Source organism: Fundulus heteroclitus, chromosome 8 (assembly GCF_011125445.2).
Source record: "Fundulus heteroclitus isolate FHET01 chromosome 8, MU-UCD_Fhet_4.1, whole genome shotgun sequence".
Classification (NCBI taxonomy): Eukaryota; Metazoa; Chordata; class Actinopteri; order Cyprinodontiformes; family Fundulidae; genus Fundulus; species Fundulus heteroclitus.
Window position 1 is genome coordinate 21,494,169 of NC_046368.1, and position 120,996 is coordinate 21,615,164.

A 120,996-nucleotide genomic window follows, 5' to 3' on the forward strand; every position below is an offset into this window, starting at 1 on the left:
TTGTACACAGGATTGACACGCAAAGACAATTGTGGATGTTACGGCAAGAAATATTCACAGGCTACAAAGTTGGCGAAATTTGAACTAGCCGATTGGGTTAGGTTATAAAGTAACACCCCAAGCTTTTGATGTTTAAAAGACCCCTGTTCTAATAATCTTCTGAAAATAGACCGTGACGTGACTGAAAACCTGCCAAAAAAAATTTCCTGTCCACTTAAACTGACAGGCCGGGCACTCTAAAAATCTGACAAGAAAAGAAGAGTGGCAAGAAAAAAATAGAATTGAGGGAAGAAAGCCCAAGAAATTACTGTTCAAAGTTTGCCACAAGATATGCAAGGGATAAAAGTATCACATGAAAGAAAGTACCTAATTCCAATGACAGCAGTATTAGGATTCAAAAGCACTACAACAAATATATTTTAGGCACCCGTGCTACACAAATGAAAGGGGAGAAAAAACTATAGAAAAGACCATCAGACCGTAGTGGCTTGGTTTTTACCAGAAACGGTCTCAGTTTTTAGTTGTTCATATTTATAGTTATTTAGGCATTGAGGTAGTTTTCCTTATTGTGTTTCTTCTTCTTTCAGATTTTCCCACACCACTGCGAGTCATCTGTCACCATCTACCCATGTATTTTGCATCTTCTTCTCTCACATAAACTACCTTCATGGTCCAGTTTGGAAAAGAGGAGACATCACTCTGCGTTAACTAAACAACAAAATAAGTCAGTTCATTGTCTTCCAGTAGTTACACAAAGCCACCGCTTCCAAAATGGCAACCCATCCATCTCTCTCTGCTGCATCTAGGGTTGCCAGATCTGAAGGAGAGTTTACAGCTAAAGCACAATGCAACCTAAAAAAAAACAACAAAAAAAACCCCACCACCAGCCCAAATCTCAGCATCTCTTGAAACTAATTTTAAAAGCTTATAACTATTACGCACAAGATAAAGAACACACCATAAGCACACAACTGCACCAAAACAAATAAAAAAGGTTAGGTACACAGACAAGCATCCCTAAAAGTATGCAATCAAGCAGCAAATAGCCAACACACAAATCCCAATCATGTTGTCAAATCTACCCTAAAAAAAGTTCATATGTTTCCATTTTACATATAGCCATGAAGATTTCTTATGTTGATTACCAAAAAACAACAACAACAACAAACTAGTGGCATCATCAACTCGATCAGTTGAACACCTTGCACTGAAACAACAAAGTGACCTTACCCTTGTGTAGTATATCAGTTGTCTTCTTTTAAACAGAGAAATGTTGATCTATGTTTTGCTGTGGTGCCATGTTGTTTCAAATCATGAAGTAGCTGTGATTTCTGTATCACAATAATTGCACCGAGCTTTAGAGTTATTCTCTGGAAATAAGGGGAAATCCACGATTTTAGCTCCAGATACACCTCCCATTTCTTTCTGTGTATATTTTTGTATCTTTCAGCATGATGCTGTCTCCCAACATCAGGTCAAATCTTAACAGTAAAGGCCTTAATGCAAACACACCATAGAGTGACTAAGATGAACTCTTAACCCCGTTTCAGGTATTTACAATTGACAGTGTCCTATATCATTTCATAGTGACACTTGATTAACTACATGTCTATCACTGATATATGATTCTCCACATTTATGATTCTCCACATTTCAGAATAAATCATATGAGTGCAAGGAAGCAGCATTGTATTGAAATGTGAAAGGTAGTATTTTATTGTCAAACAATAACAATTCTGAAACAATTTTCAACAGTTTTTCCATAGTTTGAAACATTTTTCACAGTTTTTATAGAAGGAAAAACCAACTACAATGTTGGAGACGTTCAATTCAGGTATAAAATCCTAGCCCTTAGCCCTGGTTCATCCCTGAATAGAGGAATGTCGCCCCCTTCTGGTTGTTTCTCTTAAACACAAATGTGTGATTTCAATATGAGCATTCCGTTTATAAAACCCTTTCCTTTTCGGCAAAATAACTTTAGTTCTTCACTAAGAATGTTGAAATTATTAAAATGTACCCATCTATGCCTCGAAAAAATATCAATGGTAAATATTTTTCTTTGATTCCAAGAAGCAATTTGTTTTCGCATTAAATTAATTTACATAATTTCAAACTACACATTCAAACCAAACAATATATATCGGCGTAGATGTTGCATACTTTATAGGTAGTTAAATGGACAAAATTTAGTTAGGTTCTGTTTTTACTTTACTAATCGCAAACTTAATCAATCAATCAGCTTTATTTCTAAATCACATTTTAAAAGCCACATGGGTACCAAAGTGCTGTACATTAAAACAAGAAAAGGTTAAAAAAAAACATGTTCAAAACATACACACACAACATGAAAATACAAAAACCAAGTTCACGGCAAGAGTATTTTAAAATGCCCTATACGACAAGATCAAAGTGTATTAAAAGCAAAGAAATAAAAGTGCGTTTTTAAAAGACATTTAAAAACAGGAAAAGAGGAGGCCTGTTTAGGAGCAGCAACAGCTTAATTTAGCCAATAGCTCATGCCAACAGTCTAAGGATTCAAAGCACACATCTTCATTTGCCTCATATAACATCTTAAACAAAACCATCAGATATGACAATCTAACCTATTCTAACAACTATTCTGGGGCCGGTAACTACATTCGTCCGCTAATTTTTAAGAACTGTGTTTCTTAAAAATTAGATATCAATTTACAGTTCACAAACACTTTAACATTTTAGTTGTGTGTGCAAAATCTACAGTGTGTTACAACATCTTCTGAGAAAGAGGGTGGAAAAATGAATCATGGTTTGAATTTATATATACACATACAAAATCCGAAAACTAGGGTTTTCTGTGATACCCCTGGATAAAATGCAGTGCAACAAGCGTCCTTTAGCAGTCATCTAACTTGTAAATATGTCCCCCCTTTGAGTAATTTAAGCTCAGTATAAAAGATTTGTTCTGTTAAGGCCTCAGAGGTTTGTTACAGAACATCTGAGATCACAGCATGCCAGATGTATAGTTGCGGAAAAGTTTAGAGTAGAGTTAGGCAACAAAACAACATCTCAAGTGGGACAAGCTGAAAGTTTCACACTGTGCCGTTCATTCCATCAGCCAAAACATTAAAAAAGTAGGGGACAACTACCCGGACATGGCAATCCATTCCAACTGGCCCAGACAAGAAGATAAATAATCAGGGAGGCAGCCACGAGGCCCGTGGTAACTTTGCGGGAGCTGCAGAGATCCACACCTCAGGTGGAAGAATATATTAAAGGGGCAACTATTAGTCTGACATTTATGTATTGAGGGGAAGAAGAAAATGATTGATGAACGTTAGCTTTATTTAGTGCTGCTTCAGATTTGCCACAATAAAATAAAAAAAAATAAAAAAGCAGGAAATGCAGAGGACACAGCATATATGTGGAAGAAGGTGCTTTAACTATGATACCAAGATTTACCTTTATAGTGTGCTTGCAAAACACTTATTGTGCTGGAAAACCAACTGTGCACATCAACCTTTTGCACACCATTTACACGGTGACAGCATGGCAGCATAACCCTTAGGTAATGCTTTTGTTCAGCATCCTGGACGAAAGGAAAGCCTAATAGAGGCAAAAAAAAAAAAGAAAAAAAAAGAAACAGGCGTCTTGCTCTGCTGTCACAACAGGACAACAGCGCCCTCAGCTGGCGAGCGCGTGCATCGCAGGCCGGCCGAAGGTAACACCCGTCCCCATAGATACAGGCTCCTACGGCGAGAAGCGGCTGCTCGAGCACCCCGGCGGACCGGTTACTGTGTCCGGGGCGATGACAGCTTCGCGATGAAGCAGCCATTGCTCGGGCTTCCCGTTTTCCTCGACGGCGCCGCACTCCCGGCTGGTTGGCAGTCGGATTTGGTATTATTGGATTAACGAGCATCAAGCTTTCAGCCCAGCAGGGCCGCCGAGGAGCTTCGTCTCGCCGCGGACAGGGAGGAGTCTCCCCGTTATAAGGCCCCACCGCCGGCATGGCGGCGCTTTAACAACGCCAACACACCTGTCTGAAGAGCCGAGGCTGCGGAGCAGGACGCAGATGTGCTCTTAGAGGTGAGTCTTTCTTTCTTTCTTTCTTTCTTTTTTTGGGTATCCGCCGCCCCACAGAGCGACCAGCTTTAGCGGGGCGAAGACCCCGTCGGCTCTGCGCCAGCAATGATCATTGTTCCGGCTGTGTCAGCTCCTAAAAGCTCCGTTAAATGCAAACAATGCCTTATTAGAGAGCCATCGGTTATTGAGAATGAAAGCTGGATTTGTAGATTTCAACCTGACGCATCATCATCAACACCACAATCATCATCATCATCATCATCATGGTCTGATTCTCATGGTCGAAAGTGTTTGGGTTGTATCTGAAAGGGCTCACATCCGCTGCTGGGATGATGGGATGCTTTGTTGCATCCCATCATCCCAGCAGGTGATGAGGTAGCAGGCCCTGCTTGTTTTGTTCCCGGGTGATGTAATGCTGTCTGCCTCCACCACTAGCAGGGCTCATCTTTGTTTTCTTCCTCCCGAAGGATGGATGTGAGTGCTGGCAGGGACGGCACCTGGAGGAGGAGAACAGCAGCATCAGCAGCAGCAGCAGCAGCTGAGGAGGATGAGGAGGAGGATGGAGGAGGCGTGGAGGCCCAGGTCGTACCACTGGAGCTCTACGACTGTGCACGGGCCAAAATAGAAGCCAATCTGCGCTGGTTGTTTGCCAAAGCCTACGGCCGAGGTAAGGCTCTCTCCTCCTCGCCGTCGCGTCTTTCACCTGCTGAGACCAACCTGGTGCTTCCGCCGGGCGCCTCCTTCATCCGCCGTTTGTCCGATGGGAGATTCAGTGTGACGGGGTGCTTACTGAGGGACGGTACGGCGGCCTGTTGTGTTCGTACTGACATTACATGCCGTAGGGCAACGCAAGAGGACGGTGAAACCGTAGACTGGACCGAAACAGACAAACCATTAGACATTTTTTTTATTATTTCAGACAAAAATCTAAAAAGTCTGATTTCAGTCCCTTTCTGCGTCCCCTTCACCTTGATTCCTGTGAATAAAATCCAATGTATAATGTAGAAACCTGATTATACAAAAAAAGGGAGTCCATCTGGGTGTAAATTATTGTCTGGATATAGAGAGACATTGTTAAAAGAAACTCATACTGAGTACAGTTTGTCACCGACCACCTAGGGGCTACTGCTGTGATCAAATGAGGCACCAATAGGGCTTTTGGGGTCTTCTTGCTAAACTGAGAGAAAACTACACTGCAAAAACGGATCTGAAAACAAAGAAAAATGTTCTTAAAGTTAGTCTGTTTGTCCTCGATTTGAGCCAGTAAATAAGATTATCTGCCAATGGAATGAGTATCTTTACCCCTAAAATAAGATAATTAGACATCCTGCACTTGAATTAAGATGATGGAGATGAATTGTTCCTATTTTAAGAGGAAATATCTTATTCCGTTGGCAAATAGTCTTATTTACCTGCTCAAATCAAGGACAAATACACTTATTTTAAGAACATTTAACTTATTTTTAGTTCTGTTTTTGCAGTGTAACATTTGCTCACACCCTGAACACGTGTTCCCCGCTTTGATGCATGGTGATGGCAGCATCATGCTGTGGTAATCCTGTGTTTTTAGCAGGGGGGGCATGCCACGCTTTCCAGATTTTGATTTGTGAAAAAAAAAAAAAAACATTTGGCAAATCATAATCTCCCTTGACGTTTAGGCTACACTTTGTGTAAGTCCATCCAGCAAGAATGCCCAGTAAATGACATTGTGATTCGTGGTTGTCACGTGGAGAAATTTGAAAAGGCTTAAGAGGTTTAAATGTCTAAGAGCCGTAGAGATATAAAGGTCCCGTTTGGTCGTCGTTTGGAAGCCTGGCAAATCTATTCCGACCAATTTTTCATCGACTCCTCTTAGAATCCAGGAAAGCAGTTTATCATCGACTAAAGTGATGATTCAATTACTCTAGGAATTACAACATGCGTTTAAAAAAAAATGCTTTATTAGTCCGTTCAGATCATTTTAGAGGGAAAAGAAACCCTGCTATGAAATGCGAAACCTTAAGTCAGTGGAATCGTTTTGCAGGCGGTCGTACGCCCTCTGCTGCTGCGCTAATCTGTGACAACCTGAACAGTTTCTGATGATTCGTTTGTTGTTTTTCAGCCAAACATGTCAAACTTGACCGTTTTTTTCCCCACCTGCTTTAAACCAAACGCCTGTCCGATTTATTTTATCCTCCATAGAGCTTCTGCTGACCTATTCTGACATTAAATAGGCTACGATACTACCTTCAGACTTCCCATGATTATTTTGGCCATTAGATTTACTCTTTTTTCCAATATTTTCTAGTATGAAGTGTTGGTGAATGAGCCAAACGCCATTCAGCGGAGCAAATAAGAACAAGAAAGGAAACCGTCGTCAAATTAGATCGTACCGAGGGGATTTGTTTTATTAGCTAGTGACTAACAGCTAAGAGAATTACTCCGCATGGAGCACATCTTTGTTTTTCCATTGGAAGCGGCTGGTCAGACTCCAATGGAGTCAGACCAGCGTACGGATTTTGGCCCCTGTGCGCTCGGGTTTCCTCCCACGGTTAAGTTGCTTTAGAGGTTCATTTGTGAATCGACGACATCTCTCGGCGTGACTGCAGACGGTCCTCTCTCTCTCTCTGCTTTTTGCTGACCCGCCCCAACTGTATAGCCCCTGTGTCAGCCGATTCCAGACCCCTTTTTTTTAGTTTTCACGGTCTCCAAAAAAACAAAAAAGGATCACGTGTTTGAAATGTCTTATGCTAAATCTTAAACTAAAGAAATCAAAAGTGCCACTAAAGTGTTTATTTTTCCACCGTAGCTGGGTGTAAGGGATTCTAATACGAAAAAATCTTCACCTTAGGGATTGACATCTCTTCTTTTAACGCAGAGGTCAGGTTCGGTGATGTCGCTGGCTCTGATTAAGGCCTATAGAGGCAATAAAGAAAATGATCACAAGGCCACGCCGGTGGATGAAAGTGTGGGAAGGACTCAGTTTATGTGGGTTTCTGTGCCACTCGCTGTCTGCTCGCCCGGGCTTCTGAGGACGAGGTCAGCGCTGCTGTCCGCACACCCCAGCGAGACAGTGATTCGTTTGGAAGAGGATACTGGGGCAGCCCTCGTGTTGCAGAAAAGTTGTTGTTATGGCTTCCAGGGGATGAGTCAGCATGTCGGATGGAGGGGTTTTCCTCCTGGATTTCTGCTCCGGGAGAGCTCAGCAGTTTGGCTCAGAGAAGGAGACAAAGCGTAGTAAATACAAGGCTTGTTAGTGAGCACTTCCCTGCTGCTTAAAAATATAGAACCTTTAGTTGTGTTCTCTCTCTGACATTCAATTAGATGAGACTTTTTAGCTCATTTTGGATGCCCAAAAATGTTTGCATGTGTAAGCCTCCCCTCTTTTTTTCTCTAAATGTAACTATTTTTAGTAGTATTATAGTGCGTTCCACCTGTTCTTGGTAGTCGGGATTCACACTGCAAAAATAGAACATAAAATAAGAAAATTCTTCTTGAAATGAAAGTATTTTTCCTTGATTTCAGCAGGTAAATCGCAGTATTTGCCAATGGACTTAGAATAGGAACAATCCATCTCCATCATCTTATTTCAAGTGCAGTATATCTAATTATCTTATTTTAGGGGTAAAAATACTCATTCCATTGGCAAATAATCTTACCTGCTCAAATCAAGCGCAAATACATTAATTTCAAGAAAATGTTACTAATTTTTAGTTCTCTTTTTAAAGTGTATCACCTACGGGTCGGAAAATTTAACTGAAATGGCCCCTAAAGCGTGTATTACGAGTCGGAAAGTCGGTGCAACAGGATGATACCCGACATCGGCATTCATGATGGCTGCTACTTGCCATGGACTAAAAGCTCATACTTTGACTGTTTGTAGCAGCTCTCTATCGTTTATGTAATGTTTAGTCAGTCGTACAGGTGCTACCTTTCAGTGTTCATCAGACGGGATGTTTCAGCTCTGTTTATTTGCACAAAATGCCGCCTAGAACGGCGTTATTATCATTGTTATTGTTTTAAAAACATTGCAAGCTTCAATGTTTTTCCTGCTGTCCGACCGAGGCAAAAAGGCGGAGATGACGTAATCTGCAACTCGTGAGTTCCCACCTCCGAGGCAAAAGGAACGGACCATTAGACCACAAAACATGTCACCAAAGCAACTTTTTTTGTCCCTTAATGCATTTGCAAATTGTATTCTGGCTTTTGGAATAATGACTTCTTCCTCACTGAGTGGCCATTCAGGGACGTTTGTCTCTTTCTTGAATCTTATAATAACCGGACGTTGCTGTGCCATCTATACCTGCGTATAACTGTTTTGAGCAGATGAATTTGGCAGTCTTCAGTTCCTAAATTGGACCAGACTTGTGGAGCGCCACAATTCTCTTCCTGATATCCTGCTTGGCTACTTTTGAGTGTTTGAAGTGTTACCTTAACGTGCGTCCACAGGAGAGCCTCCAATTAACTCGTTTGCAATTATAAGAAGCCCTGACATCCTCGTCTGGGCTTAATCCACTTCTTAGAGACATCTTGATGCATGTAAACATGGACAGAAACCAGAAAGTCTGACTTCATGCCAGACAGTGGGGAAACATTGGGTGATCTTTCTTTCTTTACATAGTATATAGATTATTGGTCTTCCTCTGTTCCAGGGTCACAGCTGACTTTTCAAATGAAAGATACAATTTCTAAGCTTAGAAAAATGCGGGCTCTGTTTTGCTGTTTAAAATTTAGTTCCCAATTACTATGAATTGTGTTCGATTCTAGGCGAGCGCCCCCAACCGTTACGATCAGCATGCTTCCCTTGACATGACCACCTGTGGTAACTTTTAGTTCATGTCCTAATGTTTAGTTAGAATTATGCCACAGCCTGTTCCTCAAAGGACGGATAAGTCCGTTCAGGTCCAGTTAGTTCTTGTTTTACTCTTTACAAGCTCTCAGTGTCTATGGACTACATTACAGTCATTTTGTGTTAACCTTGAAACCAGTTTGAACATATTTAGCTTTTTAATTCACCCCCTTATTCTGTTAAGTCCTGGTTCTCCGCTCTGAAACCAGCTCTGAAATGGGTTTGGGATAATTATCTCGTTCGTGTCGAAGTTTCAGTCGTCCAGCGGTTTATTTCGGAAGAGGTTGAAGATTTAGAGCTAATCCTCCTTTGTTATTCCTGCCATTTTTTCTTTGTTTTATCTATTTTGGATTGCACTGGTACCTGATAAAAGTGGTTTAAAACCCTCAATTTGACTACTTTGAACACATATCAATGTCACTCTATTGATAATATTTGTCGGAGACTGTTTGTCCCTGTTAGCTGCTGAAACAGAGACGCGTCTCTTTATGTCTTACAGCTTATCTATTTTTGCCAAAGTAAAATTCAGTTTAAAGAGTAGAAGCTGTAGCAGATGGAAGCAAAAAACAAAAAAAAAAAAAACAAACACCTGGCCTTGTTTAATTTGATGAAACCGCGCCCTTGGTTGCCACTCTGATTAGCTTTACACGCAAACTTGCACACAAACACAGGGGGTGCCGGGAGGACTGTGTCGTCTTTGAGCTGGTGTGAAAGTCAGAGTCAGCCAATCACATGTTTAAGTGTTTAACGGGATTGGACCTGGAGGCTTGCGGTGTGTTCAACAAAGCCTTCTTGTTCAGACTCATAAAATGCTAATTCATGGCCGCTGGTGGCTGATTTGACTAGATTTTGTAGGATAGTAGAATAACCACAGTTTTTTTTTTTTTTTATTCCTATTTTGATTCTACAGCTTTTCATCTCCAATGATACATTTAATGTTCTGAATCCAGATTATGCTGATTTTATGTGTGAGAACTATGATCATAATAAATAACACAAGGATGTAAGTTACCGCAGAAACTAAATGATTCCTCTTGGGAATATTAAACGGCTTCGTCCAGAGCTTCCCTGAAAGCTTGAAGCTGAAAAAGCTGCTAGCTTGGCTTTAGGCCTCTCGCTGCTTTCTGTCAGGCAAGCCTTGCCACGAGTGTGCGTCGTGAATATTGTGTTTTCTCAGCATGTACTCTTGGGGAGCTATCTCCATTAACCTTTCTCGCTGGAGTCGAAGAGCTGCGTATTTCTGCTGCATTGGCCAGAGTCTGAAAGCCCTGCACCGTCTGTCAGCAACATCTTTGCGTCCTTTTTAATGGAGCGCCTGAACAGGAACAAAGACCTTCCCTGTAGAAAACCTGCACACAGACAACCTTTCTTAATTCCCCCCCCCACGCTCTAACACATGCTCACCAGGAGGGCTGTGATGCTTAGATCAGGTGGATAACAGATATTGAAGGAGGATCAGCAGCAATGATTGCTGAAGAAGCCCCCCCCCCCCCACTACACACACACACACACACCTAAAGTCACAGACCGTAAAATGATCAAATGAGCAGGAGATGGGACAGCATCCCAGCCCCCACTATTAGCCATGCTGGCATTTCCTCCCCTCATCACCCATCACCACGGCAACCAGGAAGGACAAGGGGACGTTCAGGGCGGCTGAGGCTGTGAGAGCGTCAGGGCAGGGAGTGTGCAGCATGAGCTGGAGCAAAACTAGACAGGTTTAATCAAGCCCAATGCAAAGAGCTTTTTTATACATGCTCCTGGATGCTCGTACACATACAGCTACTTTAGCACTGAGTGAGAAAGAGGTTGTGGTGGTTTATTCACTCACAGAAATCATACAAAATTTGAAGCACTCTTCAAAGCTTTGAAAGCAACACCCAGCCATCTTGGGTAGGAATCACGTTCAGAGTGTGTTTTTTATGTTCCTAGGTAAAGTGATGGGTGTTTTGAGTAGTGGTGCACCAGCCGAAGCACCACCACATAGAAAGGTTAAAGGCCCCCATATATATTTAAATTACAGCTGGAATAAATTGCTTTAGATTTTCCAAGATTTTCCTGTTTGCATCACTCAGATTGTATGAAGCTAAAACTGTCTACCGGAAGGTGGGGGTAATATGTGTTTTTTTTATTTATGAAGTTAAAACAAAAGGATCCGATGGAGACTAACTCAGCACAAGTGTCTATTTTGCCACTATCTTTGTATATCTTACATGTAATAATTTTACAATCTGGTACATTTTAAACAATTATCTTTTTTTTGTTTTTACCTTTTTAAAGGAAGGGAGTCATTCCACCGTCTTTTACAATATGAGGTGGTGGATTAAAAAACATCAAACAAAAACACACACGCACACACATATATATATATATATATATATATATATATATATATATATATATATATATATATATATATATATATATATATATATATATATATATATATAGTTTGTGTGTGTGTGTGTGTGTGTGTACGTGTGTTTGTCAGGATAAGGAAAAGTGCTGCCAGTGAAAGTATGTACATTATAATAGCCTGCAAATGGAACAGCAGGGTCATCAGATACCAAATAACATGAAAACAATGAAGGTCATGTACAATCAGGAAGTCTCACTTAAACTTGAGGCGTGTCTGGTGTGTGTGTTTTAGTACCTCATTCAGTGAAGTTAGAGGTTAGTAGCTGGAAATTATACTCAAGAGGAAGAGTTGTGATGGTTCATAATAATGTTACTCAAAGATAAATCTGTTGTAAAGTTACGTTTAGAAGCAATTTTTTTTTAAGTTACTCAAGTAGTTGTAACTGAGTTAATTTAACCAGTTACTACCACCTCTGATGTGTTGTCACATGACATGTTAACTTTGGAGATCGCTTATCTGCTAAACTGATTTAACTATATTTAACCAGTTGAATTTCAGGCGGATTGAAATAAGAGCAGCGAGCTCTAATAAGTGTCCATTTATGAGGCTTTCTCTTTAATTTGATCTGCTGTGGGATTCACGTCCTGCTGCGAGCAAAAAGCAAGCAGCTGGCCTGCCTGCGCTCAAAGCTTAAAAATGACTTGCAACGAACACATTTTCTTTGTTTCACTTGTGCAAGAAAAAACAAAAAAACTCAAAGCAGGACATTGTGCTGAAAACATTTTATTTTTGTCTAAAGAAGGATGATTTAAAAAAAAAAAAAAGGTTTACAAAGTTGCTAAATCCAATGTACTTTGCTCATATGAGTGGGTTTGTCCCTATTTCTTTGCAATGTAAAAAAAAAAAATGCAATCACCTGTCTGCATCAGCACCCAACGCGCTGGCGGCTAAATGTTGACAGTCCTGCAGGCCTTTAAATCTGGATTAACAAATCCTGGGCATGTAAAAATAGCTTCCCCTTGTATGTGTCCAGGAGCAGCAACCAGCAGCTTAAACATCAGCCCTAAGTCTGTTAACTCGTTGACTTAAAGCCTCTGTTGCACAGCATGCCTCCTGACATGTTGCTCAGGATCTGAGTTTGTCCTAGGGCTGTGTTTTTTTTTTTTCCTCTCTCCAGACAGTCTAATACCTTATTAGTTTGTGCACTGAGTGCCTTGGGGTTATGTAACATGGTGAGAAACTGGTAAACACGTGTCTGGAAAGAACAAGTTGTGTGAGCGATGGTGCGTGATATTACTGTGGCTTAAAGGAAATTAATTACTTACTGTCAAGGCAGCCTATGCATTTTTTTTAATTTTCAAGTGTGGCTTCATTCTTGTTTTAATCCCAGATCACATCCCTTCGGATCTTCGCGACCCATTCTACACTGACCAGTATGAGCAGGAGCACATCAAGCCGCTGGTCATCCACCTGCTGCTCTCTGGAGAGCTCTACAGCCGAGTGTGCGCGCTCATCCTTCCCGCCGAGCAGGCCGCCTCCCTCCAAAGCCACCAGTCTGTCATCCAGGCGCTGTCCAGAAAGGGCATCTATGTCCTGGAGGCCAGCAAAACACCAGTGTCTGACCTGGATCTCAGCTCCTCCCCCATCAAAATGGTTGGTACTCCCTTCTGACACCAAAATTGTAGCGGTTAAAACTAACTCCGTCCGTCCATCCATTCGTCCATGTATGTTGCCTCAGTTTTGTATGAAGACATAAATTCATGGTGACATTTCGAAATAGCGTTTTTTAAAGCGGGGCCAGAAATGTAGTCAGTCAGTGAAATCTAGAAATGAAGTTGGAGAATATATTTTGGAATAATAAATGTACAGGAACGCCCAGGAAAAGTCTGTCGCTATCACCAAAAGTTGATGAAACGCGGCGCAACTTTGAGCTGTTTTGTGCCAACGGTTTCTTCTAGATATTTTTGGAATCTGCGATGAGTTGGCCGGAGCAGGGGTCTGCCACCCGTGGCTTTTTGTGACCCTCCAATTTAGCTGCTACAAAACCAAATTAGAAATCTGAATAGCAAGGCTATAAGTAAGGATGGTTTTAGCAGTTTTTCTCTGTGTGTTTATGTAATATCGGCATAGAATATCAAAAACGGAAGGGCAACAATGGTACAAAGCTTTTAAAAGTAAATAGCTTCAAACCTCAGTCCTCTGTGGCTCTATGTTCTTTCAGGAAGGGGTGAATGCAGCCTGTCAATGACTTGATGCAATCTGCTGGGTTTCCTTAGACAGAAAACTTTTTGATCAATCTGTCTGGATGATTTGATTTGATTGAATTGACTTAGCAAAGTGCCTTGAGAGAGAGAGAATTGGCGTCACATAAATAAAATAGAAAAAAAAAAATGTATGTGCCTTCTATTTTTAAGTGGGCTACCTATATTTCTTTATTTCCATAGTTATGGCAAGGACTCTTTCTTCAAAATTAAGATGCTTATATTGTGTTGTAAAAGTTACATGAATTATTTTGTTCTACGTATTATTTCAATTTCCTTTCCTTACATATTTATAGCTATGTTTTTTTATGTTTTTTTTTGTTGTGGCTTTGGACAAATGTTATTATGGAGCAGCGGAGTCAAAAGTGGCTCTTTGAAGTTGAAAGGTTTTCTGAACCCTGGGGCGATCCTCCTATAAACACGGTAAAAACGCTAAGGTGTAAAGATCAGTGCCAACAGACATCAGGAGGATAAAGAAAGGACTTCATTGAATCTGTAGGTTCACAAATCTCAGCCAACGTTTTATGGGTTTAATTGCAAAGAACTGCATCCTTGTCCTAACCCAAATGAAAGACGTTGGAACGAGTTTTAATTATTTCCATATAAACGCAATGATGATGATGAGGAATGGTTCATAATGGTTAAAGAGGACATCTTTGTATACTGTTGATTTAATACTGCAAATTGATTCTAGAACCGTTCATACAGTAGCATCATATGTGAAATGACCCTAGGGCTGCAGTGAGCTTCAGGCTAAAACCATTTTACACATTTACATTTTAAACTTTTACTTAGAAACCCCAGAAACGTTTGGCTTCAGTTCATTAAAGAAAAGTTAATCTGTTTTATGGCATTAGCTGATTACCACGTTAAATAAATATTTAAGACACTTCACAGGTTATCAGGAACCAAGCAGGGATCATATATTGTATTCTTTGGCTGCTGAATAGCCTCTAGTTTTTCTAGACCCGGACTAAAAACGAGGGAAGCATTCATCCGCTCATTAGAAGGAAATAATGAGTTCCTCCTGGTCATTCGGCGAGTAAACTGGAGATTGTTGGCAAGTTCAGAATGCCGGTTTTGTTTAGGGAGCCAATGCGGCGTATTAATGAAGCCTAATCAGCCGTTCATTAGACTAGCAGCGTTTTTGGTAATTATCACAGACCTTCTGATAATAGTCAAATGGCAATTCTCAACCGGCCATTCGGTTTTCAGCTGATTTCTTCTGGCTTTCTTTTTCCAAAAAAGCAACCTGAGAATGTCGCCGTAGATAAATCGATGTCGGATGTGGCTGCTTTGTGGCTTCTTGAGCGCGCACAGAAATATTTATGAGGTACAATGTGCAACATGTTTATTTAATGTCAATCCTTTCCACAGTGATGCTGGTTATATCCCTCGCAGGGGCGAAAACACAATATCCACCAAGCTGGTTGAGGAACAACACCCTGAGAATAATGTTTGCTCACTAAATCGGTGCGCTTCTGCTCAAATAGAGACAATTACGAGTTCTCAGGCAGCCATAAGATGTCCAACCAAATGCAAATTCTTATTTTAAGTCCTGAGCTGCAGTACAATAGAACCCATAGCCATTTTTAGTCTTCACATTCTACATAACTGGATTGTTCTGAAGTAAAACAAATGCACAAATCCTCAGCATCATTGCACACCTCTGTCTTGGCAGAGTGCCCACATCCACCTCATCGATGCTCTGATGATGGCCTACACAGCGGAAATGATCAGCGTAGAGAAGGTGGTGTCCTGTGTCAAACGCTTCTCAAACGTCAGTGCCTCCAAGGAGCTTCCTTATGACCTGGAAGATGCTATGATCCTCTGGATTAACAAGGTTTTAACCAATCAAATGTGTTCACGCGTGACTTTTTCAACGCCTTGATTGGTTTCAGTTTACAGATGGTCTTTTGCACCAGGTTAACATAAAGATGAGGGAGCTGACCGAAAAAGAGTGCAAACTGAAGCAGCACCTCATGGAGTCACCGGGCCACCACAAGGTATACGATTTTTTATTTTTTTAAAATGGCTGAGTGTATAAATGTAGCTGTGCCTGTTAGATGTAATGGTAGAAACATGACACGTCACAGAGTTGGCCCTTCCAATCAGTCATAACTAATATATGGACACCCTATGTCAGTGTGTGATGCCCGCTTGGACTTTTATTCTGTTTTTCTTGTTTTTAATTTTCGTTCTGTATGTTTTAAATCTGTCGCCCATGTGGTTCCAGTACATTAAAAGTCAGTGTTGCTGTAAAATGAACGGATTTATAACCGCTAACAATTTTCTGCCTTTTTTCCCCTCATTCATTTGTTCAACACAATCTAGTTAAAACTTTCCTCCAAACTATAAAGGATTTTTAATGGACAGAAGTCTCCACAACTGTTAGTTGTCATAGTTTAAAGATGCGCAAAAATCTAAAAAAAAAAAAAAAAATCTAGATTTTATTGCAGTATCATAATTGCAGACTGGGAAGAAAATGTGAAAAGTCCTGTGTTAAGTTTTAGAACGGGGGGGGGGGATTATGTGAAGTTATAACTGTTTTTATGGCAAAATCACTTTCCACTCAACCATCTTCTAGAAAGTTAATACACCTTTAGCATTTTTGGGTCGATCAGAGGTATTAGGATCTTTTCATTTTTAATCCATGACTTCTTTCTGGTTTCCTGGGGTATAAAAGCGAAGTGACATAGTGGTCCATTTCTCTCTGCATTTCTTGGAAATGGGTAAGACAAGAGAACATGTCTTTTAAATAAGGCAAATCTGTGTTGATCTTTGCAAGTCATGAAATGGCTGCAAGAAAATAGTCACACCAAGAAGTTCAGAAACACCGGAAATAAATCCCATTTTGTAAAGGATCTGTATAATATTATTGACCTAACCTCTCTTTAGGATCAATAATGTATATCTGAACTTAATTAATACACAGGTTTCAGGTTTGTATTATATAAATATATGTAGTTACTTAACAAAGTGAAGCTTTTCTGATTTGCTGAGCTGCACCTGTATTGTGATTTTCATTGTTCCCTGTGCTTAAATGGTTTGTGATACTTTTCAGTCTAAACCTTTTCCACATCCATTAGTATCAGACCTATCTCCTTTCTAGCAGGAGATAATTCTGATTTGGTGTCCCTCTATCTGACCCTTGACTTGTCTGCCCTTCTTCCTGTTTGTGACCCCCCCCCAACCTTCCTCCCTGTGTGCCTCTTGGAAACTAGTCTCCCTCCAAGTGGTACTGGAAGCTTGTACCTGTAAGTGTAAATGTCTGTTATCTGTGTGAGTGTCTGTCTGTCTGAGTTGTGTGCTGTTGTGTACGTGAGTTTCACACTCAGGCACATGCTAGGCAAGTTGAGTTAAAATTAACTTTAAACAGAGTTCAAAAGGAGAAAGCATTAATGAATAGAGCACATTATTGTCCTATGAACACTAGTATGCACAGGGATGATGACACAGTGCCACCTAGGGGCAAAAAAACCCCCAAAACAATGCATGAAGCTTCTTTCCCTGTTGGTTTGCTTTCATTTTAAAACCCCGCAGCCATTCCCTCTTAAGTCACCTGCCTCTGTTAAAATATCCTCACAGTTCATTTCAACCGCGTTGTTAAAGCGTCATGTATAGAGCCCGGTATCAGATGGCTCCACACGTCCGCTCACAGATTGTTTCATCTCATTGTTAACTTCCACCCAATTATTTCTGTCTCCCCTCACCAGCCTGATTTATGGCATGCTCTGGCCTATTGTTTATTGGAGCCTGTGGAGTTCTCTCGTGTGGTAATGTACTCATCACTGACCCCGTGTTGTCTCATTTTGACCCTAAATGTCTCTCCCTTTTTATCTCCGTCCGTCCGTCCATCCTAAATGTCGTTTTCCGTTATTCTTCGTCGTGACTAAATGCTGCAGCCCTTATAGGTGAAGCAAGACACTGATAAGATGTCAGATGCACAAGGAACCTACAACACTGACAAAAAAAACCCAGCTGACTTGACATAACACAAAACACATGAGTGGCATAAACCAGTAAGAACCGCCTGCAGACATCTGCTCCGCAGTGTGCATGTTAAAATGAGACAGGGGAGCGTTCACACAGCGGGAAGTGTTGTGTTTGTGTGTGACAAGCGTGCGTGTGGCTTTTTTTGTTTGATCACATAGGCTCGTCTCCATTCGTTCAACTTGGATTCTCTCCTCTCCTGTAGGTGCGGTACCGCCGAGATCACCTCTCGGGTCGCACTCTTCAGCACTTCCCCTTGTTGGAAGACATATCCAAGGATGTGAGTGACGGCACAGCCCTGCTCGCTGTGATCCACTTCTATTGCCCGGAGCTTATTAGACTTGAAGGTTAGAGCTTTATTTTTATTTTATTTTTTTACATAAACACTTACCTTTTTGAGATTACAAACAGGAATAGAAATCTTCGCATTAAAATAAAGAGGGACGCACTGACTTGAAGTGTACAGTGCCTTGCAAAAGTATTCATCTCCCTTGGCTTCTTACCCACTGCAAAAACATGACTGAAAATGAGTAAAGTTTTCTTTTAATGAGTGTATTTGTCCTTGATTTGAGCAGCAAGTTTAAATGATCTGCCAATAGAATAATATTTTTGCGCTTAAAATAGAAGCAAATCATCTCTATCATCTTATCTCAAGTGTAGTTTATCTAATTATCTTATTTTAGGTGTAAAGATAATCATTCCATTGGCATATCATCTTATTTAACTGCTCAAATTAAAGACAAATGCACTAATTTAAAGACATTTTTACTTATTTTTACATCAGTTTTTGCAGTGCCAATTTTATTACATTCTAGCCTAAAATGTAGACGTATGTGATTTATTTGCACAAAACGGTGTGTTGGTGAGGTCAAATGAAGAAGAAAAAAAAGAAGAAAATCACATGATCTGTCAGTATAAACACCCCTTTTCTGAAAGGTCCCAGAGGCTGCAGCACCACTAAGCAAGAGGCGTCACGCCATGAAGACAAAGAAGCTCTCCTAAAAAGTCGAGGACAAAGTCTTTGAGAAGTACAAGTCAGGGTCGGGTTATAAATAATATCCAAATGTTGGATGTTCCCCCTAGAGCATCATAAATAAATAAATAAAGTTTATTCATCTTGTCATTGTGTGAATAAAATGGTGCAAACTCTGAGATATTCCACTTTAATTTCAGGTTGTGATACAAAAAGACCAAAAGTACAAAGGGGGTTGACTAGTTTTGCAAGGCAGTGTATTTAGACAGAAAATATCCAGTACAGCCTTATTGGTTTGGTACACTCGTGTGTGAATAAAGCCTTGAATTATACTTGCAAAATATGTACATGCAGAGCACAGAGAGGTGCGCTGAGCAAAGTTTTATACCACAACTTTATGCCACACCAAAACAAAAGAGACAATTTCCAGCCATCAGTAAACTCTGCTATTTGGGAACATTAAGGTTTATCAAGAAAAAGCGTGGGACAGGCCATAAGTTTCAACAGCAATGCGGTATGTAGCCCGCGCTGCACTTTACCACATTACTCACCCAAAGGCTGGTTCACACGGCAGGATTTTAAAAAAGTCGGCCGATGTTCATAGTCTGAGAGACTAAAAAAATAAAAGAAAGCTAAAAAAATCCTGGATAACACAAACACGTTTCACTTAAGATCATTCAGATGTCAGACGTGAGTTCAGGGTAAATAAACATGAACGATGGGGAGAATAATGGCGATAGTTTTTGGACTGATAACATAGAAAAAACAAAAAGAAAATGCATTGGTTAAAGAGACGAAACAACACGCCTTGGAGTTGGGGGGGTTCTTAAGCTTGCTGCACTATGAAATCGAGGCGAGTTGAGTTTTTTCTCTCTCAGGGAATCCCTCACCGTGCTGTCTGATTGGCTGCTTGCCACATTCAGTGGACCCGATCACTCTTAACTCGCCACACATGGCGCAGGATAATCTCTTAAGATCCTCAGCTACTTTTGGAAGGGGGAGATCGGGGCGAACATCGCGCTAAAAATCCTGCCGTGTGAACCAGCCTTAAAACAACGTCAAGCAGAAAGTAAACATCACGGGTACTGGAGAACAATCAGCTTCCAAATGGCTACCTGTCGCATCCAATCAGCCCAAACATCTTAAAATAAAAGTTAGAGGAAGCTCCATGATATGGGATGGTTCTCCACAACAGCTACCACGCTGCAATCAGGAACAACTGGGACGCACGGTTGTGCAAATATCAAAACAAGTCATTTAAAAAAAAAAAATTCCTCAAGTCTGGTCTCAGTCTTAATTAGAAATGTCTAAACATTAACGCTGAATTTTTTAAAGTGGTTATATTGTGTTATAATTTATCTATCCACGCAATGGCTACCGCTGCTTATACTGCTTTTTTCACTGAAAAAAAATCCAACAAAGTCTTCAGTCAGTCCTACACTTTCCACTTTTTTTAGGTTTCACAATATAATAAAATCAAAATTAATTCAAAAAATTGACAAATATTATTAGTTTACTGCTACTGAAATAAAAAAGAAAATAAAAAGGTAATGTTTTTTTTTTTTTTTAATTGAAGCATACCGAAAACATACCAACGATTTCTGTGTACCATTTCAATCCTAGCACTGATTAGAGATCATAGATAGCTTTATTTGGATATTGTTACTGTTTCACCGTGCTGTGTCTACGGTGAAGCACCCTCGGTGGACCCAGTTCGTTTTACCCAGTCAGGCGACTCCCACTTACTTTTTACCTTGAATGTAGGACGCATAAAACAGACAAGTATGCTTTTAGTTATATTTTATCTAAGTAAAGACAGAGAAATAGTTACAGTCACACCAGCGCTGATGGGCCCCTGATCGGCAGGAGGCCTCGAGTGCTCATCACGCAAACATTATAAAGGGATCTCGGGATACACCCATACAAGGGCGGTACACATCCAAACTGTGACATCAGCAGGGAAGCTGCGTCACCTCCAGGGTGGTATCTGATAGATATGTGCCAATCTTTTGGGTCAGTGCCATCTAAGTGTGCCATGCAGTTCTGGGATAAACAGCTCGTTCCACTTGACCTTGTTGATATCCTAACAGACCCCCTGATGATGTGTCATTATGGCACATCACCAAAGATGATCAACCAGTGGAACGACAGCTCTCAGTCTGTCCCTCTCCCAGAACAGTCGGTCATTCCGTCCAGTCCAAGCAATCCAAGCACGTCAGCTTCCGGCTTCCAGAGTCCATCCATCTGTGATCTCCATGGCAGTCGATAGTGCGGTTCAGTCTCTGAGGTCACACAATCTCTGCTGGTGTGACTGAAAAGCACTTTGTAAAAACAGTCCAGTTGTCCGTTAGCCCCCCCTGTTGGTGTGCCCCAAAGGCACATCACAACGAAAACAGTTCCAAGAAAAGGGCCGGACAAACCACAATGGAAACATCTTAGCATCAATCAGCATGAATACTTCATAATTCAGCCTTTTTTACTCAAGCCCACAGTCCAAGCATTTTATCTACAATTTAGGGTTCAACTATTCAAGCTAGGCCTGTTTTAGGTTCCTATGCGCACATTATTTTAAGTTTACTTTAGACTATATAAGCTAAAGGTGTACCTTAATCAAGGCCAAATTCGTCTACTCTACCCCCACCCCAAGAAACCTCCTACTCGGTCCTCCACTCTCCATTCCTATGGACAACGATCCATCATCTTCACACCTCACAAATCCAGGAGTACCAGTAGGGGGCATCATAGGGCAGGCTGAGTCTTCATCACAAAAAACCATCTCTAAGAAATGGCAAAAAAGTGATGGAGCCCCAGTCAAGGGCACTCCCACTCTGGGCCAATCTGAGCGAGAAGACACCCTGTATTGAATCTAAAAATTAGCCTTACCGAATAATATATGGATCTGTGATAGCCATCAGATCCTGGTTCTCTATATAACAAAGCAAAAAGATTGCAAGAACTGCAGGTCTTGGTGTGTGTGTCTGTAACAGAGAGTTTCCATTCTTAGTCATAAAGCCATAGTGATCAACATAATGCAACATCACAGTATAAACATCATAACACATAAAATCAAACATGGTGATGGAAGTCAGTGGAGAAGAGAAAGGAAAAAATCAGGTTTGTGATATAAAAAGAGTCTGAACGTCAATAACGCAAAGTTAATGAAGCCTTCAGGCCATTCAGGCACAAGGCAGAAAATAATCTAATCGCGCTTAGGGTCTCTTCAGGCAACTCCTCCCGTTGAAGAATAAGGAATCAGAGTTCTCTGGCTTCTTCATCCCCAGTCCTCTTCTTGGTTCCTCCGCATGGACAAAAACGATTTAGTTGGATGGTAATGAGTGTCCTGTCCTTTTTCAGGCAAGAAGCATTTTATCCCCAGGAAAATGCTCTGTTGAGATGGTTGGCAGACACCAAGCCTTGTTTACTGTTGGATAACAGAAACAAGGTGTAATTAGTGTTCTTATCAAGACTCCCAATCCTTCTTTCATTTACCTTCTTCAAACACTTTCACATCCAGATATTTCCGTTCACAATTATTGTGCTCTTAGCTTAACCTCCTTTACTGTAATCATTAGATCTTGCATTACCCTTATATAAAAGGAGAAATCCGAAAGTTCAACGTTATCTGCAGCAGCATTACTCTATAATGCTTTTCCATGTGTGTCTCACCTTACAATTGTCCAACAGTTGAACAATCTCTGCAATAGAAATTTATCATCATATGTTTCACTGCGACTGGTTTATCTCAATTTATTTAGCACACAAGGAATTGTATCAAAACCTTTCAGAAACTTCTTACTGAACCAGCTCCAAAATACTTCACATTTTTCTAAAAGGTCCAACAGAAAAACCCTTAAGTTTGTAAAAGAAAGCTCCACTATATATATTTGCAGAATAATGTTGTGATATTAATAAGAAGCAGCCCTATGTACTTCTTGTCTTATTTTGAAAAGCTCTGCTAAGAGAAAGGAAGTGTGTGCATGCCCCTCGCCCACACGGAGTTGTGATTGGTTGCTATTCAGGAAGTGGGTGTAGCCCAGGGCGGAGACAGGAAGTAGTTCTGTGAATCACTTTCAGCTTGACGTGCATCAACCCAAAAGACTTGTAGTTGAATGCGCCCTTCACCTGACTCGAAGAGCAATTCTAACCCCATTAATTCTTGATTTTTTTAATCACTTCTGCTTGTTTTAACACACAGCTTTTGTAAGCGACCCTGGTTTTATCTTATGTCCCCCTGTTTGAATCTTGTTTGAAACAAACCTTTAAACTGTAGTATGCTGTGAGCAGTAACTCATTGTTGCTTATTAAACACATCGCCCCCTGACCATGTAAGTAGCTCCATACTGCTCTAGGTCTTTAAACCTTTTTCAGTCATTCAACATTAGTTTAATTGATAATACATCCAAGCATAATTATATCCCCAAGTAAATCAACCCTTTAACAAGTATCTAGTTCTTGTTCTCATGTGTTTAGTTTATCCTTGAAAAACTTTAAGCAGACATTACTCCGAGTGATTTTCTTACATTCTCATACATTTATTATTATTACCTTTGTGATCTTATATCACCCAGTGATCTATAAATCCTTATTTTATGTTTGCACCGTCTTGTCCCAGCAGATTAAAAATTCCCATTTTAGAATTTGCTTTTTTGTTTCATCAATCACTGTCTGTTGTGATTATTGAAGAAATTGTGCAGTTCCTTTAAACCCTCTTAAATATTGACCACCCGTTGGTAAATGATCAGCTTTAAGTTTTGCCCTTCTTCTAATTCTTTGTTTAGCCTTAGTATCTGCACCTTAAATTGACGAATAGTGGAATTCTTTGTATAAACACTTCTCTGTGTCCGTATTTGTTTTGGCCTCTATAATTTTGTTCTTTGCATTTTAAGTGTGAACCTGGTCAGGATAGAGAAAGTCATCTCCGATGCTCCTTTTGGCAACCCCAGCAAACCCAAAAACAAAAATGTTCACTGTCAGTGTTAGGTTATAGGTAATCCCTGTGGGAACACGACGTCGTCTCCTTTGTTCCAAGCGCCTGGGTCATCGAAACACTCCACCACCTGCGACAAATTTCTGACATTTTCAAACCACAGCAGCAATTCCTGGGTGTCCCACACCCCCTGTCTGTGAAATGTCCCCTTGTCGTAAGCCCAGGCTTTCAGTTTCTCTCCTGTTAAGTGTCCCCCTTTAGAGCCCATTTACCCCAAAGAGTCCAAGAGTGTGTTCTAGGTGCGTTTCCTGAACGCCAACCTCTCCATGTCATGTTCGTGAAACCTTGTAGTTGAATTCCATCACCTGTGAAGCAAAGCAGTCATGCATAGTTCTTTTCAAGATTTTCTTTATCACAGCAGTAGTGTCACTGTCTGATGCCATTGCAGCTCTGATGTTCCTCAGAGCCAACCTTCATGCATTGATATCATGTTGGAGCTGTTATCCTCATCTTGTGTCCAGGAGTGCTTCTGCTGTCCTGACCAGATACCAAACGTCCAACTAATCTAAATGACCTCATTACTTTTCTGCATGTACAATAGGACGATCGTTAGATTATCCTGGTCTAAAAGACCACTAGGTTAATAGATGGCTAAACTATGTTTATGTGTTCTTTTCTTCTGGATGTTTTAACATTTAGTTAAAGAACAACTATTGTGCTATTTTGTGTTTAAACAGATAGTTTTTAAGTCTCCTCACACCTTTTAGGTAACTGCGTACAATTCCAAACTATTTACACTGGTGCTTTAATCCTAATTTACCCAAGTTATTTATTAGAATAAGGCATTATTCTAAACCTGCAGTTATTCTGCTTATATTGAAAAATTAGCTTGCTCACTCGTTCGTTCAGTCGGTTATGCTATTAACTGTTGCTGTAATGCCTACTTTAACTTTTTCGCCCACTAGTTTTTTCGTGATCCTAATTACCCATTGATGTAATAGCATACATTGTTCTTATCCACTTTCCTTTTACGTTTAGACGGCCCCTCTATGTAATTCCCTTACTGTAATCCCCAATATAAGTTGTCAAACCTTTTAGGTTTAGCATAATTACTTAAGCTGCTCTATGCTCTCATCCCGTAACTTAATATTTTGGTGCAAAATGGATGTCTTTTAGTGGTTCCCCCTATTTCTTCTCATGCATGATGTATTTTATGAAGCTTATTGTATCTTAAAGGTGCCTCTTTGAATCTACTTCAAAACCCCTTGTGGGGTTAATAAAATTCCAAAACATATCTATGTGTGTTTAAATGATTTAAATAAAAACTTTGTTAGAAAAGTAAAAGAAAATCCCTCTTATTAGCGGCCCAAAATCTCTACCAGCTTTGTTTCCAGACCAGTACCACTTGTCCGAATGCGTTTGACCCTCTTATCGCTCGCTAATAACAGCTCTGACTTAAAACAATTAACATCCTAGGGGTTTAATAATAATCTTGATTGCTTTTAATCTGAAAGTTTTCTTCTAAGCGCATCCGCCAATGTGTATGTTTCTAATGTGTGTTTCGTGTTTTAATTATGTGCAGGAAAATCTGATGTGAAATGCAGAAGGGGTGTCTGCCAACTCATCTTTGTTTCGTGTTGCGGTCCATTGAAGGTTATCCGATGCCTCTGTCTTTGTCCCCGCAATTAGTTGTCCATTTTCAGTCCTCATGTCTCAGTTCAGCACCAGAACATCGTTCCGGGACGAGCATTGTCCATGAATCTTCTTTCTCCCATCGTTGTGTCTGAAACCACAAGAATTCTGCCAGCATTTTGCCAATATGGATTTCGTCCAAAATCAAATTGTCTAATACAAGAATTGTCCATCTTCATCCGTAGTGTAGTGTAAATAAGTTGAAAAGAAAAAAAATCAAAACAAAAATTACAAGAAAACTGTCTCAAAACAAAATCAACCACATCGTTCCCTCTGAAACAAAATTATTCTTGAAGTTTTTCACCTTTACCCCAGATCTTGATCCCTTAAAAATTTATCCAAGCAAAATATTTTACAGACAGTTCAACCTCTTTGTATAAGTTCATTAATAAAAAACATTTCTCTTAACTTTGTAGCATCACATTCCCCATTAAACCTCTATGCAGCTTCTGCAAAAATTACTGATTTTTTGTCCAAAATTTGATTAAAAACTGGATTTAGGCAGGAGTCAAGTACATCACCTTTTTCTCCTTGTCCCAAGGATCAGCCCCCATGGCACTGCGGCACTGTTTCTGTATTCTCTCGCATCTGAGAATGTCTAAAATGAGACTAAATCTCTATGTTAGCACATCCCTATCATATTGACCAGGTTTCTTTGCAAAGAAAAAGAAGCAGAAAGATAGAGCTGTTAATAGCAGAAAGCAACAAACAATTTTAAGACACCACCTTTCCTGCCGGAAGGTCTCCTCAGTCAAAACTAAGTATAATTTAGTGTCCAAATCTGATTATAACTCCTTACCGCACTGTCTCCTCAGAGCCCCCCGTTGGCAGAAAGGTGGCGTCTCCTTTATTCTGAAAGCAATAACTCAGAGAAAAACAAGAGTGTTAATAGCATGTAGTTAAAACCCTGGTCCCCTTAGTGTCACTTTAACGTGATGTTGTTCTGCTGATCCTGGGAAATTAGATCTATTCCTCACCTTTCCTTTGAACTCTGTTCAGAACCCCTCCAACAGAAAGAAAACAAAAAAACAAAAGAAATTAACAAACAAAAACAAACAAAATTGTCTTCCAAGGAGCACAATTATGTCTATTCCAATATGACATAGGTTTTTGACTGTATTACAAACTTTTTGATATCCTTCTGGTCCTTTGACCATGTGTATTTGCTATTAGTAATACTTTTATTCATATATAACTTTTCAATCTACATTGGTCAAGGGTGAAACTTTAAAGCAACCATTTTCTCTTTCAGGCTTTCGAGCTTCTAGTGATTTTCTATACATGATAAGAGTTTTCCCCGTAATTCAGCACATTGAGAAGGCTACCCAAAAACAAAGAGATTAGAAGTATAATCTAACTCTTCACAAGCTGGCTTTATTTTATTTTTTCCCTCTGACATAGTTTTCGTGCCCCCAGGCCAGAACACACAGACCCAGCCTTGCCATAACATTCAGATGTTTACATCATGGTCAGATTTGTTTATCATATCTATTGTCCTGTTTCAGATTAAACTGACCCTCTGAGGCTTGCCTCAGCTCAGCATAACTAATAACATCAGATTCTTTTGTAACTGATGACATGCTTAATGTGGCCTTGTGATACTTCTCAAAATTTCTCATTAGCTGCATTCAAATCCCCAGTAAAAAGAAATAAAATAAATTAATACAGAACCCTTAGAAAAGCAACCATATTTAGTCCCATACAGTCTGTTTAAAGCAGTTTGTCTCATCTATTTAAATCAAAAATCATGTATATCTTAGTGCTCTTAAATTCTTCTTTTTAGGCAGCTGTAAAATCCTTTTCTCCCAAACATTCTCCCATATGCTCCCCATATGCTGTTTGCCATTTTATTAATGTTCTAAAATTACAATATAAAAGCTTTTTCTCTGTTATTATTTCAGCTGTCATGAATTCATTGACAAACACAAGCCAAGCACAATCTAATAGCATAACTGAATACAGCCCTACCGCCTCTGATTGCTGTACTGCATATTTAAGCTCCAAACAACAAAAACTTTTATCCCCAGTCCCAAGTATTTCTTACAGCCCTGGGATATTTTCTGTTTAAGACACGTTAGCATATCTCAGTGTAACCATTTAATTTGCCCAGATATTTAATGTTAAAAAAAAACAAACTTTGTTATTTAAATCTCTCTTACTTTTACCTTTTTGTTAACCTAGTCCATGCTCAAAATGTCATTTGAATTACGGAGCTGCAGTTCTCCCAAAACAAATGATCATCTTGAAACCATGAACAATAATTTTTAACCGAATTAATTAATTCACACAGAAGAACGTTTAGTTACAAACGACACATACATACGTACAGTTACATACAGTTACATACATACAGATACATAGAAACTGACGACATTCAGACAAACAAACACACGCAGGCCTTTACTTCTGACAGGGAGGAAGGGCTGGTCAGAGCTTAACGACGGTTAGGGCAGCTTCTTTCAAAATGCCCTGGGTAACCACACGTCCAGCACAAGGGCACATCATAACCTTTGGTTGGTCCCTTTCTATGATTTCTGTACTGCTGTGTATCTCTGCTGGGAATTTGTCCCCATGGAGGACTCTGATACATCTGAAATGGTACTTCTGGAGGGAGGGATCCCACAAACTGGTCTGAACCAAACACAGGTGTCGGGGCCATAACCATCTGAGCTTTTGCAACATTCTTCTTCCTCCTCCTCCTTTTACTTTGATTGTCTCTCAGCTGTTGTAGCTGTTCAGCTACGAGTTGTTGTTTTAAGTTCTGTATATCACTGCTAAGTTGCTTCATGTTTTTATCATCTATATCCAGCTGATGAACCAAAGCTGCCATCCATTGATCTAAAGGCATATCATAACTCGCAACCATTCTATACATGTTCTGCTTAACATCCTGTACCTGGCCCTTTAACATTGCTTGTTTAAAGAGTTGCTGCAGCGTGACTGATAACGGGCAAAAGCCTGTGTGATTTTCCCAAACTTTCAACATTCTGTTCACATATGCTGAAGCCGACTCCCCTGCACAACGTGTAGTGTCGTTTAAAAGGGCAGAATCCGTACTTACCGGATAAAACGCCCTCAGTGTGCTCCAAAGTTGCTGTGCCACCGGGGCCAGAGGGGCAGCTGTTCCTAGTACGTCCGTTCCAGCAGAGACTTCAACCTCATGTACCTCTTGTGGTTCCAGGTATGCTGATAAGCCAGTCCTCACATCACCAATAGCCAATACATACCCTGCTTAAAGTCTCCACGAATGCTTTGATCCAAAGGTGCGCCCCTTTTCTGGGATCGGGGAACATGTGCCTCAGATGAACGTTGTCAGCACATGAAAGAGGGCTGTAAACAGCTGCATTCACCTGTCCTGTTGCACTGTGAGTCTGAAACAATGGCAGTTGCACACTTTGTTTTGTTGCAGGTAAAGGAAGATCAGTTTCGCTAGAATGCAGGTTACATCTGGGTCTTACGTCACAGCTTATCTGTCCCCCACATAACACCATACCAGGCACCTGCACCGAAGGGTCTGATGAAGTCACCACACTCCTGGCCTTGGATAACAGTTCTCCCTTATCACCATGCAGATTGTTTTGCATAGTTGTGTACTTACCTTCTTGTTTGAAAGAAGATGATTCCCTTACCCCTTGCAGATTTTCACTCTCTTGTTGTTTGTCGAGGCCTCAGAAGCACATGCTGAAATACAGTTCAGTTAGTTTTATCAAGCCTGCTATTTTGATTTCCTCTTTTTGGTATTTTTCTCGAGCAAACTCACCTGCATCACCCGTTTCTACTTGTGCTAGGGCTAATCTATTTTTTAACATCTGCAAATAGTAAGTGCACATTTCGGCCTCTGGTGGTGACCCTTCTGTATCACCAAAAACCCCGTCTCTCCTCATTTTTTCACACCACTCCTCAAATTGTTTTAAATGGTTTTCAGCATCTTTGTGTGGGAAGTTTGCCATTATGCTCCTTTTTCCTGTCTCCAGCAGTGTTCCTAAAGAACCCCCCTGGAGCTCATTTTCTGCCTGATTCTCAGCCATTCCAGCATTCACACGTCTTGGCCAACCTGCTGGGACAGCGTCCTGTCCCCGGTCCAATGAGAGCTTATTTTTTATCTCTCAGACACCAAAACTTATTATGTTCCTATATGCCTTATAATTGTGTTTTTGCACGGCAGTTTCAATGAGCCAGTGTACTCAGGAAGAGCCGGTCATATGTCACCTGAACAGGTGCACCCATACCCTTCACTTCCACGGCTCAATGTAGTAACGTGTCTCACACACACACACACACACACACATACACTCACACTCTCTGGCCAATCTTTAGTTAACTCAGTACGTACCTCCGGTCCTGCTGGTTGTGTGTGCGTCCACTGGCTTTTTTCTCTTTCTATATTCGTCTGTAATCGGGGTTTTAACAAAACGTCAAACCACCGCATTCATACTATTGTGTATTAGCCAGGTCGTACGCGCTCGTTTTTCGAAAAAGGCTGCTTTTATATTACCGCAAAAACGACTTTTAGGTTCGTCCTCGCGGAAAATAAGGGAGCTCTAAACCCACAATTTCTAGGCTACACGATGTTTTAGAAGCCACGCGTGTTCTCAGTCTCATACGCGCTCGTTTTTCGAAAAAGGCTGCTTTTATATTACCGCAAAGACGAAGATTTTTATGTTCGTCCTCGCGGAAAATAAGGGAGCTCTAAACCCACATTTTCTAGGCTACACGATGTTTAAGAAGCCACGCGTACAGGCGTGTCTGTCAGAATGGCCGCTTTTATGCTACGCACAGAGGAACACGTATTTTCCTCTGTGCCTAACAAGGGGACCTTTTAAACCCTAAATTCTCAAGGTGCACAGTATTTTCGGAACCCTGGCCAAGGATTCCCGGACTCTCACCTCTGTGACCGCACGCAAATCCCAAATTCTTATCGATTATCGACACGTTTGCAAACAATTATCCTCAACTTTTCTCTGCCTTTAGGAGTACAAAAAGTCGGCCCTCCAGGAAGAAAAAGACACTAGGAGATGAATGAAATCTCCTTACCTTTTTTTTGCGGCCGCGGGCTGTGTGTGTTTTTCTTCCGGAATGACGTCCTGGCCGGAAAACGGAAGGTGGTATGCCGCCTTTTGGGTCCGGGCGGAAACACCATTTTGTTACTGTTTCACCGTGCCGTGACTACGGTGAAGCACCCTCGGTGGACCCAGTTCGTTTTACCCAGTCAGGCGACTCCCACTTACTTTTTACCTTGAATGTAGGACGCATAAAACAGACAAGTATGCTTTTAGTTATATTTTATCTAAGTAAAGACAGAGAAATAGTTACAGTCACACCAGCGCTGATGGGCCCCTGATCGGCAGGAGGCCTCGAGTGCTCATCACGCAAACATTATAAAGGGATCTCGGGATACACCCATACAAGGGCGGTACACATCCAAACTGTGACATCAGCAGGGAAGCTGCGTCACCTCCAGGGTGGTATCTGATAGATATGTGCCAATCTTTTGGGTCAGTGCCATCTAAGTGTGCCATGCAGTTCTGGGATAAACAGCTCGTTCCACTTGACCTTGTTGATATCCTAACAATATTTATTCCCATTTTTCTTTGTAAAGCTTTGTCCTCCTGATACTGAGTAGAGCTCATTCCGATTTCTCTTTAAAAAAAAAACGATAATTATCAACAGTATGAAAATATAATTTCAGCTGTTCTGCCAAAAGCAGTAGTTAATTCCTTTTTTCGTAGCAGACTCCCGCCCTGTGAGATAGGATTTTGTTTAACAGGGCTTTACTAATTTAAAACCTGAAGTGATTTAGTGACATTTGAGTTGACATTTCAAAATATCCTTAGCGTGTTATTGTCGCAATTAACACAAATAGCAGAGGTTGTATTGCTTGTGAAAGAACAATCCTTTCATTCTTGAAGATACAAAATGGGACACAAAACTCTCCATCCAAGCTGAAAATCTTCTGATTCTGGTCAACTTGCGAGAACAAATCCACCGTATCCGAGTTTAGTTATGCTAATTTAGTTAATTTAGTTATGCTAAGCTAAGCTACCTGGTTGGTGGTTGAATTGGTATCATAATGACATTTAATGATAATTTCTGTTCTGACCACCTGCTGTAGATCAGATTAAAACCATCTTCCAAAGTGCAAATGACTGTAATAGAAAAGAAACATCATCTCAAAATGTAGACCATTTTGAATTCTATATCTGATGTAAAAAACTAATATGAAAAATATTGACCATTGTTGCTGTGTTGTGTGCAGATATCTGCCTGAAGGAAGTTCCCTCCATAACAGACAGCTTCTACAACATCCAGCTGCTGAAAGAGTTTTCTAATGAGTATCTGAACCAGTGCTTCTATCTGAACCCGGAGGATCTCCTCTACTCTCCACCTGTACTCAAGGTAAACCTGGCAAGTTTCTTTGGAGCCATTGCCGTTGTTCCTGGCTGAGGCCTTCTCAGACTGTTCCCCACCTCTAATCCCTTTGGAGATGGACGCCACCACCCCCGTAATCACATAGGAAAAAGATGGATAGAGTAAATTTCAATTGCGTAATGTAAAAATGATCTTATGATTGCAAATTGTAGCAATGATGAGAGAAATGTCTCGTTTTCAGATACAGTGGCTTGCAAAAGTATTCCTACCCCTTCAACTTTACCACATTGTCACATTAAAATCACAAACATAAATATATTTTACTGGAATTTTATGTGAAATTGCATATCGCAGTGATATACAATTTTATTTTTTATTTTTTAACAGATAAACTGAAGAGATTGTGCAAAAGTATTCCGTCCCCCTGGGTCAATACTTTGTGGAACCACCGAGTCATTTTAGGGAACGTCTCTACCAGATTCGCCCATCTGACTGACATTTTTGCCCATTTTTCTTTGCAAAACGGCTCCGGCTCAGTCAGATTAGAAGGAGAGCGTTTGTGTACAGCACCTTTCAGATTTTGCCACAGATTCTCTCTTGGGTTTGGGTCTGGACTTTGACTGGGCCATTCTAACAGATGAATATGTTTTGTTTTAAACCATTCCATTGTAGCCCTGACTTTATGTTTAGGGTTGTTGTCCTGCTGGGAGGTCAACCTTTGTCCTAATCTCAAGTCTTTTGCAGACTCCAACAGGTTTTCTTCCAAGATTGCCCTTGATTTGGCTCCGTCCAGCTTCCCATCCTCTCTGACAATTTTCCCTGCTGAAAAGAAGCACCCTCACAGCACGATGCTGCCACCACCATGTCTGACAGTGGGGATGGTGTGTTCAGAGTGATGTGCAGTGTTAGTTCTCCACCACACACAGCTCTTTGCATTTTGGCCAAAAAGTTAAATTTTGATCTCGTCTGATCAAACCATGTTCCCAACATGGCTTCTGGTAAACTGTAAACGGAACATCTTAGGGTTTTCTTTTAACAATGGTTTTCTTCTTGTCACTCTTCCATGAAGTACACATTTCTGCACGACTAATAGTTGTCCTGTGGACAGATTCCCCCACCCGAGCTGTAGATCTCTGCAGGTCATCCAGAGTCACCATGGGCCTCTTGGCTGCATCTCTGATCAGTGCTCTCCTTGTTTGCTCCCCAATATTCTCCTAACCAACCTCTGAGGCCGTCACAGAGCAGCTGGATTTGTACTGAGACTAGATTACTTACAGGTGGACTATTTAGTCATAAGCAATCATCAGGCAACTTCTTAAGGCGAAATGTGCTATACGAATAAATTTGTCTTGCCTTGCCTTCAGAGAAAAGGGGGCTGAAAACCTTTGCACAACGCACTGTTCAGTTTTGTGTTTGTAAAAGATGTTTCAAATCATGTATAATTTTCTTTCTACTTCACAATTGTATACCACTTTGTGTTGGTTCTTTCACATAAGATTCCAATAAAATGTATTTCTGTTTGTGGTTGTAATGGGACAAAATGTGGAAAAGTGTAAGAGGTGTGAATACTTTTGTCTATGAGACACTTTGCTCTCTCCATATAAGCAGAGACCATCACCAGAGGACATTTTGCAAGTTTTTGCTGTTTTTTTTTTTTTTTTTTTTTGCTCATAACCACATTTCACCTGCTTTTGCTCCACCGATCTGATATCAATGAGACTCTTCAGCAATGAGGACACATTCAGTGTCCCATTGTCTCATTTAAAGAACGTGGGATTCTCAGCCATGTGTAGCTCTTAACATTGACCTGGTTCTTTCTTTTTTTTTTTTTGTCTTGTAGTATAATGTTATGGTCTTTATTGCTGAGCTTTTCTGGTGGTTTGAGAATGTGAAGCCAGACTTTGTGCATCCCAGAGACCTTCAGGAAATCAAAGATGGTAAAATCAATTCTTCACATTACAGATTTTCTTAGGCTTGCATGACTACCATAAATTATTTTAGACTAAATCAAGTCAAAGATATATCTTTGACTATATGTTATTAGCCTGATTTAAACAGCTGCGTTTTGTTTTTAATTCTTTGTTGTTGTTTTTTTAAATGTGCCCCTCTGTATATATATATATTTTTTTTAGTGAGAGTGCTGCTGCAGCCCAAAAATTCTCGGTCCTATGTAACCATCTCAAATGTCACCAAACAAAGCTTCCTGCCTTCATCAAACTCAGCTGACATCTTGATCACAACCCCCAGCAATGACCCAAGGTATTAAACCAAAATGGCGTTTTTGTTTAGGGTAAAGGTTGAAACGCAACAGAGATGTAGATTAAGATTTTAGTTCAGCCTTATTGAGTGTCTAAGTGTTTCTATTAATATTAATAATAGTAGATCTAATCCTCTTTCTCTCTGTTTTTTTCCTTTATTTTTAAAGCCCTAAATCAACGCCTAGCCCATCTCACTCCTCACTGCCCCCAAGACAGAGACAAGGGAACCTGGTTGAGAAGAGCCCTTCAGGTAGTACACGTCACCTACTGCTGCACATTCTGCTGTCCCACATTATAATAAAGAGGTGTTTAAAAGTACAAATAAAATCTCAAAATGACCAAATGGGGACAATAAATAGCTAAAAGAGAAACATGAAAAACAAATTAGAATTGTGTATCTGGGCATGTGTGTATTTGTAAATGTATATTAGGAGTTTGAAAAGTGATTTGTAAAACTATTTGTGGCCCTTGGCTTTTTTTCCCATTTCGTCACATTAGTACAACACATTCTGTTTCTTTTTCTGTGTGATAGTATGTATTATTGAAAAGGAAAATTTCTTAAAATAGTAGGTTTTAAAAATTGTTTCTCCGAAAAATGTGAAAAGTGTGGCATGCATTTGTTTTCAGCCCCCTTACCTCCAATAAACCTAAATAAAATCCGATTCTCTGCACAAGTTATGATTTAATTGTAATTTAGATACAGCTGTTCTGTTAAAGTGTCAGTGGATTGTCAGAGAAGATTGGTGGACAAGAACCATGATGACCAAAAAAAGTATCAGACAGGTCAGGGATAAAGATGTGGAGAAGTTTAAAACAGGGTTATGTTGTATAAAAAATATTTCCAGCTACGAACATCACCACGAGGCATTGTCCGGTCTGTCTTCCATATATGGAAATAGCATTACACAAATGAAGATGGATGGATGTCAATGGAATAAAAAGTTGTTAAAGACTTCATAAGACTTAAGGTTTAGTTGGATGTTCACCTTCCAGCAGAATAACAGCCACAGGTGAAATAGGATGTTGATTAGAAATTTGTGGCAAGTCCTTAAAAAAAAAATTCTGTTCACGTTTTCCAAAGAACAATGGGCAGAAAGTTCAGTCTAGAGAAGTGCAAGCCTCGCAGAGACATGCTCCAAAAGACTTGCAGCAAATTGCAAGCTTTGACTGAGAGGAACATGTATCTTTTCCTGTCACTTCAAAAAGTATTCACTATTTAGGATTGGTTGGTCTTTTGCGTACAACCCCAGTATGTATGTATATATATATATATATATATATATATATATATATATATATATATATATATATATATATATATATATATATATATATATATATATATATATATATATATATATATATATAGTTTTGAGTTAGTTTTGAGTTTGTTTGTTTGACTTGTGCCGTTGGTCAGATTTAAGTCCATCTTGTGAATTAAATCAATTTAAAATTAGTAACTTGTGATTTTGCAGATGTGGCATAATATGTATTTTAATATCATTGATATTTTGCCCCTCATAGATTTGAGAAATAGGTCAAACTCTATGGCGCGAACAGACGGACAACGTCAGGACTCCATGCTGGCGTGGCCAGACAGAAGGGCGAGGTAAGGCAATGATTCCTAGCCGATTAAAAACAGTTCTTAGATTTTAGCACCAATAGGAGTGGGTACAAAACAACAACAGTTGTCTGGTTTTAGCCAACAAAACTCACAATGCCCCTCTCCTCTGTTAGACCTTTGTCTCAGCCAGTGCCGTATGCCGTGCATTTTGCCAAGGAGGATAACGCGGACAGCATCAGCCTCGCTCGCTCCATCAGCAAGGACAGCCTCGCCTCCAACATCATGAGCATCACCCCGAAACACATGCTGGGATCCGGCCTGCCTCAGCACAGACTCAGCGGCCAAAGCCTGCTCAGTCACATGCGCATAGAGGACGAGGAGGAGGAAATCGAGGAGGAGGAACTGGTCGCTGTCATTCACCCATCCGCTTTTTCTCGCCATCGCATCGGAAGCGACATGGAGCAGGACGAGCTGGAGGCGCAGAGTGGAACGTCCACCGGCAGGGTTCCCGACAGCTCTCGTGTTTTCCATCAGGACGCGAGCCCCTTTGCTCCCGACCACCAGGCGGACAGCTACTATCTGGAGCCCTTGACGCCAACCGTCCCTAAGCCGGCCAAGGAGAAGGGTATATCTGTGAACAAGCGGGAGGAAAGCGGGGAGAGTCGCAGCCCTGCAGCAGGAACCGTCAAAACGAAAACTACCAACATCCCAAACTCCTCAAAAAGGAAGTTACCAGTGGTTGACTCAGTGCGAGGTCCTCCCAGGCCCCCCGCGGAGGGGTCAGTTGCCAGCTCCCAGTCTCCAGGCTTTTTTCTCCACTTGTCATCGCAACCAGAAAAGCGCAGTCCCCTCGCCACGGCGACGGAAGCGGGCCAAGACTCCGACTCTGACATCGCAGACCTCGAGGAAGACGACGAGGACGACGATCAGACGGAGCTGGAGAAGGCGCTGAGGGGGAGTCGTTCAGACGACGGCTCCATGGCCGACTCCGGAGACGGAGAAGTCGAGTCGGCCAAGCTTAGAGAGGACTTGAAGGTGAGCGAGCACGAGGACAAGGAGGACGTGAGTGGGCGTTCGAGCCCTTGTCCCAGCACCGTGTCGTGGGCGAGCAGCTGCAGCGCCTCGGGTAGCGCGGGGGTCAAGATGACCAGCTTTGCGGAGCGAAAGCTGCTTAAGCTCGGCCTTCGTGACGGATACTCGAGTACAAGCAGCTCCCAAAAGACGACCCCGGATGGATCTGAGATCCCCCCTCCGTGGCAGGCGAAGGAGCCCAGCGCCGTCTTGGGGAAGAATATCATCAGTCCCGCTGTGCCTTCAGAGCTGCTTCAGATTCACATGCAGCTGGAGGAGCAGAGGCGTGCAATTGAGTACCAGAAGAAGAAGATGGAAGCCCTGTCAGCGAAGCAGAGGCTAAAGCTCGGGAAGGCGGCCTTTTTGAACATCGTCAAGAAGGGTGGGGGGAGGAGCGACACGCTCCCTTTACCTCTGAAACACTCCCGGGAATCTCCCGGCTCCGCGGCTTCTGAGAGGCGCAAGGCAAAGGTCCAGTCTTGTAAAGACGATTTGTGTCTGGATGCTCTGAAAAGCCAAGCCGAAGGAGGGCGAATGAACAGAGACAACAGCTGGAGCTCCCTCTCCCAGGACAACAGCCCTGATACAGATTACAACGAATGCTCCCGCTCCATAGACCTGCTCAATCAAGCCATTAGCACCATCCAGCAACAGATGACGCAGCTGTCCATGCAGCAGGATCTTCTGATGAAGCAGAGTGTGGCCTCGCCGCCAGAGCCTGCACAAACGGACAAAAGCACAGACTCCGGGCCTGACCCCAGTACAGCCCAAACAGAATCCTCTACCTCAGACGGCCGGTCCTTTGCTGTTCACTTCGTAGATATCAGCGGCAGCAGTTCCATGCCTTCTCGCCGCCCCCCCAAACTTAGCTCCGGCCATCGAAGCAAAGCGGCAGAGCGCAAGCAAAGCAAAGAAAGCACCGGGTCGGCTTTAACCAGGTCCGCCGACCCCTTCCCAGACGGCGGCGCTGCTTCAAGGCAATGTGACGACGGAGAACCGGAGGCAGCCAGTGCTGCTGGGGTCCTGAGCGTTCAGAGGAAAGCCACCTTCAGAGTGCAGGGAAACCCCGGGGAGGGAAGTGTGCACCTGTCAGGCAAAGTGAATCCACAGAACCCGCCAGTCATCTCGAAGACACCAGACTCAGAGCAAAAGGAGGAACAAGCTGGCAACTACAGCAAACAGAACGCCGACGAAAGCGCCAGGCTCAGGAGTCAGCTGATCGAGGTGGACCTGTCAGAGGTCAGGGATCCAGCGGAGGGTGACGGCGCCGAGATCACAGACGGCACAGCCGAAGGCGAGCAGAAAGGCGTGATAGGCTTCTTCTTCAAGGTAAATCCTGACGTTTTTATGTTCTACGTTCTGCTTTTGTGTGTCTGGTATAGTACCGTGCATCACAGCTCTTCACTCCCTGTTCTATTTCATTTTGTGACAGACCTAAACATTTAATATGTAGTTGTGACGTAGAAGGAAAAGGAGAGGATTTCTTTAAAGCTAAGCTCTGAATGGATTATGTGCATTTGTATTCAGTCGTCATGAGTCAGTACTGCATAGAAGATCCTTTAATGACAATTACAGCTGCAAGTCTTTAGGAAAATGTCTCTGCACTCTTTTTACATCTAGAGAGTAGAGACATACATTTTTGGTAATTTTTTTCTTTGCACTTGTAACTAGATTTAGACTTGGGCTTTGACTAGGCCTGAGGATATAGATGCTTTTATATAAAGCAGTCTTTAGCAGCTGTTAACAGCTTTTCTTTAAGTATCGTTCTGTAGTCTATCCATCTTCCCATCTTCACCAGCTTCCTTGTTCTTGCTGAAGAAAAGCAGCTCCAAAGCATCATGCTGCCAGCACCGTGCTTCACTGAGGAGCGTGCGAATCCAGGGTGATGGGTAGTGTTAGTTTTACCCGACACACAATGTTCCTGACGTGGCTGCTATGTTCCATGGTCTTAACGATGCCGTTTGTTCAGTAATGTTTTCTAATAAAAACCCTGCGATACTGGATTGGTACTGAAGTAAAATAAATGTACCAATTGCTCGACTTCTGAGGTAAGTTAGTTGCAGTGCATTTTTTTGTAGGAAGTACAGGCGGCGCTGAATACAAATGCACGCCGCAGCTTTTATTGTAAACTTTAAAAACCATGTGTCCCAGTTTGGGAGGATTTAAAAACAATGATTGCCCCAAATGGTGTCACTGATGCATCTGATTTTAGCTCCGCTAATGAATGAATGAATGAATGATTTTTATGATCACTTTAATGTTCAGGATTTAAGCCTGAAATGTCTGCTTTTATAGAACGACAAACAATGTGCTTATACAAGGGCAGAGTGCTTTACCTGCTTAATGTTAATGTTAGAGAGAAGAAAAGTCCAGGCCCTGATGGTATCGGGCTGAAGGTCCTCATAAACTGTGCAGCACCAGTTGCAGGGATTCTTTGTTACATCTTCATCAAACTTCTGGAGCTTTGCATACCCAACTCTGGGAAATGCTCTTTTCTTGTCCCCGTGCCCAAAGCCAAGTCACCTAAGGAACCAAATGACTTTAAGCCCATAGCATTGATTTTACTTATCATGAAAATAAGCCCTTGAGAAAATTGTAACGCGTTAAATTTCAAATCACACTCCAATTACTCACCTTGATGGGGGCAAATACCTTTGTACGGCTCCTTTTTGTTGAGTTTTCATCTGTCTTCAATCCCATACTGGCAGAGACTAAAATCCAGCAACGTTGATACTCCCTGTCTTGACCTTGTGGTTAATTCACTTCTTGACACATAGAGCACAGTGGGTCAAAGTAAATGGCACTCTGTGTCTTCTACATGTGTGCCTCAGTGTTGCCTTTTATTGTCTTTGCTGTCCACTCTTTACATAAATATGTGCTCGAGTCCTCATGAGAATCCTCATATTATAAAGTTTGCTAACGACTCTGTAATTGCGTCCATGTTGAATAGTGATGCCCCTACTGGCCGCCGTCCTGTTCTGCAGGATTTTCTGAATGGTGCCAAATTAACATGACCAAAACAAAAGAAATGTGCAAAAAGGCTTTAGGGAGGCTTCTCTCCCCTCTCCCTTTGCATTCCCGAGCGCTGGACATGGCCCAGGCTGATTCAGTGTGCTGAAAAGCCCACCAGAGGATGCCCTTTCTCTGAAAATGAAGGAGCTCTAACCTTGATAGTGTATTTATGAAAATGTCTAACAGCTGCTTTTTTAAATCTGTCCTCACATTTTCCTTTATTCGCTGAATCTAAAACAGCTTTATGATTGGGATACAACTGAATGATGCTATGGACCCACATATCTCACTCTACCTCTATGTATCTACTAGTATATACATGTGTACAAAGGTGGAAGGAGTACCAGAATAATGTACTCAAGTAAAGATACAGTTACTTTGATAAAAAAATATTACATAAATACAAGTAAAATTGCCAGTGTAAGATGTTACTCAAGTGAAAAGGTACCTCATTAAATTAAAGTTACTTCTTTATGAGCAGAAGAAAGTCCCTCTCATGCGTTTCACAAAGAAACTGGAGACATTAGTCTCAAATTGTTAAAGAAGCACCTTTTATAAGTTAAAGTGCGACATAAACATAAAAAAACGTCAACATATAACATTACAAATATTTTAGTTTATTAAATGTTATTTAAAATGTTATTTTACATGGTCATAGTCTTTAACATTAGCCAGATACTGTCCACTTACTGACTCCTACATGCAGCAATTAGATGTCAACTAGTTAGTGAAAACAATGCTTTTTTACAAACCTTTTTACTAACCTCCACATGCTTGCATAGGTTGGATGTTGAGATTTTAAATTCCGATAACTCGATCGCTTTAGGCAAACAGAGCTTACGTTGCATTATAACGCTGCTGCGACTTAATTAAACTAGTCCCTTAAGGGAATCAAGTACAAGTAAAAGTTCAGCATTTTTCTAAACTACTTTAAAAAGTACAAAGTACACAAAAACTGTATATTTAATTACAGTAACTTCAGTAAATGTAACTAGTTACACACCTGTGTGTATATACAGTGGGGCAGAAAAGTACATCATTTGTAGATTGTGGTGGAAAATAAATATTTGGTTAATACCAAAAGTTCATCCCAACACTCTGTTGGCAATGACAGAGGTCAAACGTTTCCTGTCTTCACCAGGTTTGCACCACTGTAGCTGGTATTTTGGCCCATTCCTCCACGCAGATCTGCTCTAGAGCAACAATGTTTTGAGGCTGTCGCTGGGCAACACAGACTTTCGGTTCCCTCCACAGATTTTCTATAAGATTGAGGTCTGGAGACATGCTAGGCCACTTCAGGACCTTGAAATGCTTCTTACGGAGCCACTCCTTTGCTGCCCAGCGGTGTGTTTGAGATCATTGTCACGCTGGAAGACCCAGCCACTTTCCATCTCCAATGCTAACGCTGATGGAAGAAGCGTTTAGCTTAAAATCTCAGGATACATGGCCCCATTCATTCTACCCTTAACACTGATCAGTCGTCCTCTCCCCTTTGCAGAAAAACAGCCCCAAAGCATGACGTTTCCACCCCCATGCTTCACAGTAGGTTTGGTGTTCTTGGGATGCGACTCAGTGTTCTTCTTCCTCCAAGCATGACGAGTTGAGTTTGTCCCCAAAAGTTCTACTCTGGTTACATCTGACCACGTGATTTTCTCCCAATCCTCTTCTGGATAAGCCATATGCTCTCTGGCTAGCTTCAGACGGGCCTGGACATGTCCTGGCTGAAGCAGGGGGACACGCCTGGACATGTCCTGGCTGAAGCAGGGGGACACGCCTGGACATGTCCTGGCTGAAGCAGGGGGACACGCCTGGACATGTCCTGGCTGAAGCAGGGGGACACGCCTGGACATGTCCTGGCTGAAGCAGGGGGACACGCCTGGACATGTCCTGGCTGAAGCAGGGGGACACGCCTGGCCCTGCAGGATGTGAGTCCCTCTCTGCGTCGTGTTACTGATGGTAGCCTTTGTTACTTTGGTCCCAGCTCTCTGCAGGTCATTCATCAGGTCCCTCCATGTAGCTCTGGGATTTTTGCTCACCGTTCCCATGATCCTTTTGTCTCCACGGGATGAGAGCTTGCATGGTGCCCCAGATTGAGGGAGATTACCGATGGTCCTGTACGTCGTCCATTTTCTTCCAATTGCTCCCACGGTTGATTTAGTCACACCAACCTGCTGCCTGTAATAGATTCGCTCTTCCCAGCCTGGTGCAGGTCTACAAGTTTCTTCCTGGTGTCCTTTGACAGCTTTGATGCTGGCCATGGTTGAGTTTGGAGTCTGCTTGAGGCTGTGGACAGGTGTCTTTAATACAGATAACGAGTTCAAACTGATGCCATTAATATGGATAACGAGTGGAGGGCAGAAGAGCTTCTTAAAGAGCTTACAGGTCTGTCAGGGCCAGACGTCTCGCTTGTTTGTTGGTGACCAAACACTTATTTTCCACCTTAATTTACTAAGAAATTCTTTAAAAATCCCACAATGTGATTTCCTGACATTTGAAGTCTACCTATGATGAAAATTACAAACCTCTTATCTTTTTAAGCAGGAGAAACTTGCACAATTAGCGGCTGACTAAATGCTTTTTTTTGCCCCGCTGTATGTGTTTTAGATTGATCTCTCTTTGCCATCGTGTGACTGCCACTTATCCTCCTGTTCTGTCAATTGTCTGTTTAATTGCTTGTGCGATTGTGGGAAGTTCGCTGCCGCTTGTTGCTGCAAATTAATTTCCCTTCGGGGACCTCTAATGTCATCCACTCCCACAGCTGCTTTGTATTGTTCTATCACATAAATCGTTTGTCTTTGTAACACGACAAAGAAAAGAGAGGTTCAAGGGAAAGGACTAAGTTTCTAAAGGCGCGTATCCTATACATCAGGGGTGTCAAACATACGGCCCGCCGAACAATTTAGTCCGGCCCGGTGGCTTAATGCATTATCATTATTAAAAAAAAGTGTCCTGTCTGGCAATGGGGCAATACGAATTGTTGTCTTAATGCCAAAAAGAGCTCATCAGATTTGACTTTCACAAGTGTAGCAGTACTGCTTTTGCTATAGTGCTCCGCTTGATTTATGAATGTGAATAGTTTTATTATGATTCATGCGGGGAATATCTCAAATGATATGGACACTACAATGGGAAAGTAGGAGAGGAAATGAAGAACAAGAAGAAAAAGAAAAGGTGAAAGAAAGAGGACATAAAAGGAAAAGAATGATAAAACAATTATTGAAAAAAACATGTACTTCGTTTAATTGAAAACCTGCAGTTCCTATATTGTCCACGAGGGGGAACTGTGTTTTAATCAGCAGATGGTAGCACTGAGCTTCAGATGTGGAAAATTTATTTTAAATCATTTCTTAATTTTTATCAGTTTGATGTATTTTGTCATGTAGGACAGTGTTTTTAAGTTCCAAAAAATGTGAATAAATGTTTTTCAACATTGTACAATCACTGTGATCAGTTCTTATGCATAATGCACAAGTAAATGTTTAACTGGGTAAAAGTATTGTTGAAATTGCACATACTTTTCTTAAAAACGCTGAGGTTATTCATAATATATTGTGTAAAAGTGAAATGCATTTAATATAAAAATCAACAACAAGTCCACTTTTATTAGTTCTATTTAATCTTGCAATGAGTTAACTCGTGTGGCCCTCTTGAGATCAGATTAAGCTGTATGCGGCCCCTCAACCAAAACGAGTTTGACACCCCTGCTATACATCATGTATGAGACGTCCGAAATCTTTCAGGACGATGAGAAGGCAGAAGACTATATGGAGAAACGCCGCGCTGCCTTCCTCCTCAAACAGCAGCGCAAAGCCGAGGAGGCGAGACTCCGGAAACAGCAGCAAGAGGCGGACAGCGAGATCAAACGGGACGAGGCTCGGTACGTTCAGGCCCAAAAAAAAAAAAAAAAAAAAAAAAAAAGTGATTTTATCTCTGAATTGGTGGTAAAAATACGGAACCGGATGTTCTAACTCTGCCGCTGTTGATTCAAGGCGTAAGGCAGAGGAGGACCGTATCCGTAAGGAGGAGGAGAAGGCCCGCCGAGAGCTCATCAAACAGGAGTATCTGCGGAGGAAGCAGGAGGCCCTCATGGAGGAGCAGGGTCTGGTCAAGCCCCGCACCAGGACTAAACCCCGCAGGAGCAGACCCAAATCAATGCTGCGGGGAGAGTCCAGCAGCCTCCCTAAAGGGTCCACCACACGTAAGGCCGTCTGTCGTATACCTCCAGTGTTGTACGTTGTCTCCGTTTGTTCCCGTGATTTGTGTAAAAGTGTGAAAATGGGCGGCTGGTGGTTTTTTTCCTGCCCTGTGCACCTGTTGTGTCCTCCTGTAAGTGTGTGCATGTGTGTGTCGTGCAGGTGATTCTCTGAAGGTGTCTATGTTAATCAAAAACCAGAGTTCAGGAGCAGCCTGCAGGGGAGGTGAACTTTCCCACAACTCTGCATGATGTCAAACAAAAACACGCACCGCTTAGAAAGCAAACTAATTATACATATAAGGTGCAGCCATAGATTATAGAATTGTCTGGAGTAAATCAGTTTTTCCTGGTATCCTTTCGATTTAATCCATTAATCTTTGTTTAATGTGCATTTTTAATGAATGATATTGGGTTGTGGCTTATCCATTAAAGTGACTGCTTGTTGGATCAGGACGGGGGCGATTGGAATAACATATTTCTCCCCCTTTTTAGCCGACCTGAGCTTTAGTCATCGAGGGTCAACTCTGTCCCTGGCGACTGACGCAGACAGCGTAATCTCTGGAGAGGCAGACTCAAACAGGTAAGGGCTAGTGTTTGTAAATGCTCCGTTCAGATCATGAAACCCGCGTCTCCATGTTCTCCTCTGACTGCATTTTATTTAACGTTTCATGAAGGGCTGCGTCTGTGTGCTCTGTGGATTCCTTCCCCGTGCTGAGCAGGGCCTCCAGCAGGAACATGGAGCGGGACTGGGAGAACGGCTCCATAGCCTCGTCCATCATTTCCATGGAGTACAGTGGTGAGCAGAAAGGCAGAAGACGACAAGGCGTATACTGATGAGTAAAAGGGGGAAAAAAAGGCAGAAAGCATTTGGGAAAGTAATTATTCTTTAGCCAGGGTTCCATAGGGACAACTCTGAGACTTACTGGAGGGACTGAAGTCTGTTCAACCCTCTCTGGATGTGTTGGTGGTGGTTCCAACGAGCGCCATCCAACATGCACCTTACACGCTGCTTAGACATTAAGTGGCAGTTAAGGTCATGGTGAATGGGTGATATCATTTTAACTCTCATAATTATTTACACTTTTTGTTGCTTTAATGTTTTAATAACAAGACAAAGTATTATTGACACTTTAACTGGCATATATCAGCAATTGACACAATAGAACAGCTAGCATCACAAACACAATATTCAGTTCATTTTAAAGAAGAAAAAAATTATATATATATATATATATATATATATATATATATATATATATATATATATAAATATAAATATAAATTATTACCTTCACTTTTGGATTTGTACTGCTAATGTTTCCAAATCCAGCATGATAGACAGAGGTTTAAAGCTTAAAAAAATTAAACAGAGCCCCTTTGCCTGTGTAAATTCTCAGTTATCCGGGTCATCGCAACATTTGCTATAATGTCTTCCTGTAATATAGTGAAAGGCTTGATCTCTAGTGGTCTCACTGAACCACTTTCTCAATATATTAGAAGCTAGGTTTTCAATGAATTAGCTTCTCACAACTCAGTGCTCCCCCTAACTCATATTCCACACCTCAATTATACTGATTTTGGTTACATTTATGTCTTTTCCTCTCAGCAACAACCTCTACACCAAAGAGGGTTATTGTCAGTAATCAAAGATGTGGTTTCTGAGTTCACAGCTGGCTGGTCGCAGGTCATATTGGCAGATCAAGCCAGAAATCAGCCTAATCCAGTCATCAGCCCATATTTCTGTCCTAGTTTTTCAGCTACTGACACAGATATTATTATTATATCAAACTTTTTCTATAAAGAAATGCACACTTAAAAAAAACAGGTATGTTTTCTTTGTTCACAGGTCCTAAACTCTTCAAGGAGCCGAGCTCCAAATCCAACAAGCCAATCATCATCAACGCCATCGCCCATTGCTGCCTGGCTGGAAAGGTTAACGAGGCCCAGAAGAACGTTATCCTTGAGGTCAGTGAAATTAATCCAAGCTTCGCTCACAAAGCGACGGCGATCTTTAGGCGTTTTTCTTTCCCCTGACGTCCGGACCGACACTCTCGTCTGTGTTTCCCCAGGAGCTGGACAAGTGCGAATCCAACCACCTGTTCATCCTCTTCCGCGACGGCGGGTGCCAGTTCCGCGCCGTTTACACGTACTCACCAGACACCGAGGTCATCGTCAAGTACACGGGCACGGGCCCGCGCGCCATCACCCCAAAGATGATCGACAAGCTGTACAAGTACAACTCGGACCGCAAGCAGTTCACCGTGATCCCCGCCAAGACCGTGTCCGTCAGCGTGGACGCCCTGACCATCCACAACCAGCTGTGGCAGATCAGGAGACCCGGCAGCGCCCGGAAAAAATGAGCAGGACATACACGCGGTGCCGTCTGGGTTTATTAAGCTACAGTTGGGCAGGACCCAAAAAAAAAAAAAAGCTCGGACAAGACTGATGGGATTAGCGAGAACGTTGCAGGGTCTGTGACACACCTACCCCCTCACCGTACTCTGGTATTTTCATTTTCTTACCCTTTTTAACATGCATGCCACACTTTGGTATTTTAATTTGATCATAACCCGAAGCCACCAAGTCTGACCCCCGCTGAATCTCCCGATGCTACTGACACAAAGTGCAGCTTAAAACAGGCTGTGATGAACCCAGTCTTTAATTTAGCTTTGCGTAACAAAAAGCAAAAAATAAAGCAAAAACTCGTGTCTACTGAGATTCCTCCACACCGCACATACAGAAACTGCATCTGCTACTGGTACTTGCTTTTTATAAAGAAGGAGCTTTGAAAATACTTTGAGTGTACGTATGGAATAATGTGTTAATAGTGTTCGTCTAGTTTAGTGTGACTGCAGATGTGAATGATTGTGTGGGTTAGGGTCCAAACATTTCTCTGAAGATTATGCTTTAAATCTTAATTTATTAGGTTTTTTTTTTCAATTTTGTATCTGTAGTCACAAGAAGGAACAGGACCAGGAATATTGGTGTTACAGAAAGGGAAATATTCTAATCATCCTACACATAAACCATTTTATTTTGTTTTTTTGGCTACATTAAATGATACCATCTGTGTGTGATAATTCATTAACCGATAACCCATTAATCAAAAACAAACAAAAAAAAAAAACTACATTATATCGCCAAGCTGTTTGCTGCTCACCTTTTGTCGTCTGGTCAGATGTAAATGTTTGATGCCGCCTCTGTGGCACAGCTAACGACCAGTTGTCAGTGTTGGTATACCGTTTGGAAAAATCTGCACTATACTTGATATATTTGTTTGCTGCATTTTGTACATTTTTGAACAGTATTTTCTGTACATTATGTACAAGTTCTGTTTACTAAAAAAAAAAAAAGTAGGCACTATTTTAAAGGTTATGTTAAAGAGATGTTCTGTCTGATTTCAGTTTATATATTTTATGTTTATTTATTTTGAAGAGATATAAATAAAGTGCAACGATGGGCATTTTTCTTGCTAAAGCTGGAACAGATTGTGTCAATTCCTTTATGGCGGCCCGAAAGAGCGGACGTAAGTGAAAAGTCAAAGAACAAACCGGGTATGAAGTGCCTTGTCAAAGTGTTCACGCCCATTGAAGCTTTCGCTGCGTTGTCAAGCTCCGCCCATTATGTGACAGACCAAAACGCAGTAGTGCACATCAGGTGGAAGACATTTATTTTTTATTTTATTTTATATTTTACAAATAAAAAAATCTGAATAATTGGGTATGCGTTTGTATGCAGCCACACCGAGTCAACGTCTTCTCCTGCAGTTACCTCTTAGGTATTTTGGGGCAGGCCTCTACCAGATGGTTGAGCAACCTGAAATAGTTGCTCAACCTTTTTTTTTTTTTTTTTTTTTTTTTTTTTTTTGCTAAACAGTTAAACCAGATTAGATGGAGTGTCTAAAAAGATCAATTTCAAAATCTTGCCATAGATGGTTGGTTGAATTTATATCGGGATCCATCCATCCATCCATTTTCTCACCCACTTAGTCCCTCATGGGGTCGCGGAGGTTGCTGGTGCCTATCTCCAGCGTTCACTGGGCAAGTGGCAGGTCACCAGTCTGTCACAGGGCAACACAGAGACAGACAGGACAAACAACCTTTCACGCACACCTAAGGACAATTTGAAGAAACCAATTAAGAACCCACACATGCACAGGGAGAACATGCAAACTCCATGCAGAAAAACCCAGGGTTGGACTTGAACCCAGGACCTTCTTGCTGCAAGGCAACAGCGCTACCCACTGCGCAGCCCATATATCGGGATTTTTCTATCAAATAAATGTGCTCCTTTGGCCTGCCCAGCAACTCTCATCAGTTTCACTGCCTTTGCATAAGAAAAGCCTCCCCCGCAGCATGTGGCTACCACCGCCATACATCATAGGGATGGTATTTTCTGGGTGGTGGGCTCTGTTATGAAAAGCCAACCTCTGGTCTAATGTGACCAGAGCACCTTCTGCCACATGTATGCTATGTGCCGTGTGTCAAACTGCAAACTGGTAGTCATGTAGCTTTCTTTCGACATCTTTCTTAATGACAGATTTCCAGTGAACACATTCTCCCACCTGAGCTGGGAATCTCTGCAGCTCCTCCAGAGCTGCCATCTGTATCTTGCCTGCTACCCTGATTATTGCTCTTCTTGCTGTCAGTTAAGGTGGAAGGCAGAAGTCCGTCCTTTTCCTTCGACGTACCAAGTATGCTCCACTTTGCTTATAAAATTTAATATAAAATAAAAAACTATAACCCTTCGGAGTTTGTGATTGTAAGGTAACAGAATGTGAATCAGTACAGTGGAGTATTAATATATTGGTCACAGTGGTACCTATTTTAATTTAATTAGGGCAAGTGTTACATGTAAAAACTGTATTTCCCTGCAGAAATATGCTTAACTGGCACACAAAAGAAAAAAAATGTATAGAATTGGAAATATTTTACAAATATAATGGAAATTGATGTCTATATATTAACATACTTGTAATTTTAGGAATATGTGCTAGTTAGATGCACAGTAACCAAATACCCTTTATAATCATTTCTTATGTTTGTGCAATCATTGGGTAAAAAATGTACATAAGAAAAAAGAAACACACAACTCAAAACAATGTTTATGTATTTTAGAGCACTTTAATGTGCACATAAAACTATGCTCAAGTACAAATATAGTCAACACAGAAATTGATAGAAGTCAGACCTAAATGCAAAAAGTTGTAAGAGATACACACCTTTCTCAAAGAAACACAGTGTTATGTTAATACGACTTTCAAAGAGCAGTGCTCAGAGCAACATGGCGTTCTCTGATTCCTGATGTAGTAGAAAATGACATGGACCGGTATGATGCTCTCACTGTATGCTAATCTCTGTCCCTGCATTTAGACAAAAAATAAATAATTTAGACCATCCAACTGGTTTCATTTTAAACAGAAAGGCAGTAATTACTTCTCCTGCTATGGCTAAAATATTTTATAGCATATAAATTGTTACAGTTATATTAATGTTGTCTTACATATATATCTTTTAGGCACATAGACTTCAGCAAAAAGTTTTGACATACATCCAACTCCAGTATAGTGAACGTTTTTAGGTTCTTATTGTGCTTAATATTACAGATTTCCCCAGTTTAGCTTACCAAGTTGATATTAGCTGATTAATCAGTGTTCCACTCCACCCAATTCGGCCATTTTTGTAGTATATTGGGGGAGTGCACAATGAACAACCCATGACTTAGCTGCTTGTAGCTTCGGTTTCTTTCAGGTTGGACTACAAAATCGCTCAGAGAAATAAAAATGGCGGATTAACGAGACTGATAAGCTGGAAGTCCATGCCTTTGTTTAGCAGTTCAACAGGAAACACTGTGACGTAATTGTTCAAAAAACGATAACAGAGAAAACAGAATGACTAGAAAAATACGACCTAAAAAAGAATATAAAGATATCTACGCAGCTCCTGGACAGACTAAATTCAAATTTTCTGCCCTCCTGGAGACTCCAAATACCCAACAAAATGTATTTAAGGGCTAAAAAATTGGGTTGGATCATATATCCCCTTTGATATTTAATAAAAATATTTAAAAAAAACTTTTTGCTTTCGTCTGACCCTCTAACAACGTGAAGTAGCTAAAAATAAATTTAAAAAATCTCTCAAAATCCAAAACAAAACATCAAGTCCCGATCCAAAGAACTTCAAGAACAGAAGAGAAACAAAGTCTGGAGAGGGTTACAAAGCAATCTGCAAGGCTTTAGAACCCCAGTGAGAGTCATTAAGCACAAATAAAGACAGAATGAAAGGGGGAACCTTCACATGAGAGTCTGGCCTTCCCGTATTACTATAGAAGTGACAACTCATCTGGAAGGTCTCAAAAGGACACAGAACAACTAAAGCTCTGCGGGGTTCACTTGCTTCAAAGTCAATGTTGAGTATTCAGGCGTAAGAAAGAGAGTGGGCACAGATACCATCCATAGCAGACTTCTAAGATTAAAAAGACCAAACAGGTCACAAAGGACTGCTCTCACCATTGTTAAAAAAACATTTCTCGATTGTCCTCAAGACTTCTTAGGAAAGACTCGGAGGACTGAAAAGACAAAGCCGGAGTTTTTGTGGATGGTGCGAGTCTCGTTCTGTCTGGAGCAAAACCAAGAGTCAAACGTGGTGTTGGTGAACTTGTCGTCGCTTTGAGGCTGCAGAACCTGAGTGACTTTCCATATGTGTGTTGTGTCTGCATGTTACATGTTATCTGTGTACAACCTGAGCTGGTGTGTGTCTCAAAAACATGGTGACAATAAAGATTCTCGGTTCTTAATCATGGATAAAACCATGTACTTAGTTGTCTTCCAGAAAATCCCAAAGGAGAACGTCATTCATTTGTGGCTGGATTTAGATATTTCTGCAAAGAAGAGTGGGCCAAAACTCCTCCACATGGATGTAAAAGACACATTGCCAGGTATCAAAATAGCTTGATGTCGCGTGGTGCAAAGGTTGGTTCAACCTGTTATTAGGTTTAAGGAGCAACTATTTTTCCCCCCACATAAAACCAGGTTTATCCTGGATAGGTTCTCTTTTCCGCCTTAATGAAATCATAATTTTATTCAGCTTTTCAAAGCACTGCAGGCTGCATGCACTCCTTGACAAATCTTCAGTCTTTCAGGCATTTTCTCTGTACTTTGATCTATAGGATGATGGAAAATCTGAGCATTTTAGAAACTGTAACTTTCAAAAATCTTAGCATACTTTGACACCAACAACCGGTCCATGCCTAAGTAAAAAACAGCAAAAAAAAAAAAAAAAAAAAAACACTAACAAAAACAAAGAACTATTCTGTATGGCAGAATGCTGAATATCAAACACAGCCAGTTTAACCAAGTCCTTTTGTACTTTTGGAGTTAAAACTTAAAAAATAGATAAATGATCTGCTCTGATGAACATAAATAACCACCATTATTTGCACATAACCGACTAACTTAGACCTCAATGGCTCTGACGAACTACTTCTAGTATTTAGATACAAAATATACGTCTGAAAGCTTTAATGCACACAATTTATTAAAGTCACTTAGGGCTGTTTGACAGGCTGTAAGTCAGATAAATGAAGCATGGAAAGATAAACATCTGTCCGTTGTACTACTTGTTTTCAGCAACAGGAGAGAGATTTTAAAAGTTGGACGATGCCTCTACCGTGTGGTTTACCAATTATAAGAAACTGAGCTTTAATTCAAATTAATCTAAATGTAAGTATTAGGTAAACTGTAGATTAAAAAAAATCTAAGAAATTCATTTGAATTCTAACCAAATCCGACAGCAAGTACGATGAACCTCCCTGAAATCCCTGCACGTTCAAGCAGCTGAAAAGAGACTGGTGCGGCATTCGTATTTACAGCGTTTGCAGCAAGACGATGAAGATGGCGCCCATGATATCCATTGTGATCAGACAGGCAGTAGGCACTCACGTTATACATTTGTGGGCTTCAGCGCTGAAAGAACTACAGCCCAAATCGTCTTCCTCCGACCGTAACTGGGAGTGGGTCTGACCCAGGAGAACCAGTTAAAGGCCAGCCTTGTGTCAGAGCGGGGTGTCCTCTCTGGTCTCCATGCTGGACTCGCGTCTCTCTTTCAGGCTGCTGCTGTGGACTGGAGGCACCTCAGGAACATGAGCCAGCGGGTCAGAACGGATCAAGTATCTGTGAGAGAACAGAGATGTTAGCACTAAGGATAATCTCTTAACGCATTTATTGAGTCTATAATCTAATGACCCTTATATTGTATATATACAATTAAAGGAGCTGAAACCCTCCTGCTGAAATCTGTGAAATAATTTTATGCGAGCTGTTGTAACATTGGTGTTTTGCTGTCTGATTAGGGATGCTCTTCCACTGGCAGAGATCGATGACGTGGAGGAGCTGCAGCGTATATAAGGATGCTTACAAGACACAGACGCATAGTTTTTAAGCAAAGCAACTTTGCAACAAACACCTAACATACCAAACGCTGCACAATATTCACAAACTTTGTCCTTTGCGGCTAAAAAATGCAACTCGCGGGTACTTTGCCTCCTTAGTTCCTACAGGTGGTTTTCTTCTTACATATTTTGCATAAAAGGAACCCAATTTTAGATCATCTTTGTGTATTTACGCTGGCCCTTGCAAAGGTAATCATATCACTTTGACTTTTTTGTCAAATTCATTTTGTTTGAAATTCTGACTTTATGTGATTGATCGACACTTAAGTTGTGTATGGTTGAGAGGTGGGAGAAAATGCACATGACTTTTACATTAAATAAATACAATTCCAAAAGGTGCTGAGAGCGTTAATCAGAGAAGCGAGCCAAGAGGCCCATGAGATCTTCATTTCAGGAGGGAGAAATTCATTAATTGTCCACTCTTTTAACTGTGGAAGAAAACCTTTGCTGAAATAAATCTTTAAGAATCAGTGTTAAAAATGACCACTAGCCACAGAGGGAGTACAGCAAAAATAGGTTCCGTGGTCAGATGAGACCAAAAATAAAACTTTCTGGCCAAGATGAAAAATGGCAGCATTCTCCTCTGAGGATGAGATTATGGGGAGATGGATGAAGCTAAATAAAGGTCAGTCCTGGAAAGAACCTGTTGGAGGTTGCAAGAGACTTAAGACTGAGGTGGTGGTTTACCTTCCAGCAGGCCAAAATTTAAAGCCAGAGCTGCAGTAGGATGGTTTAGAAACTATCAAAGCATATCCGGGACAATATTGAGTCCATGCTGATCATGCAACAACATTTGTCTCCAGATGTGCAAAACCGTTAGAGACATACCCCGACAGAGATATAAATGTAACTGCAGTGAAAGGCATTGAGCCATGGGGGGTGCAAACAATCCCACTCCACACTTTCCAGATTTTTTGTGTGTGAAAAAAACCCCAAAAACATCTGTAAATTTACTTCCACTTTACCATCATTCACTAGTTTGTGGTGGAATCCCACTAAGATACATAGAGGTTTGACGTGGGCCATACAGTGGTTTTACTTACACTATGTCATTGATCTCCAGCCTGGTATCGTGAGCAGGGTTAATGAGGACGTAGGACAGAGTGTTCTGGTGGTCATTCTGCTCATCTAAAAACAAACACATAAAAACAATCAGTCCAAAAACTGTCCCCTGACCTAACTGTGCCTGAAAAAAAAAAGTTTCCAACATTTTACCTTGCAAGTATCCCAAATTGACTCTGTTCATGACGTCGCTGGCTGTCAGATTTGTCAGATCGTCTGCATTTTAGACAAGGAACAGCTGGGCTTTAAATCAAATCATGTTTTATGTGGCATTATGGTGTTGTCAGTGAGGAGAAATGTCCACAGTTACCGTATCCTGAGGTGGGGAGGCCCAGGTGCCTCATGCGGTTACGGACCAGCTCAGACAGCTCTTCCCTCTCAGAGCGTCTGTAGAGGTTGAGACGCTGCTGAGCGATGCGCTGGGCGTGGTCTTTACTCGAGTCCCGGCTGCCCCCCTGCCACCTCACGCTTTTCTTACTGAGACGCCGCGCCCACTGCATGCTCTTCTTCCTCAGCACGGGGTAATCCGACTGGTCGTTGCCGCGAGACTCGTCCCCTCTGTCTCTCGTGTCTTCGCAGTCGTCGACGCTCATGGACACCTGGGACTTAACGGTGACGGAAGAGTTGATCTGTTTTCTCGTGATCTTAAACCGTTAATGGTTGCACCGTGTGTGTTGGCATGCATTCGCGTTGGCAGTCCCACCTCTGAAGTGGTGAAAATGTGAGACTCGGTGCGAAAGATGCCAATGGGGATTTCAGCGCTGGAGGAGCAAAGCTTCTGGAACAGTCTCCCGTAGGTGCCGATCCAGATGTCCTCCTCCGTTATTTTCATCTGAATCAGAGACGGGGGACGGTCAACTTCAACAGTGGTTTGGTCAATTTGACAAGTTCTCTTCTACAAAGAGACATGCAAACGTATTCTAACCCGTTGAACTTTTCCGCATTTAACCATGTTACACACACAAACAAATATATTTTTAATTAGGCTTCATGTAATAACCCTATACAAAGGTAAAAAAAATACCTTTATTGTCCCACAATGGGGACATTTAGGCATATATGGGCAAACTGGTGCACATATGTTAAGTGGAAGAGAAAGGAACAGTTGGATTCAGTATGATTTTAATATAAAGGCCTTTCTGTAAGAGGTTCAAGCAGAAAACCATTCTAGAGAGAAAGCCAGAAGTCTGATTTGCAGTTTGCCACAAGCCTATTGGGGTCACAGCACAGATAAGGAAGATTGTGTATTGGCCAAATGAGCCCAAAACTTAATATGTTTGACTAGATTTAAAATAAGTAACAGAGATTTAAACACTGTGCATCAACCTAAACAGGCGATCCCTTCCATGAAACGTGATTGTGGCAGCATCATGCTGTGGGAATGCCTCTCTTCAGCAGAGAAAGGTGAGCTGGTCAGAGTCGATGGGAAGATGGAAGGGTTAAACATAGGCCAGGGCAACCATAGAAGAAAACTCATCAGAGGCAAAAGACTCGATACTGACGCAGCATTTTACCTTCCAGCAGGACAAACACCCCAAACACCCAGTGGGGGTTCACGTGGAATGGTTTAGATCAGAGCTTTTATTCATGTGTTCAGTTGATAATCTGCGACACTGATGTTCACAAACACTCTCCATCCAGTCTGACTGAGCTTGAGCTATTTTGCGAACAAAAAAAATTGGCAACTATTTCAGTCACTGGATATAAAAAGCTGGTATAAACATACCCCGAAATAATTGTACGTGTAAAGGGAGCAAAGGGCGACTACCAAGACTATTGACCAACGAGGGCTGAATGTAGATGTACATTTTTATTTGTAAAGAAATTGTAAAAAGCAAGCATCATTTTCCTTCCACTTCACAATTGCGCACGGCCCGGTGCTGGCCCATCACATAAGCTTTTTAGTACAATAGATTTCAATCGGTGGATGTAACACGACTATGAAACGTTCAAGGGTTTGAATACCTTTGCGAGGCATTTGATGTGACTTACGGCACACAAGAACCCTGATCCAGGAGTGGTGTCCAGTCCCAGCAGCAGTCTAGCAATAAGAATCATGTAGTCCTTTACAAAAGACTGAAAAAGAACCACATGTAAAAACAACTCAAATTACCTTGTATAACTCTGAATACGGCTAACAAAATAAAAAAAAAAAGCATACAGCACAGAGAGGAAAACAAGCGATGCTTTAGTCACTGAGTGTAAGAGAGCCCCTCTGCCTTTCAAAGCCAGAGTTGAGATGACTGTGTCTCTGCTGATGTGAGACACAGTCTCCTACCCGGTGCTCATGAGAGTTCCCTGAGGCTGCGGCGTTTAGTTGTGGGTGTCTATACCCACCTGATAGAGGAGGGTGTCCAACATGCTGATACTGAACACTCTGCCTGCGGCGAAGGGCAGCCGGAACATGAAGGCCAAGTTGGAGCCTTTGTCTCGCTCTTTCTGTGCAACAGGAAACGATCAGAGAGTCATTTACCCCTTGTTCACCATGCAGTTGACCATGCCCCCCCCCCCCCCCCCTCCCCTCACACAGGTTTTGACTGACCTTCTCCAGCTTGGACAGAGCCAGCGAATAGCAGTCCTTTGCTCTAAACTGCATGAACCTCATGTTGGATGGATGCGTAAGTTCGGTGATAATACTGAGGCTTGGAAACAGCCTAAGGTTTTTTTTTAAGGGAGGAAAATAGTAAGTTAAATGCATTACTTGTAACATTACATCCTTACACAGTTTTATATAAACTTGAACTACATCTGAGTTTTTGAGTTGTATAATAGTCTACCTGAACATAGTTTGCACGTTGACAATAGTTTTGGCATCAGCCATGTAGTCCTCCTCTGCACTCATGGTGCTCTCTTTGTCGACCACGACCAAGTTATCAGCGTAGATTATGCCACACTGCAGCAGGCTGTCCAGACTGCAACACACAACAGTCCGGATAATTTGCCACTGAACATCTAAATATATCCAAGTGTTTACGTTCTCTAAGTAATCCAAAACTTTAATAGAGACAGAAGATTATCTGCTGTCCTTACTTGTCTATGGAGCCAGCCATGTAGTACACCATAGGGAAACAACAAATGGCTTCGAGGAAGTGATTATCAGGACTGCGGGAAGAAACAGTAAAAATGGAAATTAGTGCCGTTCTGTTTTTCTCCTGTCATTTTTCTAACAAAAGACTTGTTGATCAGACTTTGAGCTTGGTATACACACAGAGAATCAAGAAACATTTAGTATGTTAATTATTTAGAAAAAGGCCTCAGAGAAGACAAAAAGAAAGGGATTTGTCTTTTGCTTCTTCTGTTTGTCTTTGCTGCTATTCACAGTGCAGGTTTTTTTTTCTCCATCAGTCGATTGTTGTGTTTTCGGTTTTTAACAACGATTAAGCAAATCTTACAGACAAAAAAATGTGCAGAAGTAAAGAATAGAGCAGGGATGAAGGCATTGTAAAATTACAAACTGTTTTCCAGACTCCAAAAAACACGTTTACACAACTGGCTCAGATCCCAGCAACAACAACAAATTTTCGCCCCACTGCACATTTAACTTTCATCTCTAAAGTAATAATACATCAAACCTATATAGCGCTTTTTTGAACACTCAAAGACGCTTTACAAAACAATTTTTAAAAGTACTTAAAAACAGTGGCCTTCCAACTTCATCCTCATTTAACTCATGGTAACTTTTATGAACTATTCCAGTCTGGTTTCCGTCCCCGCCAAAGTACTGAGACCACCCTCATGAAAATCACCAATGATCTGACCTTACTGGCGCCTCTCAGTTTGTTCAACTTAAGCCCTTTAGTTCCCATCCATCCTCTGACACAACTGGCGTGCCACATGGCTCTGTCCTGGCACCCCTACTTTTCATTATTTACGTTCTTCCTATTGGCAATATCTTCCGTAAATTCAACATTCATTTTCACTGTTATGTGAATGACACCCAGCTGCACCTTTCATATAAGCCAGGATCTATACTCCCACCCTCTTCCCTTAGCTCCTGCCTATCTGAAATAAAATCCTGGTTCACTTCCAACTTCTTTAAACTGAAAATTGACAAAACTGAGATCCTCCTTGTAGGAACCAAATCTATATATTCCAAAGCTGACACTTTCTCCCCTTTACTTGATGGTTCTGTAGTCACCTCAGGTCAAGAGTGTGGGTGTCATCCTCGATAGCGCTCTATCCTTTACCTCTTACATCAACAGCATCACACGTTCTACCAATTTCCATTTACGCAACATTAACCGCCTTCATCCCTCAATTTCCCCTCACTGTGTATTTATTCTGAAGACAGATCACCCGCTATTACCATCTAATGTAGAACAGATTACTGGATCAATGTGTGCTTCTGTGCTTTTTTTGTCTGTCTTGTTGTGTCTCTGTTCTGTCTTCTGTAACCCCCAGTGGGTCGAGGTAGATGACCGTTCATACTGGTTCTGGTTCTGGTTCTGCTGGAGGTTTTTCCTTCCCGTTAAAGGGGAGTTTTTCTTTCCACTGTCGCTTCATGCTTGCTCAGTATGAGGGATTGCTGCAAAGCCATGGACAATGCAGACGACTCTTCCTGTGGCTCTACGCTTCTCCAGGAGTGAATGCTGCTTGTCGAGACTTTGATGCAATCAACTGGTTCCTTTATATAGGAAATTTTTGACCAATCTGTATAATATGATTTAATTTGACTTTGTAAAGTGCCTCGAGATGACATGTTTGATGAATTGGCGCTATATAAATAAAATTGAATTGAATTCTTGTCCATAGCCTTGTCACCCCCCCCCCCCCCCCCCCCATTTCATCACATCACCCCAGTCCTTCAGCAGCCCCACTGGCTGCTGGTTAGATTCAGAATAGCACTCAACATTCTTCTGTACACATTAAAAGCCATTCACAATCTTGCTCCCCCCCCCCCCGCCCCCACCACTGATATTGTCAAAAAAACGAGTGGATGGTTTTTTTTAGTGCTTGGATGGTTTCTAGAAGCAGTGGAGACCTAAACGGAAGAATAACTGCGTACAAAAACATAATTTTGTATAATAGGTCCCTTTCTAAGAACACGTGTCTTCAGAAGCCATTAGTAAAACATTTTGTTTACTTACTGAATGGTCTAAATCCAAAGGATGATCTGAAGGGCCTCCTGCCTAATGCTCTTCTTGCCCTGTCTATCAGCTTAGGTAGAGGGCAGCGTCTTGATAGGTTTGCAGTTGCACCATATTCTTGCGAGTTAAAGATCAAACAGTGCTCTATGAGATGTGTATAACTTGGGATATTGTTTTATAACTTAACACTGCTTTAAACCTCTCCACTAGTATGTCCTTGATGTACTCTAACAAACTGCGGAGGCCTTCACAGAACAGCTGGGTGTATGCTGAGATGTAGGCTCTATTGAATAAACAAGGGACTTTTTAAGGCATTTTGTTGCAATCAATTTTATTTAAAGATATCTTACAAGTCATCATCCATCATCCATTGAGATTAGTGGTTTTACCGTGACCAAATAAAAAAAAAAGAATATAATAAATAATGTGGGCCCAGTCCTCAGCAAATACGTCTTCACACAACATTATTTCAAAGACAATTCTAAACTGAGTCTACTTCTGAGAGGATCATGTCCAACAGCCAGACTTTCGGGAGCCTCTGTGCGCTAGTTATCTTGTCATTGCCTGAAGTGTCTTCAGGATGAGGAATGAGCCCATCTGCTGCTGGACGCACTTAGAGAGAGACAGACTCAGACGCGTTATCAGTGTCCGTCTCCCTCCTCACCTCCTTTTGACATCGCATTACTTTTTGCATGTTCCCAATTCCTGGTGACTCGAGACCCAAGGCTGTTGTCAGTGATTGAATTCCAAATGCGTGGGTGTTTTTGCATTTATGTGCAACACTGATGGAGGGGGGGGGGTGCAAAGAGCATCACGCAGGGAGCGTTTATTGTTATGTGTTTGTGTCTCTATGCGAGTTCTTTCAGCTGGCATGTGGGGGCTGAAAAGGGGACACATCGGGGCTCTTGATGGAAGTTAGCGCTATCAAAAGAAATCATTTTCTCCTCTTGTGGCAATATACATCACCCAGGTTCAAGGCAGAGCAAGTTTCCATGGTTACTGTCTGGAGCTACAGAGACTCTTTTTTTTTTTCTTCCTTTTTTTTTTTCTGTGTCACTAAAAACACTGAGTAACAGTGGTAATCTAACATCAGGATTAACAATGGAGTCCCACCTCCACAGCCTTGTCCTAAGTGCTTGCTGACGTGGGCCTTTCAGCATTCATAATTTTTTTTCCCAGCGTGACACGAAGGAAGTCAGAGCGAAGCGGAAAGCGGAGGAACAATGTCTTACAGCATGCGTGTGTTAAGAACTCACGGGTTATCCAGCAGTAAGACAATGGGGTTCAGCTCCTTCCTAGGTCTGTAATAAGCTCTGAGAGGCACTATGAAGTTATAGAGGCCGTTTCCTGCGGTCTCCGCCGACACAATGATCAGCTTGTTCTTGAAGCCGTAAGCCTTGGCATCCTCAAAGCTGTTGTGCATGCAGCCCTGCAAAAGGAGGGGAAAAAAAAAAACAAAAAAAAAAATAGGGGAGGTATTTTAGGTATGCTTTTATGGTGTAAAGGACAGAGAGAGACGAGAGTGAATGATTGAAGCAGCCTGTAATTGGGTGACTAAGTTGAAGGAAAAGTGACTGCCCACCTGGTCTAGTCGTAGGCAGCAAAATGGTGCTTTTTCAGCCAACAGATGGCATAAGGTGGGCGAGCTCCCAATGTACGGAGAGTTGGGAGGATAACCTTTCACATACCTGAAAACAAATCCAGAAGGAATGAATGATGCATTTTGTCAAAGCAGGCTGTAAAATGCTTTGATTTAAAAAAAGCCACACACTGGAAAAGACAAACAGAAGCATCTGTGGAAAAAAAGAAACATTGATTCAACCATTTTGTTAAATATTCATTATTATTATAATATATTTGCTAAGAGGCTAGTCCTGGTTACATATAATTTGGATGTCCAAATTTAATTTAATTCAGTCAAAAATTATCAGCCATTAAACTTGTATAAATAATAATCCTATAATAAAAAACACAAAAAATTATCCAAAACTACAGTAAAAAATAAAATAGATACACAACGACAAGTCAAACTCAAGACTGCTTCTTTATTACAAAAGTAAACCCATCAGTCTGTTTTGCATGTCACTGGAAAAAATAAGTATTTGATCCTTAAACTTCACTTCAAAACATAAAAAAATAGCACATTTGTGAAACAGGTACAGGTACAGTCATGTATATGAAGCATGTATAATCTCGTTTATCCACCTTTGTTACTTACACCTTACTTGCATGTAGTGTGATACTTAATTCAGTTTTGGAATAATATGGTTTCCCCCCCATTCTTTCCTACCTAATAATACCCTGACCATCGTGGGGTGAAAGTTCACTGCTCTATAAATAGTCTATGAGTGCTTACAAGTGATCAAATGATAATAATCTGAATTTATCACAAAAAAAAAGGTCCAACTTCCCTGTCAGCTTGGCCACTTTAAGTATCTGACATCTGGAACCAAGAGAATGTTCTTCAATACAGACAAATCAGCTGTATAGTGCAGCATAAGACTAAATTAATTACATAACAACATGAACTAATTACATTATTAACATTATTATTGAGTCATTGCTGTAACATGTGGTACATGTTGTATCTCTAAATTGTAATGTTCACTCCATACAACTTTGACGCGTGTACATTTCTCATCTAAAGTTGTGCTTTGTGATAAAACTTAGGAATGTAAGGCAGACGTGTGAGGAATGTCCGTGGAGTGCTGGGGGTATGAGCAAACCTTTGTTGGCCAGTAGAATACTGAAATATTTTACCGGAGTTTGTTACAAAGTTTTCACACTTCCACTTTCTTTGTTGGTGTTGGTAACTCAAAACTTTGGCTCCCTTTCCAGACAACCTTTTTAGACTAAAGTTTGAAGATCAAGGCCACTCAATGACTTGGATGTGTTTCTTCTTTTAGCCACTTCTTTGTTGCCCTGGCCATATAGCCTGGAGGAAGAATGCTCCCATCTAAGGTTGTATGGTACGTGGCCCTTCAATGTGGGAAGGTAGCCTAAGAGGGAAAAAAGCAACTCCACAGCATAATGATTCCCTTGTCCATGTTTTACTGTAAAAACAACGTTTTTCAGGTCACACTTTGGATTTCTCTTCCTCCAAACACAGCAGGCCGAGTGGATGGGAGAGAGCTCGAATACGGTCTAATTGAAACATAACACTTTCTCCTAAGCCTTATCTGAATCATTTAGATGTTTAATGGCAAAAGAAGGCCACTGGTATAAGGTTTTACTTGGGGGGCTGCAAGATTTCAATCCATTACGGGATAGTTCCTTTCTGGTAGGTGTGGGCTGATCATTTGCCTTTCATATCATCCTTACTCCCTGAGCTAAGATCTTACATCAACCCTCATGATAAGGGGTGATTTATGTTTCTTTTTAAATAAATATTTGTTCTATTTCTAAGAAATGTCACCAGCAGTCATCAGCTTCTCCTCAGGCACCTTCCAGCTGATCTTGTAGCTCGTTTTAAGCTTCTGCAGATCTTCTATCTTGTTCCAGGTGTCTTATCCGTCTTGTTCGTGGTGGTAGGGACGTTGGAATGGAAGGAAACACTCTTCAGACTACTGTGGCTCTGTAGGATGTGTAGTCATCCTGCAAACAGAAGCTTTTGGGTTTGATTCCCGCTTCCTCCGGTCACATGTAGATGCAAGGCACTTAACCCGAAATTGCTTACACAGTTGTGTATCGGCATAGGAATGTATCCACATTTACGGTTTGGACATTTGTGCTTTATACAAATACCTGACTGATATCAGGAGTATCTGTAATTGATTGATGTATTCATGTGGCGTCTCTGTGAACCACAAACACCTGCCCATTCTGCTGGAGCCAAAATTATGGTTGTGTTGTAGGGGATAAAATACTTATTGTTCACCCAATAACATGCAAAACAATTTTTTATCACTATCTATAGATGTTCTGAGGACATCCGGTCTCTCCACACAAAACTAAACTACCATACGAATCTAGTAATGTTCATTTCGTTTAAAGTGAGCGAATTTACTCAAACAGCAGTAAATTAAGTAATTGCTGTCATTTTTTGTCTAACATTTATAGCATTAAAAGCTGTGGGCCTGGGATTGTTTTTTATTATCATTTAATGACTTAATTCTTAAAATCCTGAATTCACAATTTTTTTTATTTTATTTTTTATTCAAAAATATCTAAGTTGCAGTTTGACACTGAACTAAAACTGCTATTCGCTTCTCGAAATGTAATTTTTTTGTCCTCTGACTATTTCTGACTTCTGTCAAAAATGTGGCTGGCAGCACGGTGTGACATAATTCATATTTATGTGTTTATGCATAATACAATCCCAGTTGCAAAATTACTCACATGACTTGAAATTTTCCTCATTTAGTTATGTTACAACCAAATGTAGTGCAAAAATGGTGACGTGGAAGGAGAGGGATGCATGGTGTCCATAATGCTTTACAAACACAAATCTGAACAGTGTGCCGTCTGTATGTGTTTAGCCCCCTTAACTCTAATACTCTTAAATAAAATCTAGTGTTCTGTGAAAATGTCAGAGTTTTTTTTAGAGAACATCCGTAGGCAAACAGTATCATGAAAATCAAGGTCAAAAGCAGGCAGGACTGGGATAAAGCACCCACAACACACGATCTTCACCGTGAAACATAGTGGAGCGTCTTCATCATCCTCACAGCATGTTGTTGTCACCACAGTAGCATAATGCAGGAACGTTTTTCAGAAAAAAATTCCTGCCACACTTTACAGATTTTTTTCCGTAAAAGGTTTTAAAATCCTTTATCGTTTTCTTCTATATCAAAAATTTGCATAATTTTGTTCTGGTCTATCACAAAACTCAAAATAAACTGCATTAAAGTTTGTGGATGTACCACGAGAAAATGTGAGTATGAAAATGTACTTGTCACACTTTTAAATCCTTCCTTTTAAAGTCAAATGTCATTCAGTTGTGGTCCATATAAGATGAAACTGCAATGCTTTGGTCTGAATTCCTCCTAATTGCTTTCCCACAAGCCCCTCTTTTGCCCTTGTTCTGCGGTGTGTTTGAGAGCAACTCGTTTTGGTACCGTCTCTTTCATACCCCGCTCCCCTCCAGGTTCCACGCCACCCCATTTGGCCATTTTTGTAGATTGATAGCAGAGATATGATTATCCAGCGCCGCAGAAGCTCTTTATTCCCAAACTGACAAGAAGATGTCAACAGCGGAAAATGCAAGATCAAGTCTTACATGTTCAGAGCCAGAGTCTGACCCAGAGCCAGAGGAGAACCCGCAGAACCACACCATATACACGTATAGCTTTAGCATTCTTAAACTTGGACTACAAAATTGCTGTATAAAATAAAAATGGTGTATTCATGAAATTGGTATCTTGTTTAACGGTTCAGCAGCAAATACTGGGATGTAGCTTTTCAACAAACGTGATAGGGAACAGAGAAAAATTAACTGCTTGAAAAATATAATATAATGATATCTACACAGCACCCGGAGAGACTAAATTCCCCTTTTCTGCACTCCTAGAGATCCCAAGTACACAACAAAATATTTAAGGGTTAATAAAGTCGGATTTTGTGCCCTGTAAGTAAAATGTAGTGAAATGACAGCCACATAATTTCCTGATGCAGACAAAAACCACATGGACCAAAGTATCTTCAAGATTTTCACTCACAGTTTGACTCCCTGCATATCTGCTCTGAGCTGCTGTGTCATACTGCAAATCTGACCGTCTCTAAAGAATACCTTTCAGAGGTAAATGTAAAACAGAAGGCGTACTAAGTCCAACTTCAAGAGTGAAATAAAAACATGAAAGACACAACACATGGTGGAGTAAGCATATTTTAAGTCTAATTTGGGTAAAACTCTTAAAACTCATTTCAAGTCACTTTCATACGTTACAAAAAAGAATATGCATAAAAAAATGTGACAATTTAAATTTGACTCCCAGAAATTAGCATTTATGCCGAATGCTGGAATTTTCCCTTCTACATCCGGTTAAAGATTTTTAAAGATCTGATTGGACTTTTGTTTGTTATAACTAAGGATTGGAGCGGGTGAGAAAAACAGAGTCCTTACTCAGTGGACGAGCGTCCCTTTTCGTCTGTGAAGACGGTGTCGTCTTCTGACTGATCGCTTAGGAGATCACATGGCAGGATCGAAGCCGAGTCAGCAATTTCTTGGACTGGAGCGATGCTGGGCCGGCGGCTGCCTGTCCCGTTTACGGTAGGGGGGACCAGTTTTCCCCCTGATATATTGGGTGGACTTGTATTATGAAGATCCATGGCAACGGTACCTGCAAACACAACCATTCTGCCTCACACTTCACTGCATGGACTACCTCAGCCTGTCCAGCTGTTTATACTTGGTGGCAGTCTCTCTCACCCATGCTTGCGATGATGCTGTGCACAGGAAGCTGGCAGGGCCCGTCGTAGAGTCCTCCGGCAGGACGGCCCTTCCTCTCCTCCTGGTTGAAGATGAAGGCTGAGTTCTCCTCTTTGGTGATGTTGATATAGTAGCAGGTGTCTGTGGCCGCCATGATGTGGTGCGGACCAGGGTTCAGCAGGATGCTCTTGTTGTCTTCTCGCTTTATGCCGATGAGGCATACGCCATACCTGGAGACCAAATGCCCACAGTTGGCAAAAACTACTACAGCTGAAAACAAGATAATAATCGTTTAACCACGAGAGGGCTGGCAAAGTGTTGACAAATATGGGGCAGCAAGTGAAAAGGTATTTGCAGAAGTTAAAATGTTAAAAGCAGGATGAGCATCTGAACTGGTTGCAAAATCAGAGGATTAATCCTCTTAGAAATCTGGGGTTCATATTATCCTTGTGGGTAAAAGCTTGATGAGTTTCACCTACATACATTCTATTAACTGGTTTTCATGCCCACAACGTTCCTTGATACTCCTGCTGGCAGGTATCCTGTCATTCTGGCAAAAAATAGTTCAGAAATCGCTTTGATTTAAACTGTTCCTGAGATGAAGTCACTTGATCTCAGCCTGATTAAGTGTCATTTAATGCGAAGAAAAGAAAGCATGAAGTACATAAAGAAACAATTAAACCAAACAAAGCCTGTAAAATCTCCACTTGCCAGCCTCTCGGGAGGATAATTTAGCTTAGATGTCAACTCACTTCTTGTGAGCATGAAAGGAGGCGTACGTAAAGCTTTTGCCATTATACTCTCCAAAGAACTTGCTGTCGCACAGTCGGATGTGGTACACCTCGTTGCCAGAGCAACATCCATACATCCTCTGCCACTGCTCTGGAGACTGCTGTCCTTCTCTGCAATTGATTCAGACACAACGCTGTTGGATCCATATCTAATCAATCTAACACATGGACAGTGAAGACATGGTTTGAACCCCAGGATCTTTTGGTGATAAAAAGAAAAGATCAACAGTTAAAATAACCCCCCCCCCTCTCTCTCTGGTTGATTTACACCAAATGTTTTTATTGAAGCAGCTAGCGTGAGCTAACGTGTAGTTAGCACACTCATCGCTTTGTAGTTAACCCTTCCTGAATTGGGGAGGACAACGTTGTAATGTAATTCCAGAATTTAAAGACAATTTTTAAAATCATTACACTAGGGGTTGCGGCTATATTTTCCCTGCCCCATCAAGGCTGTCCCGGTTTTGTTTTGTTTTTCCCAAGATAAAAGTTCAGAACAACAAGAAGTGCTTAATAATGTGATTAAAGTTTACATGTTAGCTGACGACCAGGTAAACTGTGCTTGAAATGGGTGAGACAGTTTTTTTATATTTTATTAGCAGCTTAGGGCCGTTAGGCGGCTACCGAGGCCCAGCGGCTAAAACACTGGTGGGAGGGAGGAGCAGCGCTGGCAGAAGGGGACTGTTGCTGCATTTGTGGAGGGAGCTGAGGACTGGACAAAGTTTAAGGAAAGGTTGGAATACTTTTTCTCCTCAAATGAAATTACTGAGGATGCTAAAGGGTTCCACATACTCAAGCGTACTGTTCGCATATATATAAAGCACCAAAGTGGACAAAAGCTGGATGAAACAAGCAAGACTGATCATAGGAGAGTGAACGCCAGACTGAATGAGAGCGCGCGAGACCCGTCGAGAGTCCAGCTTCTGTCCGCTTTGGCGCTTCATACGCATTCTGTGAGCTGCGCGGACTCTCCGCTGCACTGTTGCCAACTCCCCAGCAAGGAAAGTTGCTATTGGCTGTCCTAGAAGTCGCTAGATGAAGTCGCTAGATGAAGTCGCTAGATGAAGTCGCTAGACGAAGCCGCTAGACGAAGCCGCTAGAGGACGCCGCTAGACGAAGCCGCTAGAGGACGTCGCTAGACTAGGGTGACCAAACGTCCGTATTTCCCGGGACATGTCCGTATTTCACGTCCTGTCCCGGGCGTCCCGGTTTTTTTTTTAGAAAGTGAGGAAATGTCCTGTTTTTTAAATTACCTTCATTGGACCATTAAATTGACAGGCACTAGGGCACTGCGCACGGCGCTTCGTGTGACGTAATCCCTGAGCCGCGTCAGTGCGGACAGCCCTGTTCTTAATCAGAAGATAGATAGCGTGGCTGTCAGTACGCTAACAACATGCCGAAGCGCAAATGTATGTTTACCGACGATTTATAAAAGAGTTTCCCCGCTTTCAGACCGGGTCGAGACAAATGGGAGGCCTTTATTGTGCTATTCATTCATTACAGGAATTGTTAAGCATTTTTTAATAAATACATTTTGAATAAAATTATCATTTGTTATTGGAGTTATTGCTGTAGACTTTTACTGAAAAGCATTTTTAATAAACCAACTGTAAATATCATGTTATTGTAGGATTACGTAGGCCTATGTTAAGTGAGTGCATGCCACAGACATCTCTATGCATGGGAACAGAGATCCCCCCCCCCCCCCCCCCCCCCGCTCCAAAGTGTCCTGGTTTTCCCAAATGAAAATATGGTCACCCTACGCTAGACGAAGCCGCTAGACGAAGCCGCTAGACGAAGCCGCTAGACGAAGCCGCTAGACGAAGCCGCTAGACGAAGCCGCTAGACGAAGCCGCTAGACGAAGCCGCTAGACGAAGCCGCTAGACGAAGCCGCTAGACGAAGCCGCTAGACGAAGCCGCTAGACGAAGCCGCTAGACGAAGCCGCTAGACGAAGCCGCTAGACGAAGCCGCTAGATGTCATCATGTAATGTGTAGATTTGTTTATGCACTTGTGATCTAGGCTGCAGGAAGCAGAGGCTTTGGACAAGACAAAATGTGATTAAAAAAACTCTAAACACATTTAAAACTACAAATGCACTTTATGAAATTCATGAATTTTTATACATTACCTGAATTCACACTACAGACATCAAATTTTACCAAAGAGGCTAATCAGAAGCAAACTGTGAGCGAGGTGAATAAGTGACTCAAGCTGTGCGTGAATCAAATTCAAGGAGTTATTTTAGTGCAACAGTTTCATAGAAAAAAAGACTAGATTAAAAACTATATTTACATCCCGCTTTGTAATCCAAGGCAGAAATGCCAGCAGCTTTGCACACGCATAATACATTTTGTTTATGAAAACAAAGCAGAGTGGGTCTCTCTGCTCTCTGCTGTCTTTCTCTGACTGCAAACGATAAACAACCATTACTGTTTACCTGGCTCCAAAGGTGCACAGAGAGGACGTGAACTGGGGCAGCATTAAATGATAACAGCAGTATCTTAATAGTCCTTCACTACACAAGAAAACAGAGTTTGGACGAGCTAGCTTTAGTGCGTCCAACAGGGGACCTGACGCTGTAACAACACCTATGACATATTTTCAGATAAAATATAAGCTCACGGGTGGTGTAAATGAACAATAATACAGTTTTAGTCAGCCTTTCCACTTTATTTCCAAAATAACGTCTAAATATTAATGTTTCAAAATCAGACAACAGATTTTCAGAACTAGGACTCATCCTATGAAGGGATGTTAGAATAAGACTTATTTATTCTAGCAGAGCGGGATGCTTGTGGGCGGAGCCCCAGCACTGGGTGAGATATGGGTTTGCTGGGAACAGGCTTAATACTGACAAGAATTATATTTTACAGACGGAAACCATAACAGTTTATTTTTCATGTCCATGTTAACACCATGAGACTTGGAGTTTGATAAAAGTGGCTCATGTGAATTTAAATTAAAACTGGCTTTGTTCTTTTTAAATCCTGTACAATAAACCATTAATTATAGGTCAAAAGATAGATCGTTATAGAAATATAACCCATTTTTCTGTCCCATTTTGTATGGCATAAAGGGGAATACCGCCACTAATTTTTTTTCCATTTAAAGCAATGGTCATAACAGCTAGTAGGATGAATTTTCTGTCCATTCTGGAATTACAACATTAAAATCTCCTTCTTTAATTCCAAGATGAGATGTTATCTTTAAGGGAGGGGAAAAAAAACATGTCTTTTTTCCCTCCATCTTAACGTCTTCATGTGCAGTGGAGGCAAGTATCTGATTTTGACAGTATATGTTTCCTTGAGTGCAGAGACTCATGGCATCAGCCAAGACTCACTGACTTCAGATGTCAGATTACACGCTGAGAAAAATCATTTGCCACCAGAGAGCTTTTCAAACTGTTTTATCGAGAACTCATGGCAAAAAAAAAGAAAGAAAGAAAAGAAAAGGATAGAAAAAAAATCAATTTAGCTTGCTGAATTCCCTTTTGCCGAATTCCTTTCATGCCCTGCTGTGTTCTACAATTACCAAGATTTTTCTTCTGTGCGCTGGCTTTTTGTTAGTTCCTTTATAGCCTCTTTTAAACATCAGCTGACATTGAACCTTTCAGTCACACTAGGGAGAAATGAGACGGCCTTGGGAGGTTATACAAGAGGACTGACCGTCCGCGGGAGGTGTGAACTAGGAGCGTGACCAAGGTGGAAGTTGCAGGGCACACACAGTTGAGGGCTAACATGGCGTACTTGAACTCCTCCTCGCACACAACCTGATCTGAAATCAGAAAACATGCAACAGGAGGGACACAGCAGCGTGCAACAGTGAGAAACTAACATAACTTTGTAGGGCATTGTGATTTCTCGTTAAAAAATAGTATACAGTGCCATGTAGAACTATTCATACCCCTTGAACATTTCCACACATAAGGTCACAACCAGAAACTTCTAGGAATTTAATTATGATACACAAACCTTAAGTTGTGCGTTATTGCAAAGTGGAAATACATTTTAAGATTTGTACAAATTAAATTTATATTCGACCATCTTTACTGTGAAACCCCTAAATCCTTGACAACAAAATTGCCATCAAAAGCCACCTAATTAGTAAACTGTGTGGGATTTGATCCCAGCATGAATCTAGCTTTACTGTGAAGGCTGAAGAGTTTTTTTTTTACAGAGCATTAGTGAATAAACAGCATCGTCAAGACCAAGAAACATATCAGACAGGTCAGGGAGAATGTTCTGAGGACTTTCACTTATAACACAATATCTCGAGCTCCACAGCTGAAGTGGGAAAATCTATTGAGAGCCCTATTATTAGTCATGCACTCCAAAAGTCTGGCATTTATTTGAAAGTGAAGGGTCTGGTTTTGCTGAGAAAATGTAAAAAAAAAAGAAGTCCTGTAAAACACCCAAGCACAAAGAGTGGGGTTTTGATTCTGGCCAAGACCCGGACTGTTTATGTTAAGCCTCCTGCCTCGTTCTTTAGACTGTTTTCTTTTCAGGCCTGCTCACTTTAATCACCTCGGGTCTCATCTATAAAACTTTTGCGTGGAATCCATACTAAAAGTGTACGCACGGCAACAAAAATAAATATTCTGATTTATAGAGCCATGTGCACGCACACCAGCACACAATTTTGCTTTATAGATGACAGCTGCACCCGAACGTTTGCGTACCTGGTTCAGCCTCAGGTTCTGTCCTCTACACGGCCAGATTCAACCATAAGCAAAGCACCTCATGAATTTTAACGTAAAAATAAAAATGGGTCAGCTGATTGTTCTTTGGTTTTCTTTCCCTCATGGTGACGTGGCAACCACGGAAAAGAGGCAAAGAAACTGTGAGAAAAATTTAATAGTTGAATAAATAGAAGTTGAATAAATGTGAAAATCAGAGGTAAAAGAAACTATGATGCCCACATTAACATAAGTTGTTAAAATAAGTTGGTAAAAAGTAAACGAGGCCACTTTCCCCTGTAGGTTATAGCAGAACGCAATGCTCAGAGTCAAAAGCGGGATATTTGATCCCTGAAACCGTGTTTCCTCAACTCTCCCATCTGCACGGTCCTCCAGCAGTGCCAATGCATTCACCGAGCAGCATTAGTGTATTTGATTGTTTACAGGAGTTAAACTAATTGCCTCACATGTCGTCACAATAACCTGTTGATCTGTGGAACATTGGAGATCGCTGGAGAGAGGAATGTTATTGTAGATAAAATGTCTTGTGGACTTTTATTTAAGATTTTAGATGGCTTATGGGCATTTTTTTATTTATTTGAAAGGTCCCATATGTATAGGCTACTTAAGTGTCACCAGTGCAAGAATGATAACACTGTGGTTTTGGATGCTTATGATCAAGGCGATCTATGATTAATGTCTGATATGGAGTGAAATCGATCGTCGAAGAGGAACCCTCATGCAGTTTGGCTGCGATTCACCACTTTATCATCAGCCAATTTCCCCCATCTCCAAAATAAGCGTACCCCTATATCAGAGCTGCCGTGAGGACCTCACATTTTCCCATAATTTTTTTTTTTAGATCCCAACTTTTGTACACATTTCAGACCCACACAAGATTTATCAGTGAGACCCCTGGTCAGTCAGTCTCAGTCATCTTCAACTGTCCAGACTGCCATCAACCATTTCCTGTCTTTGCTGCCATTTCCTGCCTGTCATCTACCCCATTCCCCTCAATGAACTCTTTGGCTGTTTGGCTTGAATATCAGATTCCCAGATCCAATCATTACAGATATTAAAATAACAAGAAGAACTTAGAGCGGAAATCACAAGAAGAGCAGAACCCGGAGCACGGGCAGAGTAACGGGAGCAACCACTAATGACCAGAGACAACCAGAAAGCTTAAATACAGAGGAGCGGGTGAGTTGTTCAGAGGGATACAGAACTGCTGTGGAGGAGAGTGAAACAGGGACACTGAGGAAAGATAAATGATTAGCAGAGAGGGAACTAAAACAGACTAAAGGAAAACTGCATATCAAGGGGTAAACATATTAACACTAAACTAAAATACCACAGAACACTAGAAATAAGCACAAAACTAAATCTAAAGGAATGGACCCATCTAACGCCTCTCTAACAATAATGAACACTGAGAAAATGAACTTATTGTGGTGAGAGCTTTTGAAAAAAAAATCAAGATCAAGAACTCAAAAGTGATCAAAACAAAAAAAACGAATGAAAACCAAAACCGAATCACCCGAGGATCATAGCACTGAGTGCACAGAGTTTTATTCAGGGCCATCAACGTAAAGGGGGATGATTTCAAATGCATGCCAGACTTTTCAGATTCCCTATTTGTAAAAAAAAAAAAAAAAAAAAAAAAAACGAAAAAAAAGAAAAGGGTTTCAAGACCACATACCATATTGCTTCTTTTAATGTTGATACTACTTTTATGCTGATGTTTTACTCTTGTTTTATTGAATCCATCCTCACCCTTCTCCTTTATTTGTTGGTTCGGCTCCATCTCCCTCAGAAACATAAAAAAAAAGACTGCCAGGTCTTGTAAGAGTGTGCAGTTATACCAGCAAATTTGCAGGTATTAACCTGAATGACCTCACTACCATTCACCATCTCAAAACTCTCATCAAGGCCCGCTCCATTCTTAAGGATCAGTAAATCCTTTTTTGGCTGGTAAACTCCTGCTTCCTCCTGCAGGGCGCAGGTACGCCCAGCCAAAATGTAAGACTAATAAGCTAATATATTCCTTTGTCCCTGCAGCTATTGCTCTCCTGAACAAGCGATGAACCTGCTGTGTTTTTCTTATTTTATTTTTGTGTCTGAGTGATTGCTGTTTAATTGTTTGCCTTTTACAGCGAGATGCAAAACAAATTACCCTACGGGGACAATAAAGAGTCCTTGAACCTTCCACTTCCCATTCATGAACTTTTGAATAGTTGGCAAAATGTGAAAAAAAAAAAAAGGTTTAGGCGGTGTGAGCACTTTTATAATAACCTGCATCTTAATATACACATTTAAGAGCCTTATTTTTTCTCATTCAAATAAAGGACAGATAGTTTTAAAAATAAAAATCTCACCTGCAAATTTAACATGAAACTTATTTTCAGGTTTGAGTATCTGCACGTAGAGAGGGCAGTTTGGAGCAAAGTCTTTCACGGCCCAAGCTCTCAGGATGGTCTGATGGTCCTAAGAGGAAAAATGGCAAATTTTTCACTAAATGGACGACTGCTTCTTCAAGATAGCACTGAATACATTCAATTACGTAACTTGTAAATGTTGAAAAACTTAAAGCAGAGCACATTAACTGCTGTTTATCTTACTGCAGCCATGCGATCAACCTCGTTACGACTGCTCAGGATGAAACAAGCTTCTGCGTCATCCATTCTGCAGACATACAGAGACATCGTTATAGAACTAAGTCACAAAAAAGCAATCAGTTTTGCCACACAGTGTTCACATCAAAGGACATTGTTTCAAACTGTAAAGTGATGACAGAAACTTTTACTGCTTCAGTGATCAGTTTTGCCTTGACTCGTAAAGCCAGACATGCAAACAAGCTGAAATGTGCTGTATATTGAATGTTCAGCGAATGTGGAGCCGTTTTTTTTGCATACGATTAACACTGCCAGAGGAGTGCAGAATGCAAAACAAGTGTGGGAGGATTTGAAACGCTGCCAGATGAAGGATGTAAGCACGACACACACCCAGTCCTCTGGTTCTAATTGCTCTATTAAGACCCTGACAAACGTATACAGTGGTGTTATGTAACCCGTTTCCATCATAGCAATCATTTTGAATGCTGTACCTGCTGCAACGCTTTAAATAGCTCGGTAACAAATGACTAATCCCGACAGAAATAATGTAACTTTACAGAGCCACATTAAGCCACATAACTCTGTAACAACCATTGCCGCTCAGGAGACTTAAACTGCGCTCGATTATCTGCGAGATTGGGTCTTTTAGGGCTGGTTGTAACTCTGCAAAGCAAATCTAAAGGTGCTTTACGATCTTGTGTTTCATTGTACTGCATTTCACTTAGCTAGAGATGAAGTCTGATGCTGCAGAAAGACATCTGGCTTGACACGCAGTGAAAGCAGGCTTTTATTCCCCTCACCAGCATTCATTCCTTTCTCATAGCCTCAATACCTAATCCTCCAGGATAAAAAAAAAATATGCTAAAGATCACCTTTACCTTTGTGTGAAAGTGGCAACCTCACCAGTTAATTCATATATAGGGGAAACAAACTTCAATGAATAGAAACAAATGTTCACACTGTATAAAACCACGCAATACCTCTGACAAGCCAGTTTCTTAAAAATGGAATGATAGAATGTACATCTAAAAAGATTTATCTTGCAATTGAATCACACATTTGATGTGCTTTAACCAATCTTTTTGGATGTATGAAACACCATCTGAGATCAAACCAAAACCACAATATTTTCAATTTGTCTGAGCTCACCCTTTGATGCAGACCAACAGGCATGACAATATCATCATCAATACCATATCCCTATAGATCCTATAGATCAGGGGTGTCAAACTCGTTTTGGTTTAGGGGCCGCATTCAGCTTAATCTGATCTCAAGAGGGCCACACGAGTTAACTCATTGAAAGATTAAATAGAACTAATAAATGTGGACTTGATGTTGATTTTTATATTAAATGAATTTCACTTTTACACAATATATTATGAATAACCTCAGCGTTTTTAAGAAAAGTATGTGCAATTTCAACAATACGTTTACTCTGTTAAACATTTACTTGTGCATTATGCATAAGAACTGATCACAGCGAATGTACAATGTTGAAAAACATTTATTCACATTTTTTGGAACTTAAACACTGTCCTACATGACAAAATACATCAAACAGATAAAAATTAAGAAATGATTTGAAATCAATTTTTCACATTTGAAGCTCAGTGCTACCATCTGCTGATTAAAACACAGCGCCCCTCGTGGACAATATAGGAACCGCAGATTTTCAATTAAACGAAGTACATGTTTTTTTTCAATAATTGTTTTATCATTCTCTTCCTTTTATCTCCTCTTTCTTTCACCTTTTGTTTTTTTCTTCTCGTTCTTTCTTTCCTCTTCTACTTTCCCATTGTAGTGTCCATATCATTTGAGATATTCCCCGCATGAATCATAATAAAACTATTCACATTCTTAAATCAAGCGGAGCACTATGGCAAAAGCAGTAGTGCTCCACTTGTGAAAGTCAAATCTGATGAGCTCTTTTTGCCATTAAGACAACAATTCTTATTGCCACATTGCCAGACAGGACAACGTGGCAGGCCGGTATGTTTGACACCCCTGCTATAAATCAACCTTGACCCATTGTCCTTCCCCTTTTCTTCACATGTGCAACAAAGACACATCATACCATACACCCGAGCTGTGCAGAAAGCAAAACAGGCAGGAAACAAAACTCTGCACTTCCGACAAGTGGCAGGAGGTGCTACATCAGTACGCTTCTCTTTGCTGAGTATTCAATTAAGCTCACTACTTGTAGAATGCACAAAAACTAAATAATGAACCATTAAATAAGAACAATATGTATCCATTTCTGCGATAGACTGGTGACCTGTCCAGGGTGAACCCCGCCTCTCGCCCATTGACAGCTGGAGATAGACACCAGCAACCTTCACGACCCCACAAGGGATAGAAAATGAATGTATCCATTTCACCTTTTAAATAATCCTGCAAATGGATTACCAGTCCAGATGTCCAAATGTGTTTCATCGTCGTCCCACTCAAGACTTTGTTTTTTTCTTCCCCAAATGATTGGTATCAGAGTCCCTGACAAAATCAACTCCTAATATCTGTTGGTGTACTTTCAGTCTTACAGTTGTTCAAAATCACGGGCTTCTTCCATGTGGGCGGCTTGCAAAACTATTACGCACCATTTTATTGAACTAACGAGTTAGTCATAGGAAATGAGTAAAAGAGAGGCAGCCAATAGCTTCCTGCTAAGCTATCCACAACACATCTGGTGGAGCTGCACAGACAGCGCCTGTCTAACACCGCTCTTAAAATTTTGCGACGTTCAAATTAAAGCGTTAAGTTCAGGAAGGGGAAAACAACTGTTTCTGCACGTTTTGTCCGTGCATGTTTGTGGGCAACCACGCTGAAATATGTTACAAGCGAAATGATCAAAATAGAGAGTAAACATGCTAGTATTAGCCAAAGAATTCAGAAAACCGCTCTGCATGACAACCTGTCAGGAAAAAGGACTTGAGTTTATAGAAGACTGTCGCTGTACATGTCAAATCAGGTATATGCTATATCTTTATTTCTTAAAAAAAAAAAAAAAAACCCATGTGCGTAACAGGTGCTACCTCATCAGAACATTGAAGCTTTCTTAACTTAGTTAAGCACAGCACAAAAAGGCTGTCCTGCAGAAAATCTGATTTGAAGAAAACATCTGTCTCTGTCAGAAAAATTGATAGGAGAGACTGCAACATCCTTCACTAATCAGTGAGAGAGTTAGGTGCGTCACAATCACCGATATAGACCACACAACCGTTTAACTGCACGCATATAGCGCTGATTCCCATAAAGAATAAGGCTGGGAAACTAATCTTTAATCACTGGGATCCATATCTGGGACAAAAAAAAAAATCCTGACTTGGACATCCTTAGCTCAGAGACTAACATCTTTCAATCATACTTTCAACAAATGCAGTAAATGATTGAGAGAACGTCTGACTAAAGCTGACACACAATGCGAAGGTAGGCACCGGTATGTATTAAAAAATCACATCAGTCACGTCACATGAAATGCATTATTTTTATCAGTCCTAAATCTGTCACGGATCTACCCGTCCTGATTGAAGTTATTTTTGTCAATGACTCCAAATTGCACCCCACATGAAAGGAATAAGAGGAATGCACGAAGATAATATATTTATTCTCAGAAAGGTAAACTCACCGAATTTATGAGTTTACCATTCATACTGACCACTCAAAGCAAATTCACTCAGCTTCACTCACTAATGAGCACGTGATCACACACCGATACGCAGATGACTTTGAGGCGGCGAGAACCCCTCCACACTTTTCAGAGGGCGCCACTTACTTTGCCCTCAGGAGATCCTGGTCTTTGAGGACAGACCCTTGCAGGTAGATGACTCTCTGAGACCACAGGGGAATCTGCAGCACTCTCCGCACCTGAAGGTCCATTTCGCTCGGGCACAGGATCACCACGTAGTAATCCTTAAAGATTTGTCACAGGATCATGTGCTTATCTGCATCGCATTGCCGTAAGTAACGCGCGCGCGGACGCTGTCGGGCACCTGCAGTCTGGGGTGTGCGTAGAACTCGTTGAGAAAGTCCATGAGGAGGTCTATTTTGAGTGCGCTGACACACAGGACCACGTGTTTCTCCGTCTGAGCTCTGTGGCGGCTGTAGTTCCCTCCGGACTTCTGTCTCTCCATCCACAGGTAGATCAGCTCCTCGAACTGCCCAGCAATCAAGCAGATCCATGATAGAAAAAAATAAAAATCACACAGGGACGACAGCGGAGAGTTGAAAACCCGCCTACCTGGAGAGGAAGCACCACCAGAGCCACGCAGATCATGATGACCACCAGCAGCTGAGAGGGCCAGATGCGCGGCGTCACGTCTCCAAAGCCCACAGTGGAGAAGGTGACAATGCAGAAGTAGAAGGAGTTGAAGAGGGAGAGGTTCTGGCCCGCTCGCTCCAGGTGCTGAATCCCACATGTGCTGTGTCGACCAATGACAACAGCCGAGCAAATCAATGCAAACGCAAGCAAGTATCCATTTTATTTATTTTTTTTGCACATGCTTTACAGTCACCATTTACTGTATCTGTGCTCTGGGTTTACGGGGAAGATAGCACTAGAGTGCACACAGGCAAAGGCTAACAAGGATATTCAGTAGTAAATAAAGAGACATAGAAAAATATATTCCTTGCGGCGAGCTCAAGGGCTTGCTTTGACAAGTAACTCCTCAAGCAAATCAACAACATGACTGCACCAGGTAGGAGTAATCATCATGCGAATGTTTTCAGTGCATCGCTGCAGATTTCTAAAGACCCCGAAATGTCTCCACTCCTCTAGCTGATTCACCGAAGACAGAAAGAACTCACCAAGGTTAAAATCCCTTACAGCAGCGATCCTTGAGTGTGACTAACCAAGATAAAAGGTCTTCTTCCCTGAACGAATTCATTTTAAGGTCTGTTGACTAAACCTCTGCATGTGAAACACTATATGTTGGAAAATCTCATAACTGTGACGTTTGACGTCTGATTTGAGCGGTTTTAGACAACTTATTTAATTAGAGAAATGGTTTGCATTAATATTAGACTAACCTCTCAGCTAGAGAGCCTAAATTGTTACTTTTGTGACATTCCTAAGCTCTTTTCAATAAAGCCAGCCGTGCAGCAGCTCCCATTTTCTGTTTCTTTTCCCAATGCCTCAAAATTACCACCAGCATTCAACGGTATTTTTTTTTTATGCAGTCTCTGTACTGCAAACAGTGCTGCAAACATAATTTGAGGCCATTAGGTCTGATGTAAACATACATGGATATGGTCTGACTCTTTTCCCTGAAGCGGGGATGCTGCCTCACTTAAAGTTAGCAAAATGTCTGAGCTGACAGAAGTTGCAGCTGTAAAACCAGAAGTCTACATGCACTGCATTGGTATTTATTTTACCCACACACACATAATGATCTTCTTTATTGTCATTGCAACATGTATTTTAATGAAATTGGTTCTCTGCATCTAACCCATCCCCTTGGGAAGCAGTGGGCTGCCACTGTGCAGTCCCCGGGGAGCCAATCTGGTTTAGGGAGCTAGAGTGGCAGCCTGTGAGAGTTGAACCCAGAACAAGCACAATCCTGTAACCACTAGGTTACCACTCCTATATATATATATATATATATATATATATATATATATATATATATATATATATATATATATATATATATATATATATTAGACTTTCTCCTACTTTTATTATTTTTTAATTACTTTCTTTACAGGCAGCAGCTGTTCCAGCAGCTACCCACTCAACCCCAAGTTTGTAGCTTTCAATTCTATTTTTAGGTGTGTGTTTTGTTTCTATTTCTTCTGCTTTGCTTGTAAACCTCAGAAATTTGACCGTTGTTTAATTCTCTTTTTTTTATTTTATTTTTTACAGCCTTTGTGTTCAAAGATGCCGTGGAAGGCAACACTTCCAGAGATGAGCTGTTAGCTCTCAGTAGCGCCGCTGTGATGCTTCCCACCGAGCGGCCTGATGTTCTCGTGGGTTGAGTAGGAAGAGACGCTGGAATTGAACATCGCAGCTGGAGGAGAGGGTACTGATCCGTCATCCTGTCATCATAAAAGTGGATGAATTGATGGTGCCCGGCTACAGAGAAGCTACAGAGTACTCAATCACGCAGCCACATTCCCCCGCCATATTGTCCCTTTTGACACTTCAGGCGAGGAACAAGAGAAATATCAAGTTGCAACAGACTGCAGGTCTGCATTAACCTCTGAGGTGCTTCACGGTTCACAGTGTGGCATTGTGGCATATTTGTTTGACATAAGCTTGAAGCTGAGGAAAATATTACAACTGTGGACTATAAATCTGAAAGATCTCAGCAGTTACAGGCTCATAGGCCTGACCTCATGTCTGAATAAGGCCCCACTAGAGGTTGAACTTCAACCATCTTCCCCCCTTGCTTGGATCCACTGCAGTTTGCATTCCAGCCTGACGTTGGGGGGGTTAAGGCCATGATCTACCTCCTGCACTAAGCTCTAATCCAATTGCAGAAGCCTTGAAGCATTGTGAGGACCAATGTGGTCTAACTCACTGCCTGCCCATAGTATGCAAGGACAGGGGTCTTTGTCTCTGACTGGCTGATCTGCAGTACGGGAGCGCCGCAGGGAACCGTGCTGTCACTGTTCCTGTCCTCCCGCTACAACGCACACATTTCCATAATCTCCCCAGTGCCATTTTCCCAAGTTCTGATGACTCTGCTATAGTCAGCCTCATCAAAAGTGAGGACCACCCAGTGTCCATAAAGACATGGGACTTTTTGGACTGGCTCCAACAGAACCATCTCATCAACATGGAGAGAACCAAGAAGCTGGTGGTGGACTTCTGCAGGATTCAGACACACCACACTGACACTGGTGAACATCCAGGGACATTGTGATAGGAACTCTTATAAGTACCAGGACGGGAGTCACAGCACTGACTTAAACAGGAAACATTTCATCTCATTTAATGTCAGTGTGAAAGATATTATTAAGCATCTTTTATATAGTATCTTCCCTCCATTAAGGACATTTCATCTCAGCGCTGTGTGTCCCGAGCCCGTAACATCATCAGTGACCCCTCACACCCCCACCATGGACTGTTCTCCCTGCTGCCCTCTGGGAACAGGCTTCTCAGCATCCCCTGCAGGTCCTCCAGGTTTCCCCCCCGCTGTAATTAAGACTTTTGAACTCTAAACTGGACTCTACATCACACATGCACAGAACTGAACTTTATGGCCATTTTTGCACCATTATTATTTTGCACTGCCAACATTGAACTTTTCAAATTAATGCCTTTTACGCACCATTAACATGGTTGAACATTCTTCTGCACACTTTGTTTTAAACTGCTTTTCTCTTGCATTGTACATTCTCATCACTGCTGCACTCGATATTGTAATGTTATTTTATTTAAATTGCAGTCTCATTACATTGTCGTAAGCTGTATGCAACGACATTTCATTTTTAATGCACTCTGTGCGTACAAAATGACTATAAAGTTTGTCTAAGTCTAAGTCATATAGTGTATATAAGTGACCTTGCTGTTTTAAAGCATGCGAGATTCTGTGTGTTGTGTTTTAGTTTAGTTTGTGGCTTGTCATCTTTGCCAGGAGACACTTCTAAATGATATTGATAGATTTCAGGTAGTCTTTTCTGTTAAATAAAGTATAAATAAATGAAAAATCTGGTTTCAACTGTAAATATTTAGAAATAAAAAAGAGAATGCAATATTATAAAAATAGTGTTTAGCAAATAAAGAATGGAGTCTACACAGATTAGTTGTTGTGATTTTACAAACGTCTGTTTGTTGGACTGGGTAAACAGCTCTTTACTGAAAATGAACTTTACTTTTCTCACATTATTCCAAACACCAGAGTTTTTGTGCATATAGTAAGAGTTGTTAACTGCTCCATTTTGTATTTATAGAACATTGCTGTAGATGTCAAGATACCACACCCATTATATAACTGTTTAATAGCAGCTTTAAAATTAATAATTTCATATTCCAAAGGAAAAATTGATTCTTGAGTTTATTAGTGGTTTCATGGGAAGGAGTTTATGTGTATTTAATGTAACACTAGAACATTGTTTGAAGGAAATCTCTTCATCCCCAACTACCTACTATAAACTAATGGTATAAATACACAAGAAAAAGTAGAATCAACAACAGGGGCAGCAACGTCTTACCCAACTGCTTTTCTCTCGTTATTTTCTTTACTTCATGTTCGGCATCCTTTTCACTCAAATGAATACATTAGGATTCAATATTTCCCATGATGCATCCCAACAAGCACTGATGAAGCAGCCTTACCCGGTAAAGACGAGGCACAGCAGGGTGCAGACGAGAATGATGACCTGGTTGAACATGGCCGAGTTTGTCCTCTGGATTGCTCTGTGGACATCATTCTGCACCATAAAGAATAACGTTGTTTAAATAACTGATTTTGCAACAAAAAGCATGGGATTTCCAATATAAAACACGTTTAATTGTGTTTTTTGTTTAGAACTAATTCCATGTAGATAATGCGTGCTGCAGCATTCTGAGGCAGAAATCCCAGTGTGCGTCTTTCTGTGTACACACAAATCCACGGGAGTAAAAAAAAAAAGACAGGTTGCTGTGAATCAGTGCGAACATGAAGGCCTTGAAGAACACTATGCAGTAAAATGCGATGCTGATCTTCCTGGTTAAACAGAATCGTCATCAGACACATTTAAGAAAATGGGTCCCACTCACAATCATGTTCTCCAAAGCACATTTAGCCAGCCAGCAGTTGAGAAACACAGGAATGAAGACATCCTTTATTGAAGGCCAGAAGATCTAAAAAGAAAGTTTAACATTTGAACAAAGCTGCAGTTTTATTGACCAATAAAAAAAAACAAGCATTTGATAGAAATGTGAATAGTAATTTAAATGTTTCTCCTCTGGTTACTACACATTTCCTTCTCTACCAAGCTCAGGTATCCTCCTTCTGGCTGTAGTTATGCTGATGTTACAGGAGGTTTGTTTCTAACAGGAAATTATGCAGGCATCTCTCAAAAAATAACAAAGGAACGCAAAATGTAGAAACAACTTTATTTTAAAAAATGGAATGTCGAAAAAAAAACATCCTTCTCAACAATTGATGCATCAGGAATCTGTTTTTATAATTGCTGACCAGCTTCTTGCATGTGTCCATTTTGTTTTATGGTGTTTGCGCTCCAAGTCTTTGAGGTTGGAAGGCCTCTTTGCCATCACCCTAATCTTTAGCTCCTTCCTCAGATGGTCTATCAGATTTAAGTCAAGAATCTGGCTGACCTACTCCAAAACATTCATTTTACTTCTAGTCAGAAGAAAGATGTAGGTTGCAATTAAAGACTACCTTAATTGGACAGAATAATAATGCTGGGTTTAACTGTAATTTATTTCCATTAATAGAAGTTGATGTTAAACACCAGGACATTTCAAGTGGTGTCATAAATCTCATAGTTTGACTAGATAGCTCATACTGACCAAGATTTGAATCCGTGCTAAGCAAGGTGGTCAGCAGGAGAGGTGGTTATGGGCTTTATTAATCCCAAACTAACATGTAGTTTTGTTTCTCATTTGTAGCGATAAATATCTATACAGACTATCCTGCGTTAAAGCAGACAATCAACAGCAGTATGTTACCGTCTGACAAGAAAGATAATGAGTAATTCAGAAATGACAAAAGTCTTACTGTAATAATAAAGGGAACTGTGTTGATCATCTCCAGGAGAAAGGACACCTGAAATATCTGTTCCCAAATGTTCCCCTAAATAAAAAAAAAACAACAACAAAAAAAACATGCATAAGCACTTTCAGTTTTTCATCTGCAAAGGAGTGTGAGTCACAGCACAGATCCATTTTTTCCAAACACAGTCTATAATCTACATCAACCACTTACTTCCTCACCTCAACCAGATCCTGCAATTAGAACAGATCCTTACTGTTGCTGTGACAAACGACTTGGGCTAATTGCACCACTTACCAATTGTCAGTCACACACGGTGAAAAGCAATTAATTGTATAGGACGCCTTAATCGTGTTGGAGTGCAGAGTGTGTTTTAATTCTGTCGCGTCTCCGGCTCACCTTATAGCTCAGATACATGAGCAACATTGTCTCCAGGAAACTAATGATGGCCACGATCACCTAAACAAACAGAAATGGTAACTTCATAAGAACAGCAACAATGTGTTAGAAACACACTGTTGCTGTCTGTGACAAGCACTCAAAGAGCCTCATCGGGTGAAAACACACTTCACTCTTGAGACTCACTTGTATGGCCCAGACTGGAGCCTTCCTCTCCACCCAGAAGATCAAGTCCCTAACAGAGAGAGAGAGAGAGAGATAGATAGATAGATAGATAGATAGATAGATAGATAGATAGATAGATAGATAGATAGATAGATAGATAGATAGATAGATAGATAGATAGATAGATAGATAGATAGATAGATAGATAGATATAGATAGATAGATAGATAGATAGATAGATAGATAGATAGATAGATAGATAGATAGATAGATAGATAGATAGATAGATAGATAGATAGATAGATAGATAGATAGATAGATAGATAGATAGATAGATAGATAGATAGATAGATAGAGAGAGAGAGAGAGAGAGAGAGAGAGAGAGAGAGAGTCAATACCCTCACAAATGACGTTCAGCACTTTGGCACCATTTCTAAAGATGTGCAAAAACACAATCAAAGTTAAGATTTATTATTTTGCTTTTTTTTTTTTTTAACAGAGGTGACCACATTCATAACGTCCTTGTAGACGCTTAATCTGAGACACATCTGATCAAAGCAGTGGTCCTTAAACCGTTGGTGGAACCAGTAGGATTTGGTGGAACCCGTTTGTGACGGTAGAACAGAAACATTTGTTTTCCTGGAACGTCTCACAAACAACCGATCGCCATGTCGATCTTCTCAAAGGGTTGTTAGTGAGATTTGAAGACCCCAAAATTATTGCTGCAATTCTCCAGCAAAGAGGTTTAAAGATATTTTTTACTTCCCTCACCATGTTGTGGTATTTACTTGTGCTCAGGTTTACATTTCTCTAATTTTAGGGTTAAAGTTTTTTGCAATCATGCATATCATGCCTAAGATGGTGTAATGTAGGCCCCCTTTATTGGCACTGGTGTCCAAAAGAACGGTGATAGGTGTTTGAGCATGTGTGTGTAAATGCTATTGTTACTTTAATTCTCCCTTAATTCTTAACATGATATTTTATGAATAGTGGTTTGGAGCTAGTGCAATGAAAATTGTATTGTAAATATCTACATTAACATGAAAAGGAATTTTAAATATTCAAAGCATAAAACCAAAAAGCAATTGATAAATTGCTAAAACATACATTGTATCATTATACCTATTTTTATTATTTAGATAGGCTACATACACCGCATGCCAGATTATTGGCAAATCATGATCTGAGGTATTCTGATTTGTGGCATGAGATGAAGTCTGCATGAAGTCCATTAATGCTGGAAACTAACCATATTTATTTCATGTTTTGGATACAACACTGTCTGCGATAGAAAATAAATATCACCCCTTTGAATTCTGCAGCTCCGGTTGTGTTAAACCATCTATATATGTTTTTTAACTTTATCAGTGAGCTGCTTTCCTATTGTTGTGTCTAGGCTTATGATGATTAGCGTACATCGTCTTCATGGCATGTTCTCTAGTCTTTCCAGTTTTAAAGAATGGCTAAGAGAAACAGTATCATATCATATAGATATATCCAAGGGAAGCAAATAAAATTATGAATTACAAATAAAAAATTAACTTAAAGTAGAGGGGCGGGGGACAACAGTTGTGTTAAAAAAAGTAGTTTTGTAAGAAGAGAATTTTGTTTTGTGCCTCTGAATAAATGTACTTGCGGTTCAACAGACCGCTAGCACGGGTGCCAAAAGGCGTAGATGGCACTGTATCAGAGAATTCAATGTATTTCACCAATTAAGCGATAAAATTACTGCTAAAAATGAGGCAGCAGATGAAATCTCTTGAAAACAATCATGCTCTTTAGACTCACCAGTTGATTTCTCTGTCCTGCACTGATCCATTCCACTGGCAGTCGGGACTGCAAAGCGGCGACAATGGCCAGGAAAGAAAATTAAAACAATGAGGAAATAGAGGCAGAGGAATGAATCCACAAATCTGTACTTTGGTACTTTAGCTAGGTAAGCCCATCAGTTTCTTAAATATGAAAGAGAAACTTCTCAACATTCTTGTCACCTAAAATGATGTCTTGGTTAAGTAAAGCATTTTAAATGAATCACAACATTTTTTTTGTATGCACTCATTTATATTTTAAAAAGAGACTTGTATCACTTCACAAACACTTGCTCCACACATTCTACCTCCAACATTCAAAACATAATAATTGATTTTTTGGACTCCATTACCGTTTAATTCACGTTACTCTCCTTTTACAGTTTGACTTTTATAGTGTGTAAACAGAGAAAGATGTGTGTTATCATTTTACTTTACCCAACTAAGACACTTTTGGTGTGAACAAACCATTTGTTGTTGCCGTTTTGGCCGTTTTGTTGCACCAGGCTGTGGCTGCCGCCCGTGCCCTGACCGGGTCTGTCTGTCATCACTCTGATTATGTACAGCAGACAGGTTAGCAGCTTCAGGCAGAAGTTGAACACACGGATCCTAAGGCCTACAGACAAGAGGGAAATCATTGCAGCTTTTCCTCACTACAGCTTCTAAAAAAAAAAATGTGTGTCTTAACAGTTTTCGATCCACTAATGGACCCTTTTAATGCACAAACAGCCACTGGTTGGAGGCACATTGAAAGAAATCCTGCTGCACCGCCCACTTACTTGATCTTTGGTTTTTGATGAAGAAGAGCTTCAGACGCTCCTTGAAGGTGTTTTCATTCACGTAAAACTCCACCTGCACCCTAACAGGAGAGAGCAGGGAGAACAACTGTCAGGCCAGAATCGGCTGAACAAACCATGGAGGCCACACAGATGATTTTTTTACTAACGAGAGACGGTAATACAGCGTGAATATTCATGCTGCTGTTTTTCTAATCATCTTGCCTAAGGAGAGTTGGTTAATTATCCGTGTCTCATTTTCTTCCCAATTACAAGGCGGGGTAACTGCAGATCATGCAGTTTGAAATAAGCCATCAAAGAGCAGCTGTTTCAGCTTTGAGAAAGGATTTAGCCCGAAGGAAATTAAAAAGAAAAGATTAAAAAAAAAACGACTAATTATTTCATCACACAACCTCTTAACTTGTCAAGACTTCCTGATCAAGAGAACATTCATATTTATTTTCTTTAAATCAAAAGATATAACCACTTTTCCTTTGACATCAATTCAAACAATGGCAGCATTTGATGAAAAAAAATAGGCAAAACTGCATTTTCTTTCAACAGGTTTTTATGAATTTACTTCTGTTATTGACAAATAGAGTATTGGGTTTAGACCAATGTAAAGTAGTGCATAATTGGGAAGACAGGAAGAAAAATTACAAGTTGCTGCCATCTGCTCACTGATACATGGTGAAAACTTGCAACATAAAAAGGTACAAATGTTAATTTTCCCCTGTTAGTGTCAGTTTCATTAATAATTTGACCTGATAAGACCAAATTGAGACTGTAGTAGCTTATGATTGTATCCTGGTTGTATCTTAAACACTGTGGTTACTTTTGGATAACTGTCAATCGTATTTGTTGGAAAACAATTTGCCCATCTGGGAGGATAAAGTTTATATCGGTATTGGTCTTAAAACCATGCATGGTTTTTAAACTGTTCTGCAAATAAACACCTGCAACGTGCGTCGAGCATTTACATGGCGCAGATCTTTCCCCACAACTGTATGATGATAATATGCAATTAAAGCTGCAGATTATTTCGAGGTATGTCTCATGCAGCTCTACACTGATTTATTATTATTTTTTACTGATACTTTATAATTTAGCTCAAGCTAAGTCAGATTGGATGGAGAATGTAACTGAAAATCCAATTTTAAGACTTGCTTTTAAATATTTTCAATTGGATACAGGGCTGGACTTTGACTGGTCCATTCTAATGAAATGAATACGGTGTGATCTAAATGAATACGTTTTAGATTTGAGTGTATTGTTAGCATCAGTGCCTCGCTGGAAGAGAAGAAGCCTTCACCTCAGTCTCAAGTCTTTTAAAGGCTCTGTCAGCTTTCTTCCTGGATTGCACTCTTCAGGGTCCTGCTTTGCCCCAGGAGATTCAAACTCACTCACTGTTTAACCCATGACTTATTTTTACTTTGTTTATTTATTTATTTTTGGTCATTTTATTTCTCTGTTCGAGAACCAATGCATTTTTGTTGCTATACTGACAGCAGTGTGCAATGACAAATTAATGTTTCACAGTATCTCATCTTATTTAGCTCCATCTGCCTTTCATCAACTTGATAGCTTCCCTGTCTCTGCTGGCCAACAGCACTATGCCGCCACCACGATGTTTGACTATGGAGAGGAGGAGGTGTTCAAGGTAATGTACAACTTTAGTTTTTTTTTGCCATATATTGCATTTGTATGTACAGCATGCATGATCTCATTTTAGGAGAGCATTAAGTGAAATATTGGTACCATCTGGCCAGAGCACCTTCTCCCACAAATGGCTGAATACTTATATACTGAGATTAAATTACACAAGGTGGACTCTAATTACAAAAATTTGACTTTTTAAGGCATTTTTTTTGCACTGGGATTTCATTAAAGGTATTCATTAAGAGTTACATGAGCCCAAATACAAATTTGTACCACTCTTTTCAGATTTTTATTTGTAATGAAATTGTGTGTGGACACAATTCTTTTAAACCCAGTCAGTAATAATTCAACTAAAGAGGATTCAATAAGGTCTAATATCTGCAGAAATTGCATGACAAACAGATCCAATACATGAATACTGAGCACTAGATAAATGTATGATTTTCCTGACATGTAAAATTATGCATAATTATCTCTCCATTTCACAATTATGCACTTCTTTGTGTTGGCCTATTACATAAAATAAAGACTCCAAATAAAGTATGTTGAAGTTTGTGTTCGTAACATCTTAAAAGTCCAAAAAAAAAAAACTTCAAGGTAAATAAATACAGTTGCAGGGCACTCTGGTTTACAGCAGAACATACATTACTGTTTAAGGAGAAATGTCCTTGCACAATGTTTCTTTATGCAATTACAGAACGACCGTGTTTCACAACTAGGTAATGTCAGACAATGCAGATAAAAAAATGGAGAAAAGAAGAAAGGAGGAGCTGCACTGCTATGCAGCTCAAAAAAGCAAGATGAATCTCAACAGCATTTATAAATAGTCTTCAACACTCTGCTCTGAGAAGAGTTCACACGAGGGAGAAAGGATGACAGAAAGTGCAAACCAAAGGGATTAGAAGAGTTTTATACAGAAGTTTCTGTCTATGTGGATTGTTTTAAGTTTTGGTTAATCTAAAACTTTAGCTCAAAATTGCTGTCGTGCAAAGGGAGAAAAGTGTAGGGGTGTTGCATTCAAAGAACAATGCAATGTAGTGGAAATGACTTGGGAGGTTAAACTCCACTTAGGAGTACAGAACGTCTAATAGAGAGGGGATAAGTGAAGAAATTTCTAAAAAAAAAAGAGTAAATCCATCCAGGCAGAGATGAGCTTTGGAAGCAGAAACTCTTCAACAGAGAGCTGCTTATCACATACTGAGAGTCCTACAGACTGATCTCCGTCTGCCTGTCTTTCTGTCTCATTCCTCTGCCCACACATGTGCACAGGCATTGGAATGCCCCTTTATTAGCTCCTACACAATTGCAAAGTAGTCTGATCTCAGCCGTGCTGTCGAGTCACTTCAGTGTTTCAGGGAACAGGATGAGCTCCAAATAAGATCACCTTACTTAACCTCGCTGTCATTTTAAAGTGCTAAAAAAAGAGCGAGTTTACACAGAGATAATCGTCAGTAAAACAAGAGTGTGAAAGTAATAAATGTTGAGCATGTCAATTAATCATTGATCAAGTAACGTATGACTACTGAATATTTAAAGGGGACATATCATGCTTTTAGGTTCCTGCTTTTCACATTATTCACTTGTGGTCTATATAAAGTGGAACTGTAATTTCTTTTTCATTTAGTCCCACATTACCCCTTTTTACCCGTGTTCTGAGGTGTGTCTCAGAGAAACTTCCTTTGATATGGTCTCTTTAACTCTAAAATAGGCACTTCACACTCCACCCCCCCTCCAGGGAGTAGAACATCCACGCCGTTTGTGTAATGCACTAACAGAATCTGGAGAACCAATAATTCAGCAGACAGAGAATGAACGTTTTAAAGGGTGTATTAATAATAAACTGGTGTTGCTGGAACTGAACCTGACTGGAGCACACACTGGGGCCACTGTGGGGAGAAGAGCAGGGTTAGTGGCCAAGAACAACTCAGTAGAAGTCATGAATAAAAAACACTAACGCTCTCAGATGCCAGGAGGTTGCATTGGCTCTAATGATTGATTCCAACAGCTCCGTCTAGGAGGTGAATCGGATCACTGACTGACTGATCCAACTCACGACATTCGTTTTCAGGGTAAAGGCTGATGGGGATAATGTAGTCAGATCTGGGGTCATACACAATGAGTCAGTCCTAGGCAGAGGTTTCCAGAAGGGTGAGGCAAGGGGCGAGACTGGGATCCAGGCAAGAGAATCTGTAATGGGAGACACAGTCTGAGCAGAGGTTTCCAAACAGGGGAAGAAATGGCAGACAGGTGCGAGATGCGGGCTTGAGTCGCCCACAAGAAGCAGGAGAGTCCAGACAAGGACAGAGGCAGGCAGGCTTGGTCACGAAACAAAGCAGGAGGTCGATGTCTAGAACCCAGAAGCCATCAGGAAAACCGACAGGGGCATGACAGGCAGGGGAAATAACAGGAACGAGACAGGTCGAAATCAGGAAGTTAATCAAGGACCTCTGGATGGTTTACTCACACGAAAGCTTTCAAGAATCTGGCAGTTACACACTGGGAGACCCTAGAATATATAGCGCTCCTTTCAGGTGCCACAACTCCACTTAATTGGAGCCGCCGCAGGTGTAACTGCTCAGACCTCGATTACCTGAGCAGCACATAGAGCAGGAGCAGGTTGTGACGTCATGGAGACTGCAAACAGGGTCTATTCATGCTAGATCAGGCAGAATCATCACAGTTTGGCCATTTTTGTAGTATACTAGGGGACAATGTAATGAACAACCGAACCCCTTCGCTTATCCATTTGTAGTTGCGCCTTCCTTCAGCTTAGACTGCAAAATTGCTCCGATAAATAAAAATGGCAGATTCACAAAATACTTACACCGGAAGTCCATAGTCCGAGGAGAAAGGAGAAGGTTTTTGTCAAGAGGAGGTCCAGAAAAACTGAACAGCGACGACAATATAAAGAACCAACATGAACGTTGTGGGGCAAAAGAAAATATAATTGTACTATTTACAAATTATGAACCACTGCTGAAGGAAAAATGAAAAGGGACACTACAGCTTTCTATACATAAATGTGTATATTTTGGTGATTCCCAGTGTCCAGGGCTGGGCGCTCGGATGTGTGCTAGCTCACTCCTGGCAGCTGCCTCGAGGGGCCTGGACCCCCTAGCTCTGTCTGGATCTGCTCTGGTGTAGCTGGCTGTCGGCGGAGCCTACAGACTCGTTGCTGCAGCCACCAGGGTCTTTTGCATTTTGGCTGTTCCCTCTTCCAGGTATTTCAAGGCTGGTCAAAACACAAACCACGCAGAGTAAAACTGAATGGGGTGGGGCCAAGCGGGGCGGCCCAAATCGAATAGGGTTGATGGAAATGAGGCTCAAGTCCTTGTTTAGCAGTTCTGCACCAAATACTGTGATGTAATTGTTCAAAAAACATAATAGAAAACAGAGAAAACTGAATGGCTTGAAAAATATGACCCCAAAAGAATATAAATATATCTACACAGTACCTTGAGAGATCAAATTGAACTTTTTTGCATTGCTAGAGAGTCCAAGTACATAAAGATGTAATTAAGGGCTAAAAAGGTGGATTTCGAATGATACATCACCTTTAAGGTCGTTTGGCAAGCAGAAATCATCTGCTTGTAATTAAAAGGTGTATGTGGAATCAAATTGACTAAATGTATTTACATATGAACAGATGAATAATAATGCAAAACATACGGCCAGAACAGCAGACATTAAGATGGAAAAAAAAAAAAGATTTTTCCAGGACAATTATTGCATCCAGACCTGAATCGATTGCAAAAACCTTTGGGCTGAAAGTGAAGAGAGCATAGGAGCAAGGACTCTGGACAAAGTGAACTGTGCATAGGTCTAGAATCCATCTCACTGCATTCTCTAACATTGTTAAATGTTGCAGGACAATTACTTCTCCTTTGACAAAATGTGGTTGACAAAGTACTGACAGAAAGGGTATCAATAAAGGTACCACTGGTGATAATTGTTTTATCATTCTCTACCTTTATCTCCTCTTTCTTTCACCTTTTCTTTTTTTCCTTGTTCTTCCTTTCCTCTCCTACTTTCCCATTGTAGTGTCCATATCATTTGAGATATTCCCCGCATGAATCATAATAAAACTATTCACATTCATAAATCAAGCGGAGCACTATGGCAAAAGCAGTACTGCTCCACTCGTGAAAGTCAAATCTGATGAGCTCTTTCTGGCATTAAGACAACAATTCTTATTGCCACATTGCCAGAATTTTTTTTTGAATAATGATAATGCATTTAGCCCCCGGGCCGGACTAAATTGCCCGCGGGCTGTATGTTTGACACTCCTGGTTTAACGGATAAAGGTGATACAATTATTCTGTAACAACAGTTAAACCAATTAGTTTCAGCACTTATTGCAGTGGACCTGTTAGAGAACAAGATAAATATAATCATTAAAAATGATCAATTATTTTTGAGCATGTTTATTAAACTGGCTAAACACATTGTTTTTCTTTCTTCCTCAACTACTCATCCCATAAATAGGTCCGTAATCTGTTTTAGCTGAGCAATGAAAAACAATACGGACACCCCGTGGTGTCACAGAGATCACTTCCACTGTTTTTCAAGACATCAAGCACCCTACCTCTGCCCAGCGTCACTACCAAATGGGTCCGACCTCCAAATTCCCACAGACGGACTGATCCAGGTGCGGACGATGGCATCTGAGTCCATCGTGCAGAGACACCTGCTGCTGCGGCATGCAGAAAGTCTTGAGTCCTGCACTACAAGCCTTGTTGACTAACAGATCTGTGGTTACATGCCTTGTCTGTTGGCAAATGATTACTGATGAGCTTCTCGAGAAAACATGCCGATTAGAGCTACAAGGAAAGAATTTCCTCTGCACCGTGTTTGATCATTTAATGGGAATTATTTTTAGAGTTGCATACAGCTTTTTTTTTTTCCAGCCAGCTCGTGTGTGGACCTGTTGCCACAGCAACGTTACCATGATAGGAATGACCGTATGTGATGCTGCTGCAGCATGGACCTCTCCGACAACACTGCAGCACCCGATGAAACTGTAAACATTAACTGCAACATGGTGATGGATGAAGGGAAACATATATTTATGTTTGATATGATGGCACGATAATGATGCTAGCATCGCAATTACCCAGATTTAGCCAACAAAATCCAGAAACATATGTCTTTTGCAGAGGTGTCAAAAGTAATCACATCTATTACTCAAGCAGAAGTATAGATAATAAATACTTCTGTAGAAGTAGAAGTATCCACTCAGACCATTAGCTGAAGTAAAAGTATAAACGTACCGGATTTAAAACTACTTAAAGTATTAAAGTAGAAGTAATTCCTCCCCACCCCCTATAATTGCACAGTATGATGTTAATAGTGAGAAACATTGGGATCGGCTGTTTTATCCACATATATGTCCATTGAAAACGAACCATTTAGTACAATACAAATGTATTAACGGTCCATATAGGTGCTGAGCATTAACATGGGTTTCATGGAGCAGAAAATCTGATGCCTTGTTGCCTTTAAGTCTTGGTGCAAAAATTCAAACTTCAGAGACATAATATCAATAACCTTTTACTTGTTGTAATTTGAATGTAAATGAACATCCAAGCGTAGCTACAGGAATTGAAGAGGGCCACAAATGTAAGATAACAAAACTGGACATTAAATTAAGTGCATTAACCTTTTATAACAATTACCCTTGTATGGTTGTCTGTATAAGGTAGACAGTGTTGTCAAAATTATTGATTAATCCTAGGGGTTAATCAAAAAAGAGAAAAAAAGGAAAATAACAAATAATCCTAAAAATGTAATCTTCTTCTTCTATGTTTTGTTCTTCTTCTTAAATTTTTGTTGGGGCCAAGTACTGCCTCCAATCACAATCAAAATCACTCTGTTCAGGTATCGCTATTTATCTGAACAGTTTGTTGTTTTCTGTATTTTATTGACAAGCCAGAACGAAAACCTGCTGAAATAAAATAGAAGTAATTAGGCTATTATCTAAATGTAATGAGTAGAAAGTGCAGATTATTGCATGAAAATGTGAGTAGAAGTAAAAAGTGGGCTACACTCCACTAAAGTATAAATAATCAAAATTTCTACTTAAGTTAGGTAATGAAGTATTTGTACTTTTGTCTTTTCCTTTTCTTTCATTATTTTTTGTTTTAGTTTGTTTGTCTTGCTAATTACAATAGTAAATTTTAGGTTAACAATAATGATAATAAACTTTCTTGTTTGACTTACTGTTTGTTTTATGAGAGTATCAACAAATATTAACACCGTGTATATAAAAATATGATTAAATGTATTTGTCATTTGCTTTTAAGCAGTACAGTTGCAGTACTTAATGTAAGTGGTGTAATGAAGTTGCCTATTTGGTGTATTTTAAAGGGAAAGCATGCTGAATTTTTATATATATTGTCACTTTCATTGTTATTGCAATAAATACCACAAGGTGATGATTATAAATGATTATAAATTATTCTAAATCAGAATCCCCCTTGCCTACATCCCAGATCCATATGCGAAACAGAGAGGGGGCAACAAGTTCCCAGAACTCTTCTTCAGGCTCCTATCCCACACCATGCCCTAACCAACAACACCAGCAGAACGTACCTACTTGATCCTTCTGTTATTGTTAATGTGTTTCCTTGTTTTCTTTTGTTTTTGTTATTTTCTTTCTTCCAATAGGAGAACAGAGGTAGATTGTTTATCTATAATGTTGATGTTGATTTGGAGCTCTCCATGCTCTAATAATGTGAAAGGTTTGTCAAGAAGACACCTGCAGAACCTGAAGGAGATGAAAGGATCGAAGAACAACGCTGCTCCCCTCTCATTCTCTCCCCCCACTTTACTTTTCATCTCCACTGAATAGGAAAAAAGTCTGAAGCGCTAATTTATAGATGACCTCCTCAATGAGTCAGTGCTTTTGAAAAAAAAAAAAAAAAAACGGAAGAGGCTACTCCACTTGAACCTCCTCTCACCCACGCAGGTACATCCACTTAACGTGGATTTTCAAGTTACATGTGGGCACTTTGTGCCATACTGCGACTTGTAACTGCAAAATATGTGACATTTTCCGTTGCTATGTTTAGATCTGAAAGGTTTCCCTTAAGAAACAGGATAATGAAAGCACTTAAAATGATAAAAACTGCAAGGCTGCCATTAAGAATGATATTTGACTATATGGATTTCTGTGTTTTTCGTTAGCATGGACTCACCTTTAAAAAGGAACTTTTGAATGATCCCAGTTAACATTTGACCAGTGATATTTGTTTACTAATGCCCACAACAAATATAACCTGAAGTATCATTCAGCTCCTACAGCTTCGTCATCTGGGAGCAGGAGAAGGGTTTATTACAAGGGCCACAACAGAAAAATAATAAGACCTTGCAATGTGGGCCTCTTTATCAAAAAGAAAACAATAATTTCTCCAAGGACAGCGGGATTAAAGGTCACCTTTGACCTAAGCTTGGGCAGAATTCATTTACACTTCAGCAACAAAACTGTTTTTGAAGAACACCACTCTGAGTGGTCTGCTCTGAATGCTTTCTGCTGTAACCACATGCAAAATCACATTTAATCATTACTTTGCTCTTTAAAAGTATGTGCCGCAACAGGACAAAAGATTTTCATTTTCAAACTACTGGGCTTCACTGGGAAAAAACTGTCAAATATTCTTGGCAACATTTTGTCATTTAGAAAAACTAGAGGATGAATATAAAAAGAATAAAAACACAGGTAAGGATAGAATAAGTAATCGCTATTTTACTTTTCACCCAGAAACATGGCAGAATAAACTATTTTACTCAACAGCTGAACATTCAAGTTTTTTCTAAAGATATCTCTAACAACTAAATAAAGTACACGGCTGCACTTTTCACCTTTTTCAGATCAGGCAGAGAAAATAATAAATCATAATTAGTGCTTTATTTTCCTTTTTTCCAACTTGGATCGATTGAAGCTTAGACTATCACTGAAAAACAACATTCTTCATCAACCAGGTTGTTACAGTCTCATATCTCTCTCTGATGATGAGGTTCTTTTGTTTGAATCTCAGGTCAAGTATTCTGAGTTTTCCTGATGGCTCACAAACATGATTTTTGATTGTCTGTTCAGCCATATTTTTTTATTGACACTCAAAGCTTTTCGTGGCAACTGAGATTCCTTGGTTTCCTAAAAACCAAAAACTCTCGCAATAAAAGAGTGACGTTGGTCCTCTTTAGGCGTTTGTGATACACGATCTTGTTTGCACTACGGGCGAATGCTGGACTCACATGATTGTTAGAACAGCTGAGCACACACTGCAAGTGTTACGGCCACAGGCGTTTCTGCCCTGGAAGAGACCACAATGTTGGATACCTTGTTTTGCCATGCAAATCTCACTGGAAGCTGTAGGTATCACTGAGGCAGCAGGTCAAGCTTATTAGAGCCTCTTTGGCGAAGGCTCCATGCCTCACCTCCCTGCAGCACAAAGCTTAGAGCATGGCAGCTCTACACTTTGCGAACAGACCAGAGACACATTTTCAATCCACAAAAACAGCAGAACCAACAGCACTGAAGTGACACTCAGTTTGTGTGTTGAATAAAGCAGTTGATATTATTGTGCTGTCCAAATAGGTGAACATTGTTACAGGGCTCAGTTTAGTGTCGTCTAAGACCACCCTGGATTCTTTAATGGCAAGACCAGTCGCAAGGGGATAGAGTAGGTATGTTTTAATGTTAAGTTGTTGTTTTTTTTGTTGGGGCTGGGGTCGTAACAATTACGTGGAGAATGTCAAAAGATTGTCCTGCAGCTGCACCACCATCAGCAAAATTTATTTCAAGTACAGTAAAACTCCTGAATTTGTCATCTGCTCTAAGATAAGCCAATTTGAGTAGACCGCAATTACAGACCTTCTGGCTAAATGTCCATAGTTATTTCTGGAAGGTTAACAGCAAACAACCATTAAAATCCATTTTAGGATGGAGTTTAATCATGTACAATTTGATACAATTTCTGCCTTAAATATTTTAAAGAAATAAGAGCTGGAGTGTTTGCCCTTCCTGAAGACAAGTTTTAACCCTCTTGGTTGGTTAAATGCATTTTTATCGCCAAAGATTACTTAATCATCATTGAACCTACTTTCAATTTATTTAATTTCTAAAAAGTTTGCAAAATGTGCATTTTGTTTTTATTTTTATGTAAATTGTTCTAACTTTTCTGACCCAATACTGTCCTAGGTTCACCAACATGACTCCCTTTTAAAACGTTCCAATTTTGTTTGCACCACACAGTTAACCGGAAACGAACCCACTTGATTGGAGGATTTTAATTAACATTTCTATTATTTTGCATGACAGTTCTCTTGTTTGGGCCCATGCTTCCTGTCAGTCATCATGGCGCAAAAGTGTATTAAGGGCTACAAACACCTTAACTGCAGATTAGTTTGTATATTTTGACTTGTGCTGATAATTGTTTTAGAAATTCAAGTTCCAGGATGAGTCCATAGGTTTTACCAAACATCGATGAAATGCATATTTTCCATGTATTTTATCTGAAAGAAAAACAATTAATAAATAAATAAAAATGTTTAGTCCAATTAAACCCGTGGTGTAAATACAACAAATGGATTAATTCTATAATGTCTGAAAGGACTGCAGATAGTCTGATTAGATATGTCACACTAAGATGCCCCAACAGCGCAGAAATGTAGAGGAAAAGATGATTAAACAAAGGGAAACAAGGTTAAAAATAACATTATATTTTTAGTCGCAAAGGGGAAATGACAACAATTCATCCAGCTTTAAATGCAAAGACGAAAAATATATAACTTGACTTGCATAAAAGCATGGATTCATTCTTCAATTTCAGCACCATGGACAGCACAAACAGTATCGCCCAAAAACTCAAAGCAGTGATTTACCCCCCACCCCACCCCTCAACACACACACACACACACACACACACACACACACACACACACACACACACACACACACACACACACACAAATAAAAAAGCAAAAGTACAAATAACATCAGATTGTTTAACATTTCAAAGTACACTCCCAATTGTCAATACTGCCAGAAGTAGATAAAAAAAACAGAAAAACAGAAAAGGAACAACGCATGTAGAGAGGTGTACGTAAAGTCCTCAACTTCAGCACCATGGAGAACACCATAGGCACAGAACAGAAAGAGGGATTAAGTAGGTGTGAATGCCGATCAGGGCCATTTGTTGGTTGTTAGACAAATAAGGTTAACATCTGCAAACAACAGACAGCTGCTGATCATTGCTGATCAGCTATTCTGCTGAATTGTCAACAAGTATAATTGTTTTCTATTTATTATGTGTCAAAAAAATGATACATTTTTAATTTTGCAAGCTTTAAAAAGACCCAATAATATACTTCATTCTCGTTTAAGTTTACTTTAGAAGCAGTAGCAAAACATTTTTTTTGTAGTTTGAGATTTTTAACAATTTGATTTAGGGATAATTTAGACTGAAGTCCTAGCTATTGAAATCAGTCACTGGGACAGTTGTTTGGTTATTATTTTTGTCAGACTCTCTGAATGGTCAACAGCTGTGGTTTCTCCTAAATATTTAAAGACTTTTCGCTTACAATGTAACCTCTCTGACCTGACATTGCAGTAGCTCTCGTCCTAGTTTGTGCGTGAGCGACAGTTTTTCCTGGTGCCTTTGCCATTGCTTACCTGTCGTCGTTCTGGAAGTTTTGGTCCCCGAGCAGCAGGTCTCTAAAGCGAAAGCGGGGCGGCAAAGGAGGAACTTCACTCTCCACCTGCTCCATCTTCAGCGAGGAGATGTCCAGAATAACTCCGCTGCTGTGGCTGCTATTAGTCTGAAGTGGTATTGGGGATGAGCTAGAGAAGGAAGAGGAGATAAGTAAAGAGACAGAAGGGAAATAAGGGAAAAGAAGAAAAGGCTTTTTATAAATGGAGGTAGCTGGAACAGAGTGGGGATGCTGAAAGCAGCACAGAAACAAGAAGAGAAAGCACAGAAAGGGGGTGGAAAAGTGGAAAGTGGTCATATTTTGCTGCAGTGTGGTTTACAGAACATCATAAAATAAAACAGGAAACCAAGAAATGCTTCTCCAAACCAATCAATTATACAGATTACTTGATACAAATGGGACTAATGCTGTGTCTAAAAGCTGGTGGAATCGTTTAGGGTAATGAGCAGAAATGAATGTCTTTTAGCGTAGCTATCATAAGGTTTTCAGCTGCATTTTTATATGGATGCTAAGACTACATTTTAGTCAATTACAACATCTCTGTTAATGAGCTGATGATTATAAAACCACATTAGGGAACGATTCAAGTTAGAGTTAGTACATTAGTTAGTAGAAATTTTGACTCACATTCTCAAACGGCTTTACTACACCATAGCACCTTTATTTATAAAGCACTTTATAATAACAGGGGTAAAGAAAAGTGCTCTATATATATATATATATATATATATATACAACTGAAAATAACAGAAACATTAAAATAGACAAGTAAAACACAGACAAGATAAAATATTAACAATAATAATAATAATAATAATAATAATAATAAGGCACCCTCTGCTCTTAGTTTCTGCTTAGATTTAGGGACAATAAGGAGCTCCTGGTTGGCAGACCTAAGGATTTAGGGCTACACTTCAATAGGGCCATTCAAAGACATATGTTTGGAACTAAAACCTTTTATTGTACCTATGACAGCATAAGTAGAATCATTGTCTGGCTAGAAGATGAACCGCTGACACAGTATGGAGTCTTTTGCAGCTTTTAAGTGTTTTTCTTCCAGGATTTCCCTGTGTTTAGCTTCATAGATTTTCCCATCAACTCTACTTACGTGTCCCTGCCAAAAAAAAAAAAAAATGCATTCCCAGTCTGTGACAATGCAACCTCCATGTTTTACAGAGGTAATGGTGTTTTAAAGTGCAAGTGGAAGGAAATAAACAACTAAAAACTGGTACACTGGTATATTTGTTTGAATGCAAGGTGATACTAAGTGACACATTGTAACAAAAAAACTTGGGGAGGGGGGAAACTGATGTACATTATTTGAAGAAATTAGATAAATTAGACACTACAGATTAAAGAGGATGCATTGATTAATTAGTCTATTTTTGGCATGCGTGGGTACCTTAGAGATTAAGTTATTTTTTTATACTTGTTGAACAGCCAGCAGCAGCAAAACAAAATATTGCATCCTTTTTTTAAATTGTTATAATGAGAGGAGCGCTGATGGCTTGGTGTGAAGATTGGCGCCGCTTTCAGTCTCCTAGAAACGCAGACTGCATCATTCACAAAACAAACTGGACAGAGAGACAGGGAAAGAAAAAAAACTGCAATCAAAATCACATCTTGTCTTCATCAGCGTCTGTTTGCTATAATCTTGCATTAAGGTTGTCAGAATTATTTGAAAATTGATGAGGGGTATATTTCCCCTGTGGCTTTGTGAAATCCCTTCAGCAAATGCAGCACTCACACCTTTTGAGATACCCAGGACTTTATGGCTCATTTAGGCATCGGAGTGAGGACTGAAGTTCGCAGATAAATGTTTATCAAAAATAAGAATCTTTATAATTCCAGGAAGACCAATATTTTGTTAGTTAACGCTACTTAGATGCATATCTGAAATAGAGGAAAATCTGGAAGTAATGCGTGAAAAAGTTGTCCAATTAGAGTTTCATTAGAAAATAACGCTATGTCAAACACATTTGATTAATACTCATTGGAGAAATATAACCAATACATATAGACACAGTGTGCAGCCAGGCTGCAGGTTTTCAGTTTTAAAACTGCAACCTTTTTTTTTTGTTTTTTGTTGCAGTAGCTTGAGGTGTGATGACTATTGTGGGCAGCTGAGCAAATACAGGTGGGGAGGGGACAGGTGAGGACAGGTGCGTGGATGCACGAACAAACAGTACACATTAAACATGGTCACTTTTCAAGTTTTTCATAAAACAAATAGTCCCTCTTTAAAATAAACAACATACAGCTGCTAAATCGTCGGTGCCTCTCTTACCGTGGCTTATGGGCGCTCACCGTCCCATCGTCGTTCACAAATGACTGATTCACGTAGCACTCGCTGCACATTTTGGCCGGAGGTCCGGCGCTTGTGTCCGACGGGAGGGCTGCGGCGGTCGGGGTGGAGTCCTTCACAAAGTCGTCTTCCTGAGTTAATTGCATCGGAGGGCGATCTGCCAGGCAGGAGTGTACTCCCGAACTGGAAAATGTATATACGTAGCTCTTGTAAAATAAAAGTTATCCCTCCTAGATGGTGCGTCTCACCTATGCAGGTGCATTTTGGAGGAGAGTGTTTTGTTTCCCCCGCCTATGCGCGCAGAGAGAGGCTGCGAGCTTAAAGCGGTTTGCCTGTTGGCGTTTTAAAAGTGACAAAGCTGCGGGGATGTAGGTGGGACTGTTGAAGGAGAGGCAGAGGATGAGGCTGGCAGCCTCTGAACGCAGATGAGACAGGTCTGCAGCGGAGAACATGACAGGATCCTCCTGCTTCAGCGGCGCAACTCCCTGGCTCAGGGGAAACGGAGAGCAGCGTCCCCTGGTGGACACTGGCGTTTATTTCCACGTAAAATACACTTCCAAAAGAAGTTAACAATACTGGACTTTTTTCCGAATTTTGAAGACGTTTTGCTTTCCATCCAGAAAGCTTTCTCAATTCAAAATGTCTGGAGTAGTGTGGAGTTCCAAGCTTTATATTATTGCCCAAAAAAGGCATTGTTATGGCTTAGATGACATGCAAATTAAACCAAAACTGGTCCATCCCTTTGCAATGAGGAGTCGTTAGGGTCATCGTCAACGATTCAAACTTCAGAAAAAAGTCCAGTTTTAACTTTTTTTGGAATCATGACCTGGATGACCGAGGATCTTCACCAGCACGTAAAATATCCAAGCAAAATATAATAAACCAAGGGACCTTTTGGATTTTTTCTCGCGTTTGCAATCGATTCCGAATAGTGGCTACAAACATAGCTCACCACCGTCAGGGTGTGAATGTGTGTGTGAATGGGCGAACAACTGACTGTAGTGTAAAGCACTTTGGGGTCGCCTGATTAGTTAAAGCCCTATACAAGTACACACCATTTACCATGTCTCACTCAAATATCAAGTTCTCAGTGTACTAAGCATAACAATGGGAGCAAAAATGTAACTTTCTGGTCAACACGTTAAACACTTTTTGTGTACGAAAACTAACAGTGCACATCATCCTGAACACACCGTCCACACACTGAAACATGGCGGTGGTAGCGTAATGCTGTGGGGATGTTTATTCAGCAATGGAAAGGGAAGCTGGTCAGAGCTAAATGCAGGGCAATCCAGGTTATAGAACTGTTGTAGGCATTTAAAGACTTGAGGCTGGGATGGAGTTTCACCTTCTAGCAGGACAACAACCCAAAGCCTTCAATCAGCGCTACCACTGAACGATTCAGGTCAAAGCGTCACCACGAGTTAGAAGGGCCTTGGGAACATCCAGACGAAATCAAATTTAGAATCTGTGGCAACATGTAAAAACTGATGGTACGCAGACATTTTTCCAGCAATCTGACGGAAGTTCTGCTATTTTGCAAAGGGGTGAAAATTTGTCTTATCTGGTAGAGTCATATTCAAAAGACTTGCAGGTGTATTGGCTGAACACAAACACGCCAAGGCCTTTTTCAATTATTTAGTTATAATAATATAAAACCGTTTGTCATTTTCCTTTCACTACAAAATTGTCCACTACTCAATCGCATTGAATCCTAATAAAATGAATCGATTAAAAGGTTACAAAATGGGAACAACTTTAAAGGGGATGAATGCTTTAGCAAGGCACCACATCTGTCGAAAAATAGGGATCTGTTGCAAGTAGATTGAGTTTGACATCGCTGAAATAAATTGTATTGATAGGAACTTTACTAAAAAAAATAAAAGATAAACTGGGAAATATACTGGTGGTGCTTAAGTGTTTTCTTCTTCTTTTTTTATAAATCAGATCAAACCAGGCACTCAATAAATGGTTGGAAATAGGTTCAGGTTTCAGGCAACAATAAAGTCTGTAAAATGACAGAGCAAGAGTCTGACGAGAAGTGAAAAATCTCGACAACACAGCAACCCGAACCTGTTGTTGCTCCGGTCTGATTGACACAGCCTAATTGACGATGGAGGGCTGATTCATCATTCAAGCACAATTTCACATTACCTCCTCCTTAATGCCTCTTGTCAATCTTAAATCCTCCAACCTTTAGAAAAAGGGAAACCAAGGTAAAAGCTGACCTGTCTTTAAGAAAAAAGCAACTGGTATTATCATCTACCCTTTCAACAAAATTAACAAGCAACCCTAACAAGAAATTCATGATTGTTGCATGATTTAACTATAGGGAAGATACTCTGACCTTGGTAAACGTGTACAAAGACTAACATCTGCATTATGAAGATCCCTTCCTGCTCTGGGTGTTCTTTTTCTTTTCCTCCCTGTTCTGTTAATCGTTCCAGCAGCACACTGGATTAAAGTGGATGCTAGAAATGAAACATCAAGTAAAAAAAAAAGACTGACGGGACGTTTTCTTTTGCTGATGATCTGATGACACACGGAGGAGAAGACGTGGGTGAACCGATGATTCACAGGGGACACGGCGATGTGAGGTTGTTCATGAGTTTCAAGCTTATGATGGACGCCTGAGGTTGAGTCAGAGCTCACAGGAGAAAAAGTGTGTTTGTTGTTGTTGTTGTTGTTTTTACTGCTGTCGGATGGAGGGCCGCATCTGTGATACTCTACCTGCAGACGTGTTTTAAATGTTTTCGTGGGAATAGTTAATGTTGGAGTCCTTTCACACTTAGGATGACCCAGTGGAAGGCGTTACTTACATAAAAAATTAGACAGTGAAAAGGTGTATTTTTCTCAATAATTTTACCCATATCACAGAAAAGAATGTATGAAACACTTGAAAGGTCACCATCTGGTGTCTGCAGCTGTTATGTGTTTAACCCTGCATCTGGATATAAGTGAGAACATTGGACCCAGCAAGCTGATACACTACGTCCTTTCTATAGGACTTTGTTAATATTTCTTGTTTAGGAATGATTCACAAAGTATAAAAAAGATATTAATGAAAAATCAAAGTTCAGAAAAAAACGTAAGTCGATCAGTACGATGCCTATTAAACATTTTTCATTATTATTTTATCCTGTCTGGCAATGTGACAATACTAATGGCTGTCTTAATGCCAAAAAGAGCCCAACAGATTTTGCTTTCACATGTGGAGCCTTACTGCTTTCGCCATAGTGCTCCGCTTGATTTATATATGCAAGAAGCTTTATTGGATTTTATGCTGGGACTATTTCGTGTTAAATGGACACTGAAACAGGAAGGTAGAAGAGGAATAAAAGGAGATAAACAGATGGGACAAGATGACAAAAGGGGAGAAAAGGTGAAAGAGAAAGAGGAGAGAAAAGGGAGAGAGCGATACAACATCTGAGTCTGCTTCTTCACCCGCTAAGAGAGAAATAAAGAGAACAGCAAAACCAGCCAATAAAGTATTACAGGTACAAACAAGCAACGCCTTGATACCATCACTGAAGAATATACAGTATTATTTAATACGAAATGTATAAAGCGACAGCTGAACATGATAATAGGGGTCTTCTGTATAGAAGTGAATCTGAAAGTACCTGAATCCAAGCACCTGTAGGTGTTTGAGGGTGCACTTGTGTATGTAAGGTTTTTTCACAAGAAAATGTTCAGTAGTGGTTGTTAGGAGCCAAAGACCCCACCCCCGATCACTGAGACAGACACCAGGGGAACTAGAACCCCAGAAGCCCGAAGAGACCCCCAGAGCAAAGGTGCCCAAGAAGGACCAACACAGGGATAGCTAACATTTCAACAATTCCAATGGTTTTCTTTTGCATCTGAACTGTTTTGCGGTTGGCACATAATTATATTTTGCAGAGGGTTTTGAATCTTTTCATGTGCAACTATATATCAATTAATTAGTGCTGACGGAAACATTATTGGTCAAATGACAATGACAAAAGGGTTCAATTGCGGCAGGCTTGTGTTATAAATGCTCTCTAACCACTAGGCCACAACTACCTTAGAAGTGTAAAATTTGTGATATTTTTTTTTTTTTTTTTTTTTTTTTTTACAATTTCATTATCGTTTTCTCTACTTGATCTAAAAAAGGTGAAAAGTGCAGCCATGGAGTTTATTTACTTGTTGGAAGCATCCTTAGAAAGCTTGACTGTTGAGCTGTTAAGTAAAATGATTTATTGTCATATTTGTGTGTTTTTTTTTCTTGGTCAAAAAGTAACAAAAAAAATGACTAAATAACAGGATTGAGGATTACTAAATTATCCTTACTTGTGTTCTCATGTATTATATATTATTCCCCTTTTTTCTGAGTGAAAAAAAGGGGAATAATATATTTCAGAGCCAAACCCAGTAGCTTGAAAATGAAAATCTTTTGTCCTGTTGCGGCACATATTTTTGAAGAGCAAAGTAATGATTAAATGTGATTTTGCATGTGGTTACAGCAGAAAGCCTTGAAAGTAGACCACTCAGAGCGATGTTCTTCAAAAACAGTTTTATTGCTAAAGTGTAAATGACTTTTGCTCAAGCTTTAGTCAAAGGTGACCTTTAATCCCGCTGTCCTTGCAGAAATTATTGTTTTCTTTTTGATAAAGAGGCCCACATTGCAAGGTCTTATTATTATTCTGTTGTGGACCTTACAATAAACTCTTCTCCTGCTCCCAGTCAATGATGCTGCAGGAGCTGAATGACACTTCAGGCTATAGTTGCAGTGGTCAATAGTGAACAAATGGCGCTGGTCACATCCTAACAAATGTTCCTTTCTTAAAGGCGATACCATGCTGAAGAAAAAATATAGAAATCCATACAAAGAGGATCAGTAAAATCCTTCTGCATGGCCAAAACAATTATAGCTCATGCGATACTGACCCCCCTCTGAGTCTAGTTCAGGAAGGAGCCGTACGGTCAGACTCAGTGAGGTTCATCTCTAAACAGCTGGATTTACTTCCTCCAACTTCTCACAACAGCTGCTTGACCCAAAATATTGCGAACCAAAGTAGGCCCACAATAATTTAACACTGCATAACTGTGCTTCACAGAGCCCATAAATGAACATTTCCCCACTGACATTATTCTACTGACAGTCCAAATATGTCCTCATGCACACAGACTCTCTCCATCGTCTGTCATCATACCAGTGCCTCCTTTTTGGTCACAATGACCACAGAAATGCTTGTGCATGAGCTTGCACCTGACTATCAAACGTGCTATAGACGCAAAAACTCCAAGTATTGACATTTGCATGTCCTCCTCCCATAAATTTGCAGTTTGGTCATCAGTAGATGATTTGCATATGCATGAAGGCACACAGTCAAAAAGGTTTGCGCCGCTGTTTTGCTCAGTTTACACATCGACATTATAGTTCTAAATACAAATGTTTGTCATTTGTCAGAAATGTAGCAGCAAACCAAACGACATTTGCCCATGCTAATTAGTTCACTGGTGTTTTAATATACACAGACCTCTTGCAGATCAGGCTCATTGTGTCTTTTAACGCAGACTGTGCAGAGAAAGTGTTTAACAGTTAGCCCATTTTAAAGTTGTTCTTTGGACTTAATGTGTAAGCACAAAACTAGAATATATGATAATTTTAAAGACTTAATAGGTAAAAAAGACAGAGTGGCTCAATATCTTTTACAAAATAATGCTCATTTATGTAAATAATGTGCTACATACACAAATGGGCAGAGTCAATTTAAGCACCTCTACATACAGTACATTACCATGTATTTTCTTCCATTTATTTTCTCCATCCTATCAAATATACTAAACCTATGTGCCTTTTTTCAATTGGTATTGAGTCATTGAAAATCTCAAAATGAAGATTTCTTGTTAGTTGCCAAAAGCTGCACCATATCCGAAAGATGGCATGAGCTGCTAGAATTCATGGGCATACAGGTTAAAAAGGCAAGAAGCCATTACTTCAACGTTTGTGTACCGTTTATAAGAAATCTCATTTTCATTTAAAAGTACAAATGCAAATAATCTATTTTTAATCAATCAAAATTAAATTTCAAATGATGTTGTTTTGAATGTTCAAACCAAATTTATTCATGGTTCAATTTTCTGTCGTGCAGTAGAAGAAAAGTAAAAGAAACAGAAAGTGTGTTTGTAAACATTTATTAAAAAAAAAAAAAAAAAAAAAAAAAAAGAGAAAAAAATTATAATTTTGTAAACCAGTGTCGCTCGGATGAGTTCACCGCTTAGAGTGGAGAAAAAGTGAACAGTGTGTCTTCATGAAAAACTTGTGTAATATCTGACATTTTACACGACTTATTGCTCAACTACTTGGTAAGAACATGAAAGCCAGTCATTACTTCAGGGTTATTTTTGCTTCTCTGCTATTAAAATCCCAGATTTATAAAGACCTCTAAGTACTTTTACACCAGACCGCAGTGCCTAATAATTACCTAAATGTATCTGAACAGCTATTAGCGTAATAGCTTTTAATTTGTAATGTGTAATTTGTCGGGGATTCATGGAACATTTAAACTGAAAAAAACAAGTATTTTTGTAAAGTAAAAAACTCATTTGCTGTTATGTTAATCTCGACTGAATTTACCAAACACCTAAGCAATAAACCTGCAGCCCGTTATGTGCGTTAGTCTGCTCCCTCTGTGCTGACGGAGGCCACAGCTGATACATAGTAGGGTCCTTCTCTCAGATACGTCTTCAGACGGATGTAGTTTTGACTGCCCAGTATTTCTGATGCTGTAGATGAGCCGACGAGAGATCCCACCAGTTCAAATTTGGCATCTTTGGCCTCCTTTGTTTGGCCGGTGGAGCGATCCAAAATGAACTCCATGAAACTAGGAGTGCTAATCATCATCTTCTGACCCCAGGGCTGGCTGGCAATGGCCTAGAAAACACACACATATACAATTATGCTATCAATTAACGATGTTGCTACTATCTGCTCTGGTGGGAAAACAAAAAAAAAGATGTCGATCTTCGGTTTTGAAGGTAATGAGCGGATCAGCAAGAAGTAATAGTGAGAACTTACAGTGAAGATCCTCAAAGCCCCGCAGTGCAGCTCTGGAAAAGGCTGTGTGCTGATGTTGCAAATCATGTCCATGGGGTGGTTAGACAGAAGCTGGAACCAGGACTCCGTCAGGGACAGGAGGTCTTCTGTTTGATGCTCTGGCTGTAAAAAAAAAAAAAGGCGGAAAGTCATGAAAATATCAATATAGTTGAGTTTATTTATTTTGTCTGTTAATAATATCACAGTAATATATGCACAGTTTGTTCCCATTATTACCTGAAGAGTGAGGAGCTGTGATAAGGCATCCAAGCTTCGAACTCTGAGCTCAGTGGGTCCAGAATTAGCCAGTTGGCTTATCCTCGAAAACACCGCCTTGAAGTTTTCTCCTGATCACAGAAAACGTATTTACTAATAAACAGAAGAGGCTCGTGATGAGGATGAACTTTGTAAATGTCATAAGATGGCTATGGCTCCACGGCTGAACTGAATTACTGACTAAAATGTGATCTCAGATAAAGATGAACCCAGAAACATAACTGTAAAGATCAGGGAAAACAAAATAAGAAATGATTTAAAATAAACAATGAACAGTAAGTGGTGCTTTTCTTTCCGTTATAGGGCTCTCCTTTTAAAACCAAACACATTTAGAAAAAGATTTACACTAGGGACGCACAGATATGAATATTTGGGCCGATGTCGATATCAATAATGCCGTTATGTGCATAATAATGCCGTTATGTGCGATAACCAATGTTTACCGATGTGTGCGCGCACACATTTACGTTTCTGTGATGGTCAAATTTTGTAAATTTTTTTACCGACTGAAAATTATATTAACTGGATTTTTGAATGTGAATTATAGTCTAGATTTCCACACTGCTTTTCGGATGTCTTCTTTACACAAAATGACCACACTGCATCTCCATTTTCATTTAAAAAGAAAAAAAAAACTGAATCATGGCTGCCGTGCATCACTGTCACATGACCAACCCCCTCCCCTCATCCTCTGGTAACACAGGCACAAAGGGCAACTAGATGGAAATATACATTGGTTAATGCCGGGCCAGTTTTACTTATAGGAACGATACCGATATGTTAAAAAAATGACTAACATCGGCCGATACCGACGTTAATGCCAATTTATCGTGCATCCCTAATTAATTCTGGTGATTTTCTTTATTTTCAGGTCAGTGTAGAGTGATGTGGTTTGGTTTTGTCCTGCTAGTGAGAATAATTGTTAGAAGGAGAATTTTACAAATTTTCTTGGTTCACTCCTGCAAGCCGTTTTGGAATCCATCCCTTCATGCAGTCAAATCATGGATAAGGACAAGAAAAGCAAGAACTGCAGAGATCCCACCTACCGGTCTTCTGCAGAACCTGCTTCCCCTCTACTGTAGAACCGAGTAATCCCAAAGTGTCCAGGGCCACTCCGATCATGACAGGGTCCGGATCCAGGGCCATGTCGAACACCTTGTTTAGGAAGACCGGGTAGGATTCGCAGACCTGCTGGGGGCTGTCCATAATGGCCAGGTTCCCAAAGAACTTCACCAAACCTAAAACAGCAACGTAAACGTGGTTAGAGCCCGAGCACAGTCCTGATCATCATTTCCTGAAAAGTGGAACAAGTTTCAAAATGCACTCATTCAGACGGCAGCAACCGATTTTTCCAGATTCGAAGACATATGTAGCAGAAGAACTACAAAACAAATAACTATTATTTATAGCTAATGCTGAATTGTGAAAAACTGTTTTTAGTACAAGTCTGAAAATGAGTTTTTTAGTGCACTCGCCAGGAAGGTAGAGGGAGGAAAACGGGTCCGTCTCTGCTCCTCTGATCATGTTGGAGATCTTATCCATTATGCCCTGCTGAGCCAAATACTGGCGGCCATGCTGACTGTGAGCCAGAGTGGTCACCATCTCAATCGATGTGGCCCTGGTGGAAGAGGTAGAAAATAAATAAATGGACTATTAGAAAAACACCGGAGCCCAGTCAGACATGAAATAAACAAATATGAAATATCAGATTTTTTTTCCCTGATACAGAACCATCGCTACCTGATTAAGACGTCGTCTCCTGTCAGCTCGCTGAGCAGCTGGGATATGAGCCCGCTGTTGGCACAGTAACCGAGAGAAATGGGAGAAAAAGATGAGATTTCAACCACCAGCTGCAAGCAGAAAGAAGAAAAAGAAGAGGAGCTTCTTGTCATATAAGCTTTTAAAATAGAAAACATTTATTTTGCAGCAGCCATGTTATTGCACTTCATAAATTTAATATTTCCATTAAAACAGAACGGAATAATTAAATAGACATAAACATTGTTAATCTAGTATTTTCAGACAAAAATGTGCAGGAATTTAAATGACCTCATATATCCTGTATCTGATTATGTCACTTTTGGTCATCACGTCCTTCATGACATCAAGGAGATCACTCTGGAATAACTTGTCTAATCCAGGTTTGGAGTGACTTATTTTAGAAAGGGACTGAATCGCCTAAAAGAAGAACAAACAAAAAAAAAAAAATAGGTGGTTGCACACAATGTAGGTTAAAGGAAACAAAACTGAATCATTTCTGCGCTTTAAAGTTTTCACCTGTTTGGCCACAGCAATCTTCTCCTCTCCAATGCAAAGGATCACCGCCCGTAAGATGCCGTGGTTGTTGAGGATGTCTGTGACAGCCTCTGGGTGCTCCACCACCCTGCCAATCTGTCAGGGAAATAATAGCCCATGTAATGACGGTTTTACTTACCATTTGCTGTACGTGTGCCCAAACAGCCTACCTGTGTCAAGGCCAGTATCTTCACGGTGTCATTAGGATGGCTCAAACCCTCTTGCAGCTTTTCTCTGTAGTTCTGGACCAGATGCAAAGGGCTGAGGGCTACTAGGATGCGTTCAAGAATGTCCACGCAAAGATCAACCTGCTCCCTGTGGGCAAAGGACATATCAATAAGGCCAAACCCACTAAACCACGGGTCAGAGCCATTTTTGCCCTCAGTCCAGCTAAATAAACTCCTATAGTACTGCAAACGTTACCTGACCTTTTGCCATTCTGTTGAGCAAAGTCAAAACAGTAAGTCCATGAAAACACTGAAAAAGTACTAAAACAGCTCTTTATCTGTTGGTTCTGAACTGATTATCATGATAGTTAACGAATAGCTGCTGCTTCGTGGGGTAAATTAGAGCTAATGATAAGAGACAGGCCTGCATCTTAATCTGTGTTTACGATGTTTACCAACAACCTTCATGGGCATCATTGAAGACTTAATTCTAGCCCGCTTGATTCCAAATTCCAAAACCGACTGTGGCTCTGAAATAGACCCTCAGCATGATGCTACCACCACCATGCTTGACAACTGCCAGCTGTTTATAGGTTAAAAAGCCTCAGTTTGATTCTTTCAAACATACATCTTCATTGTTTCCAAGCAGCTTTAATCTCCATTTGCACATAAGAGTCGTCTATAGAAGGCATTTTGTTTTTTTTCCCACGTGGGATGCTCCAAATTTCAGACTCACTTGAAGGTGTTGATTTTGGGGCAAAAGCTTTTTTCTAAGTCAATCTATTAATCCATGGTGATTTATCACTTCATATTCATCTGTTGGTGAAGGTTTGGGTGATGTAGTTGAAACCTTTTTAAACAACAGCATCAAAACCAACTTTAAAACTGGTTTGGGATAGGATAGAGCAGCCAAACAGTTTCTGAAACAGCACCTCAAGCCAGATGAACGCTTGTATCGTACGCATAGAAGCAGGGAGGGTCCACGGTAGGAAACGTGTCCCAAAATAAATTAACAATTTTGTAATTCTGTCATAAGGAGTGGTCAGTTATCCAGCAAGAACTCTGCCAGAAATGTGATGACAGTTAGAAAACGTGCGGACTTCTGTGAATCTTACCATTAAGACCAAAAATTAGAGGGAGTGTATGAATATAATACAGATACATTTGATACACTGTTGAGGGGGGTGGGGGGGGGGGGTGGAATCCCCTTTAAATTCAAACTTCTGCGCCACAGCTTTTGTTTCAAACCAATAAGTAAAGGTTAAAGTTTTATATTGCTTAATCATTCCACCCAGGAAAAAGAAAGAATCAATTCACACATTTTTCAACAAGCATCTCACCATGTGAGCTTCAGCATCTTGACCATCATATAATTCGTATGATTGTGATATACAGTATATCCAAATGGCCAATAATAGAGTGGTGCTTCTCTTTTTTTCAATAAAACAACGTATTTTCTTGCAATGCCCCAATTAAATATTCAGTAATTGAAAAATGTAAAATGAAAATAGAAAGTCAAACGAATCTGTTAAAACATTTGTGAAAAGGGGAAATTTAGAACGTCAAAATAAAGCGAATAAACTGATTAAAACCGAAAAAGTGAAGAAATTAAGAAAAGCTAATTAAAGAAGACAGAAAATACATTTTCCCTTTGTCTTTTTGGAATTTTGGCGATGTCCAGAACTGCAGTCATGTAGCATTGTAGCCACTTAGCATGCTAACAACAAACAGGCTCCCTGCAGCTCCCTTAGCTCGCTAACCTCTCCTGTCGTTATGGTTACGGTTCGGCTAGCCCATTTGTTCAAGCTGCTACGTTGCTAGCCAGCAACAACGCTCACTGACTCAGCAGATCACAGGCAGCTGTGAGTTTAACAGACTGTAAACAAGGTTGAGTGAGACACACAGACCCTTCATTAGAGTTCAGCAGAGCGAAAATCACATCGAAACGCTGTCCGCTCACGACGTCTCTCAGGGCGCTGAGTGGGATGGACGACAAAGCAGTTTTTAAGCTCTGGAGCTCCTCAATTGGGTCTTCAACTCCGGATATTTCTTCCAGTAAACTTTGAATGGTGGCCGCCATAACTGCTGTTTTGGAAACCCCGGAAACCCCTGGTACTTCCGCTTCTTCTTCGCTTCATGTCAGCCTTAACACAACCAGGCTGCGCATTACTACCACCTACTGGACAAACCAGTTGCATACAACGAAACAGCTCGGTGCCTTCATAGACATGTAAACTATATTTAAACCAGTGGCGGCTGGTGAAAAAAAACTTGGTGGGGCTGGCCAATAGATTTCCCTGCCTAACCCAGTACATGCATTTAAATTAAAAGTCGGAAAATTACTACGATTCCACAATAAACATTTAATTAATAAAAAAACATTGTTCACAAAAGATTATTTTGGTGTTTTTGTCTTATTAATCCTTTTCACGGACTTTTGCCAGAGGGTTTGCATACATTGTACATGTACGTATATTATTACAAAACAAACGTTTACGTCTTGACTTTAATATGTATCCTAATTTTTAATTTATATAATGATTTAAGTAGAACAATGACTTGTGCAAAAGTAAGTTGTATTTACCGGAGATGAAGTGTAGACTGCAAATTCTGTCTTAGTATGATGGCTCCCACAGTCCATTGGCATCCTGCATCCTTTTCATTGAAATGATCCATTTCTTTCTTATTTCTTTGTCCTTCGGTAAACGAAACAAACGTACATCCGACGATTTGGAATGCTTCTGTGTGCAACCGGGAGCACAACAAGTCGTAGGCATTGTTTATATTCCAAAAATAAACTAAAGTACTCTCTAATTCACCCGTTTTGTCACGCTGGTAAGCGAAAACAGTGCTGTGTTTGCCGACCACCGTTACCCGGATGTAGCGCGGATGTAGCTCGTGACGTCACGCGTGAAGTGCACCTATCACTGTGCAGCTAGGGCTACGACTCCAGGAGCCCCAAAGCCATTCATTTTGGCGATGCTGATTGGCCAAATATTTATAAATCTTCCCTAGCAACAGTATACGATTGGTTATTTCGCTACACTTGTAGGGCTACTTCTGTCACAGCCCCAAAAGTGTAGAAGAAGAGAAATGATACGTTCTGTTGGTGAAAATGCACTGTTAAATGATAGAGTAAATCAGTAGAAGTGTTTTAATAATTCTTATTACATGTAGCCACGCACTATTAAGTAAAAACTGACATTAATAATACTTTTAAAATCTATATATATTTTGACTTCTCCCCTCCACATCTAGGGAGGGCAGCGCCCGAGCGCCCCCTATGGGCCAGCCGCCACTGATTTAAACTATAAACTATATTTACATTATATTTATATCCTGCTTTGTTATCCAGGGTGGAATCACCGGCAGCTTTGCATTATACTTTGCTCTCTCTCTCTCTGCGCAGAGAGAGACTAGCATCTTCCTTGGCTCTTAGTGCTAAACTTTAAGCATGTGCCCACCTAACACAAGCATGGTTCCCTCACCATGTTACAAGCCTGGCCGGCCACCAGGCTTTACTCGACCCCCCGCCAAGATTAGCGTTTTTGTTTATTTTAAATTCGATGTTTGAGATCAACATAAGACGGTCAGTAAAGTTCCCGTCTGGGAGAAAACCATAGACATAATATAAGAGTAGACGCGCCATTGGGCGGGTTCTGCCTATGCTGCGATGCGTCAGAGCGTCCGCCATCTTAAATGTGGCAAATCTGCAGTTACTCAGTCACTTAAACAGTATCGGAGGGACTTTAATCTCTGAATATACTTTGTATTCATAGTATTTTTTTTTTGTAATATTACAAGTTTATTTTCGTATCCCTTTAGCTTCATTCTCCTGAATTTATTCTCCTAAAGAATAAAAATATTTAAAATAATCTAACCTGGTCCTATTACTCCAGGAGTGAAATAATTCTGCAAACTGTGATTATTCTGGAAATGTTCCCCCTTAATTCTCATAATATGACGTTTTTATCATTTCATTATCACTTTTATGTTTGTTTGTTTATTTTTACTTTATTGACCTAGGACTTTTTTTTCTCATTTTATTAATTTTACCTCTTTAATATTCACCCAAAAAGTCTGTTCCTAAAGGTTCACATGTGACACGGTTTTATGAAATAATGAAGACCACAATGTTTAGATTTAACAAACTGATCCTTATATTCATAACACATACACACACAAATATATATATATATGTGTGTGTGTGTGTGTGTATTTATTGCAGCACAGGAATGAGGCATCTTCTCTGATCCACGTTCACAATAACAGAACTCAACTTTTTTCTGCCACATACAATATGGCGGTGACGTTGACGTGCGAATCTGCGCCCTATGACGCGTCTACGTATATATGTCTGTGGGTGCCTTCCCTCGTTTACCCAGTAGTCTATAACTATTTAAAGCTATTACTGAAATATATAATACAAGTAAAAGGTTTATAATTTGCAGATGTTTTTCATTTTTTAAATAAATAACTCAGCAGACAGATAAACCAAATAAAGGCACTACATTTTTTTTATGCGTATTTAAAGTAGAAATGAATCTCAACTATTGAAACCAGTCATGTTTTTCTGGATTTATTGAGTCAAACAGACTCAATAAACTAATAAAAAAAAAGGATGAGTCTGTTGTGAGGACCAGGCTGGCTCCATTGAAACAGGTGGTGAGAGACAGAATGGTGACGCTCAGAGGCATTATGGACAATGTCGCTCAGTATTGTAGACAACCTTAGGAGAAGCCACAACCACAATTAATGCAGAATTGATGTGTTAAGGAGCACTATAACTCCTATTTTCTGCTAGAAGCTGTCAGACTTTATAATCTACATAGCCCCCAGACATGGATAGATTCACTTTAGACTGAAAATTTAAATTATTATACATGTTAACTTCAAACTCACCACTTACTCAAATATACATGTTTTTGTACAGTGGGATGAAGCCATGTACTTGGAGAAAGCTGTTACATGTGAACACCAAACTTTAAGAAAGTGATAGTGTGAACCACCATATGTGACTCCCTTAATTCCTAAAATGTTAAAATCATAGTGATAGGAAATACTGCTGTATCAACATTAGGTTATTATGAAGCATTTCTGCTGGCAACAAAAGGTGCATAGATTTTCTATGAAGGGCTTTAAAGACCTTTCAACTGTTCTTCAGCTGTTAAGCATTGGGTCAGAAATGAAAACACTCAACGAGAACTTGACAAGGTCATTGTGTCTGCTAAACATTTTGTCTCTTGACATACCACCAGAGCTTAAATAGTGAAGTTTTATAAGTCCTAGATTTACCAGTAATTGCAACAGTTTGAGCAATAAAGTGCTGCCATTAAGCTTGCTGCTCCTCATTTATGATTTGGATCTATTATTATCTACATCTATTCTTTGCCCGCACAAATGTACAAATGCCTGCCTAATCATACCACTCTGCCGAATGGGTATGTTTTTTGCTTTGAACGTCTGCAGTATATTGCTTGTAAAAAAAATTATTAGTGTCCAATTAGGTAACATTATTAAAATAATGTGTGAGTGTGTGTGTGAATGGTTGGTTGTTTGTCCTGTTTGTCTCTGTGTTGCCCTGCGACAGACTGGCGACCTGTCCAGGGTGTACCCCGCCTCTCGCCCAGTGAACGCTGGAGATAGACACCAGTACCCCCCGCGACCCCATGAGGGATAAAGCGGTTCGGAAAATGGATGGATGGATTAAAATAATGTTGCCTTATTGGACAGCCTTAATAATGGATATTTTATTTTTATTAAAATGTAATAGGCCAACATAAGGTATAAACATCTTTTTTTACAATAAGCGAGGTTTTCTGAGGTCTGATCAGAGGTCTTTTACTAGCAGGAAAAAAATCTTTGCCACATGAGTTGCACAATGAAGGCCAAATCCCAACAATTCTGGTTGTATTAAATGTTAATGAAATGCAGGGATTATAAATAATTGAAAATACATATGCTTTTAGCTAGTGAGTGTCAATACAGATATTTCAGGGATGAGCCATATATCAAATGTGTTTAGTCTGTGATTCAAATTTTAAGAAGCCAGTTTTTGGACTTTTAATTTAGGCCTATTGGTGTCTTTTTTATTTTAAAAAATTGTTCTATGTGTTTGAAATGTGGAAGTGGTCATCAAATTATGTTTTAGGCTTTGCTTGGCTACTGTTTGAACATATCATTGAATTAGTATGCATACAGCTGGATACAGTCCTCTCAGTGAGGACCTTACCACAGGGTGCAGTGTTACATGCTGCAAAAAGCAAGCCAACAACCTGATGCTGCAACAGTGGCAACGGTGCATTTAGGGGGATGCGGAGTGTTAGCTTACTATGAAAAATGATGTTTTGTACATAGTCTAAATGTTCTACCTTGGTCTCATCTGACCAGTCCAACTTGTCAATTTTTTGATGCATTTGTGTGTTTTCTGTCCACAGATTGCCCCCACCCGAGCTGAAGACAGCTGCAACACCTCTGGGTACCATAGGTCTTTTGGGTGCTCCTTTCATAGCTTGTCAGTAAAGGTGACCAGCCATGTCCCAGTAGCTTTGCAGTTGTGCCATACTCCTTTCATTTTCAATGCTTTTGTGCATTTTCTTTTTAGCTCATTCGGTTAAATGCACTAAAACCAAACTTGGTGGTGACACAAAAATATCTTGGGAGTGGTTGTTGAAATGTTTCAGCAGTTTGTGGTGAATGGTGGCTTTTCAGTGATCTTTTGGCTTTAACCGGCTGCTCTTTCTACATGTCATCAAATTAGTATGCGTAATGTAAGATGCACTCCTTGAAACCAAGACCAAGAGTTGGAAACAGGGTGTGCAGTTACATGCTCCTAGGGTTTCATGAAAGTTGAAACCCTGTGTCAACTATTATTGTTCTAGAGCCTCCTGTCTCAGAGGGCCCAATCATCACTTGCTGCTAACAAACAGATGAGCAACGAGGCATTTGCGGCAGCTGTCATGCAGGTACAGACTACATTTTTTTTTAACTCTGTCATTTTGAATTACGTTCCCTCTACTGCATTTAGGGTAACGTGTTTTTTTTTTGTTTTGTTTTATTGACTCCGCAGTGCTGTCTGTTCAAGCTGCGTACCCATCAGTGGTGTTTCCTTCTGTTTAACGTCCTGCTGTTCCACGCGCTGCTGTTCGGCGCCGATTTTGTCGAGGAGTACCTCCTGCAGCCTGCCCCTGTGGTTTACACCGATGGTAAGGTCGCTGATGTGAGGGAAAAAGCAAGAAAACTGGACTTGAGCACCTCAAGAGAGAACGCGTCCCAGGCATATCCAATCTCTAATCCCGACGCCTGCAGAAACTCGGACCTCTTCCTCCTCACGCTGGTCTTCAGCTCTCCGGCTAATGTCACCCAAAGATACGCAGTGAGGAGAACATGGGGAAACAGAACACAAATTGAAGGTCGCCCAGTTAAGATACTCTTCGTCACAGTATCGACTGAGTCTTCTATGACACAACAGAACCTCGTGAGAGAATCTGAACTTCATGGCGATTTGATTCAAAGTCGCGCAGTAGAGGAGTCATCCCTCCACGGAGCAAAGGAGAGGACATTGCTAGCTCTTCGCTGGGTAATCACGTTCTGTCCTCTCGTCCCTTTGGTTCTATTGACTAAGGAGTCTGTGTTCATAAACCTTCCTGCCATTGGAAGTTACCTGCTGGGGTTTCACAAGCATCCAGAGGACCTGTATCTAGGCAGAGTGATCCAGAAAGAGTCCCCCGACAGGGACCCCGACAGTCCACACTACCTGCCTCGCACTCTCTACCGTGACAAGCATCTACCAGAATACTGCGAAGGAACTGCTTACGTTCTGTCGCAGGACGTGGTCCGTAAAGTCTACATCGCATCCTCTACAGTCCTCGCCCCCATCCCAGGCGATGCTTTCGTAGGTTTCTGCGCTCGTAAAGCCGGCGTCACACCGGCCCACAGCTCCAGGTTCTCAGGAGAGAGACACTTCCACTACAACGCCTGCTGCTACCGACATCTCTACAGTTCTGCCGGATTTGGGAGCCAGGAGTTAGAACGTGTGTGGGAAGACCTTGAGCAGAAAGGTGAACGATGCTCACTGCTGAAGATGTACTATGGCCTTGTGGTCTGCAAGGTTCGCACATATTTGGATGAAGTGTTATTCCACAACTCAAAGGGGCAGACTTGATCATGTTAATTGATAAGAGGTAAAAAACAAAAAACTTTAGTGCAATCTAAAGTATTACAATACACATCCACATAGACTTGACATCTGAAAGGATTAGTATTGGATTTCCTTGACTCAGACTCAGACTCAGCCATACTTCAATAATCCCAGGGGGAAATTACTTTTGTTACATGCTCCAGAATACACACATTGTTATATATATATATATATATATATATATATATATATATATATATATATATATATATATATATATATATATATATATATATATATATATATATATATATTTGCAATATTACACACAAGGTATTACCATATCACAAATGTCATATCACTTCCCTTGGGAATCCCAGTGAAGTGATGGTGACTTGTGCAAGAACAGTGCAAAGAATGCATAAATGACAGTTACAGAGGGGTGGGGGGGGGGGTTGTGAAAGACAGAAAGGAAGTCAATTACCCAAACTCTTTCCTCCTAAATGCTTGTGGGAACCTGGTGTGGACTAATGAGTTCTACATCTTTTACATGTCAACTATTACTAACTGTTCTGCTGACTTGGCTGAAAGTTGCGCTAAACAAATTAACATAATGTTCTAAAACCTGATGGTGTTGTTTTTGGTAAGTTTGATTTCTCAGTAGATATTAAAAACTAAAAAACGTTATCTTTATGGTAGAATGAAAACCTGTAAAGGATTTAGCTATGCATAAAAACTGTCACAAATATTACCTGTTTTCCCATTTTGTTAGTAGTGTTGCTTATGCACAACTACAAGTGTCTGTGTATTCTACGGAGATGTTAGATTAGTTAACATTTAGTTAGTTCTGAAGTGGAAGGAAAATTATATGACTTTTAATCTTCTTGTCTTTTTTACAAATAAATAATCAGTTTGGGTATAATTGTTTTGAGCCCACTAAGTACATTCTATGTAAAACTAACTTTCATAGTATTTACGTACATCTAGAAGTCTTTGGCAGTTTCTCTTTGGAGCTTTTTTATGTTCAGAGACTAAAACCTTTGTCCATTCATCTTTGCAATTTAGTTCAAGCTCAGTCAGAGGAGCACATCTGAGAAAAGAGTCTTTCTAAGGATTCCCACCTGGACTTATGTTTAGAGTTTGATACGGCTCTTTCAACACTTGTGTATGAGTTAATCTAAACCATTCTGCTGTAGCTCTGGATATTTATGTTTAAGATCGATTTCCTGCTGGAAGTTCTAACTGGATTCCTTCGAGGAATGTAATTAACTCCATCGATCTTCCCATTGAAGCTGCCACCGGCATAATTCACGGTGGACATGTTGTGTTCAGGGTGATGTATTGTGTTAGTTTCCCCTGTGAGATAGCATTTTACATCTACACTAAAATGTTCACATTTGGTCTCCTCCAATTTGGAAATCAACCTCTTCCTCATGTTTGTTAAGTTCCAGCTTGTTGTATACAAGTCAGTTTTTTGTTTTTTTTTTAATCAAGGACCATATTTATGGAGTGCACAACTAGTTGCCCCATTAACAGTTTATCCTTCATGAGCTACACATGTCTGCAGGTTCTCCAGAATTACATCAACGTTGTGGCAGCTTCACTGGTCAATACTCTCCCTGCAATGCCTGTCAGTTTAGGTGGATTTTGGATGTCTTGATTGGTTTACCCTTTTATAAAGCTATTTTAAAGTTTTGATAATGTAGTGAACAATGCTTTGTAAGATGTTCAGGGCTTGAGATACAGTTCTTTAAAAGACCTAGTCACATACTATGACTTCACGAACTTCCACGGTAGTAGCTCACTCTGGTTGCATACAAAGGTTAAGTTATCCAGGCCAGTGGTGGCCTGGTGGTTAGGATCCCACAGACATAGACCCAACAGAGATATATACGACGTTACTATGTAAAAATGAATAAATATATTCATAAGTATATGTTCATTCTTACCTGTGAAAAATATTGCCAGTAGATCTGGTTTGCATTGTGAATCGGTTGGCACAATTCCACGCAGCACATGAACGAGGTATCTTCTCCACATCGATTCACTTTGCCACTTCCAATACGGCGGCCATGTTGACGTGTGATTCTGCGCTCAACAAGGCGTCTACGTAGATTTGTCTGTGATGGACCTGAGCTAGTCAGCAATGCCCAATGTAAGAGCAAAAAGAAAGAGGTAAGGTAACCCTAACCCTGTAGGTAGGGTTGATTTTTGACCACGCCGAGCCGTCTCTTTACTGCGAGGCGTTGCAGAACGGTCTACTGGCTCTTACAGTAGCTGCATCAACTGTCGCCATCTTGCCTTCTGGTAGTCCCATGGTATTGTCGGCCAGCAGAGGGAAGAACAATGCTTATGTCTGCTGAGCGTGCCCGGTGTTCTTTTCAGGCTCAAAAAGGACTTAGGAAACACTGTCAGGACAAACGCTTGGTATATATTGTTTTATTTAAAGATTAATACATGTTTTTTGTGTTTCCTCTTAAAGGCCCCTTTAAACCTAACTTTATTTTAAAAATAACTTTATTATAAACTTGTTCGCAACTTTATCTCTTTCAGTGTAAGAAAACTTTTCCTGCACTATGCTGCTGCCACTACCAAGCAGTTTGTTGAGAAATGTCCTCCAATAAACCTCTGAGTTCTGCACAAACCAGCTAAGATTAAAGGCATACTATGCAACATTTTTCAGTTAATTCATGTGTTCCATACCATTTTGGATGATTAAATGAGTCATTTCAGGTCGAACAAAGGTTTTCTCGGCCGCCCTGGGGGTCTGTGGGGGAAATACCGCACTTGCAAGAGCAAGAGCTCACGGCCAGCACACACAGAAGTCTTGCTTTACGGGGAGAACTCCATGTGTTTTTGCCCTGCCATTCACTATATGCACGCGCGAAAGCAACAACATAAACATGCAAGCATATCGAGTTTTATTATTATTATTATTATTTTTTTTTTTTCTTTTCTTTCTTTTTTTTTTTATCTT

At 40.5% G+C, this 120,996-nt stretch overlaps 4 protein-coding genes across 6 annotated transcripts; 2 read left to right on the top strand and 2 right to left on the bottom strand.

Moving 5' to 3' along the window:
- The first annotated feature begins 3,670 nt into the window (after nucleotides 1-3,670).
- On the top strand, nucleotides 3,671-47,038 carry camsap1a (calmodulin regulated spectrin-associated protein 1a). Of its 3 annotated transcripts, XM_021319234.2 has the most exons (20): nucleotides 3,671-4,062; nucleotides 4,527-4,726; nucleotides 12,637-12,899; nucleotides 15,189-15,350; nucleotides 15,433-15,513; nucleotides 16,732-16,764; nucleotides 17,706-17,847; nucleotides 31,349-31,488; nucleotides 33,302-33,398; nucleotides 33,594-33,720; nucleotides 33,887-33,969; nucleotides 35,244-35,328; nucleotides 35,457-37,683; nucleotides 43,107-43,243; nucleotides 43,356-43,564; nucleotides 43,722-43,784; nucleotides 44,054-44,141; nucleotides 44,236-44,357; nucleotides 45,408-45,526; nucleotides 45,631-47,038. In XM_021319234.2, exons 2-20 carry the CDS (start codon nucleotides 4,528-4,530, stop codon nucleotides 45,919-45,921), a joined length of 4,668 nt encoding a protein of 1,555 aa, XP_021174909.2. In that variant the 5' UTR covers nucleotides 3,671-4,062; nucleotide 4,527; the 3' UTR covers nucleotides 45,922-47,038. The 3 variants fall into 3 exon arrangements, with proteins under 3 accessions (XP_021174909.2, XP_012723447.2, XP_012723448.2); XM_012867993.3 differs by lacking the exon at nucleotides 43,722-43,784; XM_012867994.3 differs by lacking the exons at nucleotides 16,732-16,764; nucleotides 43,722-43,784.
- A 4,230-nt stretch (nucleotides 47,039-51,268) lies between these two features.
- Nucleotides 51,269-100,481, bottom strand: kcnt1 (potassium channel, subfamily T, member 1). Its single transcript, XM_036140349.1, has 31 exons — nucleotides 100,064-100,481; nucleotides 97,739-97,906; nucleotides 85,411-85,490; nucleotides 85,100-85,247; nucleotides 84,612-84,659; nucleotides 82,845-82,893; nucleotides 82,659-82,718; nucleotides 82,266-82,340; nucleotides 81,302-81,385; nucleotides 80,879-80,973; nucleotides 76,838-77,018; nucleotides 76,590-76,754; nucleotides 76,373-76,509; nucleotides 72,610-72,673; nucleotides 72,367-72,475; nucleotides 68,982-69,090; nucleotides 65,278-65,427; nucleotides 64,526-64,755; nucleotides 64,220-64,436; nucleotides 59,741-59,846; nucleotides 59,415-59,587; nucleotides 56,102-56,173; nucleotides 55,849-55,983; nucleotides 55,614-55,725; nucleotides 55,409-55,510; nucleotides 55,064-55,147; nucleotides 53,775-53,903; nucleotides 53,382-53,676; nucleotides 53,225-53,287; nucleotides 53,053-53,137; nucleotides 51,269-51,731 (listed from the first exon to the last, which is right to left on the bottom strand). The coding sequence occupies exons 1-31, from the start codon at nucleotides 100,225-100,227 to the stop codon at nucleotides 51,614-51,616; spliced, it is 3,807 nt and encodes a 1,268-aa protein (XP_035996242.1). The 5' UTR covers nucleotides 100,228-100,481; the 3' UTR covers nucleotides 51,269-51,613.
- A 5,775-nt stretch (nucleotides 100,482-106,256) lies between these two features.
- On the bottom strand, nucleotides 106,257-112,009 carry psmd5 (proteasome 26S subunit, non-ATPase 5). The gene is made up of 10 exons (XM_012868000.3): nucleotides 111,787-112,009; nucleotides 109,883-110,027; nucleotides 109,695-109,808; nucleotides 109,467-109,595; nucleotides 109,158-109,267; nucleotides 108,893-109,035; nucleotides 108,464-108,655; nucleotides 107,379-107,488; nucleotides 107,124-107,264; nucleotides 106,257-106,979 (listed from the first exon to the last, which is right to left on the bottom strand). The coding sequence occupies exons 1-10, from the start codon at nucleotides 111,957-111,959 to the stop codon at nucleotides 106,722-106,724; spliced, it is 1,515 nt and encodes a 504-aa protein (XP_012723454.2). The 5' UTR covers nucleotides 111,960-112,009; the 3' UTR covers nucleotides 106,257-106,721.
- A 4,758-nt stretch (nucleotides 112,010-116,767) lies between these two features.
- Nucleotides 116,768-118,064, top strand: LOC105929991 (putative UDP-GlcNAc:betaGal beta-1,3-N-acetylglucosaminyltransferase LOC100288842). The gene is made up of 2 exons (XM_012867953.3): nucleotides 116,768-116,844; nucleotides 116,949-118,064. Exons 1-2 carry the CDS (start codon nucleotides 116,809-116,811, stop codon nucleotides 118,041-118,043), a joined length of 1,131 nt encoding a protein of 376 aa, XP_012723407.2. The 5' UTR covers nucleotides 116,768-116,808; the 3' UTR covers nucleotides 118,044-118,064.
- The last annotated feature ends 2,932 nt before the right edge of the window (nucleotides 118,065-120,996 follow it).

Bases quoted from the DNA above. Each gene is read 5' to 3' on its own strand.
- psmd5 (XM_012868000.3), bottom strand. From the start codon at position 111,959: ATGGCGGCCACCATTCAAAGTTTACTGGAAGAAATATCCGGAGTTGAA. The intron at 109,809-109,882 runs GTAGGCTGTTTG...TTTCCCTGACAG, and splicing joins AGATACTGGCCTTGACACAG to ATTGGCAGGGTGGTGGAGCA. The intron at 109,036-109,157 runs GTAGCGATGGTT...CTCTTCCACCAG, and splicing joins GGAGACGACGTCTTAATCAG to GGCCACATCGATTGAGATGG.
- camsap1a (XM_021319234.2), top strand. From the start codon at position 4,528: ATGGATGTGAGTGCTGGCAGGGACGGCACCTGGAGGAGGAGAACAGCA. The intron at 15,514-16,731 runs GTATACGATTTT...CTTGGAAACTAG, and splicing joins AGTCACCGGGCCACCACAAG to TCTCCCTCCAAGTGGTACTG. The intron at 35,329-35,456 runs GTAAGGCAATGA...CTCCTCTGTTAG, and splicing joins TGGCCAGACAGAAGGGCGAG to ACCTTTGTCTCAGCCAGTGC.
- kcnt1 (XM_036140349.1), bottom strand. From the start codon at position 100,227: ATGCAATTAACTCAGGAAGACGACTTTGTGAAGGACTCCACCCCGACC. The intron at 85,248-85,410 runs GTAAGTGGGCGG...TCTTGTCTGTAG, and splicing joins CATCAAAAACCAAAGATCAA to GCCTTAGGATCCGTGTGTTC. The intron at 65,428-68,981 runs GTCAGTCCTCTT...AATCAATTGCAG, and splicing joins GTTCACACCTCCCGCGGACG to AGAAGGACAGCAGTCTCCAG.
- LOC105929991 (XM_012867953.3), top strand. From the start codon at position 116,809: ATGAGCAACGAGGCATTTGCGGCAGCTGTCATGCAG. The intron at 116,845-116,948 runs GTACAGACTACA...TTGACTCCGCAG, and splicing joins TTGCGGCAGCTGTCATGCAG to TGCTGTCTGTTCAAGCTGCG.